This window comes from Musca domestica, unplaced genomic scaffold, assembly GCF_030504385.1.
Source record: "Musca domestica strain aabys unplaced genomic scaffold, Musca_domestica.polishedcontigs.V.1.1 1, whole genome shotgun sequence".
NCBI classification, from domain to species: Eukaryota; Metazoa; Arthropoda; class Insecta; order Diptera; family Muscidae; genus Musca; species Musca domestica.
Window position 1 is genome coordinate 11,643,941 of NW_026712114.1, and position 144,179 is coordinate 11,788,119.

The following is a 144,179-nucleotide window of genomic DNA, read 5'->3' on the forward strand; positions in this document are numbered from 1 at the left end:
CGAATGTTGTTCTGCGGTATTTTGGCCCATTACCGGCGAAGCACTTGTTTGAGTGATCGACACTTTGGTATTTTTTAGTGCCACTTTGCTTTCCAAAATACTCCAGACACAATAGTCCAACGGATTGGTATCCGGAGATTTTAGTGGCCATTGTGTGCTGAAAATGAAGCGAGGAACCTAATTTTGTAACCATTCTTGGGTGATTCGTGCTGAGTGCGATGGCGCTGAGTCCTGTTGGAATGTCCAAGGTGTGCGGCCAAAATGTTTGCGTGCCAAGGCTTTAATACACCCTCCAGAATATTTTCCCGATAATATTCGGCATTTATTCTGATGCCACGTTCGATTAATACGAGCGGAGAGCGACCACCGGCTGTTATGGCGGCCCACACCATCACCATGTCTAGGGCTTGAGTTCTGGTGGCCAAACGAAGGTGCACATTTTCAGCTGACTTCTTCGGCAAGTAAACACGGCAAATTCGGCAGTTCACCCATTTCGGCCATGCGAAGCAACTTTTTAGCTCTTTTGAGTCTATTTTCTTTCTGTTGCGGTGTAAGTTCTTGTACTTTTTGGAATTTCCATAGCTTTACCCCGAGCTCATTTTTCAATACTTGCCGAATGAAATATTGGCGATATGTTCAGCTCACGAGCCATTTTTTGGCCAGTGCGACGCGGGTTTTTATCGAACCATTTCTCCTGATGTTGCTGTTTTCTTCCATCTACTTCCTTGACATCGGACTACGCTAACAGTATCACGGTAACGAGCGATGGTACGAGACACAAAAGATTTATTCTCATTTAAATGCAGAAGTGCTCTATATAAAGAAATCACACTATCACGCTTGAATTCCATCACGAATAACTTTTTTTCTGGAAAATTCTCACCAAAATCATTTTGTACGCCTGTAAACAATTCAATGAGCTGTCACTGGAATCATTTTAACAGCTGTCGGACGAGTGGCTTAGAAATGACAGCAGTCTGAAGTTGGTTGCAGTTTTTGTCCGTTTGATTAGAAATTATGGATTTGTACGGATCTTTTCAAGGAAATCGCACAAATCTGAACACAAGATACCAATATAGACCTCAATATCAAATTTTAGGATTTCCGTTCTGTAATTTTCCCCATTACCAAATTTAGTACAATATTAGAACGCATATCCAAAACAAGCTTTTTCTCTCAACCACAGACACCAACCGTGACGTTCATATCAAATTTCGGAATTTTCAAGACCATATTTCCTTACTATTCCACATACCAAGATTAGTACCCTTTATTACTTATCGAAAAATAATAGAAATATTTAAAAAAAAAACACTATATCTCCACCTCAGATTCCAACAATGATCTTAATATCAAATTTAAGGATTTCAGCTCTCCTCCTTCTCCCAATACTAAAATTTAGTACCATTTAGTACAATTTAGAACGAATATCAACAACCAGCTCCTTCCCTCAACCACATACAGCAATAGTGACATGTGTGAACAATTTCAAGATCTTACCTCTTTTCTTTCATCCAATACTAAATTTAGTACTATTTACGAGTTTTTGTATAATTATAGTACATATTTCCAAAGCCACCTCCATATCTCAATTCCAGATACTAACAGAGAGATCAATATCAAATTTGTGGATTCCTACCCTATTCCTTTACCCAATATTAAATTTAGTACCATGTAGAACTTTTCTTACAAATATAGGACAACAATCTACAACCACCATCTTCTCTCAACCGCAGACTCCAACAATGAGACTCATATCAAATTTCAGGATATCAGCCCTAATCCTTCATCCAATATCAAATTTAGTACTTTTCGTACAAATTAGTCCACATTTCCCAGCCACTGCCAAATCTCAAACACAGTTACCTTCAGTAATCTAAATATAAAAGTTCACAGTTGTATCTCTATCCCTTCACTCAATACCAAATTTAGTACCAACAGTGAGATTCAGATTCATGAGATCAAACTTAACGATTTCTGCCCTAATCCTTCACCCAATACAGAATTTAGTACTATTTAGTTAATTTTGAACAATTATAGTTCACATTTCCAAAACCACCTCCATATCTCAATTCCAGATACTAACAGGGACATCGTTATCAAATTTGACGATTCCAACCTTATTTCTTCACCCCACATTAAATGTAGTACTATGTATAACTTTTCGTACAAATATAGGACACAGTTCCACAACAACCGTCTTCTCTCAACCGCAGAATCTAATATCAGCATTTCACCCATAATCCTTCATCCAATATCCCATTTAGTACCATTTTGTACTTTTTAATACAATTATAGTACACATTTCCAAGCCCACGCCAAATCTCAAACATAGATGCCATCAGAAATCAAAATATCAAATTTCAGCATTTTATCTCTATCTCTTCACCCAATACCCAATATAGTACCATTTATTACTTTCGTACAATTATAGTACATATTGGCAAGTTAAGCCCCATATCCTAAACGCAGGCACCAATTGTGAGATTCATATCAGATTTCTGAATTCCAGCCCTAATCCTACCTCCAAAACCAATACTATTTAGTACTGTTTCGTATTTTTCGTACAAATCGCAAATACCATTATTCTCATTTCGATATGTTAGGGAACAGTGAAGAAACATAAATGATTTATTTCGCTTGAAATAGGGTCTGCTGTTGCATCTTTGAATGTATTTTTAATTTCGCAAACCCCCCTTCATCAATAAAAATTCCGAAGTATTTTAAGTACTTCCTATTGAATTATAAAAATATCTTTGAGAAAAAAAAAAAAAAAAAACACACACACACACAGGAAGCCATGTGGCAAGTGTCTGGTGGAAAAGATGTTGAGTTTTGTTTTTCAATGAATCCATCAAATGAATGAAATCCATAACTTTGGAATTTTATGGAAATTCATATAATTTTTTGTTATTTGAAAAAAACAACTCGTATTAAAAGACAATTTATGATCGAGTTTTTCCATGGAACTGTATTTGTTATTGAATTAATAAAAAAAACAGAAAACAATAAGATTTATCATCTTTGATTTGATATGAATTGTTTGTGGGCTTGAAGTCGAAGTCGTCAAATAAAAATGAAAAAAAAAAAAACAAAACAATTTTCCTAAACATTCAGGCATGTCACAGAATGTAAAATCGTTCAAGAGTGAAAACGAAAACGGTTTTAGCTTCTCCTCGGAAGACATTAACCCGTCTTCCTAAAGCAGCACTAAAACAAGTGTATGCATTGGAAGCAATGTAGTTGTTGTGGACAAAAAATCCATCACTACAAAAAACAAAACGTTGCTGTGAAAAAAGATCTGCCAATAGAACTTGAGTCGAACCTGGAGAGTTTCTAGTGTATAATTCGCATATGCTAATTTGCAATAAGTTCGAAATATATACTACTTTCCAGAGAACGGCCCTTGTAAGCCATCATCCACATCAAATATGCCTGATGAGCCGCTTAACCAACGGCGAAACGCGTCGCATAGTGGTGAGTGTGTGATAGTGTCTATCTGGCTTTCCTTTTCACTGCAAATTTCAGATCATTAAGCTCGTCTCGAAAGAGAAAACAAACACTTAAATCATAAAACATATGATCTTCGCTTTAACAAGGCATAACGCAAAAATTTTGCGTTTTGATATCATTTTCAAAAAGCAGGGTGAAATTGAAATGTTTAGTGATTTTAACGTAAAAAATAAATAGAAGACACATACATTTAACAGAAAATATTGTATTAACCAAATTCTCTTAGAATGAACATGTTTTTGGAATTTATTTTACAAAAAATCTATTATTTTTCTAATCCATGATGAAAACGCAAAAAAATATGCAGAAATGAACGGCAGACTTGTATTGTTGAATTATTGCCATATGTGTTGAAGAAGAAGGTGTAGAAATGTACAACTGACAGACCAAAAAGCAAGAAAGGGGAAAAACAAAAAAAACAATTAATTGTTTGGTTTCGACTTTCTTTTTTCTTCGGAAGACATTCTTGATTTGATCCAATGTGGACAAATTTCAGCTTCAATTGCATTAATAACTCTCCACATAATTGTAGAAACTGTACTTCTCCCAAGGCTTAGCTCCACATCTCTACCTATAACTCCTTGAAATGCACCCGTAGCCAAAAACCTAAGCGTTGTTGCAAGCTGGATAATAGCCGGTATATTGGAACGTTTGACGTGGGGAGAAATTTTTTCCAAAACTAAAACAAAAGCTTCTTTATTTAGCCGATAATAAGTTATAAATCTGTAGAAATAAATTATTATTAAAATAAATTTGAAAATAACTCATTGCTGGTGGATCCTTACTCTGCATTTGAGTGAGATAAAGGATCTGATGCGTTCCTCAATGTCCGGCGACGAATTTTTTCAGTAGACCGCTGATTTATTTCTTCATCCATTACAGCAAGTATTGAAGCCCCTGGCATTTTTACTTTTGGTGTTTATATTATAAAAAACAATTTAAACTCCTTTTTTAATTGTCAATAATTTGTTTACGACTTTTTTTTCATGGAGTTACCATATTTTTATTTCAAAAATGTGAAATGATTTTTTTCCGGATTTGTCAAAACGTACGAGTGCTGAAGAAGCAAAAGCAAATCGTAACGATTTGGAAAAGGTGAAATAAATCGATTTCGTAAAACTTCTGTGACATGCCTGATTATTCCCAGCAAAAAATATAAAAATAAATTCATGAATTAAAAACCTGAAACGGAAACAATAATTTTTTGCTAGCCATAACATCTGATTTACTCTAGCATAGATGGACACGAAACATTTTGGTTAAAGGTGCAGTGAATGTGGTCAACTCACATGGGAAAGTTGATTGTTTTCCCGCCTCCGATTTTTTGGTTGAAGAGAACATAAAGGGAGTATTTTTAAGTCCGATAGAACTTGAAATTGAAAAAAAAAAAAAAATAAATAAAACAAAAAATTAAATTGTAATCACATTTTTTTATTCGAAAGATCAAAACGTGGCATTAACATTTGAAAATGATTTCGGGCATATGGGCACCGCGACTGTTCTTGACGAAGTGCATTCTGGACGTCCAATTTTTGGCCACTTTTTCAAGCACTGCTGGCCGTATGTCACGAATAACACGAACAATGCTGGCCCCCAAGGCGTCAATTGTTGCTGGTTTATCAGCATAAACCAGTGACTTCACGTAGCCCCACAGGAAATAATCGAGAGGTGTCAAATCGCACGACCTTGGAGGCCAATTGACAGGTCCACTTCTCGAAATCAACTTATCGCCAAATTTTGATTTCAATAAGTCGATGGTTGCGTTCGCCGTATGGCACGTAGCTCCATCCTGTTGAAACCACATCTCCTCCGGATCAATGTCATCCATATTTTTAAACAAAAAATCATTGATCATGGTGCGGTAACCGTCTCCATTGACCGTAACGCGAGCTTCGGCCTCACTTTTGAAGAAATAAGGTCCGAAGATGCCCCCAGCGTGAAAACCGCACCATACGGTGCATTTTTCTGGATGTAATGGACTCTGTAGGATGTCTTGTGGATTGGTCTCACTCTATATGCGGCAATTTTGCTTTTTAACAAACCCGTTAAGCCAAAAATGCGCCTCATCGCTGAACACAATTTTGCGATAAAGCAGCGGGTAATTTGCTAACTGCTCTAGAGCCTGGCTTTCAAAGTAAATTTGGATAATTTCGTAGCGTTGTTCAAGCGTTGTTCCATTCATGATGATTTGTCAGCGCATACTGAAACAAATAAAAAAAGTTTCATCAAAATTTAATTTTTTGTGTTACTTTTTACAATTTAAAGTTCTATCTAATTTAAAACAAACACCCTTTTATTTTTAATTGGCAAATTTTGTTTATTTATTGATTTGTTTTTTACCTATTTTTTTTTTATTGAAAAACAATGTTTCTGAATCATTATTGGGAGATACTTTTAAATCACCACCATCAACACCATCGTCATCATCATGAATTCACTCAACCCAAAATTGCCCACCCATTGAGGTTCTCTTTTTTAATTTGTTTTTTATTATAATTTTTTTAGGTTGTTTATTTCGTAGGTTTTTTTCATTTGCTCCTCATTTCAATGATCAATTGATGTTATTGGGTTTTCGGTATTTTTTTCACATGCAAATTTAAATCATATTTTGCTGTGGTTTTTCCGATATAGGGTGGAATGTTTGGTGGTAGATGTTGAATTTTAATAAGAATTGTTTTAATATTTTTTATACAAGGAAGAAAAAATGTAATATTTTTAATCTAGATATACATTAAATGTCAAATTTATGATATACAACTTTAAAGCTCATTTTTTTGTAACTTCCTTTGTGATCTTGGGAGTATGATTAATATTTATGGCACACATTGAGTATACGCTCCATAGTGATTCACAATTTGCTTTACAATGACTACTATTTTTTATACCCCACACCACAAGTTGGTCGGGGTATTATGTCTTTGTGTATTTGTTTGTAACAGCCAAAAGGAAACGAGATAGACCCATAGTTCCTTTTGAAGAACTGCATAGAATCACATTCTGAGTCGATTTATGCATGTCCGTCCGTCTGTCTGTCCATGTATTTTTGTAAACAAAGTACAGGTCGCATTTATTGCCCGATCCAAATGACATTTTGCACAAATCATTTGTCTGGCCCAAGTACGAACCCTATTGAAATTTGAGATAATCGGTCAAAATTTAGATATAGCTCCCATATATATCTTCGTCCGATTTGTCTTTTATTGTGCACCAAACGTGTAATATCAGCCCGAATAGTATGTAATTTGGCACATACAACCAAAATAAGTAGGCCAAATTTGATCGAAATCGGTTCAGATATAGCTATAGCTCCCATATATATTGTTCATCCGATTTGTTATTTTTGACCTCCACAGCCGTAATATGCACTCTGCAACAACAATATTTGGGGAAATATATCAAATACAGCTCAGAAATATCTTTGCCAAATTTTATCGAGATCGGTTCAGATTTGGATATAGCTCACATATATAACTTCGTCCGATTTACTTTTTATTGTGCACCAAACGTCTAATATTTGTCCAAAATGGATGAAATTTGGCAATTGCGACCGAATTGAGTCTAGAAGCTAGTATGTCAAATTTGGTGAAGATCGGTTCAGATATAGCTATAGCTCCCATACATACTGTTCATCCGATTTGTCATATTTGTTACTCACAGCCGTAATATGCACTCCGTAACAACGATATTCAGGGAAATATATCAAATACAGCTCAGAAATATCTTTGCCAAATTATATCGAGATCGGTTCAGATTTGGATATAGCTCCCATATATATATCTTTATCTGATTTCAAATTAATTTTGCACCAAATGGGCAATACAAGTCCGAATTTAAAAGATACAAATGCTTCGGCATATTTAGTCCTTTGAACTTTAAATTATAATTATAATCATAGGGTGTATGATTGAGTTCTCCCATAAAAACTTTTAATTGTTATGCGGAGCTCTACTAAATTAGCAAAGTTGTGTAGGGTTTCATAAAGTCAGGCCCGCCCGACTTTAAGTCTTTCTTTACTGGTTTTTTAAATGAATCTGGTTTTATGTCAAAGAGGCCTTCGATTTGATCCATTATGATTGTCAAGCTTTGACCATGTGCTAATTATAAGTTTGATCGGGTCAAAAAGTTTGTAACACCTCGAAATATTCGATCCTAGGACATCCTTGATGTATATGGTCCTCCTAACACTCAGTCATCCGTTCATATAATTTTGTAATCACGCTATAGGTGGCAATTCTTGGCCGATCTACAGGAAATTTTACACAGAGGCAGGGTAGAAGCCTTGCATTTAAGATGGGCTTCGAATAATATATAGCGGGTAAAATGTACCACAATATCGTGAATGTTTAAACCTATTTTTCAAGAATGGAATGGAATGGATTAAGTGGATTAATTTTCCTGGATTTTTAAATCGAGCATTTTAATTTTTTTTTCAAGACCTCCCTTCTGTCCAAGAATAGTGGATTTATTGAAAATATATCTCATGGACTTCCCGAATAAGTAAATCGAGGAATTTAAAAAGTATTTTTCAAAATATATATTTTTTCTGACCAAGAGTACAGGGTTGCCCATATTCGACGGACCTTTGGGCCCTTTGGGCCCATTCCAATCAATGAGGATTGTCCGCAGGCAACATTCTTTGCGTCAATTGAATATTGTCCGGGAACAAATGCGAATCAATGCGAATAATCCGTTGTAAAGTGCACCGAGCCATGCCCAACTGCTGAGAACGGCGTTTTTGAGATGTTCTTAGGGACCTCTCAACACTGGCTCGTACGGCAGCGATATTCTCGACCGATCGCCTTGGTCGACTTTTATATGGTCTCTTCGGATTAGAAAGAGCCTTACCAGTCGATAATTTTTCGTATAAACGCAATTGACTTCTTCTGTTGAATGTAAATTTCAACTATTTCAGGGCGCTCGCGTGGCGTGTATTGGTTAATGGTAAAAATCCGCTTGGACTGACGCTTCAAACGCGGTATGTCATTAAGCGATGTGACATCTCTGTCAAAAGTTATGGCGTTGTCAGATGGGTCCGTCGAATATGGGCAACCCTGTTTTTTTTTTAAACCTTCTTGACAAAACTAATTATCGTTCAAATCAGACATAAGTTAAGAGTTACCATTTACGAAATAAGCACTAGTTACTATATGGGGGCTATACGAAAACGTCCACCTCTATATCCAATTATTTGTCAGAGAAAATGGTAAAGTTTGAGATAATCCGTTTGAAAAATGTAGCTAAAATCCTCAAAATACCGAATATTGGGAGTTAGCGTACCGTTCTATGGGGCTCTACAAAATTTTTGGTTTTTCTAGGAACTAGTATCCATTGTGAACTCATAATTTGAAATAATTGCCGTAAAAAGTGGACCAAATATCGCCACCATCGCTCGTTACCGTGATATTGGTAGTGTAGCCCGACGTGGACGGAAGAAAACAGCAACATCAGCAGAAATGGTTCGAAAAGCATAGAAGCGACTTGATCGTAATCCGTGTCGCAGTGGGCGAAAAATGGCTCGTGAGCTGAAAATATCGCAGTATTCCATTCGGCAAATATTGAAAAATGAACTCGGGGTAAAGCCATTGAAATTCCAAAAAGTGGAGAAACTTACACCGCAACAGAAAGAAAAAAGATTCAGAAGAGCTAAAGAGTTGCTTCGCTTGGCCGAAAGTGGAGAACTGCCGAATTTGGTTTGCTCCGATGAGAAAATAGTAGTTTGTAAACAATCAAAATGATCGGGTTTGCTTGCCAAAGAGGTCAGCTGAAAATGTGCACCTTCGGTTGGACACCAGAAAACACGCGCCGGCCATGGTGATGGTGTGAATCGCCATAAAAGCCGATTGTCGCTCTCCACTTGTATTAATCGACCGTGGCATCAGAATAAATGCCGAATATTATCGCGATAATATTCTGGAGGGTGTATTAAAGCCTTGGTCATGCAAACATTTTGGCCGCAGACCTTGGACATTCCAACAGGACTCAGCACCATCGCACTTAGTACGCGCCACCTAAGAATGGTTATAAAATGAGGTTCCTCGCTTTATTTCCAGCGCACAATGGCCACCAAGGCCTCCGGATACCAATCCGTTGGACTATTGTGTCTGGAGTATTTTGGAAAGCAAGGTTGGCACTAAAAAATGCCAAAGTGTCGATCACCTCAAGCAAGCGCTTCGCCGGGAATGGGCCATAATACCGCAGAGATTCCAACCAATCTAAATTTATTCTGAAATTTGACGCTATTACCGACGTGTTTTGCTTTCACTAAATAAATTTAAAAAAAAAAAATTAAAAATTATGGCGTTTGACTTTGTTGCGGTTTTTTATACCCTCCACCTTGGAACATCCTTAAATATTCGTCGTAGACCCCATAAATTATATATATTCATAATCAGCATAAAATTCTAAGTCGATTTAAAGATGTCTGTCTGTCTGTCCGTCTGTTTGTTGAAATCTCGATACAGCCCACATTATTTGACGTAGAGCGCCAAAATTTGGTAGAGCTATTTGTATTGTGTCTAGGATGGTTGGTATTGAAAATGAGATATATCAGTCCACGTTCTGGTATAGTCCCCATCTAACGGTACCTCCCGATATTCGGTATTTTGATGATTTATGCTACATTTTTTCACGGATTTGTCTGAAAATTGGTATTTGTAGGTCATAACGGATCCCAGTTCGTGTGGCGAGACATTGCATGTATAGATCCACGCTTTGATATAGCCCCTATATAAAGGTACCTCCCGATATTCGGTATTTTATTTTTTACCACATTTTTTCACGGATTTGTCTAAAAATTGGTATTTATTGCTCATAATGGGTTCCAGCTCCGGTGGCGAAACATTGCATGTATGGGTCCATGATTTGGTATAGCCCCCATATAACGGTACCTCCAAATATTCGGTATTTTGATGGTTTTTGCCATATTTTTTCACTGATTTGTCTAAAAATTGGTATTTGTGGGTCGACACATTTTTTCAAGAATTACTCTGAAAATTGGTAGTTGTAGATGATAATGGGTCCCAGTACGTGTGGCGAGTCATTGTAATTATAGGTCCACGTTTTGGTACAGCCCCCATATAACGGTACCTCCCGATATTCGGTATTTTAATGGTTTTCGCCACATTTCTTCTAATGTTTCCTTTACCCTAAGGTGGAGGGTATTAAAAGTTTGGCCCGGCCGAACTTAATGTTTTTTTTTACTTGTTTTTATCTCACCCTGTATTGTACATAAAATGTACGTCAAAATACCGAATATAGGGATGTAGTGATGTATGGGGCCTATACGATGACCTGTACCTGAATAGACAATTTCGTGTCTTTGACTGTAGTTCCCTTTACGAATTCTGAATACGATGTTTAAAAAAAATCGGGTGAATAATGTCCCTAAAATCGTCAAAATATCGAATAGCGGATTGTACCGTTTTATGGGGGCCTATACGATGTTGTGAACGGATATAGCCCATCATCGAACTTGACCTGCATGCAGACAAGATACTTATCTGTGCAAAATTTTACCTTCCTATTTTTATTCGTTTTGACTCTAGCGTAATTGCAACAGACATAGCTCTTAATGTCGCAAAATATTTACCGATCTTCGAATATATCACTTCCAGATCTTCTAATGAAAATCAAAAAAATATATATATTTTGTAAGGAAATATGCTGTGTTTGCCCCTTAAACATCGACAAGGCTTTTCTTACAAGCGCCTGTCGTGAGCAGATCTGTAGCTTTTCTAGAAACTACTTCAACATATTCGCCAATGGTATTTTATAAATTCTCTTTTTACAAAAACTTTCTTAAAAATGTAATATTGTGTCCTCTCGCCCCAAAACAAAAACAAACATTCCAATATAATTGAATAACATTAATTTTCTTGTAATAATCCTCGAATAATTCGCAAACAAAATATCCTTATTAATTGACATTAGGCATTAATCCAAAACAAATTTTCTCTAAGAATGCCCCCCCCCACCTAATTCATTTGATTACAAAATCAAATACATCTTTTTTTTGTATTCTTAGAACAACACTTGGAATGTCCAAGATGCAGACATTTAAATAAAATAAACAGAAAACAGCAACAACAACAACAACAACCACACATGATATACAAAGAACAAATGTTTATATATTTTCAGTTTAGATTTAAATTAACCTTGACCCTCATAAAAAAACAGAGACGCAGTCTTCTTGAGAACAACGACGACGACAATGCGACGAACAACTATTCTGTTCTCGGGCAGAAACGCCCACACTTGTTGTGTATGGTCGTCCGGTGAGGATGTCCGTCTGTCTGTCTGACAGCCGGCCTGCCTGCCAGCCAGCCTGCTTTGTGGATTGTTAGAGACATGGAGATGCCATCAACGTTTAGAACAACAAATGGCAACAACAAAAATAAACATCAGCTAAATGCAAACCATAAATTATGAATATAATTCTGTGCTGCTGCTGTTGCTGCTGTTTTGTCGCAGTGGATTAAAAACAATTTTGAAAAATTCACAAATTTTTTGAATAATAAAATCTAAATGGTGGAAGACATTAATTTAAGTAGATGCTGCACGGTCTCCTCATATAATCATCTTTTTAATTCCATTTAACTGTTGAGTAATAATTTCCCAAAAAATTCAAATATATATATTTGCATTTTGGAATTTATTAAACAAAAATCATGCTTCCTTACATTTTTGATCGATAGCTGATGGACGGCTGTTTCAACTCGTTGTTGTTGCTGTTTCTTTTATTTCAAAAATTTGACTCAGCTGAAATCGATCAAAAATTAAACTATAAAAATGATCTAAGAAGAGCTATTTAGGCGTGATTTATTGTCAGACATGATCGATGCCAAATTTCAAGATCAAGGACACTACATTCATTGATGGGGCAGCGGCAGTTGTTTATTGTTGAAATATTTTTATTACAATACACAACAACACAAAATGTAAATGTTTTTTTTTTTTTTGGATTCGTTGAAATTTTGAGATCCGTGATTATATGGCTATAAAATTTGTATTGATGTCGACTGAAATTTGGTATCTTTAAATGACGGAAACATTGCAAAATCCTGAATCCAAAATTTCAAACATATCGTATAACACGATTCAGATTTTTGGTTCAATTTTCAGTCCAATTGTCTAAATCTAAATGTGGATGCAAACTTTACCATATATTGTCAATCAAATTTTACTGTAATTTTTTTTAAATATTTGTCAGCCCATGTTATTTTTCAAAACCTATAAAACATATTTTCCAAGACTTTTTACAAATATTTCTACTCGATCTTCTTGGAGAAAAATTGTGGATTTTTTATAAATATTTTTTGAACTTCTGCAGTTCAAGATTTCGTGACAAAAATGTCGTTTTATATCCCGATTTTTATACCCTACACCACATAGTGGTAAGGATATAAACTCGTTGTGCATTTGTTTGTAACATTGTACTGTCTCATAGCTAAACATTGGTAGTCGGCCGGGCCGAACTTTAAATACCCTCCACCATTTGGTAAAATTTCGCAATTTCCAAAAAAAAAAAAAAAAAAAAATAAATAAATAATAATAATAAATAAATAAATAAATAATAATAATAAAATCCGTTAAAAATTCTGTTAAAATATTAACAAGTAAAAACGCAGTAAGTTCGGCTGGGCCGAACTTTGAATACCCTGCACCATTTGGAACGAATTACAAAATTTTCAAAAAAATAAAATCCAATAACAATTCTTTTAAAATCTTTAAAATATCTAATATAGGAAGGTGCCGATATATGGGAGGATATACGATATTGTGGACCTATAAAGACAAATCTACGTCTGCGTGTAAAGTACTCACAAGGAACTCCTTGTATGGATTTTCATATAATTCCATTGGAAAAAGTGGCTAAAATCATCAAAATACCGAATATAGGGCAGTACCGTTATATGGGGGATATACGATATTGTGGACCTATATAGACCATTCCGTTTCAGGGGTAAAGTGCTCAGAAAGAACTCCGTGTGTGGATTTTCAGACAATACGATTGGAAAATGTGGCTAAAATCATCAAAATACCGAATATCGCGGGGTACCGTTATATGGGGGATATACGATACCGTGGACCTGTATATACAATTCTCTCTCAGGGGGTGAAATACTCACAAGGAACTACTTGTGTTGATTTTAAGACAATTCCATTGAAAAGCATGGCTAACATCATCAAACTACCGAATATCAAGGGTTACAGTTATATGGGGGATATACGATATCGTGGACCTATATAGACAATTCCTTTTGGGGAGGTAAAATGCCCACAAGGGACTCCTTTTGTGGAATTTCAGACAATTCCATTGAAAAATGTGGCTAAAATCATCCGAGGTATAAAGTACCCCAAAGGAACTCCTTGTGTGGATTTTCAGACAATTCCATTGAAAAATGTGGGTAAAATTATCAAAATACCGAATATCGGGGGTACCGTTATATGGGGGCTATACGATATCGTGGACCGATATAGCCCATCTTCGAAATTGACCTGCCTGCAGACAAAAGAGAGATCTGCGCAAAATTTTAGCTTCCTATCTTAATTCGTTTAGACTGTAGCGTGATTACAACAGACGGACAGTCGGACGGACAGGGCTAAATCGTCTTAGAATTTTACGCTGATCAAGAATATATATACTTTGTTGGGACTGACATGAGTATTTCGAGGAGTTACAATCGGAATGACATAATTAATATACCCTCCATAGTATGGTGGAGGGTATAAAAATTCATCCTTTAAGGATACAAAAAAATATAACGTGGAATACACAAGGGTTACAATTGTTAACACTTTCCTTACAACCTGTTTTATCTAAATTTATCTCAACCAGAAACCTGAAATGAATATGGAATTTATGATTTCGCATAAAATTGGATACAAATGTTCGATTTTCTTGTAATTTTTTCCATACCTGTGTCTGTATCTGTATTAGATGCAGAGTGGAAATGGAACACTTCGGTCGGCTATATCTGGTACCTCATGCAAATGTATTTTTTTTAATTTTTCTTATATTTCATATGAAGTGAAGATATATCGACTATATAGTCCAAAGCTGCCACTTCGCAATATTTATGTCATATTTCTTTAGGTCCGATATGAAATGGACAATATTGGACTTCGGAACCTACTCCATAGAGGGTCAACACTTTGAATAATCATAACAGAAGACATAAGAAAAATAATCGAATATTGGAGGTAAGGGGGGAACACATCTGTTGGTCAAACTGATACTCTTTTAACTATTTATGCCCTACACCACAAGGTGGTCAGGGTATTCTGTCTTTGTGCATTTGTTTGTAACAGGCTAAAGGAAATGAGATAGACCCATAGTTCCTTTTGATGATCTGCACAGAATCACATTCTGAGTCGATTTATGCCTGTTCGTCCGTCGTCCGTCTGTTTGTAAACAAAGTACAGTTCGCATTTGTTACCCGATCCAGATGAAATTTTGCACAAATCATTTGTTTGGCCCAAGGACGAACCCTATTGAAACTGGAGGTAATCGGTCAAAATTTAGATATAGCTCTCATATATATCTTCGTCCGATTTGCTTTTTATTGTGCACCAAACGTGTAATATCAGCCCGAATAGTACGAATAGCACATACACCCAAATTAGACCTGGAAAGAAGTATGCAAAATTTGATCGAGATCGGTTCAGATTTGTATATAGCTCCCATATAAAACTTCGACCGATTTACGTTTTATTGTGCACCAAACGTCTAATATTTTTCCAAATGGGATGGAATTTGGCACTTACGACCGAATTGAGTCTAGAAGCTAGTATGTCAAATTTGGTGAAGATCAGATATAGCTATAGCTTCCATATATACTGTTCATCCGATTTGTCATATTTGCTACCCACAGCCGTAATATGCACTCCGTGACAACGATATTCAGGGAAATATATCAAATACAGCTCAGAAATATCTTTTCCAAATTTTATAGAGATCGGTTCAGATTTGGATATAGCTCCCATATATATCTTTATCCGATTTCAAATTAATTGTGCACCAAATGGGCAATACAAGTCTGAATTTAATAGATACAAATGCTTCGGCATATATAGTCCTCCCCAAACGTTCTTAATTATAATTATATATAATTATAATTATGATTATAATTATAGCGTGTATGATTGAATTCTACCATAAAAACTTTTAATTGTTATGCGGAGCTCTACTAAATTGGCAAAGTGGTGTAGGGTATCATAAAGTCGGCCCTGCCCGACTTTAAGACTTTCTTTACTGGTTTTTTGTTACATTTCACCCATGCAACTTTCAAAATTTTGCTGGGTATTTGAACTGTGCGCCTGGTATTCGAAATGCAAGAATAGACCTCTTCATCGGAAAACAGACAACAAATAACCCCTAACATTCTTAAGGGTTTACAATGTGCCCCAAACGCATTGGTCACTTTGGCTTTACACATATTAAAGAAACAATGTATCATATAAGCAGCAACAACACAAATATCGCCAACAACAATAAGAACAATATCAGCATCGAGTACAACAAGTGAAAAATATTTCGTAAGACAACAACGAAAAGTATCAAAAAAAAAAAAAAAAAAAAAAACGCAAAAGAACGCGAAAGAACACCTAAAAACAATGCAAAAGGTGACTGCTAGGGGTTAGCCATGGCATAACTCTTCGGTCGCAAGAAGATGTTCTGTAGCTTGTAGTTGATGTAAAGTGTCTGTCGTTCAGTGCTCACTGACTGAGACACACACACACACACACACGTGTACATGTAAGTATGTGTGTTCGCATGAACATTCATTCGTACATGCATCGATTGCGGCTGTTCAAAGTTATTGTCTATCAGATGTGTTCGATGTTGTTGTTGCTGCTGCTGCTGCTATTGTTGATATTATTTCTAATGCAGTCAGCTAGCCTGCCAGCCAGCCAGCTAGGCAGTTAGTCAGTCAGTCAGCAAGCCAGCCAGCCAGTCATTGCTACTGCTGTTGCCCCTTCTGCCGTTTGTCTTCCATTGATTTGTGTCTCGGATCTAAAAGTGTAGTGTTGCTGCAACTTTCAGTTCTTTTGTTGTTGTTATTGTTGTTGCAAATTTTTCTTTTTTTTGTTGTAGTTTAGTTGGTAAGTTATTGTTGTCGTCGGCGCTGTTTTAGTGGGCAATCTGCCAAAATGTATTCCCTATTGAGTTGTTGTTGTCATTGTTGTTGTCTGCTGTTGCTGTATATCACTGTGTTTGTGTGTGTGTGTGTCATTGTGTGATTTGTCTTTGGTATTGTTGTATTTGCATCATTCTTCTTCTACTTTTTCTTCGGTTTTTACACTTGTTTATGTTGATCACAGATATTTTGTTTGTGTTGTTGTTTTTGTTATTGTTGTTATTTCAGCATTTGTTGTATGCTACAAATTGTTGTCGCGCTCGACAACATTTTTCGTACATTAACATGAGGCGGTGGTGTTGGTAAGAAAATGAACAAAAACAAAACAGAAAAAGAAATAAAAAACAAAAACAATAGCGGCTACAACAATTGCAATAAAATTTCGAATATTTTATTGTGTGAGGGAAAGAAACACTTAATAAAATTGTAGAATTTTTGAGTACTCACAATTCTGTACGAGGGGTGTTAGATACAGAATGGATCAAAAAAAAAAAAATAAATAAATAAATAAAAAATAAATAAAATAAATAAAAAAATAAAAATAAAAAAATAAAAAATAAATAAAAAAACATAACAAGTTAAACAAGTTAAAAAGCAGTAAGTTTGGCCGGGCCGAACTTTGAATACCCTCCACCATTTGGAACGAATTTTGAAATTTTCAAAAAATAAAATCCTTAAAAAATTCTATTAAAATTTTAAAAATACCGAATATAGCCATTATATTGGGGTCTATATGACGTGGACCTACATAGGCATTGTTAGCAATAAGCTATTACCATATTCAAATTCGAAACTTGAAATAATCGGTGAATAATGTAATTAAAATCATCAAAATATCATCAGAGATCCGTTACATGGGGGCTATACGAAGACGTGGACCAGCATAGACAATTTTGCACTATGAACTTCAAATACGACATCTCAAACAATTTCGGTGGGTATTGTACCTGAAATCGTCAAAATACCGAATATAGGGAGGTACTGATATATGGAGCCTATACAAGAACCTGGCCCTGCATAGACAAATTTCTGTCACAGACTGTAGTTCCCATTACGAGCCCTAAATACTTAATTTGAAAGAATTTCGGTGAATAATGACGCTAAAGTCATGATAATACCGAATATAGGGGGGTACCGTTATATTGGGGCTATACGAAGACATGGACCTGCACAGTCAATTTTCTGTCATAATCTGCAGTATCCATTACGAACTTCAAATTTGAAACAATTTCGGTGAATAAATTCACTAAAATCATCAAAATACAGTATATCGGGAGGTACCGTTAAATTGGAGCTATACGAAGACGTGGATCTGCACAGACAATTTTCAGTCTTAGGCTGTAGTATGCATTTCGAACTTCAAATACCAAATTTGAAACAATTCCAGTTAATAATGATGCTCAAATCATCTAAATAACGAATATCGGGAGGAACCGTTATATGAGGGCTATATGAATACATGGACCTACATGGCCCATTTACGAACTTAACATGCCTACTGGAAAAATAAACAGGTGTGCAAAATTTTAGCCTTCTATTTCAATTCGTTCGAAAGATAGCGTGATTACAACAGACAGACAGACAGACGGACATCGGTAAATCGACTTAGAATTTTACGCTGATCATGAATACTTTGTTGGGTCTGACATGAGTATCTCGAGGAGTTACAAACGGAATGACAAAGTTAATATACCCTCCATAGTATGGTGGAGGATATACAAATATCAGGCGGTTTTGCCAAAAGATGTAGACCCTCAGGCAATGTTCGACCATTTAAATATATTTCCACTTGTGTTATGATTATTCAAATTGTAGACAATCTATAGAGTAGGTTCAGAAGGAATGGACCAATATTGTCCATTACGTATCGGACCTAAATAAATGTGATATAAATATTGCCACGTGCCAAGTTTGGACCATACTGGCTATTTCCTTCACTTTATATGAAATATGTGATAATTTTTAGTAAATGTTAAAATGTGCCTGGACTTCCAGATATTTGGTAGACCGAAGTATTCCATTTTCATGCTTCATCTAATACAGATAAAACCAGTGATGACCAGTTTATGATACCCTACACCACTATGCATATTTAGTAGAGCTCATGTAAGAAAAGAATCTATTTGAAGTAGATCATAGCACCTATTTACATTTGGCCGTTAAAGCAGTTATAATTTAGTTTCAGAGGGAACTAATGTATGGGAGGCATATCCAATTCTGAATCGTTTTTCACCAAACTTGACGGATACATTTTTATCTTTTATACCAAATTACATTGCTATGGAGTGCATGATATCACTTCGAGAAGGATTACATTAAAACATATATATCGGAGCCCAGTTCCACAAAATTGAACTGAAATCGGATTAAGGATATATATGGGAGCTATATCTAAATCTTGGCCCATCTCGATAAAATTTGGTAACGTTTTTCCGAGCTCCCTAAGATATCTGGTACCAAATATCATTCTTATGGAATGCATATTACAAATTTGAGGGACTTAAAACCCCAAATCGGATGAAACAGATGAAACAATCGGGAGCTAAAGCTATATTTAAAACGATATTCACCAAATTTTCTTGCTTCTAGAATGAATTCAATCAGATGTACCGAGATTCAGGTCATTTGGACTGATATTGGCCATTTGGTGCACAATTAACCTGAAATCGGTTGAAGATATATATGGAAGCTATATCCAAATCTGAACCGATATTGATAAAATTTGCAGAGGTATTTTTGGGCTGTATTTGATGTCTAGTACCAAATTGTTCTTTTTTTTTTAAAGGATATTACGAATGTGAGGGTCTTAAACACCAAATCGGATTAAACATATATATGGGAGCAATAGCTATATCTGAATCAAAGTTTCACCAAATTCGATGTACAAATTTTAGGTTATTTGGACTGTTATTAGCCATTTATTGCACAATTTATCCGAAATCTGTGGAACATATACATGGGAAATATATCTAAATTTGAACCGATTCCCATCAATTTCCATACGGTTCGTCCTTGGGTCAAACAAATGTAGATTTGGAAAATGTCAACTCAATCGGATAATAAATGCGACCTATATTTTGTTCACAAGGATACAGATAGACGTACAGACGTGCATAAATCAACTCAGAAAGTGATTCTATGAAGATCTTCAATAGTTGCTATGGGTCTATAAACGTTACAAACAAATACCCAGAGGCATAATGCCCTTACCACTATGTGGTGTAGACCCTTACCACTATGTGTACCAGAAGGGCTTCACAGATAAATTTCATCTTCAAAACAGATCTTGTGTTAGCAAAATGCTTATATGTGTGAAATTTGAAAAGAGTTAGATGCATATTTCGCTTCTTGATTCTCAAGAGATATTCCAACTTCACAGCAGATATTGTGTTGATAGAAATAATAAGATGTAAGAAATATCAAGAGAACCAGATGATTATTTCGGATTTTATTACCGTTTTGGTTATTCAAAACGTGGACCCTTTATGGGGGAGGTACCAGAAGGAATGGTCATATCTCTAGTATATTTATAACAGATCTTGTGTTAATAAAAACATTGAGATGTGCCAAGTCGGAATTAAATCTGATGTTAATTTCACGTTTTATGTGTATTGATATTCCAAATTTTGACCATTTGTGGGGGATGTGCAGGAAAAATGAACCGATATATCCCATCTTCACAGCAGATCCTGTGCTTGTAGAAACAATAGGATGTGTGAAATTTGAACCCGATACTTATTTTGGATTTTATTATAATTTTGGTTATTAAAAACTTTGACCACTTATGGGGAACGACATATTCCAGGAGTGGACCGATATATTCCATCTTCACACCAAACCATGGGTTAATAAAATATTGTCATGTGTATAATTTGAAGACAACCGGACTCTTACATCACATTTTATAAGAGTTATAATTATTCGAAATGTTGACCTTTTGTGGGGCAGGTATTTATTGGAGTGAACTCAAATTGTCCATTCTCGCACCTGACCTAGAACAGATAAAAACATTAGGATTTAACAATTTTAAGAAACATAAGATAATCCTTTCTCTTTCTGTGCAATAAAATTAATTTCAAAATGTCATGTGGTAGAGGTACCAGAATGAGTGAACCGATATTGCCCATCTCCGAACTCGATCTAAGTTTGATAATAATATTACGGTGTACAAAGTTTGGATCAAATCGGATACTCCCTTCGAGAATTATGGTGTGCTCGAGCCAGCTAGGCAGACAGACGGACATCGCTAGATCGACTCCAAATATCCTGAAACGGATTTGGCCCAAAGAGACCTAGGGTCTAAGATCGTAATTTCGATGAGGCACATTTTGGCCTCTGTAGCCATATGGCTGAGGGTATAATAAATCCCAACCAATTCGAGACAAAAAATGTTTTTTTATAGTAATTATTTTTTTTTTTTTTAATATTTTCCACTAATTTCAACGATTCAACTTATCCATCTCTGAAAAATCTCATTGCAAAACTTTACTCTCTGTGAAAATTTTACACTCCTCTTCATTGTGCAGTGAATATGAGAAATTGTATTTTGAGTGTTGTTATGGGAGAAGGCAATGCGGACAATCAAATCTCTTCTCAAAGACTCTATACATCTCATGTTGTTGTTATTGTTTTTTTTTTCATAGAGAGGTCTTTTGAGCACTGTATGAAAATCACACATGTCTGATTATTGTCTTTGTTTTCCTTTTTGTTGTTTTTATTGCAGTTGTAAACATCTAAACACGATATTTTTTTTGCGTGTTCCTTAATTAAAGAATATTGTAATATTGTTCTCTTTTTGAGAACAGTTGAGATAATGTCGACAACAATGGACATTTCTTTGTGGGTTTGCGGAGGGTATTCCCAAGGAAAAACATTACAAAAATAGGGAATTACAATGGGAATTATTTTAGTAAATTTGATTTTCTTTTTTAAAAAATCGTAAATGTCTGTCCCTGAGGCCATCGTTGTAAAACTAGCAATGTTAGGATTTATAACTACAACTAAATATGTGTCACAATATGCGGTTTATGCACTCAGCCATATGGCCAGAGAGGGTGGGGTATATATCATTTGATATGTCCAAAACGTGCCGAATCGAAATAACGATTTTAGACCCTAGGCCTCTTTGTTCCAAATCCGTTTTTGGACATTTGGAGTCGATCTAGCGATGTTCGTCTGTCTGGCAGTTTCGCACGATAACTCTCGACGATCGTATCCGATTTGGTCGAAACTTGGTACATCGTAATATTATTATCAAACTTAGATCGAGTTCTGAGATAGACAATATCGGTCCACTCCTTCTGGTAGCTCCCCCACACAGGGTCAAAGTTTTCAAAACAAATATTTTATTGCACAAAGATATAAACTATAATCCGATTTTGCTCTAACTTGCCAAATCTTAATATTTGCATCAGTGTTTAGTATGATGCGAAAATGGACAATATCGGTTCACTTTATCAAGTATCTCCCCCACAAAGGGTCAAAATTTTGAATAATTTCAACTTTTATAAAATGTGATGTAATGGTTCGATTGTCTTCAAATTTCACAAATCCCCATATTTTTTTTTTAACCCGAAGTCTGGTGTTCAGTTGGAATATATCTGTCTACTCCTTCTGGTACATGCCCCACAAAAGGTCGAAATTTTTAAAAAAAATGTATTTTCGGCACGGAAAGAGAAACGACAATCCGATTTTACTCCAACTTTGCAAATCCTAATATTTGCGTCAGTGCTAGGTCAGGTGCAAAAATCAGGACAATATCGGTTCACTCCATCAAGTACCCCCTCCACAAAGGGTCAAAATTTTGATTTTTTTGAAGTCCAATTGTCTTCAAATTTCACACATCCCAATAATTTTCTTAAGCCAAGGTTTGGTTTTATGATGAAACACATCGGTCCACTCTTTCTGGCTTCAACTTTGCATATCCTTATATTTACGTCAGTGCTAGTTCAGGTGCGAAAATAGACAATAAGGATTCACTCTATCAAGTACCTCCCCCACAAAAAGTCGATGTTTTAAATATCCATTAGGCACATAATAAGCTAATACCAGATTCCATTTAGACTTAGTACATCTGAATATTTCTATCAACACAGGATCTGTTTTAAAAATGGAAGATATCGCACCATTCCTTCTAGTAACTTCCCCACAAAGGTCAAAAATTTGAATAACAAAAAACGATAATAAAATCCGAAGTTAGCATCCGGTTCTCTTCAAATTTTATACATCCCATGAATTCTACTAACACAAGATCTGCTGTGAAGATGAAATATATCGGTCCACTCCTTCTGGTACTTCCCCCACAAAGAGTCAAAATTTTTTTCCATGAAGCTCATAAAGCGGGAAATAAACATCCGATCCTATTCAGACTTGGTACATCTCAATACTTCTTTTAACACAAGATCTGTTATGAAGATAGTATAGATCTGACCATTTCTTCTCGTACTTCCCCCACAAAAGGTAACGCAAAGTCTGTTGTGAAGATTAAATATACAGGGTTGCCCATATTCGACGGACCCATCTGGCAACGCCATAACTTTTGACAGAGATGTCACATCGCTTAATGACATACCGCGTTTGAAGCGTCAGTCCAAGCAGATTTTTACCATGAACCAATACACGCCACGCGAGCGCTCCGAAATAGTTGAAATTTACATTCAACAGAAGAAGTCAATTGTGAAAACTCAACGTGCTTTTAAAACATTAAAAAATGTGAGAAGTGTGCCTTCTAAGAACACCATTGAGCGTTTATACGAAAAATTTTCGACTGGTAAGGCTCTTTCTAATCCGAAGAGGCCATATAAAAGTCGACCAAGGCGATCGGCCGAGAATATCGCTGCCGTACGAGCCAGTGTTGAGAGGTCCCCAAGAACATCCCAAAAACGCCGTTCTCTGAAGTTGGGCATGGCTCGGTCCACTTTACAACGGATTATTCGCATTGATTTGCATTTGTTGCCGTACAAAATTCAATTGACGCAAAGAATGTTGCCTGCGGACAAGCCTCATCGATTGGAATGGACCCAAAGCGCCCAAAGGTCCGTCGAATATGGGCAACCCTACATATCTGTCGTAACTTGCGAAACATGTCAGTGAATCTTTACAACTTGCTATAGCTGAATATTTCTCTCAACCAGAAACCTGGGCTGAATATCGAATTTATGATTTTGCATAAAAGTGGATATAAATGTTCGATTTTCTTGTAATTCTGCATATACCAATATCTATCAGAATCTTTATTACAGAAGTAGGAAAATTGAATACTTCGGTCGACTATGTCTGTCACCTCACGCATATTTTAACATTTCCTAACATATTTGACATAAAGTGAAGGATGTAACCAATATAGCCCAAACCTGTCACATCGCAATATATATATATATATATATATATATATATATATATATATATATATATATATATATATATATATATTGCGATGTGACAGGTTTGGGCTATATTGGTTACATCCTTCACTTTATGAAAAAAAAAAAAAAAAAAAAAAAAAATATATATATATATATATATATATATATATATATATATATATATATATATATATATATATATATATATATATATATATATATATATATATATATATATATATATATATATGATATTTATTTAAGTCCGATACAAAATGGATAATATTGACCCATTCTTTCGGAACCTGCTCCATAGAGGGTTAACAATTTGAATAACCGTAACAGAAATCAAAATATATTTTAATAATCGAACATTTGCTGAGGTTTTTCTATAGCTGGTTTTTCTTTATCATAGCAATACGACAGAGGGCTTTTAAATGAATGAGAATTTTTTTTAACATTTGTTCGGCAGAAATAGAAAAAATTGCGTAGAAAATTTCTTTCATTTTATTGTAAACCCCAGAAGTACAAGACATTACCAATCTGATTTCTTGGAATTCTGGACATCGTCCCATTATTGCAAAATAATTATTAATGATTTTTTTTGCTTATAAATTTGTCGTGTTCATGCCTTATTCTGTATTCCCTATTAAATAGTTCACAAGAAAAACAAAACGATAGCAACGCAAACTATCTAAACCCAATAAAATAATACGAATTGTAAGACAGCAAACTTTAGACGGCTAGCATGACAGGCGCCTCAGCTGTTGGCAATTCTGAATATTCTCGTCCATTCATTTCATTTTTATTATGGGATGTATGTGTGTGTGTGTATGTGTGTCTGAGCAATTCTGAGAAGTAATGTGCGAGAGTGGAACATAGTAAAATGGTATTTTAAATTGGTTATCGACTGACAATAAGAATTCCATTTCTATTTGGATATTGTGGCGTATGAGTATTGACAGATAAAGAAATTATGTATACGAAACCGTGTTCAAATTTTCTAAATGTTTAAAATGAGGTTTTGTTGAAAACACGTTTAACTACAACAAAAAGATGGATCTTACAATAAAATGTATTGGCAATTTTGTTAGAAAATACTTCAAAATATTATTCTAAAATGGATATGGTGTTTGGAGTAGTTTTACGGGCGATCACTTGCCGATTTTTGGAATTGCAAAGTAGGCCAAAATTTTTAATTTTAGTTTTTTTTTAGAGTTTCTTATTACATCTGGAATATCGGGTATTAGATGAAAATAATTTATCAGCTAAGAGAGGCTTATTTAAAGGCTTGAAGGCCAATTGTTAATATTCAATGTTATTAATGTGAAATAGTTCTCTGTGAATTGTTGGCGTTGATATTAAATTATTTAAATATATTTTTTCACAGACATTTTCATTTGTCCGCAAGACGTTATTGTCGTTTTCTGTGTGTCTGTATTTTTAATATATATATGTATGTGTGTAGAGAATATATGCCGTATAATTCATCATTGTCGTACACAAAAAAATCGGTGGTTTATGCGGGTGTTTTTTTTTCATATAAACATGCGGAAACATTCATAGATATACAGGGTGAAATAAAAAAACTGCAACAATTTTTTTTTTTGATTTTTAATCTTTTTTCAATTTTATTGAATGAAAGCAAAAAATATCGGAAATAGCATCAAATTTTAGAATAAGGTTAGATTTGTTCCCCTTTCGCACGAATTATGGCCTTCAAACGGCCAATGAAACCGTCACACGCTGCCCGAATGTTGATCTGCGGTATTTTGGCTCATTCCCAGCGAAGCGCTTGCTTGAGGTGATTGACTCGGTGGTATTTTTTAGTGCCAACCTTGCTTTCCAAAATGCTCCAGACACAATAGTCCAACGGGTTGGTAACAGGAGATTTTGGTAATCATTGTGGAAATGAAGCGAGGAACTTCATTTTGTAACCATTCTAGGGTGGTGCGTGCTGAATGCGATGGTGCTGATGGTGATGGTGACCACCGGCTGTTATGGCAGCCCACACCATCACCATGGTCGTCCTTTGAGTTCAGGTGGCCAACCGAAGGTGCACATTTTCAGTTGACCTCTTTGGCAAGTAAACACGATCATTTTGTTTGTTTGCAAACTGCTGGGCAACGAATGTTTTCTCATCGGAGAAAACCAAACTCTGCAGTTCACCACTTTCGGCTAAGCGAAGCAACTCTATCTCTTTTGAGTCTATTTTCTTTCTGTTATGGTGTAAGTTCTTGCTTTTTGGAATTTCAGTGGCTTTACCCCGAGCTAATTTTTCAATATTTGCTGAAAGGAATATTGCGATATGTTCAGGTCACGAGCCAATTTTTAAATATTACAATTTGCCAGATTTGATGTATAGCGACTGCTTCCTATATTTCATAGGAGATATGTGCAAATTTTTGAGAAGAAATTGTCCGATCTCTACCATCTTTATAACAACTCTTGTGTTGATAAAAATATTGAGATCTACCATGTATGAAAGGAATCGTATCTTATTTTCGCGTTTTATAAGCTTCATGGGTACTCAAAATGTTGACCCTTTGGGGGGGAGGTACAAGAAGTAGTTGTCCGATATATCTCATCTTCATACCAGACATTGGGTTAATAAAAATATTTTGACGGGTGTATTTTGAAGAGAACTGGATGCTTCTTTCGGATGTTATGATAGTTTTGGTTATTTAAAATTTGAATCCTTTGTGGGGGAGGTACCAGAAGGAGAGGTCCGATCTTTACCATCTTTATAACAAATTTTGTGTTGATAGAAATATTGAGATGTGCCAAATCTGAATGGAATCGCATCTTAACTTCGTATTTTATGAGCTTTATGAGTATTCAAAATGTGTGGGGGAGGTACTAGGAAAGGAGGACCGACGTATTCCATCTTCACACCAGATTTTGGGTTACTAAAAGTATTGTGATGTGTGTAATTTGAAGACAATCGGACTCTTACATCGCATTTTATAAGAGTTATAATTTTTCCAAATTTTGACCATTTGTGGGGGAGGTACTTGACGGAGTTTACCGAAATTGTCCATTTTCGCATCTGATCTAACACTGATGATTTTCAACATTGGAGCAAAATCGGATTATTCTTTCTCTTTCCATGCAGTAAAATATTTGTTTTATTGAAATTTCGAACTTTTTTTAGGGAGGTACAAGAAGGAGTGGACCGATATTGGCACTCTCCGAACTCGGTCTAAGTTTGATAATAATATTACGATGCGCCAAGTAAAGACCAAATCGGATAGTTCCTTCAGAGTTATCGGGAGCACCAGCCAGACTGATGGATGGACGGACATCGCTAGAGCGACTCCAAATATCCTAAAACGGATTTGGTCCAAAGTGTCTAAAACCGTCTGGCTGCCTTTTGAACTGAATGAATATTTTAAAGGACTTTCTTACAGATTTTTTTTCCAGTACCTTTGCATAAAAGTCGTTGTTGTTGTAGGGTAAAACCACCGTCTGTTTCTCAAATAGTTCGGAAGATTAAATTGCGTAGACTTACCGTGATTGGAGATTTTTTCGATTTAGCCCTGTCCGTCCGTCTGTTGTAATCACGCTACAGTCTAAACGAACTAAGATAGGAAAATTTTGCACAGATCTCTCTTTTGTCTGCAGGCAGGTCAAGTTTGAAGATGGGCTATATCGGTCCACGATATTGTATAGCCCCCATATAACGGTATTCGGTATTTTGTTGATTTTAGCCACATTTTTCAAAGGAATTGTCTGAAATTAAACAAAAGGAGTCCCTTGTGGGCATTTTACCCCCTCAAAAAGAATTGTCTATATATCGTATAGCCCCCATATAACGGTACCCCCCGATATTCGGTATTTTGATGATGTTAGCCACATTTTCAATGGAATTGTCTTAAAATCTACACAAGTAGTTCCTTGCGAGTACTTTACATCCTGAGAGAGAATTTTCTATACAGGTCCACGATATCGTACATCCCCCATATAACGGTACCCCCCGATATTCGGTATTTTGATGATTTTACCCACATTTTTCAACCGAATTGTCTGAAAATCCACACAAGGAGTTCCTCGTGGGTACTTTATACCTCGGCAGAGAATTATCTATATAGGTCCACGATATCGTATAGCCACCATACAACGGTACCCCCGATATTCCGTATTTTTTTACCCACATTTTTCAACGGAATGGTCACAAGGGGTTCTTTGTACACGAGGGGTTGTTTGTGAGCCCTTTACCCCCCGACAGAGAATTCTCTATATAGGTTGACGATAACGTATAGCTCCTATATAACGGTACCCCGCGATATTAGGTATTTTGATGATTTTAGCCACATTTTCCAATCGTATTGTCTGAAAATCCACACACGGAGTTCTTTGTGAGCTCTGTACCCTCTTGAACGGAATTGTCTATATGGGTCCACACTATCGTATATCCCCCATATAACGGTACTCCCCTATATTCGGTATTTTGATGATTTTAGCCACTTTTTCCAATTGAATTATCTGAAAATCCACACAAGGAGTTCCTTGTGAGTACTTTACACCCAGACATAGATTTGTCTTTATACGTCCACAATATCGTATATCCCCCATATATCGGCACCATCCTATACTAGATATTTTAAAGATTTTAAAAGAATTTAATAAATTTTATTTATTTATTTTTTTTTTTTTTTTTGAAAATTTTCTAATTCATTCCAAATGTTGGAGGGTATTAAAATTTCGGCCCGGCCGAACTTACTGCTTTTTTACTTGTTGGTATTTGATTTGGGAAATTATTGTGGGATTTTGTGTTATATTCTATTTTTTTATTATATGGGATAAGATATTTTTGTGAATATCAGATACGATGAAGAAGAGAAGGAGGCTGAAATATGGTACCTTCTATAAGCAACCCATAAATGTGTATTCCTTTCTATGATATACGATCTTTATAGGCTTTATAAAAAAATATACATTTTAAAAATATAATTAAATATAATATTTCTTTTTTATTTATGTAAATAACAAAAAAAAAATAATTAGTTAATTAATTAATAAAATATGTATGCACAAAAATATAAGAAAAAAAAAATTAAATTTTTATTTCCAAAATATAAAATTAATTATATTTTTGCATTAACCTTAATTTAATCCTCTGTGTTAAATTTTTTTAAGTCATAAATTCTGATTATGTTTCATTTAATTATTTTCTCTTCTTTTTTTATTATTCATTTTTGCAGATTTTATGATTTATGTTGTTGTTGTCGTTGTCGCCCCCCTCAGCCACCACAACCACCAACACCGACATAGCCACCATTATCATCAGCATCATCACAAGTTCCATTACCACCACCACAACCACGACCGCCATTACCACAATAACCACCACCACCTACAAAAGAACCACAACAACAGCCACAAACTTAGGCTCTGTCTTGGCCAAGTTATCAGTCATCAGCGATCAGAACAGCCAGAATCACAGCAACAAAAGAAAATTGTCTAAAAAAACCAAACAAAACCGCTTGTTCCCCCACAACCACCACCACCAAATTTGAAAAAACAAACGAATTATTAGAAATTCCCGCTTTTTGAGCCACAGACCACCAACACCACAGAGCAAAATCAAATCAAATCATCAGCCATATTAATGAAAAACGCCAGGAAAAAAGCCAGAAAAATAAATCAAGCAAAGCGCAGCAACAACAAAAAAACAAACTGATAGTCAAAAAAAAAAAAAAATTATAAATCATCGACGAAAGACACCGACAGCCATAGTCCCAGCCAAAACAGAAAAAAAAAACAAGAAACAAAAACCAGGAAAAACTAAAAGAACAAATCATCAGCATTAAAAAATCTCAGTCAGTATCAGAATCATCATCGTCATCGCTATCGTCCATTGCTAACACCACCACCACTACCACTACCACCAACACCTCCATAGCCATCGTCATCATCAGCGTGTTAGTGTTGTAGTAGTTGCCCGTACAAATCCAACACCGATTCCCTTATCCTCGTCCTCGTCACTTCCGTCGTCATCATGGCTACCATTAACTCGGTAAGTATTTTTTTTAAACAAAAAAAAAAAAAAAACCAAAAAAAAGAAAAAAATAATTCTTCTTCTGTTTTTATTGCCTTTATTGAAACTATTTTGTTGTTGTAATCCCCATAAACATACACACACATATATATTATTATGTATGCGGCTGTTTATGTCAGCATAATTACCAAACAGCCGGAAATATTATTTTTTGTTTTGTTTCATTTGGAAAATTAAGTTTTATGGGTTTTTAATGATTCACTCCGGATTCCCTTTGATAAGCGTTAAAATGTTGTTTCTTTGCGGCAAGCAAGTCATTCTAAATCAGGCAGAATGACGCCAGCATGGAGCACATGAAGTCAGGGCTGGCAGAGGGACATTCTGCTCTCTCTCTCTCTCCCCTCTATTCAATTATTACAAATGAATATTGAGAAATTATTTGGTTCAGATTTTTATTACGGCCATAGAAGAGGGGTGGGGTCCATAAAGTGATCCAGCAGATGTCCAAGATTCATCTTCTTTTTGCGTATGTGTTAGCAACACCTCCACAGCAATCATACGTCACCATGTTCAAAAGAATTTCGGCAAACCGACCCCTAAATGTTATGACAGATACAATTAGCATTAAAAACACAAAAGATGAAAGACTTTAAAAGAAAAATTTATAACCCCATAACAAAATGTCACATTAATTTCCAAAATAAAAAATATTTCAATATCAATTAGATTGTCTTGTGGCGGGCAGATTTATTGCCTTTCCAAACGAAATGGAAAAATTTATTTTCCATTTTAACAGCAATAGAAATTGAAAAACTAGATTCGGAGAGAATTCAAAATAAAATTTGATTAGCCGGTAAACGGCCAGATTGAGGAGACTCTGAAAAATGGAAAATTCAAATTTAATAAGTTATAAGATATCAGCCGATTTGATGACATATATACACCTAGCTTACGGACATAGAAGGGTGGCGGCCCAAGAGGCCGGACACCCTTCGAAATGTATATACATGTATATATTCCAAATATTTAACTTTAATTTTTTTTGGGTTGTTGAAATGTATTGTGAATATCAAATATCAAGTTTGGAACAATTCCGTGAAAAAATGTGGCTTAAATCCCCCAAATACCGTTACATATCCTTTGGGAAAACGTGGACCTATATAGAAAATGTTTCTCCAAACTACATACAGGGCAAGATAAAACAAGTAAAAAAACATTAAGTTCGGCCGGGCCAAACTTTTAATACCCTCCACCTCCCGAATATCGGGAGGCCGTTATATGAGGGCTAAACCAAATCGTGGACCTACACATGCGATGTTTCGCCAAAGTAGCTACAACCCATTATGATCTAGAAATACCAATTTTCAGACAAATCCGGGAAAAAATGTGGCAAAAATCATCAAATTACCGAATATCGGAAGGTACCGTTATATGGGGGCTGTACCAAATCGTGAACCCATACATGCAATGTTTCGCCACCGGAGCTGGAACCCATTATGACCAACAAATACCAATTTTTAGACAAATCCGTGAAAAAATGTGGCATAAATCATCAAATTACCGAATATCGGGAGGTACCATTATATGGGGGCTATACCAAAACGTGGACCTATAATTTCAATGACTCGCCGCACGAACTGGGACCCATAATGATCTACAACTATCAATTTTCAGCTAAATTTTGGCGCTTTACGTCAAATAATGTGGGCTGTATCGTGATTTCAGCAGACAGACAGACTTAGACTTAGAATTTTATGCTGATTATGAATATATATACTTTATGGGGTCTACGACGAATATTTATGGATGTTACAAACGGAATGACAAAGTTAATATACCCAAGGTGGAGGGTGTAAAAAAATTGCAACAAAGTCAAACGCCATAATGTGTAATTTTTTTTTTTTTTTTAATTTTATTGAATGAAAGCAAAAAATGTCGGAAATAGCATCAAATTTTAGAATAAGTTTAGATTTGTTCGAATTGATCACCTTTGGCACGAATTATGACCTTCAAACGGCCAATGAAACCGCTTACTTGAGGTGATCAACACTTTGGTACTTTTTACTGCCAACCTTGCTTTCTAAAATACTCCAGACACAATAGTCCAACGGAATGATATCCGGAAATTTTGGTGGCCATTTTGTAAACATTCTTGGGTCGCGCGTGCCCAAGGCTTTAATACACCCTCCAGAATATTTCCGCGATAATTTTCGGCATTTATTCTTATGCCACGGTCGATTAATACGAGCAGAGAGCGGCTGTTACGGCGGCCCACACCATCACCATGGCCGGCGCTTGAGTTCTGGTGGCCAATTGAAGGTGAACATTTTCAGCCGACCTCTTTGGTAATTAAACACGATCATTTTGTTTGTTTACAAACTGCTGGACAACGAATGTTTTCTCATCGGAGAAAATCAAATTCGGCAGTTCACCACTTTCGGCCAAGCGAAGCAACACTTTAGCTTTTTATACCCTCCACCATACTATGGAGAGTATATTAACTTTGCCATTCTGTTTGTAACTCCTCGAAATACTCATGTCGGACCCAACAATGCTTATATATTCTTGACCAGCGTAAAATTCTAAGTCGATGTCTGTCTGTTTGTCTATCCGTCTGTCTGTTGTAGTTACGCTATCTTTTGAACAAATTGAGATAAAAGGCACATGTTTGTTTTGCCAGTAGGCAGGTTAAGTTCGTAAATGCGTCATGTAGGTCCACGTTTTCATATAGCCCCAATGTAACGATACCTCCCTATATTCGATATTTTGATGGTTTTAGCGACATTACTCACCGGAATTGTTTCAAATTTGGTACTTGAAGTTCGAGACAGACACTACAACTTAAGACAGAAAATTGTCGGTGCAGGTCTACGTCGTCGTATAGCTCCAATATAACGGTACCTCACTCTATACGGTAATTTGACGATTTTAGCGACAATATTCATCGGAATTGTTTCAATTTTGGTATTTGATGTTTGTAACAGGTGTTACAGCCCATGACAGGAGATTGTCTTTGCAGGTCTTCGTATAGCCCCCATTTAACGGTACCTCCCTATATTCGGTATTTTGATGATTTAAGCGTCATTATTCACCGGAGCAGTTGCAAATTACGTATTTGGAGTCCAGATCTTCGCATAGGCCCCATATATCAGTACCTCGTATTTAAAGTTCGTAATGGATGCTACAGCCTATGACAGAAAATTGTCTATGCGGGTCCAGGTCTTCGAATAGCTCCGATATAACGGTACCTCCCTATATACGGTATTTTGATGATTTTAGCTACATTATTCACCGTGTATTCCATTTTTCGAATTTGAATATGATAATGGCTTATAACAAACAATGCCTATGTAGGTTCACGTCGTATAGACACTAATATAACGGCTATATTCGGTATTTTTAAGATTTTGACCGAATTTTCAATGGATTATAATTTTAGAAAAATTTCCAAATTCGTTACAAATGGTGGAGGCCCTGCCGAACTTAATGCTTTTTAACTTGTTTGAGTTTATCTTCTTTCTGTTGCGGTGTAAGTTCTTGCACTTGTGGAATTTCAATGGCTTTACCCCGAGCTCATTTTTTTTTTTCAATATTTGCCGAATGGAATATTGCGATATGTTTAGCTCACGAACCATTTTTCGACCACTGCGACGCGGGTTTCGATCAAGTCGCTTCTTTACTTTTCGAACCATTTCAGCTGATGTTGCTGTTTTTTTTTCCGCCCACCTCCTTGTCGTCGGACTACATTAACGAGCGATGGTACGAGATACAAAAGATTTATTCACATTTAAAGGCTGGAATGCTCTAGCGATAGCCACTTGTGGTTTTCCAGCCAAATATAAAGAAATCACACTTTCACGCTAGAATTCGATCACGAATAACTTTTTCTGGAAAATTCTCACAAAAATGCTTTTGTACTCTTGTAAACAATATAATCCGGTTTCCCCGGAATAATTTTAACAGTTTTTGGACGAGTGGGTTAGAAATGACAGCAGTCTGAAGTTGGTTGCACTTTTTTCATCTCACCTTGTATAACGATATGAAATGTTTTCGGAAGACAGTGGGTTTCTGGTACGAGTTTTAGTAAGTTCCAAGGGATTTATTTTCACCTATAGATATACTGTGAGAATGTTTTTTTATACCCTACACCACAAGGTGGTCAGGGTATTATGTCTTTGTGCATTTGTTTGTAACAGGCAGAAGGAAACGAGATAGACCCATAGTTCCTTTTGATGATCTGCATAGAATCACATTCTGAGTCGATTTATGCATGTCCGTCCGTCCGTCCGTATGTCCGTCTGTCCATGTATTTTTGTAAACAAAGTACAGTCCGCATTTATTGCACTATCCAGATGAAATTTTGCACAAATCATTTGTTTGGCCCAAGGACGAATCCTATTGAAATTGGAGATACTCGGTAAAAACTTAGATACAGCTCCCATATATATCTTCGTCCGATTTATCTTTTATGGTGTACCAAACGTGTAATATCAGCCCGAATAGTATGGAATTTTGCATATAGATCCAAATTAGGCCTAAAAATAAGTATGCTAAATTTGATCGAAATCGGTTCAGATATAGCTATAGCTCCCATATATATTGTTCATCCGATTTGTTATTTTAGTCCTCCGCAGCCGTAATATGCACTCTGTAACAACAATATTTGGGGAAATATATCAAATACAGCTCAGAAATACATTTGCTAAATTTTATCGAGATCGGTTCAGATTTGGATATAGCTCCCATATATAACTTCGTCTGATTTACCTTTGATTGTGCACCAAACATCTAATATTTGCCCAAATGGGATGAAATTTGGCACTCACGACTGAATTGAGTCTGGAAGCTAGTGTGTCAAATTTGAAGATCGGTTCAGATATAGCTATAGCTCCGATATATACCGTTCATCCGATTTGTCATATTTGTTACACACAGCCGTAATATGCACTCCGTAACAACGATATTCAGGGAAATATATCGAACACAGCTCAGAAATATCTTTGCCAAATTTTATCGAGATCGGTTCCGATTTGGATATAGCTCCAATATATATATCTTTATCTGATTTCAAATTAATTTTGCACCAAATGGGCAATACAAGTCCGAATTTAAAAGATACAAATGCTTCGGCATATTTAGTCCTTTGAATTTTAAATTATAATTATAATCATTGGGTGTATGATTGAGTTCTCCCATAAAAACTTTTAATTGTTATGTGGAGCTCAACTAAATTAGCAAAGTGGTGTAGGGTATCATAAAATCGGCCCCACCCGGCTTTAGGACTTTCTTTACTGGTTTTTGATTGTAATTAATTGTGAACCATCCCGTGATAAAATATTTAGGAAAACGTGGAGCTATACAAAAAATGTTTCGCCAGTGGAGATGGAATTAAGTACGAACTACATATACGGAATTTTAAACAAATATAATATGGTCAATCTACGACCTTGATCTGCAAACTGACATAATACACATATGTACAAACTTTTAGCTCTATTTCAATTCGTTCAAAGGTTAGCATGATTACAATAGACGTGCTGATAAACATCACTAAGTAGATTTTGGTTTTTGAGCTGATCTAGAATGCATATATACCCCTGATTTCTTGGTCAGAAAGGTTTCCCTTGCATAGAGACCTATGTTTTATCCTTGTTAGGAATTCCTTGAAAATCCCCGGATTTCAAACACAAATACCTAGAAAAAAAAAAACTTAAAAAAATTAATTCAGTTTCAAGAAGTCCTTAATTACCCAATGGTCCAAAAATTATGTAACACCTCAAAATATTGGTCTCGACATAGGAAACTATATATGGATCTTCCTATCTAGCCGAGCTGAGTCGTTCTAGCTATGTATGTCCGTCCGTCCGTCTGTCCATTATCCATGTTAATTTATAATCACTCTACCGGTCGCAACTATGGCCCTATCCTCACGAAATTTAGCATGGAGGTGGGGCTAGCTAAAACAACATTTGTTTTTATTAAAATAACTTTTGTTGTAAGGCAGGGAATACTTAGGTTTCGAAAAAGCGATTAATCCACATCAGTTCCCTTGCTTTTTGTCTGGGATATTCTCTCCAGGAGTAATTATAAAATGACACCTATGACAAAATGTTTTTTTTCTTTTACCCAAGTGAAGAGATCGTAAGCTCAATAGAAGAGGAACCAAAGAATTAAATTAAACTAAAATTCTTTTGGAAATTCTTCTAAATCACTTGGAAGAAAACAGGTCGACCGAACTATTCCATTTTCATACTTAATCAAATGCAGATAAAAATACTGGTTTGAGAAAAATTACAAGAAAATCAAAAGTTCGTATTCAATTTTATGCGAAATCATAAATTCTATATTCATCTCAGGTTTCTGGTTGAGAGAAATATTTAGGAAGTTATGGCGTGATCCTTTGTGGACGAGGTGCCAGAAGGGGTCCGCAGATATATATCATCTTCACAACGGGTCTTGTGTTAGCAAAAATGTTTGTATGTGTGAAATTGGAAGAGAGTTAAATGCTTATTTCGCTTTCTTTGGGCGTTTTGTTTTTCAAAATTTTGAAACCTATGTATGGGAGGTACCAGAAGAAATGATCCGATCCCTACTACATCTTTATAACAGATCTTGTGTTGATGGGAATATTGATATGTACCAAGTCTGAATGGAATCCGATCTAAATTTCGTGTTTTGTGAGCTTCAAGGATATTCAAAATTTTGACACTTTGTCTTTGAAGACAATCGGGCTCTTACATCACATTTTATAAGAGTTATAAATATTCAAAATTTGGACCCTATATGGGCGAGGTACATATATTAATACTTGCAAAGTTAGAGCAAAATCGGATTATCGTTTTTCTTTCTGTGCAGAAAATATTTTTTTTTGAAAATTTCTACCTTTTGCGGGGGAGGTACCAGTAGGAGTGGACCGATCATCATACATCACATTTTATAAGAGTTATAATTATTCAAAATTTTGCACCGATATTGTCCATTCTCGCACCTGACCTAGCACTGATGGATATATTAGGATTTGCAAAGCTGGAGCAAAATCGGATCATCTTTTCTCTTCTGTACAATAAAATGTTTTCTTTGAAAATTTCGACATTTGGGGAGGTACCAAAAGGAGTTTACCGATATTGTCCATCTTCGAACTCGATCTAAGTTTGATAATAATATTACGATGTACCCAGTTGGGATCACATCGGATACTCCCTTCGAGAGTTATACTGCGCACCAGCAAGCCAGACAGAAGGACGGATGGACATCGCTAGATCGACCCCAAATGTCTTGAAACGGATTTGGTTCAAAAAGACCTAGTGTCTATGGCCGTTATTTCGACTAGTCATGTTTTGTCCTTATCAAATGATAAATACCCCTTTGTAGCCATATGTCTGAGGGTATAAAAATTCTAGTTTTTTTTCCTAACGCTCAAAAACAATGGTAACTTGCGGCAATACTTGCGGTCATTAAACTCGAAAGGAATTTTCGATTTTTCGTCGATTGGGCGTTATGTCAAGTCACTAGTTTCTTCATATTTTCAAGACATTTCGTAATATAGATTTTTACGTTGAAATAATTCCACTATCTCTCCCACAAAGGGTCGAAATTTTGAAAAATTCATTATTTCATACAGATTTAAAAAAAACAAATTTTGTCCAAATGATGACCTTTTTGCGATATGACATGTATATTTTTACTCAGATTTTAAGTGACAATAAAAGTGTGGACGTTCAATTGTGTATGGGTTGTTTTTCTTGGTGTTGTTGTTGTAAAAATTACAAATTTATTGGCCATTCCGAAATGAAGTGTCACTTGCGGAACGTTAAATCTTTATGACAGACAATAAATCTTTTGGCACATTTAAACGTTTTCGGACACACCAAAAAAAAAAAAAAAAAAACAAATGCAAACAATAACAACAACAATGAAAAACAACAATTATTTCACATAATTATGACTAAATAATACATGAAATGATTATTTAATACATCATTGACAAGTGGACAAGAGGAAGAGCAAAAAAACAGCAAAGAAAAAAATATACAAATAAATGGAATATAAAATATTATACGCCCACTGCCACAAATGATGCAATTCTAAATATAGGCAAAAGTGGATAGACATACGTCTGTATATGTGTGGGTGTGGGGTTGTATTTTGTTGTTGTCACCGGGCAAAAAGTATGGCGGTGATATTATCCAATAGGAAGCTACGTCTTCTATGACAAATGACGTTTATGAATTACGTACAAGCGAATATAATTCATTGAACTAAATGAGTCTTTGGCCCTCCATGCCTTCAAAGTCGGAGAAAAAAATTCCATAAGCAAATAATATAAAAAAAAATAAAAATTTAACACAAAAAAATTGGCATACTTTCCATTGTTTTGTTTAGAATTTCCGGCTTTTGTCTTGCTGCATATGTCCCACAACAAAATAGCCATCCATCTTAGTCACAGTGGGATGTATGGAAAATATTTTTAGGTAAAAGGAAATAAATAAAATTATGTATATAATTAAAACAACTGGCTGACCGAGACCATACGAAGCGGCTAAGGCTAGAATCTGTACTGAAATTTTGCAAGTCAGTCCTTGTGCGTAGGCATGTGATAAGGCTGGGTTTTTGGAAATTCGTACTAAAAGGTACTAAAATATAATACAAATTTAAAATGTTATATTGTACAAACGGAATGGGCTAGAATTCTGAAATTCGGAATGAGACTCACTAATGGAGTGCCGGGTAGATGTACCAAAGGATTTTTGGAAATTCGAACTTTAAGGTTACGAAAAATTCTGAAATGGTACTTAACTTCAAAAATGGTTAGGATCTGATTGATCAGCAAGTGTGTAAAGAAGCTAGTCGACAGGCCACGGATCGGCTATAAATATTTTTTGTAAGTATAAGGCAGACAGGAGTAGTTCTTCCATATTTTCAGAAGATTTAGTACAAGGACAGCAAGTTTACTTTTTTTTTTGTTAAAATTGTTAGTTTTTATTGTTAATATTTTTTTTTTCAGCTAAAACTTCCATTACTCCTTACAAATCAATCTACTAAGCCATAATTTTCGAAGAGACATCTCATCCAAAGACCAGTATATGTTCTTTATGCTTCAAGTCAACCAAAAAATAGAAAAAAACCAGTAAAGAAAGTCCTAAAGTCGGGCGGGGCCGACTTTATGATACCCTACACCTCTTTGCTTATTAAGTAGAGCTCCACATAACAATTAAAAGTTTTTTTTGGGAGAATTCAATCATACACGCTATGATTATAATTATAATTTAAAGTTCAAAGGACTAAATGTGCCGAAGCATTTGTATCTTTTAAATTCGGAATTGTATTGCCCATTTGGAGCACAATTAATTTGGAATCGGATAAAGGTATATATGGGAGCTACATCCAAATCCGAACCAATCTCGATAAAATTTGGCAAAGATATTTCTGAGCTGTAGTTGATATATTTCCCCAAATATCGTGGTTACGGAGTGCATATTAGGGCTGTGGTTAACAAATATGACAAATCGGATGAACAATATATATGGGAGCTATAGCTATATCTGAACCGATCTTCACCAAATTTGACATACTAGCTTCTAGACTCAATTCGGTCATAAGTGCCAAATTCCATCACATTTAGACAAATATTGGACGTTTGGTGCACAATAAAAAGTAAATCGGACTAAGTTATATATGGGAGCTATATCCAAATCTGAACCGATCTCGATAAAATTTGGCGAAGATATTTCTGAGCTGTATTTGATATATTTCCCCAAATATTGTTGTTGCAGAGTGTTTTATCGGCTGCGGAGGACAAAATTAACAAATCGGATGAACAATATATATGGGAGCTAAAGCTATAACTGAACCGATTTCGATCAAATTTGGCATACTTATTTTCAGGTCCAATCTGATTGTAAGTGCAAAATTCCATACAGTTCGGACTGATATTACACGTTTGGTGTACAATAAAAGGCAAATCGGACGAAAATATATATGGGAGCTATATCTAGATTTTGACCGATTATCTCCAATTTCAATAGGGTTCGTCCTTGGGCCAAACAAATGATTTGTGCAAAATTTCATCTGGATAGGGCAATAAATGCGAACTGTACTTTGTTTACAAAAATACATGGACAGATGGACGGACGGACATGCATAAATCGACTCAGAAAGTGATTCTATGCAGATCATCAAAAGGAACTATGGGTCTATCTCGTTTCCTTTTTCCTGTTACAAACAAATGCACAAAGACATAATACCCTGGCCACCTTGTGGTGTAGGGTATAATAAAAGCTTAGTGATAACATAGAATCAAAAGTGGAAAGTAAGTTTCATATATATGAAGGTGGTTTTGGAAATGTGTACTTAGTGTGCGAACTTTACTAAATGGTGCTTAATTTGGTTTAGGATGAACGGATGAAGCCTGAATTTGGGAATTTTGTATTGGGGACCCTGATGATGGTAGGTTGTTAATAAAGAAGTGGTTTTTAGAGATGTATACTACATGTGCACAATAGTTTCCTTATAGTACAAAATTTGTACAATTCGGTATTGGGTGAAAAGATAGTACTTGAAATCTAAAATTTGGGTTGGAAAGGCTGTTTCGAAGATATCTACTATAATTGTACGAAAAGTATTGAATGACACAATATTTTAATATTTAAATTACTGTTGGTATCTGGGGTTGAGATTTAGAGGTGGATTTGGAAATGCGTACTACAATTGTTCGAAAAGTACCTAATGGTACTAATTTTGGATCACAGTTGGTATCTAGGATGGTGAGATTTAGATTGTTTTGGATATGTGTGGTAAATTGTTTTTGAATTTTGAAGGGATAGCTCTGAAATTCTGAAATTTGATATTAAGGCCACTTTTGATTTTTAGGCTTTACATACGGAGACGTTCAAATAGTTTTGAACACAAAAATTGGATGTGGGTCCAATGGGTGCAATGGTTTTACAGTTATCCTCCATGGTAAATTTAAAAAAAAAAATAAATTTGTCAAATTATATTGAAATGGATTCAGATTGTGATATAGCTTCCATATATATTTTCGACCGATTTTACACATCTGATACACCAAACACGATATTCCAATGAAATTCGGAATGAGTGACGGAATACACAAATAAATTTGGAAAATTATATACAAATCGGTTGTGATTTGGATTTAGTACCCATATATATATATTTTCGGGAGATTTGACATAATTGATGCACCAAACGCGAAAAATAAAAGGAGGTAAAATATGGTACAAAAATTAAAAAAAAAATGCCAATTTATATTGAAATCAGTTGAGGTTTTGAAATTGCTTCCACAAATAAATTTCGGCCAATCTCATACATTTGATACACGAAACACAGTATGTTTGTCCGATTTCAACAAAATTTGGAATGAGTGACAGAATTTGGTACGAAAATAAATTTAAAATTATAAAGCTGGAAATGTTTCAAATTTGGTATTTGAAGTTCGTAATGGATATTTCAGCCTATGGCAGAAAATTGTCTGTGCAGGTCCACATTTTGGTATGGCCCAATATAATAGTACCTTCCTATATTCGATATTTTGATGATTTTATCTACACTATTTACCGGAATTCTTTCAAATTTGATATTTGAAGTTCGTAATGGATACTACTTTCTGTGACGGAAAATTGTCTGTGCAGGTCCACGTCTTCGTATAACCCCCATATAACAGTACCTCCCGATATTCCGTACTTTGACGATTTTAGCGACAATTTTTACCGGAATGGTTTCAAATTTAGTATTTGTAGTTCGAAATGGATACTACTGCCTATGACAGAAAATTGTTTGTGCAGGTCCACGTCTTCGTATAGCCCCCATATAACGGTACCTTTCGATATTCCGTACTTTGGCGATTTTAGCGACATTTTTTACCGGAATTGTTTCAAATTTAGTATTTAAAGTTCGAAATGGATACTACAGCCAAATACAGAAAATTGTCTTTGCAGGCCCGCGTCTTCGTATAGCCCCCGTTTAGCGGTATATCCCGATATTCGGTATATTGTTTCAAAATTGGTATTTGAAGTTCGTAATGGATATTTCAGCCTATGGCAGAACCATATAATGGTTCCTCCCTGTATTCGGTATGAGCTACATTATTGACCGAATTTTTTTTCAAGTCTCGCATTTGAATATTGTAATGGCTTATGACAAAAGTTGCCTATGCAGGTCCTCGTCGTCGTATAGACCCTAAAATAACGGCTATATTCGGTGTTTTTAAAATTTTAACAGTTTTTTTTTTTTAAATTACCAAATTCGTTCCAAATGGTGAAGGATAATAAAAGCTTGTTCCAAGCTGAAAGACCTTGATGAGTTTATTGATAATAAATTTTTCTGAGGCAAGATTTTAAGATATTTAATAATTATACCCTACAACACTATGTGTTGGGGGTATTATAAGTTTGATTGGGCCAGAATTTATGTAACACCTCGAAATATTGGTTTCCCACATAGGAAAGTATATATGGATCTTCCTAGCTCGCCGAGCTGAGTCGATCTAGCTATGTATGTCCGTCCGTCCGTCTGTCCGTCTGTCCATGTTAATTTGTAATCACTCTACAGGTCGCAATTATGGCCCGATGTTCACGAAATTTAGAATGGAGGTGGGGCTTAGGTCAGAATAGAACCCTATTTCTTTTGGAGATGATCGCATAATATTTAGGGGTTCAAATGGACCAAATACTGAAAAAATGTCGGATTTTGCAGTAACTATACAGGTCGCAATTATAGACCAATCGACGCGGAATTTCGCATTTATGGCCCGATACTTACGAAATTTTGCATGGTTATAAGATGAGGGTCAGAATAGAAGCCTACTCTTTTTGGAGATGATCGCCGTATATTTAGGGGTTGAAATGGACCAAAAAACTGCAAAATTGTCAGCAAGTCGTAATTATCAACCGATCCTCATGCACATTTGAATGAGGGTTACGGGACATTGCAAAAGCCAGTTTTGGATGGCCATCCAAAATTATTCAATGTGTGAAATAGTTTGCCAACTTTTGTAGACAAAATACGAAAATGACCATTCCAGTGACTTTTTGGAGAATTCACAAATACAGGAAAGACGCACTCCTGACTATTTCGTTAATGCTGATTCCGTTGAAGAATATAGTCAAATGTCTTTATCTCATATAGATGCGTTTCAGTCAAAAACCAATATTAAATGTTAATCTTTTACCACTTCGAGAGATTATAGGTCTTTGGGAAATATTGGTTCCAGATCTAGGAAGACCATTTAAATTAGTTTAAGTTGCTATTATTCGAAAATTAGAGAACGAAACCTGATGGTTTCCTTTATTATTTGTCACAATATCTTGTGGAATTCTTTCGAGTATCTCGCCTATATAAACTGTATCGTTTATTATAGTGTTGTAGGGTATTCAACGGTCGGCCCCGCTCGACTGTAGCCTTTGCTTACTTGTTTTTATTTTGCACTTAATATTAACCTGATAGAAATATTATGGTGCATCTAGTTTGGAATAGGTGAAGAATATTTATACCCTAAACCACATGGTTGTGTGGGTATTATGTCTTTGGTTTGTTACATGGAGAAGGAAGCGAGGTACACCCATATTTACTTTTGGCGATCTTCATAGAATTACTTTCTGAGTCGATTTATGCATGTCAGTCCGTCTGTCCATATTCGTGTGTATTCTTGTGAACAAAATGCAAGTTGCATTTATTATCCGATTGAGATGACATTTTTCCAAACAATATTTGTTTGGCCTAAGGACGAACCCTATTGAAATTGATGAGAATCGGTTCAAATTTAGATATACCTCCCGTACAATATATCTTCAAGCAATTTCGGGTTAATTGCTCACCAAATGGCCATTATCGGTCCAGATGTCCTGAATTTTGGCGCATCCTACCGAATTTAGTCTAGGAGCAAGTACATAAAATTTGGTGAAAACCGGTTCAGATATACCCATAGCTCCCATGTACAGGGTTGCCCATATTCGACGCACCTTTGGGCCCATTCCAATCGACGAGGCTTTTCCGCAGGCAACATTCTTTGCGTCAATTGAATTTTGTACGGGAACAAATGCAAATCAATGCGGAAAATCCGTTGTAAAGTGGACCGAGCCATGCCCAACTGCTAAGAACGGCGTTTTTGGAATGTTCTTGGGAACCTCTCAACACTGGCTCGTACGGCAGCGATATTCTCGGCCGATCGCCTTGGTCGAGTTTTATATGGCCTCTTCGGAGAAGAAAGAGCTTTACCAGTCGAAAATTTTTCGTATAAACGCTTAATGGTGTTCTTAGAAGGCGCACTTCTAACAGTTTTTAATGTTTTAAAAGCACTTTGAGTTTTCACAATTGACTTCTTGTAAATTTCCACTATTTCAGAGCGCTCGCGTGGCGTGTATTGGTTCATGGTAAAAATCTGCTTGGACTGACGCTTCAAACGTGGTATGTCATTAAGCGATGTGACATCTCTGTCAAAAGTTATGGCGTTGCGAGATGTGTCCGTCGAATATGGGCAACCCTGTATATGTTTCATCCGATTTGGTGTTTAAGTCCCTCACATTCGTAATATGCATTCGAATGCATATTTGGTACAAGATATAATATAGAGCTAAGAAATACTTCTGCCAAGTTGTATTAAGATCGGTTCAGATTTGGATATAGCTCCGATGTATACCTTTATCCGATTTCAGGTTATTTGTGCACCAAATGGCTAATATCAGCCCAAATGAAGTGAAATGTGGCACTTCCAACCGAATTCAGCCTAGCAGAAAGTACATCCATATACATGTTTCATCCGATGTTTCATCGAATTTTAGTCCCTTACACCCATACAATTCTCTCCATAACAACGCTATTTTGTGCCAACTATCAAATACAGCATACAAAAAACGGAGATCGGTTCGAATTTGGATATAGCTCCTATATATATCTTTATCCGATTTCAAGTCAACTCTGCACCAAATGCCTCGGAAAATTTAGTAGAAATCGATTCAGAGGAGGATATTCGCCTCATATATATATATAGGCCTTTCCGTCTTTGTGTAACTTCGACTATATAGATTTCATGGACTTATAGAAGAACTATCAAGATCCTCTCATCAAATATAGAGAATTTTTTAATTTTCTGGGAAACAAATGCAGCGTCTTCCTGAATAAATAACGTGGATTTAAAAAATCATGTTCTTTCTGGACATAGGTCATGGATTGTAAAAAGTAATATTTTTTTCGTGGGTTTTGATTTGAAAAACAAATTTTCAAAGTCTTTAAATAATTTTGCAAAGGCCGATTTTCTAAAAATATTTTTTCTAGCCACAATTATGGAATTTTAAAAATAATTTTTTAAACCTGAATTTTATTTTAGTAAAGCTTCTGTGGCTGTATATATGGTAGATGGTTGAAAAAAAAAAAAAAATAAATGAATTTCCGGCTTCATATAAACAATTGTTTTTTAACCATGAAATTTTTTCTGGAAAAAAAAATATTAATATTGTTAAAGAAACAACAATTAAATGACTTTCCGCCTTCATATGAAACGTTTTATTAATATTTTTAATATGATGATCCTGAAGGAACTTTTCCATAAGTCGTTTTGGATCAAAATAGTGGAACTTTTCATTATTCCCTGGCTAAATTTGCATTTATAAATCTGGGATTTTTTTCGAGGTTTTAACGACAATTCACCCCATTGTGCATTGCATTATGCTGTATACATGTATGTATATCTGCAACTAAAAATCTACTAAGAAAATATGTCAAAAATTTGACCATATGCTTAGAAACAATGTATTTGAATTTGAAATGCGATGGTCTTCCTTATTATTTAAAAAAATACCAAATTTCAAAATTTCCTTCTGTTTTAACATTTTTTTTTTTACTTTGATTTATCTATGTTAGGCAAATACAAATTGATGTCATTGGGAGGAAAATAGAAATAAATAAAATGTGTGGATAATTAACAGGAAGGTAGGTAGGGATGGGGGAAACTTGTCGAAGTGGAATAATTTTAGTTCATTATTTTTAAGTTTAGTTCAAGGAAAGTTTTTTTTTTTTAATGCAATCTCTAGACAAAATTAGTTCCCGGTGATGTTGGTTAATTTTGAAGGAGAACATTAACAAAAACCTTCAATTTCAATGAAACAATGTCTGAGAGGTTTTTTTTTGGCAGGCAAGGCTGTCATCAGCTGTCATTCTGAAAAAAGAAAAATATGAGTTAATGATGATTTTGTTTTTCTCCCACTGGAATTTTGTTGGTAATGATTGTAGAGTATTTTTAAAATGAAACTAATAACAATAATAATATGTTCACAGGCATATACAGGGTGAGATAAAGAAAAACTGCAACAAAGTCAAACGCCATCATTTTTACATTTTATTTTTTTAATTTTATTGAATGAAAGCAAAAATGTCGGAAACAGCATCAAATTTTAGAATAAGTTTAGATTTGTTGGAATTGGTCACCTTTATGGCCTTCAAGCGGCCAATGAAACCGTCACACGATGGCCGAATGGTGCTCTGCGGCATTTTGGCTCATTCCCGGCGAAGTGCTTGCTTGAGATGATCGACACTTTGGTACCTTTTAATGCCAACCTTGCTTTTCAAAATACTCCAGACACAATAGTCCAACGGATTGATATCCGGAGACTTTGGTGGCCAGTATGCTCTGCAAATGAAGCGAGGAACATCATTTTGTAACCATTCTTGGGTGGTACGTGTTGAGTGCGACGTTACTGAGTCCTGCTAGAATGTCCGAGGTCTGCGGCCAAAATGTTTGTGTGCCCTAAGCTTAATACACCCTCCAGAATATTTTCGCGATAGTATTCGGCATTTATTCTAATGCTACGGTCGATTGATACGAGCGGAGAGCGACCATCGGCTGTTATGGCGGCCCACACCCTCACCATGGCGCTAGAGTTCTGGTGGCCAACAGAAGGTGCACATTTTCAGCTGACCTCTTTGACAAATAAACACGATCATTTTGTTTGTTTACAAAATGCTGGACAACGAATGTTTTCTCATCGGAGAAAACCAAATTCGGCGGTTCACCACCGAATTTTATTCACATTTTAATGCTGGAGTGCTCTAAAGATAGCAACTTGTGGGTTTTCGGCCAAATATAAAGAAATGGCACTATCACGCCTAATTCTATCACCAATTACTTTTTATACCCTCAGTCATATGGCTACAGAGGGTATACATAATTAGATGCGGTCAAAACGTGCCTAGTTGAAATAACGGTTTTAGACCCCAGGTCTCGTTGGACCAAATCCGTTTCAGAACATTTGGAGTCGATCTAGCGATGTCTGTCCGTCCGTCTGTCTGTCTGGCTGGTTCGCACGATAACTCCCGAAGGTAGTATCCGATATGGTCTAAACTGGGTACATCGTAATATTTTTGTCAAACTTAGATCGAGTTCGGAGATTGGCAATATCCTTCTGGCACCTCCCCCACAAAAGGTCGAATTTTTCAAAAAATATATTTTTTGCACAACTTTGCATATCCTAATATTTGCATCAGTGCTAGGTCTGGTGTGAAAAACTCCTTCTAGTACCTCCTCCACAAATTGTCGAAATTTGCAAAAAAAAATTTTTTCTGCACAGAAAGGGAAACAATAATCTAAATTAGCTCTAATTTTGCAAATCTTAATATTTGCATCAGTTCTAGGTCTTGTGCCAAAATGGATAATATTGGTCCATTTCATCAAGTGCCTCTCCCACAAGGGGTCAAATTTTGAATAATTATAAATCTTAAAAAATATGATGTCTTCAAATTTCACACATCCTACTATTTTTATGAACCCAAGACCTGGTAGTAAAACGGAATATATCGGTCCACTACTTCTGGTACTTCCTCCACAAACGCTCAAAATGTTGAATTTCCTTGAAGTTCATAAAAAGCGAAATCAGCATCCGATTCCATTCCAGATGTGGTACATCTCAATATTTCCATCAACACAAGATCTGTTATAAAGATGGTAGAGATCTTTTGCTACCCGTCCCACATAGGGTTAAAAAAAAACATAACGCTCAAAGAAAGCGAAAGAAGTATCCAACTATCTTCAAATTCACACACACACACACACACACACACACAAATTGTAGCTAACACAAGATCTGCTGGTACCTCATCCCCAAAGGGTCACAATTTTCTATACTTTTATCTATCGTAACTTGCGACTTGTTTCGCAGCGATTCTTTAGCACTTGCTATATCTCGACAAGAAATCCGAATGAAAATGGAGTTTATGATTTCGCATAAAATTGGATATAAATGTTCGAGACCTTAATAAACAAGTAAAAAAGCAGTAAGTTCGGCCGGGCCGAACTTTGAATACCCTCCACCATTTGGAACGAATTAGAAATTTTCAAAAAAAAAAAAAAAAAAAAAAAAATAATAATAATAAAATTCATTAAAAATTCTTTTAAAATCTTTAAAATATCTAATATAGGAAGGTGCCGATACGATATTGTGGTGTAAAGTACTCACAAGGAATTCCTTGTGTAGATTTTCAAAATACCGAACATTGCGGGGTTTCGTTATATGGGAGCTATACGTTATCGTTAACCTATATAGAGAATTCTCTCTCCGTTGAAAAATATAACTAAAAACATGAAAATACCGAATATCGGGGGTACCGTTATATGAAGACTGTACGATATCGTGGACCTATATAGATAATTCTCTGCCGAGGTATAAAGTACCCACAAGGAACTCCTTGTGTGGATTTTCAGACAATTTCGATGAAAAATGTGGGTAAAATCATAAAAATACCGAATATCGGGGGATACCGTTATATGGGGGATATACGATATCGTGGACCTGTATAGACAATTCTCTCTTAGGGGGTGAAGTACTCACAAGGAACTGCTTGTGTGGATTTTAAGACAATTCCATTGAAAAATGTGGCTAACATCATCAAAATACAGAATATCGGGGGTACAGTTACATGGGGGCTATACGATATCGTGGACCGATATAGCCCATCTTCGAACTTGACCTGCCTGCAGACAAAAGAGAAATCTGTGCAAAATTTTAGCTTCCTATCTTAATTCGTTTAGACTGTAGCGTGATTACAACAGACGGACGGACGGACAGACGGACAGGGCTAAATCGTCTTAGAATTTTACGCTGATCAAGAATATATATACTTTGTTGGGTCTAAAATTAATATTTCGATGAGTTACAAACGGAATGACGAACTTAACATACCTTCCATACTTTCTTTTTTGTGGAGGCTATAAAAATTTTGGGATTTCAGCCTTATTCCTTCACTCAATACTAAATTTTGTATCATTTAGTAGTTTTCATTCAAATATAGGACGGGTTTCCAAAACCACCTCCACGTCTTAACTACAGACACCCATGTCAATATTTATACCCTACACCACAAAGTAGTCAGGGTATTATGTCTTTGTGCATTTGTTTGGAACAGGCAAAAGGAAACGAGATAGACTTATAGTTCCTCTTGATGATCTGCATAGAATCACTTTCTGAGTTGATTTAAGCATGTCAGTCCGTCCCCCTGTCCATGTATTCTTGTGAACAAAAAGCAGGTCGCATTTGTTATCCGATTGACATTAAATTTTCCAAACAACATTTGTTTGGCCCAAGGACGAACCCTATTGAAATTTGAAATAATCGGTAAAAATTTAGATATAGCTCCCATATATATCTTCGTCCGATTTGCCTTTTATTGTGCACCAATCGTGTTATATCAGCTCGAATAGTATGGAATTTTGCAGATACAACCTAATTAGGCCTGAAAATAAGTATGCTAAATTTGATCGAAATCGGTTCAAATATAGCTATAGCTCCCATATATATTGTTCATCCGATTTGTTATTTTTGTCTTCCGCAGCCGTAATATGCACTCTGTAACAATAATATTTGGGGAAATATATCAAATGCAGCTCAGAAATACCTTCTAGATAATTTTTTTAAGATATTTCTGAGCTGTATTTCATATATTTCCTTGAACATCGTTGTTACGGAGTGCATATTACGGCTGTGAGTAACAAATATAACAAATCGGATGAACAATATATATATATATATATATATATATATATATATATATATATATATATATATATATATATATATATATATATATATATATATATATATATATATATATATATATATATATATATATATATATATATATATATATATATATATATATATAGCTATATATATAGCTATATCTGAACCGATCTTCACCAAATTTGGCATACTGTCCATCCCATTTGGACAAACATTAGACGTTTGGTGAACAATAAAAGGTACATCGGACGAAGATATTATGGGAGCTACATCTAAATTTTGACCGATTAACTCCAATTTCAATAGGGTTCGTCCTTGGGCCAAACAAATGATTTGTGCAAAATTTCATCTGGATAGGGCAATAAATGCGATCTGTACTTTGTTTACAGACGGACGGACGGACATGCATAAATCGACTCAGAATGTGATTCTATGCAGATCATCAAAAGGAATTATGGGTATATCTCGTTTCCTTTTGCCTTTTACAAACAAATGCACAAAGACATAATACCCTGACCACCTTATGGTGTAGGGTATAATAATACCGATTCCTACTACCCCATAATTTCCACAACAAATACACATATTATTGTATATGTGCTTGCTCCCTCACCTCACCTCAACTCACCTGAAATGAAATAATTGAAAATAAGGAAAAGCGAAAAAGTAAAAGTGTTTTTCAATTTCATGGTCTGTCTTGGTGTGTTTTATTTTTTTTTCTTTTATTTTAGGTTGTTGCTTCCAAATTTTGTTATTATTTTTGGCATAATTTTTACGTCACCTGCCACTCACACTGATCCTCAGCCACACACAGTCATCCCCACGCACACTCACACCCACATTTCATAAATATCGACAGCATACTCAGTGTGTTAGGATATTTTATAAACACACGATGATTTAACTGACATTGACATTTGATTGACACATGAATCATCACACATGCAATTTGAGTTTTTCTCACTTTTTTTTTTGTGGTCTGTCAGTGCCCTTCCTTTCCGCCCCTTGATGATGATTTTTAAATTGTAAATATAATTTTTCGAGCGGGAAATTTTGAGGTAGCGGATATAACATTACCAAGAAGAATAGCAATAACAAACAACGACTAACCATAACAATCATAAATACACAATATTAAATGTTTATATTAATTGTTATTATCTTTCGTGTGTGTATACAGCAAAAATTTATTGTTAATTAGCGAGAAAAATATGAAAATATGAGAAGAAGAAGAAAAAAAACGAAGGAAAACATTTTATGACGGCATAAATGGTTGTGCGAAAAGATGTAAAAATGTTACGTTGTTGTTGGTGGTGTTGCTTCTGTTGTGGCACATTAATATTCTTTGAACCGGAAACATATGTGGGTATGCCTGTGGTGTGTTGTTATGCTAAGGAAGCATTCACTCATTCATTCACAAAAGGAAAAAGGATGTTGATTTTGGGAGGAGGAGGAAGATGAGTGAAAAACAATAATATAAATATGGAAATATAATTCGCACTTATTTTTACATAATTCGGGTAATTTATTTTTTTCCAATATTTATATTATTGTGAAAATGATTTCTTTCTACGCGGTGAAAATTAATTTCTTAGGAATTGCTTTATCTTTGAAAATGTGATCTTTAAAAAATGTGGAAATCGTTGGGAGCTTTTTTTTGAAGAAAATGCATGAACTGCACTTGATCTGATCTACCAGGTGGTTTACAACTACTAATTTCTTTACTTTCACATTTTACATTTTTTATACCCTTCACCATGAAGTTCGTCATTCCTTGATCTGCGTAAAATTCTAAGACGATTTAGCCCTGTCCGTGCGTCCGTCTGTTGTAATCACGCTACAGTCTAAACGAATTAAGACAGGAAGCTAAAATTTTGCACAGGTCTCTCTTTTGCCTGCAGGCAGGTCAAGTTCGAAGATGGGCTATATCGGTCCACGATATCGTATAGCCCCCATGTAACGGTACCACTCCGATATTCGGCATTTTGATGATTTTAGCCACATTTTTCAATGGAATTGTCTTAAAATCCACACAAGTAGTTCCTTGTGAGTACTTCACCCCCTGAGAGAGAATTGTCTATACAGGTCCACTATATCGTATAGCCCCCATATAAAGGTACCCTCGATATTTGGTATTTTGATGTTTTTAGCCACATTTTTCAACGGAATGGTAACAAGGGGTTCTTTGTGAGCACTTTACCCCCCGACAGAGAATTCTCTATATAGGTTAACGATAACGTATAGCTCCCATATAACGGTACCCCGCGATATTCGGTATTTTGATGATTTTAGCCACTTTTTCCAATGAAATTATCTGAAAGTCCATACAAGGAGTTCCTTTTGGGTACTTTACATCCAGACATAAATTTGTCTTCATATGACCACAATATCGTATATCCCCCCTATATATTGGCACCTTCCTATATTAGATATTTTAAAGATTTTAAAAGAATTTTTAATGGATTTTTTTTTTGAAAATTTCCTAATTCGTTGCAAATGGTGGAGGGTATTCAAAGTTCGGCCTGGCCGAACTTACTGCTTTTTTTTTTTTTTTTTTTTTGAAAACGTTGAACTATTTTTAGGACATACTAGAAATAGAGGACCGATCTATTCCATTTTCTTCCCACTTCAGTTATTACTGGTAAAATTTTTGGGGTGTGATATGACACTTTTTATACCCTTGACACTTATTATACCCTCAGCCATAGGACCAGAGAGGGTTTATATCATTTGATACGTTCAAAACGTGCCTAGTCGAAATACCGTTTTTAGACCTTAGGTATCTGCACCAAATCCATTTCAGGAAATTTGGAGTCGATCTAGCGATGTCCGTCTGTCTGGCAGGTGCACACGGTAACTCGAAGGGAGTATCCGATTTGGTCCAAACTTGGTAAATCGTAATATTTTTGTCAAACTTAGATTTAGTTCGGAAATGGGCAATATCGGTCCACTTCTTCTGGTACCCCATCCACACCTGTAGAGCAACTGCAAAATCAGGACATTTTTCAGTTTTTGGTCCATTTCGACCTAAATAAATATTATGCGATAATCTCCAAAAGAAATAGGGTTCTATTCTGACCCTAGCCCCACCTCCATTCTAAATTTCGTGAAGATCGGGCCATAATTGCGACCTGTAGAGTGATTAAAAATTAACATGGATAGACGGACATACATAGCTAGATCGACTCAGGTCGGCGAGATAGGAAGATCCATATATACTTTCCTATGTGGGAAACCAATATTTCGAGGTGTTACATAACTTTTGGCCCAATCAAACTTATAATACCCCCAACACATAGTGTTGTAGGGTATAAAAATGCACAGAAAGAGAAACGATAATCCGATTTTGCTCCAACTTTGCAAATCGTAATATTTGCATCAGTGCTAGGTCAAAAATTGACAATATCGGTCCAGTTCATCAAGTACCACCCACAAAGAGTCAAAACTTTGAATAATTACAACTCTTATAAAATGTTATGTAAAAGTTCGATTGTCTTCAAATTTCACACATCCCAATTATTTTATTAATCAATATATTTATTAACCTTGGGTGCCAAGATGGAATACATCGGTCCACTTTTTCTGGTACTTCCCCAACAAAAGGTAGAAAAAAAAATTCTTCACTGAAAGAGAAACGATAATCAGAGTTTGCTCTAACTTTGCAAATCCTAATATTTGCGTCAGTGCTGCGTTAGGTGAAAAAGTGGACAATATCGGTCCACTCCATCAAGAACCCCCCTCCCCCCAAAAAGGGTCAACATTTTGCATAGTTACAACTCTCATAAAATGTGATATAAGATTCCGATTGTCTTCAAATTTCACACATCCCAATATTTATATTAATCCAAGTTCTGGTGTTAAGATGGAATATATCAGTCCACTCCTTCTGGTACCTCACCTAAAAATTTTCGAAATTTTCAAAAAATAAATATTCTTTGCACAGAAAGAAAAACGATAATCCGATTTTGCTCCAACTTTGCATATACTAATTTTTGCGTCAGTGCTAGGTCTTATCGGTCCGCTCCTTCTTGTACCTCCCTCACAAATGCTCAAAATTTTGAATATCCATGAAGCTCATAAAAAGCGAATTCAACATCCGATTCCCTTCCAGACTTGGTATATCTCAATACTTCCATCAAGACAAGATCTATTATAAAGATGGTAGAGATCGGGCCATTTCTTTTGCTACCTGCTCCACATAGGGTTCAAGATTTTGAAAAATAAAACGCTCAAAGGAAGTGAAATAAGCATCTAACTCTTCTCAAATTTCACCCATTCAAACATCTTTGCTAATACAAGATCTGTTGTGAACCCTGCGAACCCCTTCTGGTACCTCACCCACAAAGGGACACAATTTTCAGTACTTTTATCTGTTATAAATTGCGAGACAGCCCAGCGCTTCTTTACAACTTGATATATCTAAATATTTATGTCAACCAGAAGCCTGAGATGAATATGGAATTTATGATTTCCGAATAATTGGACATTAATGTTCGATTTTCTTGAAAGATTGCCCAAACCAATATTTATATATGTTTTAGATAAAACATGAAAATGAAATACCTCGGACTATAGCTAGTGCCTCACGCACATGTTAACATTTTAAAATATTATCACATGTGTCAAGTAAAGTGAAGGAAGTTACCAACCTGTTTCCAAGTTACTCCATACTTATTTCGTATTTATTTAGGTCCGATACGAAGTAGACAATATTCGCCCTTCCCTCAGAACCCACTCAATAGAGGGTCAACAGTTTGAATAATCATAACAGAAGTCAAAATATATTTAAATAATTGAACAATGGCTGAGGGTATAAGTCTGTCGGCAAAACCGATTGATACTTTTTTATTTGTTATACCCTACACCACAAGGTGGTCAGGGTATTATGCGTTATGGAAACGAGATAGACCCATAGTTCCTTTTGATGATCTGCATAGAATCACATTCTGAGCCGATTTATGCATGTCCGTCCGTCCGTCTGTCCACGTATTTTTGTAAACAAAGTACAGTTCGCATTTATTGCCCTATCCAGATGAAATTTTGCACAAATCATTTGTTTGGCCCAAGGACGAACCCTATTGAAATTGGAGATAATCGGTAAAAATTTAGATATAGCTCCAATATATATCTTCGTCCGATTTGCCTTTTATTGTGCACCAAACGTGTAATATCAGCCGAATAGTATGGAATTTTGCACATACAACCAAATTAGGCCTGAAAATAAGTGTGCCAAATTTGATCGAAACCGGTTCAGATATAGCTTAGCTCCCACATATATATTGTTCATCCGATTTGTTATTTTTGTCCTCCGCAGCCGTAATATGCACTCTGTAACAACAATATTTGGGAAAATATATCAAATTCAGCTCAGAAATACATTTGCTAAATTTTATCGAGATCGGTTCAGATTTGGATATAGCTCCAATATATATGAAATGGGCAATACAAGTCCGAATTTAAAAGATACAAATGCTTCGGCATATTTAGTCCTTTTAACTTTTATAATATTTTATATTTTTTTTTATATTTTTTTTATATAATTATAATCATAGCGTGTATGATTGAATTCTCCCATAAAAACTTTTAATTGTTATATGGAGCTCTACTAAATTAGCAAAGTGGTGTAGGGTATCATAAAGTCGGCCCCGCCCGGTTTTAGGACTTTCTTTACTGTTTTTTTTTTACTTTTTCTCGCTTTACAGACGCCGACTCCAGAACTCAAAGAGAAATAAACATATGATCTTCGCCTTAAAAAGGCAAAACTCACAATTTTTTGTTGTCGGACAAATACACTTTATGTCGACGTTACTTATCACTTCGTAATGAGGAAACTAGACGCCCTTTCTTTATATCTTTTAAAGGAATTATCCATTATTTCCAACCTACTAACGATGCAGAAGTTAGTTTGTTTATATTACCTCTTTTAGAGGTTATTTCGTTCATTTTGGGAAGTTTATTGGAAATCTAGAAAGGAATCGAATAAATTAAAAAATGAGCTAAAACATCTGCAAATGTCGTAAGAATTTTATAAAACACATAATTTTTTTGTTTGCATTCTATGAATACATATATTTATAAAAAAATTGTGTATGTATGGATGTATGTGAATATATCTTCATCTACAATTGGCTAAAAGCGCATTTCTCTTTAGATTTTGCATAAATTTGTACTTGAGTTGTGATGTTTAGTGTACTGTTGGCCAGTCCAAATCGTATGAGAATTCATGTTGCAAAAAAAAAACAACAACAACAAAATCGAAAAAGAATGCAAAACATGTTTGGCTTCTTATCTCTGTCATATGGTCCTGTTTGTTTAGAATGGATTTAGGGCACAACGAATTGTCTGATGAAGAAAAAAAACTGAAAAAAAAAAATACAAAAGAATAAAATCTATGTAAATACGAATACAAACGGCATTTGTCTGTTGTTTCATAGTCTGTAGTCGTATGGCCCTCCGTCTGACGGTTTGTTCGCTTGCATGATGCATTCTTTCCTATGTACAATCATACATACATATGTATTTATTTGCAAACCGCATGTACTTTATATTTTGACACATATATTTGAATATTTTTATAAATACAAAACAACACATTTTTTATAAAAAACAGCAACTGTGGGTTTCAATTCATTAAATTATCTTTTCCATATATGAGACTTTTAAGTTTTTGGTTCTGTATTTTATTTTTAATTTTTTAAAAGCCTTTTTAAATAAAATATTTCCATCAATCCACCAGCCATCCTTCAAACTATCAATCACCACAGGTGCACCATCAGTCGTCAGTGGACGTTGCCACTTCGTCATTGCCCATTGACATTTTAGTGTTTTTCCAGAAACAGAGAAATTCTTTCAAAAAATGTTGAGTTATATTTATTTTTAGAATGAAAGCCATTCACATTTGTCGACCACAGGTGTGTGGATGATGGTTCATGCATTGCAGATATATTTCAATTATTATTTTTTTTTGAAAGACTTTTTATACTTTTGTCATTTCGTTTGTAACACCTCGAAACATACATTTTAGACCCCACAAAGTATATATATTCTTGATCAGCATAAAATTCTATGTCGATTTAGCGATGTTCGTCTGTCTGCCTTTCTGTGGAAGTCACTCTAGCTTCCGAACCAAATAAAGTAGGTTGAAGCAGGCTCAAATGTGTATTATGTCTGCAGGACTTTTGGTGATGAAAATGGGTCATGTAGGTCCAGGTTTTGGTATAGCCCTGATATAATGGTACCTCCCTATTTTCTCTATTTTGGTGATTTAGGCGACATTATTCACCGGAAATGTTTCAAATTTCAACCTATGACAGAAAATTGTCTTTGCAGGTCAACGTCTTGTTTCAAATTTGGTATTTGAAATTCGTAGTGGATACTACAGCCTATGACAGAAAATTGTCAGTGCAGGTCCACGCCTTCGTATAGCTCCCATATAATGGCACTTCCCGATATTCTGTATTTTGTTGATTTTACCGACATTATTCTCCGGAATTGTTTCAAATTTGGTATTCGAAGTTCGTAGTGGATACTACAGCCTACGACAGAAAATTGTCTATGCAGGTCCACGTCTTCGTATAATCCCCATATAACGATACCTCCCGATATTCGGTATTTCCATGATTTTATCGACATTATGTACCGGAATCTTTTCAAATTTGGTATTTAAAGTGCATAATGGATACTATAGCCTACGAGAGAAAATTGTCCGTGCAGGTCCACGCCTTCGTATAGCCCCCATATAACGGCCCCTCCCGGTATTCGGTATTTTGATGATTTTAGCAACATTATTCACCGGAATTGTTTAAAATTTGGTATTCGAAGTTCGTAATGGATACTATAGCCTACGACAGAAAATTGTCAGTGCAGGTCCACGCCTTCGTATAGCCCCCATATAATGGTACCCCCGATATTCTGTATTTGTATGATTTTAGCGACATTATTCACCGGAATTGTTTCAATTTTGACATATGAAGTTCGTAATGGATAATACATCCTAAGACAGAAAATGAGCCATGTAGGTCTACGTCTTCGCATAGCCCCCATATAACGGAACCTCCCGATAATGGGGATTTTTGACGATTTTAGAGACATTATTCACCGGAACTATTTTAAATTTACTATTTGAAGTTCGTAATGGATACTACAGCCTATGACAGAAAATTGTCTGTGCAGGTCCACGTCTTCGTATAGCTCTCACATGACGGTACCTCCCAATACTCGGTATTTTTATGATTTGTGCGACATTATTCACAGGAATTGTAAAAAATTTCGTATTTAAAGTTCGTAATGGATACTACAGCCTAAGACAGAAAATTGTCTGTGCAGGTCCACGTCTTCGTATAGCCCTCGTAATTTTAATATCGTAATGGCTTATGACCAACGTTGCCTATGCAGGTCCACGTCGTCGTATAGACCCTAATATAATAGCTACATTCGGTATTTTTAAGATTTTAATAGAATTTTTAACAGATTTAATTTTTTTGAAAATTGCAAAATTCGTTCCAAATGGTGCAGGGTGTTCAAAGTTCGGCCCGGCCGAATTTACAGCTGTTTTACTTGTCTCTAATATAATCCTTATCGAAGTGATATCATGCAATGTTATTTGGTATACAAGATTTAGTGAAAATCGATTCAGAATTGCATATGTCTCCCATATATTAGTTCCCTCTGGAACTCCGAAAAATTTAACTGTTCTAAAGCCAAATGGATGGTATGATCTACTTCAAATGAATTCTTTTGTTATGGAAGCTATACAAAATATGCATAGTGGTGTACGGTATCATATAGTCGGCCCGGCCCGACTTTTGACTTTTCCTTGCTGGTCAGTATTTCAGTATTTATAGAACTACCCTCTTAGTGAGAGTTTCCAAAAACCAAGACTTACAATACGCCCTTAGACTGGGCGTTGATTTTTAGGCAGTCAATCAGTTATTTAACTTTATTTTATACCCTCCACCATAGTATGAAGGGTATATTAAGTTTGTCATTCCTAGATATATATATATTTTAAACCTCACAAAGTATTTATATTCTTTATCAGCATAAATTCTATGTCGATTTAGCGATGTCCATCCCTCTATCCGTCTATGGAAATCACTCTAGCTTCCGAACGAAATGAAGTAGGTTGATAAAATTTTACTAAAATTTATATTAGTCTGCAGGACTTTTGGTATTAAAAATGGGTCATGTAGGTCCATATAACGGCACCTCCGATATTCGGTATTTTCATGATTTTAGCGACATCATTCACCGGAATTGTTCCAAATTTGGTATTTGAAGTTGTACAGTCTTTGACAGAAAATTGTTCGTGCAGGTCCACGTTTTGGTATTGCCTCCATATAACGGCATCTCCCAATATTCGGTTTTAGACCCTATGTCTTTTTGGACCAAATCAGTTTCAGGACATTTGGAGTCGATCTAGCTATGTCCGTCCCTCCGTGTGGCTGGCTGGTGTGTACGATAACTCTCGAAGGGAGTATTCGATATGATAGAAACTATGTACATCGTAATATTATTGTCAAACCTAGATCTAGTTCGGAAATGGGCCATATCGATCCTCTCCTTCTGGTACCTCCCCCACAAAATGTCAACATTTTCAAAGAACATTATTTTCTGCACAAAAAGAGAAAGGATGATCCGAGTTTGCATATCCTAATATTTGCATCAGTGCTAGGTCAGGTGCGAAAATGGACAATATTGGTCCACATCATCAAGTATCCCCCCCAACCCCTCCCCGCCAACAGATGGTCAAAATTTTGAATAATACAAATAACCCTTATACAATGTGAAATAAGAGTCCGATTGTTTTCAAATTTCACACATGCCAGTATTTATGGTAACCCAAGGTCTGATATTAAGATGGAATATATCGGTCCATTCCTTGTGGGACCTCCCCCACAAATGGTCAAAATTTTAAAATATATATATTTTTTGCACAGAAAGAGAAACGATAATCCCATTTGCTCAAACTTTGCAAATCCTGATATTTACGTCAGTACTAGGTCAGTGTGAAAATGGAAAATATCGGTCCTCTCCTTCTGGTACCTCCTTCACAAAAGGTCAAAATTTTAAATAATTACAACTCTCATAAAATGTGATATAAGATTCCGATTGTCTTCAAATTTCACACATCCCAATATTTATATTAACCCAAGGTCTGGTGTTAAGATGGAATATATCAATCTACTCTTTCTGGTACCTTCCACACAAATGATCGAGATTTTCAAAAAAATATATATTTTTTCTGCACAGAAAGAGAATCGATAATCCGATTTTGTTCCAACTTTGCAAATCTTGATATTTACGTCAGTTCTAGGTCAAGTGCGAAAATTGACAATATCGGTCCGCTCCTTCTTGTACCTCCCTCACAAACGCTCAGAATTTTGAATATGAGTCCATGAATCTCATAATAAGCGAAATCAACATCCGATTCCATTCCGGACATCTAAAAAATTTCCATCAACACTAGATCTGTTATAAAGATGGTAGAAATCGGACCATTTCTTTTGACACCTGCTGTTGTAAAGATGCTATATATCTGCGAACCCCTTCTGGTACCTCACCCACAAAGGAACACAATTTTCAGTAGTTTTATCTGTCATAAATTGCAACAACTCAGCGATTCTTTACAACTTGCTATATCTAAACATTTGTCTCTCAACCAGAATCCTGAGATGAATATGGAATTTAAGATTTCCCATAAATTGGATATAAATGTGAAACAGAAGTGAAAATATTTTTAAAAAATCGAACATTTGCTTCGGCAAAACCGACCGATACATTTTTACTTGTTTTATCTCACCCTGGACTATAAAAGTTTCGCCCTATTTAAATTAAGTATTTTTATTGGTTTTAAATTATTTGTCATTTTGAAGACATATTTAACATTTTCATTATATAGACCAAGATTGCTCATTGTCAAATGTTATATAGATAATTTGAAAAGAATTCAAACAAGATGTAATAATTTCACAGCAAAAAAAAAAACTCTTCCGCTTTCCTCAAGACGATTATTACTAGCATGCCACATTCTAAACCCAATGCCTCAAGATTAGTACAAAATATTAAGAAATCAAAAATTTGTGAATTTTCAACAGCCCGCATAAGTGTAACAAATAACCTAATTAATTAGGAAATGTTGGCGCAACCCAAAACGAAATGACAAGATTTGTAGGAAGCAAAAAAATTACGTTGAAGTGCACCCCCGCCAGCAGCAGCAGCAGCCGCAGTAAAAGAAAAACATTCTGTAACAAAGACAAATACAAATTAAAGGTTTCTAGATTTATATATTTCATAGAGAATATATTTTATAAAAACATGACTAATTTTTAAAACAACAACAACTAAAACAACTCTTTAATGTTTGGTTCTTTTTTCTTGTGCTTGTTTTTTTAGGTTACCAAAAGTATTCACCTGCCATTGACCACAAGTTTATCATCGGCGCCCCGGGTGCTGATGTGTAGTGCTTCTGTGGGCACCGAAGCCTCTGTGACACTTCATCTGAGAGATGTCAATTCCAATGATTCCAATCAGTCGTCCGCCTCATCAGCAGCCTCCCATTACATTGGTCACACAACGTCAACAGCACCCCAACAACAACATCAACACCCACACCAGCATTCGACACATCAGCTACAGCAACATCAGACCACAACACCTGCCCAGTCACAGACGACAAATGCCCAAACAGCCACGACACTGGATAATGCATTAACCATTGGTTATCCAGATCCAGAAATGTTGGCTGATGTCTTGGGAACATTACAAACAGCGTGTAAGTTATGGATAGAAATACCACATTGAAAATTTCCTAAGAAAAATATTAATTTTCCCAAAAATTTCCCCCCTCATTACAGCATTGAAAAATACCAGTGTCAGTGCCAGTGAAAGTACAAAAGTGAATTCCTCAAAATTGAATGGCTCCACCAGTTCCAGTAGCAACCAAAACAGCAACAGTGATACAATAATCCACACAAGTTTAAATGGTTCTCTGAAGAACCGCATTACCATTAGCAAGCGTACCTCCCCCAATAGCAGCAACAACAACAACAACACCGGCAACAATGTAACCAACATTGGCAGCAGTAGTAGCCACCGTGTCATAGCCTCCTCGGTGCAGACGGTCTCCACGTCGACGAATACAACAACCACCAGTGTCAATAAGACCAACAGCTACATCAAGAATTGCCTGATACGCAGCAGCAGTTGCAGCAACACAACCAACATTACATCCCTGGCTCAGATAATGAGCAATAGTAGTACGTCATCATCAAATGGCAGCAATAGCAACAACAATAACTCAAACAGCAACAACAACCACAACTCTTTGAATTCCCAAAATCATTCGAACGGTACTTTGTTACAACAACTTAACAACCCAGCCAGCAACAACACGAATAGCTGCAGCAACAGCAATTTCAGCTCCAGCAGCAACGACAGCTGCTTCAGCTACAGCAGCAATAGCAGCAGCGGTAACTCGATTGCCCGCAGCATAACTTCGTTAAGTCACGGTGCAAGAAAAGTTCCTTGTGGCCCACTGTCATCATCGCCGTTATCACAATCCGCAGCAGCAGCGGCAGCGGGAGGAGCTGCAGCAGCGGCGTCAGCTGCAAATAGTAACGCTGCAAATTCAGCGAAAATTTTAAAGAAAAATCGCTCAAAGATATCGGCGCCCAGTCGTCACGGTCCACAACAGTGTCAGGTGAGTTGGGGAAGATTTTTTTTTTTTTGGAGTGGGGAGGGGATATGTCTTAAAGAAATAAGATTGGGATATATTTCATTTGGAACTTAACTTATGGTTTCACATCACAAATCACAATACACGAAACGGCTGAAGTTAGAAGCTTGAGATATAAGGTAAGGCTCGACCCTGGGTCGGAGGTATTAAAAAAGGGACGAATACTACAAAAAATTACTAATAATGCCAGAGCTCTGATTTTTATGACCCACACCACACTGTGGAACAAGGTATCATGTTTATTTGCAATTGTTTGTAGCATGTAGCTGGAATCGAAATAGAGCCATAGTTTCTTTTGATGATATCCATAGAATCATATTCTGAGTCGATTCACGCATTTTTGTAAACAAAGTAAAAATCATTGACCGATTATAATGTTGCACAGTTCATTTGCTTGTCCCGAAGATGAGTCCAAATTTGGGTAAAGTTCTCTACAGGGCGAGATAAAAAAAAACTGTAACAAAATCAAACGCCATAATTTTTAAATTTTATTAAATGAAAGCGAACAAGTTAAAAAGCAGTAAGTTCGGCCGGGCCGAACTTTTAATACCCTCCACCATTTGCAATGAATTTAGAAATTTTGAAAAAATAAAATCCTTAAAAAATTCTTTTAAAATTTTAAAAATACCGAATATAGCCGTTATTTTGGGGTCTATACGACGTGGACATATATTGGCATTGTTTGTCATAAGCCATTGCCATTTTCAAATTGGAAACTTGAAATAAACTAAATGTGACTAAATAAATTTTCTGTCACAGGCTGTAGCATCCATTATGAACTTCAAATACCACATCTCAAACAATTTCGGTGGGTATTGTTCCTAAACTCGTTAAAATGCCGAATATAGGGAGGTACTGATATGAGGCCTATACGAAGACCCGCACAGACAATTTTCTGTCACAGACTGTAGTTCCCATAACGAACTTCAAATACCAATTTTGAAACAATTCCGGTGAATAATGTCGCTAAAATCATCAAAATTCCGAATATAGGGAGGTACCGTTATATAGGGGCTATATGAAAACGTGGACCCATTTACGAACTTAACCTGCCTACTGGAAAAATAAACATGTGTGCAAAATTTTAGCCATCTATCTCAATTCATTCGAAAGATAGCGTGATTACCACAGACAGACAGACGGACATCGCTTAATCGACTCGCTGATCAAGAATATACATACTTTGTTGGGTCTGACATGAGTATTTCGAGGAGTTACAAACGGAATGACAAAGTTAATATACCCTCCATAGTATGGTGGAGGGTATAAAAATGTCAGAAATATTATTAAATTTAAGAATAAGTTAAGATTTATTCGAATTGGTCACCTTTAGCACGAATTATGGCCTTCAAACGGCCAATGAAACCACACGTCACACGCTGCCCGAATGTTGCTCTGCGGGATTTTGGCCCATTCCCGGCAAAGCGCTTGCTTGAGGTGGTATTTTTTGGTGATTTGGTATTTTTTAGTGTCAATCTTGCTTTCCAAAATACTCCAGACACAACAGTCCAACGGATTGGTATCCGTAGATTTTGGTGGCCATTGTGGGCTGGAAATGAAGCGAGGAATCTCATTTTGTAACTATTCTTGGGTGGCGCATGCTGAGTGCGATGGTGCTGAGTCCTTGCGTGCCCAATGCTTTAATACACCCTCCAGAATATTTTCGCGATAATATTCGGCATTTATTCTGATGCCTCTGCTCGTATTAATCGAGGTACCGAAAGACATATAAGCATTTTGGTGAGAATTTTCCAGAAAAAAAGTTATTCGGGGTAAAGCCATTGAAATTCCAAAAAGTGCAAGAACTTACATCGCAACAGACAGAAAATAGACACAAAAGAGCTAAAGAGTTGCTTCGTTTGGCCGAAAGTGGTAAACTGCCGAATTTGGTTTTCTCCGATGAGAAAACATTCCTTGTCCAACAGTTTGTAAACAAACAAAATGATCGTGTTTACTTGCCAAAGAGGTCAGCTGAAAATGTGTACCTTCTGTTGGCCATCAGAGCTCAAGCCATGGTGATGGTGTGGGCCACCATAACAGCCGCTCGTATTAATCGTCCGTGACAATAAAATAAATGCCGAATATTATCGAGAAAATATTCTGGAGGGTGTGTTATCATTTGGATGAAACATATATATGGTAACTATATCTGAACCGATTTTCGCCAAATTTGAAGCACATTCGGCCGGATGTAGAAATATTCACACCATTTGGTGCATAAGAAACCTAAAATCGGATGAAGGTACATATGGGAGGTATATCTAAACTTGGACCGATTTTCACCAATTTCAATAGGGTTCGTCCTTGAGCCAAACAAATCCTATTTAGAAAATTTCACCTCAATCGAATAAGAAATGCGACCTGTTTTGTTTACAAAAATACATGGACAGACGGGCGGACATGCCTAAATATACTCAAAATGTGATCTATGCTGATCACCAAAAGGAACCATGGGTCTATCTCGTTTCCCTCTTCATGTTACAAACAAATGCACAAAGACATAATACCCTTACCACTATGTTGTGTAGGGCATGGATACCTACTCTAACAACATGTTCTAAGAATTGAAAATGTTTGCTCTCCATAATGCGTATCTTTTGGTAGCAAAGGCAAAAAGGAAAGTTAAAAATACCAAACGATTGCAAATTATTAGAATTCAATAAGAAAAACATGGGAATTCGCATTTTTTGGAACTAAAACCGAAAGAATATATTTTGTGTCTGAAAAATGATGCATTTTTCTGGAAATATTTTATTTAAAAGCCATGTTTCAAAAAAAATCTCAATCGCTTTCTGGTTCGTCATTGATTAAAATTTGTTTAAAATGGTTACATCGTCCTTGAAAAATATTCCTGCAATATCCACGACAGGTGTTTATTTAATGGTTGAACTCTTATTATTCAACAAAAAGTCCCTTTTGATGGGTTGTTCGACCTTAAACAAATATTTATACAAAATCCGCGTTTAATGGTTTGGTACAAATTTAAAAATTTTCAAAAAAATAAAATCCGTTAAAAATTCTGTTAAAATCTTAAAAATACCGAATATAGCCGTATATTAGGGTCTGTACGATGACGTGTTCCTGCATAATAGCTTTTGTCACAAGCTACTACAATATTCAAATGCGAAACTTGAAAAAAAAAACTTTTTATAATATAGCTAAAATCATAAAAATACCGAATATAGGGAGAAGGAAATTTTATCAACTTACTTCATTTTGTTCGGAAGCTAGAGTGATTTCCATAGACGGACACACGGACAGACGGACGAACATTGATAAATCGACATAGAATTTTATGCTGATCAAGAATATATATACTTTGTGGGGTCTAAAATGTATATTTCGAGGTGTTACAAACGGAATGACAAACTTAATATACCCTCCATACTATGGAGGAGGGTATAAAAATCCAATTTTGATAGTTGTTTCATATCAGATTTTTTTTTATCAAATCCAGGTTTGACGAATTGATGGCCCTTGAAAAAATTTTCTTCAAAAGTAATATTATACTCTTATATACTTAGTGGTTCAGCCACCATAGATCTTCCTGAAGAGAACATTACTATAGCATGAACGTTTGATGCTTGATTCGTTCTTCAAAAAATATTCTTAGGAAAATTCACGTTTAATGGTTGGATTGTATACCATGTTCGATCATTTGCCCCAGTTTTTGCAACAATAATTACCGCAAATCATAAGCATTGTTATTACTAATTGATAATTTCTGTCTCGTCTTCACGGAACGTCAACCACTGTGAAGGCCTGCTAATAAAAATCTTCTGATCTCATTACTAACGCAAAACCGAAGCACATATTTCTAATTAATTCAAAAAAGGAAAAAAAAACACACACACACACACAGAAAAGTAACGCAATTTTGACCAAAACTTATTAAATTATTTTAAATCACAACAACTGAGGGAAAAATACTGGGTAATCACATTTTAAATAAAAGCATAACGCAGACAACTCGTGTGTGTGTGCGTTTACGCATCGTCTTGTTAGAGGAAAGGAAAAAAATTACGAAACTATACCAATTAGTTTCAGCAAAAAGAAGAGACGAAGACGAACAAAAAAACCTGAAAACATAAAGGAATGCATTTTCTTTTAATTTCATTACGTTTTTTTTTTTCCATTTCATTCTCAAGCAAGACAAAAATGAAATGTGTTCTTGACAAGCTATGAGCAAAGAAGTAACACTGAGAAAAACAAATGGTTTCGATATTCATTGGAAAAATATATTTATGCCATAAACTTCGTTAGCGGGAAGTTCACCTTAAAATTTTAGATTCGTTCCACCAGTTCATTTTATTATTCAAAATTCAATTTTTTTTCTATTTCGTGGATAAATTTCCCAATTTTGCTGGTCAAATATATATATATATATATATATATATATATATATATATATATATATATATATATATATATATATATATATATATATATATATCAATGTATCTTGGTAATAACGATTCTCCACCACCATATCTATATCCTAGAAACCAACAGTGATATAGATATGGTGCTCCTTTATGATGAGACCAACTTGTCTTTTATTGGAAAACTGTGTGGCCTTGGAAAAGTCCCACAATACATTTTTATACCTTCAGCCATATGGCATGCCTCATCGAAATAACGGTTTTAGACATTTGGAATCCGTCCGTCCATCTGTCTCTCTGTTTGACTGGCTGGTGCGCACGATAACTCTCGAAGGGAGTATCCCATTTGGTCTTAAATAGCTGCATCGTAATATTATAATATCAAAGTCAGATTGAGTTCGGAGATGGACAATTTCGGTCCACTCTTTTTGTACCTCCCCACAAAAGGTCGAAATTTTCAAAAACACGTTTACTGCACAAAATGAGAAAGGATAATCCGATTTTTCTCCAACATTGCAAATCGTAATATTTGCATCAGTGCTAGGTCAGGTACGTACCTCTCCCACAAAGAATTAAAATATTGAACATAACTCTTAAAAAATGTGAAATAAGTGGCCCATTATCTACAAATCACAATATTTTTATTATCCCAAAGTCTGGTCTGAAGATGAAATATATCGGCCCACTCTGGTAACCTTCTGGTAAAACACAAAAAATGTGGCAAAAACCATCAAAATACTGAATATCGGGAGGTACCGTTATATGGGGGCTATACCAAATCATGGACCCATACATGCAATGTTTCGCCACCGGAGCTGGAAACCATTATGACCAACAAATACCAATTTTCAGAAAATCCGTAAAAAAAGTGCCAAAAAAAACTAAAATACCGAATATCGGGAGGTACGTTTATATGGGGGCTATACCACAACGTGGACCTATACATGCAATGTTTCGCCACCGGAGCTGGAAACCATTATGACCCACAAATACCAATTTTTAGACAAATCCGTGAAAAAATGTGGCAAAAAAACTAAAATGCCGAATATCGGGAGGTACCTTTATATGGGGGCTATATCACAACGTGGACCTATGCATGCAATGTTTTGCCACACGCTCAGGGACCCGTTATGACCTACATATCATAAAACATCAAAATACCGAATTTTGGCGCTCTACGTCAAATAATGTGGGCTATATCGTGATTTCAACAGACAGACGTGCAGACAGACAGACAGACGGACATCTTTAAATCGACTTAGAATTTTATGCTGATTATCAATATATATACTTTATGGGGTTTAAGACGAATATTTAAGGATGTTACAAACAGAATGACAAAGTTAATATACCCTTCTTTCCAAGCTGAAGGGTATAAAAATTAAATACTTCCATCGATTATATCTGGCTTCTTACGCACATTTTCTTAAAAGTATCACATATCTCATATAAAGTGAAGGAAGTAGCCAATGTAGCCTAAGTCTGGAACGTCGCAATATTTATATCACATTTGTTAAGGTCCGATACGAAATTAATAAAATTGGCCCTTTCCTTCGGAACCAATTCCATCAATTTGAATAATGATAACAGAAGTCAAAATACGTTTAAATAAACCAGAATTTGCTGAGGGTATACATCTGTCGGCAAAATTTATCTGTTTTAATGAAAATACGATTTTTAAATTTAGATTTTTTTAAACACCGTCATTGTAGATTTTTTCCCATGTTCTTTCGTTTTAAATCTTGAAAACAATTTGTTTATTAAATCCGCTTACATAAAATATATTTTTTAGCAATCACACCGTTTGGCTTTATAAGTCGATCTTAGAAATTCAATTTTTCAAATCCATGAAATGTTTTTACACACGACCTTAGGAAACGTATTTTATTTCCGATGAAAAACATGGTTTAATTCTTAAAAACATTTTTTTTAAATCCTTGATCTCATGTATTTCTCTCTGTGTAAACTATATGTGTATGTCTTTTAGCATACTACAACCAACAAAAACAATGACAAAAAATTTGTTCGAGACATACATGAAGCAACTACAGACCACAGCGCAATTAGAATTAACAGCTGCAACAACAAAAACAGTAACCATTCGTCGTCATAATACCCTTTCGACAACAAGAACAAAAACAACAAACTAGACAATCATTCACATGGATGGACTCAATGCCCCTTTGAGGGAGGAAGGGAGGGAAAGAGTGGCTACGGGATTGCGGACATTGTGATGGGATGACGCATAGTTTTTCAATGAATGGATGGCTAAATGTGAAAATAGAACAAAATATATCCAGTTGCTGGGTGAAGGGAGAGGACGGGGGGAGTAACGTAACTAGTCATCTAATTAAAACATGTTTCATATTTTTTTGTTTGGTGGGTATCCACACAATTTGTGTGGACTATTTGTAAATGGGTTTTTTATGATTTTTCTGTTTCGTGGTTTATTTTAATATTTAAGTCAACATTACATTTATGATGAAGCATTTTTTCTATTTTATTTCTTCCGTCTCGTTACAGATTTGTAATAAAATTTTTGGAAATGCATCTGCCCTGGCCAAACATAAACTGACGCACAGCGACGAACGGAAATACGTTTGTGTTATGTGCTCGAAGGCATTTAAGCGACAAGATCACTTGTAAGTATTTGAATGAAAAAAAAAATTAAATTAAATAATAAAAGGAAACAACTTAAAAAGCAGTAAGTTCGGCCGGGCCGAACATTTAATAACCTCCACCATTTGCAAAGAATTTGGAAATTTTTAAAAAATAAAATCTTTAAAAAATTCTGTTAAAATTTAAAAATACCGAATATAGCCGTTATATTGAGGTGTATACGACGTGGGCCTACATAGGCATTGTTTGTCTTAAGCCATTACCATATTCAAATTCGAAACTTGAAATAAACAGTGAATAATGTAGCTAAAATCATCAAAATATCGTATATAAGGAGGTGCCGTTAAATTGGAGCTGTGCGAAGACCTGGACCAGCATTGACAATTTTCTGTCACAGGCTGTAGCATCCATTACGAACTTCAAATACCACATCTCAAACAATTTCGGTGGGTATTGTACTGATATATGGGGCTTATACGAAGACCTGGACCCGCACAGACAATTTTCTGTCACAGAATGTAGTTCCCATAACGAACTTCAAATACCAATTTTGAAACAATTCCGATTAATAATGTCGCTAAAATCATCAAAATACCAAATATCGGGAGGTACAGTTATATGGGAGCCATACGAAGACGTGGACCTGCACAGACAATTTTCTGTCACAGGCTGTAGTATCTATTTCGAACCTCAAAATAATAAATTTGAAACTATTCCGGTGAATAATGTCGCTAAAATCATCAAAATACCGAATATCGGGAGGTACCGTTATATGGGGGCTATATGATAACTTGGATCTACATGGCCCATTTACGAACTTAACTACTGGCAAAATATACATGTGTGCAAAATTTTTGTCTTCTATCTCAATTTCTTCGAAAGATAGCGTGTTTACAACAGGCAGACAGACAGACAGACAGACGGACGGACCGACGGACATAGCTAAATCGTCTTAGAATTTTACGCTGATCAAGAATATATATACTTTGTTGGGTCTTACATGAGTATTTCGAGGAGTTACAAACGGAATGACAAAATTAATATACCCTCCTTAGTATGGTGGAGGGTATAAAAAGTAAAAAGCTGTAAGTTCGGCGGGCCGATCATTGAATACCCTCCACGATTGAAACGATTTTGGCAATTTTCAAAAAAATAAAATCCGTTAAAAAGTTTTTTAAAATCTTAAAAATACCGAATGTAGCCGTTATTTTAGGGTCTATACGACTTTCGTCATAAACCATTACAATACTCAAATGCGAATTTTGAATAAAAAAAATCGGTGAATAAGTTAGCTAAAAATCATCAAAATACCGAATATAGGCTATACCGAACGTGGACCTACATGACTCATTTTCTATACCAAAAGTCCTGCAGACATAATATATATTTGAGTAAAATTTTATCAACCTACTTCATTTCGTTCGGAAGCTAGGGTGATTCCCACAGACGGACGGACATTGCTATATCGACATAGAATTTTATGCTGATCAAGAATATATATACAGGGTTGCCCACATTCGACGGACCCATGACTCTTTGGGCCCATTCCAATCGACGAGGCTTATCCGCAGGCAACATTCTTTGCGTCAATTGAATTTTGTACGGGAACAAATGCAAATCAATGCGAATAATCCGTTGTAAAGTGGACCGAGCCATGCCCAACTGCTGAGAACGGCGTTTTTGGGATGTTCTTGGGGACTCTTCTCGGCCGATCGCCTTGGTCGACTTTTATATGGCCTCTTCGGATTAGAAAGAGCCTTACCAGTCGAAAATTTTTCGTATAAACGTTTAATGGTGTTCTTAGAAGGTGCACTTCTCACATTTTTTAATGTTTTAAAAGCACGTTGAGTTTTCACAATTGACTTCTTCTGTTGAATGTAAATTTCATATATTTCAGAGCGCTCGCGTGTTATGTCATTAAGCGATGTGACATCTCTGTCAAAAGTTATGGCGTTGCCAGATGGGTCCGTCGAATATGGGCAACCCTGTACTTTATTGGGTCTAAATGTATGACAAATTGAATGACAAACTTAATATACCCTCCAGTTTAGCCATGTCCATCTGTTGTAATCACACTAGAGTCAAAATAAAATTGAAATAGGAAGCTAAAATTTTGCACAGATCCATCTTTTGTCTGCAGGCAGGCCAAGTTCGAAGATGTCCACGATATCGTATAGCCCCCATATAACGGCACCCCCTGATATTCGATATTTTGATGATTTTAGCCACACTTTTCAGTGGAGTTGTCTGAAATTCTACACAAGGAGTTCTTTATGAGCACTTAACTCCCTGGTAGAGAATTGTAGAAATACGTCCACGATATCGTATATCCATATAACGATACCTCCCGATTTTCGGTATTTTGAAGATTACAGCCAAATTTTTCAATGGAAATCTCTAAAAATCGATACAAGGAGTTCATCAAGAGTAGTTTTCCCCTTGGAAGAGAATTGTCTATATAGGTCCACTATATCGTATATCCCCATACAACGGCACCTTCCGATACTCGATATTTTCATTATTTTAGCCACATTTTTTAATGGAATTGTCTGAAATCCTACATAAGGAGTTTTTTGCGACTACTTTACCCCTTGGAAGAGAATTGTCTATATGCGTCAACGATATCGTATATCACCTATATAACGATACCTCCCGAGTTTTGGTATTTTTATGATTTTAGCCAAATTGTTCAATGGAATTCTCTGAAAATCCACACAAGGAGCTTCTTTTGAGTAGTTTGCCCCCTGGAAGAGAATTATTTATATAGTTCTATATATTCGATATATTCATGATTTTAGCCAAACTTTTCAATGTCATTTTCTCAAAATTTCTTATATAGGTCTACGATATTATATATAACGGCACATCCATTTATTCGGTTTTTTGTTGATATTAGCCACATTATTCAACGGAATTTTTTATATTTCGTATTTGAAATTCGGAATCGGTACCACAGTCTATGACAAAAAATTATGCAGGTCCATGTTTTCGTATTTTCTTTCATATCTTAGTAGTTCTTGAAATTTTTCAAGTTTTTTCAAGATTTTAAAAGTTCGGCCCGCCCGAACTAAGTTGCCTTTTTTAATTTTTAGTACTCAAAATGAATAATTTACTTAATTTTTAATACATCTTACTAAATTTTAAGACTTTCAAGGTTTTATATATTATTCAAGTTGTTCCCTTTTCCGAAAGCATTAACCTTTTATTTTGAAGTTTATCGAAGATAATATTAGTAAAACCATTGCACAATGGATCTCCATAGTAAACCATTAATATCAAATTTTAAGAATTTCTGACCCTTCACCTCATACTAAATTTAGTAAGATTTAGTAATTTTCATTTAATTTTAGTACTCATTTGGATGATTCTTTACTGTTCTATGAGGTAAATTATTTTCTATTTACATCTAGATCCTTTGTGGGGGAGTTAGGTTAGGTTAGGTTAGGTTGAAAAGAGGGGCGAAGCAATTCGCCGCATGTCCTGTTGGGCATACACTTAAGCCAGTATAGGCCTGTTGTGCGGTATAGACTAAGGGTTTTTTTGATGATGGCGGGCAGTTTACAGTCTGTTATATTTGAAAATCAGTTGCCTTTGTGAAATTATGGTCTGGTATGGAGTCGTTGTTCCAATGTTTCGTCATCTTCCCCACATGCCCTGCATATGTTGTTTTCTGCACATCCTATCTTGTACAGATGAATTTTTTAGGCCCAGGTGCCCGTAAAGTTGCCTGTTACCTCACTGATCTCTTTTTTACCTAGTAATAAAAGGTTCATTATCACATCGGGATCGCCCCATAAGATTTTTGTGGTTTTCCCTACACTCTCATTGTTCCATAAGGATATGTGAGCGTTTTTTAGTGGCACTGGATTGTCTACGTCTATTGTTGCTAATTCCCTGCCTGGTTTGGAGAGAGAGTTTGCTATCTCGTTACCCCTAACTCCCGTATGACCTGGTATCCACATAATGCGTACTACGCCGTGTTGAGAGTAGTTGTTGATTAAATTTATACATCCCAAAACAGTTTTTGAAGTTACTGTTTTGGATGTTATAGCCCTTATAGCTGTCTTGCTGTCCGTTAGGACTAGTTACTGTAGCCGATTTCTTGTTGGCATTAAGCCAGTTGAGATACTCTGCAATCGCCCGGACCTCCTCTTGCAGGATCGTATTGTGATCGGGCAAGCGAAAAGAGATTTCGCTGTTTGTATCCTAAAGGTCCCAGTCCCGCTCTCTACCCTAGCACTGAGCCGTCTGTGTAACAAAAGTTTCCAGTCGACATTAGTGGTAGGAATCCGTTGATCCACGAGTCTCTGGTAGGGATTAATGTTTCACATGAGGCAGCTAAAAAAGTTTCAGATATTCGGCCCGATCAGATATCCGGGGGAGATACAAGAAGAAGTGAACCACTAATGTTCATCTCCGACCTCGATTTAAGTTTGATAGTAATATTTCGATGTACCAAGTTTGGAGCAAACCCGATCTTGAACGGATTTGGTACACAGAGAAACAGGTCTAAACCGCTCTTTCGACGCGACACGTTTTGGGTCGACACGTTCAGATCTGAACCGATTTCTATCTGTCTATATTACACACTTATTGCACAATAAAGGACAAATTGGGCGAAGATTTATATGGGAGCTATATCTAAATTTTGATCAAATAATTACATTAATTCAATAGGGTTATTCTCGATCGGGTAAAAAAATCCACGCACATACCGTGACCACTGTGTGCCTAAATAAATGTAAAAATAAAAGAAATTATATAATAAAATCCGAAATTCAAAATGATGAAATAAATAACATTATTTGCACCCAACCACCCTAATATCCATTATATGTTTATTTAGTTGATTATGACAATTTTGTGGCATCTTAAAAAATTTGTTTATTATTAATGTTGTTGGTTTAGAAAAAAAAAATATTTTTTTTTGTTTTTGTGGTGGGATGGCACCAAAGAATTTGATTTGTTGGCGTCACATTCTGTTCCACGTGTTAACACATTTTTTTTAGTAGCTGTCAAAGAAATTCATCACCGTGCCGGAAATCATTTAAGTGGGTGAAACAACAGACATTCAGTGTGATAAGCATATGTCAGAGACGAACGAATGAACGAAGTAGACGATAAAAAGTCCATGTAAAGAGTTGTGTCATGTCGAGCCATGAAAAGATTCTCCTTAAGTTAAAAAAAAAAAAAAAAAAAAAAAAAAAGAACATCCTCATCGCCATCTGCAGGTGAAATATTAGAAGCCGTCAAAATATGTGTCACATATTAAGATTTGATGATGGACAAATTCTTAAATTTCATGGAATGTTGTTAATTTTTTTTTTTTGGAATAATGAAGAAATAATATTTAATATTAATTAGAAATTAGTAGGACAAATTAAATATATATTAATTAATACTAATAATGTAGTATTATGATAATTTTCAAAAAAATCTCAGGTATTTATTTGTTAATGTTAGAAAATTCATAAAGAATGAAGATGATATATCTCATTTTCACACTAATAACTAGCAAATGTATAGGGTTATATAGGTTAAGATAAGGAATATCTGGTGTGTGTGTGTGACACCAATTTTTGCCCAATCTATAACTCAGTTGATTGTGTAGATATTTTGTAACTTTTTTTAATATATATTTCAATTTATTTTTTTTTCTTTCAGAAATGGACATATGATGACCCATCGGAATAAAAAACCATACGAATGCAAAGCTGAAGGTTGTGGCAAATCGTATTGTGATGCACGTTCCCTGCGACGACATACGGAAAATCATCACGCCGGCATTGTAACGCCACATCAAAATCAAACTCTGTCTGGTTCCCAAAATAATAATTCCAATTCAAATCTAAGTTTATCCCCTGCCACGGCAAACGGTAAGTCGGAAAAATAGCACAAAAACAATTAAAAAAACCATAAATTCGGCAGGGCCGAACTTTAAATACCCTTCCCCATATTCGGCTACTTCAAAAAAAAAAAAAAATAAATAAATAAATAAATAAAATAAAATAAATAAATAATAATAATAATAATAATAATAATAATAATAATAATAATAATAATAATAATAATAATAATAATAATAATAATAATAATAATAATAATAATAATAATAATAATAATAATAATAATAATAATAATAATAATAATAATAATAATAATAATAATAATAATAATAATAATAATAATAATAATAATAATAATAATAATAATAATAATAATAATAATAATAATAATAATAATAATAATAATAATAATAATAATAATAATAATAATAATAATAATAATAATAATAAAATAATAATAATAATAATAATAATAATAATAATACTAATAATAATAAATAAATAAAAACCGTTTAAAATCCTGTTAAAATCTTAAAAATACCGAATATAGCCATTATATACTACGATATTCAAATACATTAAACTTGAAAAAAAAATAATGTAAAAAAGGGAGGAGGACGGAGACCTGAACCAGCATAGACAATTTTCAGTCGCAGGCTGCAGTACCTATTAGGAACTTCAAATACGAAATTTCAAACAATTTCGGTGAAGATTGTACCTAAAATTGTTAAAATACCGAATAAAGAGAGGTACTGATAAACGGGGTGAGAAAAAACAAGTAAAAAAGCAGTAAATTCGGCCGGGACGAACTTTGAATACCAACCACCATTTGGAACAATTTAGGACATTTTCAAAAAATAAAAATAAAATCCATTAAACATTCTGTTAAAATCTCGCAAGGTGCCGATATATGGGGGTATTTTGGCCCATTCCCGGCGAAGCGCTTGCTTGAGGTGATCGACACTTTTGCATTTTTTAGTACCAACCTTGCTTTCGAAACTACTCCAGACACAAGATTTTGGTGGCCATTATGCGCTGGAAATGAAGCGTGGAACCTAATTTTGTAACCATTCTTGGATGGCGCGTGCTGAGTGCGATGGTGCTGAGTCCTGTTGGAATGTCCAAGGTCTGCGGCTAAAATGTTTGTGTGCCCAAGGATTTAATACACCTTCCAGAATATCGCGAATTTCGCGATAATATTCGGCATTTATTCTGATGCCACGATCGATTAATAGGAGCAGAGAGCGACCATCGACTGTTGTTGCGGCCCACATCATCACTATGGCCGGCGCTTGAGTTCTGGTGGCCAACCGAAGGTGCACAAGGAATGTTTACTCATCGGAGAAAACCAAATTCGGCAGTTCACCACTTTCGGCCAAGCGAAGCAACTCTTTAGATCTTTTGAGCCCATTTTCTCTCCTTTGCGGTATAAGTTCTTGCACTTTTTGGAATTTCAATGGCTTTACCCCGAGCTCATTTTTCAATATTTGCCGAATGGAATATTGCGATATGTTCAGCTCACGAGCCATTTTTCGGCCACTGCGACGCGGGTTTCGATCAAGTCGCTTCTTCACTTTTCGAAACATTTCTGCTGATGTTGCTGTTTTCTTCCGTCCACATCCTTGACGCTACAGGTGTCACGGTAACGAGCGATGGTACGAGACACAAAAGATTTATTCACATTTAAATGCTGGAGAGCTCTTACGATAGCCACTTGTGGTTTTCCAGCCAAATATAACGGAATTACACAATCACGCTTGAATTCCATCACGAATAATTTTAACAGCTGTCGGACGAGTGGCTTAGAAATGACAGCAGTCTGAATTTGGTTGCAGTTTTTTCATCTCACCCTGTATGCGGCCTATACGAAGACCTGGACCTGTGTAGACAATTTTTATCATAGACTGTAGTTCCCATTACAAACTCTAAATACGAATAATGTCGCTAAAGTCATCAAAACACCGAATATTAGGAGGTATCCTATATGGAGACTATACGGAGACGTGGGCCTGCAAACGAAATTTTTAGTCATAGACTATTGTACCCATTACAAACTTCGAATTCGAAATTTGAAACAATTCAAGTGAATTAACTCGCTAAAATCTTAAAAATACCGAATATCGGGAGGTTCTGTTATATGGGTGCCATACAAAGACGTGGACCTGCAAACGAAATTTTTAGGCATGGGCTGTAGTACCCATTACAAACTTCGAATACGAAATTTGAAACGATTCAGGTGTATTGAGTCACTAAAATCGTCCGAATATCGGGGGGTACCGTTATATGGGGGATATACGATATCGTAGACCTATGTAGACACTACTCTTCCAGGGGGTAAATTACTCAGAAGGAACTCCTTTTGTGATTTTTCAGACAATTTCATTGAAAAAATTAGGTACAAGTATCAAAATGCCGAATATCGGGAGGCACCGTTATATGGGGGTCATGCGATATCGTGGACCGATATAGCCTATCTTCGAACTTGACCTTCCTGTATACAAAGGCTGAGCTGTGCAATACTTTAGCTTCCTATCTTTATTCGTTTTGACTTTAGCGTTATTACAAGAGTCGGACGGACTAGCCCTCTCCGTCCGTCCGACTGTTGTATAACGCTAGAGTCAAAACAAATAAAGAATCGTCTTAGAATTTTACGCTCAATTATTATTTCGATAAGTTACAAAGGGAGTGACGAACTTAATATACCATCCATACTATGTATGGTGGAGGGTATAAAAATAGAACACAAATACAACTAACATTTCATTTTTCAGGTGATGCCAGTTCACCGGACGGTGCCACCTGTCTAGGAACATATCTGTCGAACGGTGGCACAGTGGTAGATGCCGCCACTGGTATAGCTTTAACCGAAGAAGAATTGAAAGCTTTAAATGTACCCTTGAAGACAACAGGTGTTACCCTGCTGTCACCCACCTCTACAACATCCTCAATGTCGTCGACAAGTAGTATAACCTCTGGCCCGGGGGCCACAATAACCCTGACCGATAATAGTGGCAATTTGGAAGGAGATGGTCTGACACGTGAACAATTGGATTTGATAAGTAAAATTATGCGACAAACCAAGCAAACAACGGCCCAGGTTACCGTCTCATCACCCACGAGTTCTCAGTCATATAAAATTGATACAAATCCCCAGCCGGCCGTAGTGGCAAATCAACAGCAGCAGCAGGCGCCAAGACCCAGGACATGGAATATGCAATTGGTAAGGTTAAAAATGTTTACGGTATTGAAGAATTAATAAATTCATGTCTTTATTCGCAGCTCAACTCCTCCCAAAATGTGGCCATAACCGTAGATGAAATCACCACAGATTCGAGTGCATCAGGTGAAGCGGCCTCTGTGGTCACCACCAAAGTCAAAGAGGAAGAAATCGATATTGACCTCTCCAATGCCATGTCAAATCCTCAACTCTTTAATTTGGTGAAAATCGATCAAAAGCCCGTCGAATGCAATCTTTGCCATCGCAAATTTAAAAATGTACCCGCCTTGAATGGCCACATGCGTCTGCACGGTGGCTACTTTAAAAAGGATCCCGAAACGAAGAAAAGCGAAAAGAAAGAAAACAATGGCCCACCCCTGCAGACGGCGAGCATTGGTGTTCGGGCTTTGATCGAGGAGAAAATCATCAGCAAAAGGAGTAAAGATTTGAATAAGGTAGGTTGGCGGTGGGGTGGGTTAAATTAGGGAATAAATTAGGAAATAAGGAAATTTTAGTACATTTCATGACAGAAAAATACCTTCAACATTTGATTATTTACTTAAATACAAACATTGAAATGTGAGAACTTTTGAATGGAACTGGGAATAGTAGAAGAAAAAAAAACTGCATTTTTTTTAAATCAATGGAAAATCTCTGAAGATTGTAAAAGTGGAGCTAACAAGAGAGAACTCGTATGGGCGTGTAAGGGGAAAATTTACCCCTCTTCCAAATTTTTTGAAAATTTTGGATTAATATTCCCAGGAAACCTATAACAATACAAAGATAACTTGGATGGAAAACCGAAAGCGGACCCTATAAACAGGATCGTAGCATGTCAAATTATGAATTTACAAAATGATTTGACACAAAATGTTATACAACGTATAAATTCATTGAGCGGATAGAGCTGAGAATGTGAAATTTGCTAAGTGGGTTCCCTTTTGCGTTCCCAGGAATATTCGAAATAGTTATCGTAAATGGTTAAAAAGGTGTTCGAAAGCTATAAAGAAATTTGACTGCATTTTTGATAATTCGAACAAACATCTCTGTCATCTGAAATTTGAGAGTCGCTGTTTACCTTTCGACAGAATTCGAATTAAATGCGTACATAAAGTAATTTTGGCCGGGCCGAACTTTGAATACCCTTCACCATTTGGAACGAATTTGGAAATTTAAAAAAAAAATAAAATCCTTAAAAAATTCTGTTAAATTTTAAAAATACCGAATATTGCCGTTATATTGGGGTCTATACGGAGACCTGGACCTGCATAGACATTTTTCTGTCACAGACTGTAGTTCCCATTACGAACTCTAAATACGTAATTTGAAACAATTCCGGTTAATAATGGAGCTAAACTCATCAAAATACCGAATTTTGGGAGGTACCGTTATATGGAGGCTATACGAAGACGTTGACCTGCACAGACAATTTTCTGTCATAGGCTGTAGTATCCATCACGAATCTCAAATACCAAATTTGAAAGAATTCCGGTGAATAATGCCGCAAAAATCATCAAAATACCGAATATAGGGAGGTACCGTTATATGGAGGCTATACGAAGACTTGGACCTGCCCAGATAATTTTCTGTCATAGGCTGTTGTACCCATTTCGAACTTGAAATACCAAATTTGAAATAATTCAGATGAATAATGTCGCTAAAATCATCAAAATACCGAATATCGGGAGATATCGTCATATGGGGGCTATATGATAACTTGGACCTACATGGCCCATTTACGAACTTAACCTGTCTACTGGAAAAATAAACAGGTGTGCAAAATTTTAGCCTTGTATCTCAATTCGTTCGAAAGATAGCGTGATTACAACAAACAGACAGGCAGACGGACATGGCTAAATCGACATAGAATTTTACGCTGATCAAGAATATATATAGGAGTTACAAACGGAATGACAAATTTAATATACCCTCCATAGTATGGTGGAGGGTATAAATACTGTACCACTCAAAAATGCCATGTGTAAAATTTTAAGAGATCGGATAAATTTCATGAGTGTTATAATTATTCCAAATTTTGCCCGTTGTGAGTTAGATACCGGAAAATATTGGAATGTGCTACCGAACCGATTTTTCTCATCTCCGAACCTCGCTCTAATTTAGATAATAATATTACGGCGTACTAAGCTTGATCCAAATCAAATACTCCCTTCGAGAGTATAGTGTGCATCAGCCAGAGAGAGAGAGAGAGAGACAGAAGGACGGACGACAATCCTTAGGCTCCACATGTTCTGAAACGGATTTGACCTAGGGTCTAATTATAGCTATTTTCAAATTTCAACAAATTTAGTCCTTTTCGAAAATTATACAGGGTGAGATAAAAAACTACAACAAAGTCAAACGTCATAATTTTTAATTTTTTAATTTTATTGAATGAAAGCAAAAAATGTCGGAAATAGCATCAAATTTTAGAATAAGTTTAGATTTGTTCGAATTGGTCACCTTTGGCACGAATTATGGCCTTCAAACGGCCAATGAAACCGTCACGTGCTGCCCGAATGTTGCTCTGCGATATTTTGGCCCATTCCCGGCGAAGCGCTTGCTTGAGGTGATTGACACTTTGGTATTTTTTTGTGCCAACCTTGCTTTCCAAACTACTCCAGATACAATAGTCCAACGGGTTGGTATCCGGAGATTTTGGTGGCCATCGTGCGCTGAAAATGAAGCGAGCAACCTCATTTTGTAACCATTCTTGGGTGGCGCGTGCTGAGTGTGATGGTGCTGAGTCCTGTTGGAATGTCCCAGGTCTGCAGCCAAAATGTTTGCGTGCCCAAGGCTTTAATTCACCCTCTAGAATATTTTTGCGATAATATTCGGCATTTATTCTGATGCCACGATCGATTAATATGAGCGGAAAGCGACCATCGGCTGTTATGGCGACCCACACCATGACCATGGCCTGCGGTTGAGTTCTGGTGGCCAACTGAAGGTGCACATTTTCAGCTGACCTCTTTACAAACTTCTGGACAACAAATGTTTTCTCATTGGAGAAAAGCAAATTCGGCAGTTCACTACCTTCGGCCAAGCGAAGCAACTCTTTAGCTCTTTTGAGTCTATTTTCCTTCTGTTGCGGTGTAAGTTCTTGCACTTTTGGGAATTTCAATGGCCTTACCTCCAGCTCCTTTCTTCAATATTTGCCGAATGGAATATTATGATATGTTCTGCTCACGAGCCATTTTTCAGCCAATGCGACGCGGGTTTCGATCAAGTCGCTTCTTTACTTTTCGAACCATTTCTGCTGATGTTGCTGTTTTCTTCCGTCCACTTCCCTGCCGTCGGGCTACGCTACCAGTATCACGGTAACGAGCGATGGTACGAGACACAAAAGATTTATTCACATTTAAATGCTGGAGTGCTCTAACGATAGCCACTTGTGGTTTTCCAGCCAAATATAAAGAAATCTCACTATCACGCTTGAATTCCATCACGAATAACTTTTGTTCTGGAAAATTCTCACCAAAATGCTTTTGTACGCTTGTAAACAATATAATGAGCTGTCAGTGGAATAATTTTAACAGCTGTCGGACGAGTGGCTTAGAAATAACAGCAGTCTGAATTTGATTACATCTCTCTGTATGTTCTAAATTTCCAAAAAAAAAAAAAAAACTTTGGTACTTCTATCTTACACCCCATCAGCGATTTTCGATCAAAATTTTAGAATTCTAGCTTCTATTTAGTGGTGCCAAATTTAGAGCGTTTTTGTACTTTTAGTATACTTGCAGAATCAATCCTTCATCCGATCAGCGACCCACAACCCATATTTGAGAAATCTAGCTTCTAAGTTATATTACCGAATTTGGTGCATTTAAGTACTTTTTGTACCCTCATACTTCGAATTTCCAAAGAGCATTCATACCTCTATCTCACACCCAGCGACCCTCATTGCAAATTCCAAAATTCTAGCTCTATGCTTTTGTCCGATTTTGTGGATTTAATTTTCAGTAACTTTTAGTACATTTTTAGCTCGAAGTTCCAAAATCCCTCCATAAATCACCCCCACACATCAACTGTGGCCCACACATGAAAATTGTTAAGATTCTAGCTTCAGCCGTTTCGCCAGTCGCAGATCTTACATGGCCCAAGTCCGTATTTATGTATTTGGGTATATTCTGGGGGTATTCAGCTGCGGGCAAGATCGACCGATATTTTCCAAATTTGTTTCTACATTTTTTTCTTTATCTTTATATATTTATCTCTATTTTCCATTTTCCTCCCGTTTTTTCCAGGGTGCCTTTGCCGTTCCTGCTCCGCCCTCAAACAACAATCAAGGCAATCCAACAACAATGCGACGATCAATTAGTGATTTGGACAGTTTTCTGAATCCCAAACAGAATACAATAAACGGGCAGCAGAATCACCAACAACAGCAGCAACAGCAACAACAACAACAAATGACAGCAACTTCAACAACCACCACAACAACAAATATTAAAAATTCCCCCAAAACCATGCTCAATATGCCTGACATGAATCTACCACAAAGTATAGAGATTTACAGCAACAACAATAACAAACCACAACAACAACAACAAAAGACAATGAACAACATAGGTGTGGGTACAACCACTGCCTCTACGTCCACAAATTCAACGAAACTCCAGGCCATAACATCCAGCTCAGCAGCAGCAGCGGGAGCAGCAACAACGATCAATACAACGACCTCTCGTTCCACATCAACCGATCCCAAAGACTCAACCCTCATAGAATTGTTGAAACGTGGCACCCGCATAGCGGTGACCCAGAAACAATCCAATCCCAATATGCCGCTGGGCGGAATATCACGTCAGATAATTACGAATAAAAACAATTGCAGTGTCATAATACCCTCAGAGGTGCAGGTGGTCACCACCAAAGGGAAAATGAAGAAACCCGCCGATGAACAACAAATGTCACAGCAGCAGCAACACCTTCAGCAGCAGCAGCAACAACATCAGAATCAAAATAGCAACACCACCACGACAAATCTAACTCTGGCCGATGGCACTCCCTTGTCGCTGACCATTGCCCAGGGATCGGACAGCAACAGTGGTGAGGTGTATACGGTCACCTATACAAGTGAGGCTGCTGGGGGCTTGTTTGGCGATGCTGAGGTCTATAATGTCAGTGAGGCTGAAATGTTGCTGCAAACCGTGGACACCATGCAATTGCTGAGCGAAGAGGCCAACAATGCCGCTGATCATGGTCTAAAGCTGGAGAGTAATAGCCTTAATACCCCACCCACAACCTCTGAACATTCCGAACACTTTGAGGTTATGGAGAGTAGTAATACGAGTGGTGGTAATATTATGGACTCTCAGCAGCAGCAGCAGCAGCACTATCAAAATACCTGCCAACAACAGCAACAACAACAAACTTTACCAAATTTCCAACATTTCCATTCCAAAGAGCAGCTGATCATGCAGAATTCTTCGTCATCCATGTCCACGTCGTCATCGTCTATCCTTAGTCAAAACAACCTGCGTTCCCACACCTTGAGTTTGCCAAATGATTTGAAGGGCCATCAATTTGCTGGAAATTTAAATTCTCCACTGCACTCGCCCCTGGCCTATCCCACACCCCCCTCGAGCCATGAAAATGTTACCCAAACTTCGCCCTACATTGAGGACAATCATCATTTTGGCGATAATCAAAACATTTTCTTCAATGAGTCCCTGCTGAGCGGTGGGGGTGGTGGCGGCGGTGGTAACAATGGTCCCGGTGATCAGGATAATGATGGTGGCTTGAAATTGAAAAATGTCCTCGAGGACCATTCCTTCGATTCCAACATCAAGGTGGAAGATTTGCTGAGTGGCTCTGGGGCCGACACCGAATGTGATTTGCGGGAATTTGCCTTTCTCGACGAAGATCAAGAATTCCTAAGCGATTCCAGAAATGCCACCTCGCCCCTGTCCGAGTCCTTTTTTACCAGTGGCATTGGCACCGCCGAGGAGGTGAAGGAAGTGTTACGGGAGGTCCTCACGGATGATCAAATTAATTTGAACTGTGAAAGTCAACAGGAAAATATCATCGATTTGTATTATCTGCCGGGCCTGAGTCTGCAATCGCAAATGATGCCCAACTCCGAGGACCCACTGCTTTCGTCGTCACCCCGCGATTTTGGTCAACTGAAAATTGTCAATTCCATGCAACAGCAACAACAACAGACACAGCAAATGCCAAACATTCCTCAACAACAACAACAGCAACTTCAGCAACACTTGAGCCAAAACCTGGGCTACAGCCATCAAGGAGTTTCCAGCCAACAACAACAACAACAGACGTCTCTCAAATTGAGCCTGGATGGTGGCCAGGTGTCCACCACCAACGATGTGAATCAACTGATTTTGAGTTTACCCCCAAATAACCTACAAAGCTCCCCGAATGTGTCCACCACCACCAGCAGCACAACAACAGCAGCAACAACAATACATTATAATGTACAAACAATAACAACAACACCACAAGTACAAAGCTCCCAAAACCCAGGAAATGCACAGATATCCCAACAGCAGCAACAACCACATTTTATGGCTTCTTCCCAGCAGCAGCAGCAACAACAACAACACATCAACTCTCTCAACGAGGCCTTAATGCAACCAATAATCTATGCCACCAGTGGTACCACCGATAAAATTGAAATCAAATTAGAAGCGCAACCCGAGGCCATTTCCAGTAGCTGCGGCAGTAGTGGTGGCAGCAATCACCTGAACGCCCCGGCACAACATCAGTCCAGCAATCGAATATTGGCTCCCTCACGGAGTGGCCACACATATTCCTCCCTGCATCACTCCACATCTACGTCGTTGCAACCCCTCTCCAATCAAACAAATTCCATACTCAAAAGACGCCTGAAGGCCGGAGGTTTGCATTCTTCGTCCCACGACTCCTCCAACTCCCAATCATATTCCAAATATCAGGCCCTCTCGCCCTACAAATCGAAGTTGCGCAAACCCTCCAGGACCCACTATACACCGGCACCCATCCTTAATCCAGAACGCAAGGGTCATGGGCTCTATTGCAACGTTCTCAAGGAGCTGGGTTGCTCTCTGCTCTCCTTTGACAATTTCGATGATTTTGACGATGACCCCGTGGGTTTGGTGGATTTCTCGGATGAGTCCAAGGTGAACTTGGGCTCCGCCTATCAGGCTGCGATACCTGCATTTAATCAGCCCACCCAGACGGCTGACATCGAAGAAACCGTAACGGCGGAGTTGATGTGGCGTCCAGAATGCCAGCCAGATGAGAAAATTCTAATGCGTTTCATCGACTTGAGTAAATCTTCGGCCGTGCCTCTGGGTAGCCACACAGAAGAGGTGGCTCTACACACATTGCTACAGGCCCAAGGCAATACGGCCACGGCAGTTTTGAATCTCTTGCAGACGCAATCCAACTCCTTCCAAATGAAATGGTCCTCCCAAGAACTGGAATGTTTTCTCAAGGGCCTGGAGAAATACGGCAAGGAGTTTAGTAAAATTTCCAAGGAGGTAGGTTCGAAATAATATACGTCCCTTAAACTTTATTAACCATACAATTTCTGCACCCTTAGCTCACCACAAAATCCACCGGAGAATGTGTACAAATGTATTATTTCTGGAAGAAGCTATGTGTGGACTATAAAGTGACCCACCTCAAAACGGAGACACCACCCCAGATCCAGCCCCATACAGTCGACCCCAAGCCCTATGTATGTGAAATACCCGATTGTTCAGCGGTAAGTATTAACAATTCCACTGCTCCCCTAACCCAGCCAACACAAGCTTTGCAACCTAACCCATTGTGCGAAATTTTTGCAGAGCTTTTCCTCAAAAGCTGCGTTGCATGGTCACACACGCATTCACACCTATGGTCGTAATGCCCACAGCAACAATCAGAACAGCAACAGTAGCAGCCATAACCAAGCTAGCAATTCCAATAACAGTAACAACAACAACAATCCAAGCAACAACACTAATCCCAATGCCACAACAGCCACAGCCTCATCCTCCTCAGCAAATCACCAGCATCACCAACATCATCATGGTAATCAGAATGCTGCCGGAAATGCCGGTTCCAATGCATTGCCAACGACAAACGGTGGCAATCAGACACTGGGCGGGCCAGGCAATGCCAATTCCAAAGATCCCAACAATGCCAACAACAAAGACATAACCGAATTTCCCTGCAAGGTGTGCGGCAAGTAAGATTCCCCCAAAAAAAATATAAAAACACACAACAAAAAGAAAAAACATTCATAAACGTCCTTGTTGTAATGACAAAAGAAAGCTACCGTACCCTACCCTACCTACCCACATACCCATATCAAACATGCTGATATTTTAGCGAAAGAAAGTTTTGTGTGAATTTTTGTTGAGTTGTTGGTTTTTGGGGTTTTGGTTATAATTTGCTTTTCGGTTTAATTTCATTGCCAATTTTTAATATTGATTTAATTTGTTGGTTTTTATTCTATAATTTCCGAATTGAAATCGCTGCGAGAGATTAACTCGAACTTCAAAACTATATGAAAACTCTAGATCAACAGGATATCTAACAGTTTTATATGGCATCGGAGTCTTGGAAAATATTAATGATTTTTTAAGGATTATTGCGGATAATTATGCCTTTTTTAAATTTTCTTCTTGAAAGATTAAACCTCAAGTTATCCAAAGTCGAGGAGGGAACCTAACGTAACACTGATGCAAATATTAGGATTTGCAAAGTTGGAGCAAAATTTGATTATTCTTTCTCTTACTGTGAAGTAAAACATTTTTTTTTGGAAAATTTCGACCTTTTGTGGGGAAGATAGCAGAAGGAGTGGACCGATATTACCCATCTCCGAACTAGATCTAAGTTGGAGAATAACATAACGATGTACCAAGTTTGGGAGAAATCAGATACTCCCTTTCAAAGTTAACGTGCGAGACAGACCCACAGACAGGCGGACATCGCTACATCGACTTCAAATGTCTTGAAACGGATTTGGTGTAAAGAGACCTAGGGTCTAAAACCGTTATTTCGATGAGGCACGTTTTGGCCCCATAAAATGATATATATCCTCTCTAGCCATATGGCTGAGGGTATAAAAATGTGTTTTTGAAGTTGATCCCCTAACATTTTGGTTATTTTAGCTAAGTGGGCCTCCAGGATACAGGGTTGCCCATATTCGACGGACCCATCTGGCAACGCCATAACTTTTGACAGAGATGTCACATCGCTTAATAACATACCGCGTTTGAAGCGTCAGTCCAAGCAGATTTTTACCATGAACCAATACACGCCACGCGAGCGCTCTGAAATAGTTGAAATTTACATTCAACAGAAGAAGTCGATTGTGAAAAAAAAGAGGCCATATAAAAGTCGACCAAGGCGATCGGCCGAGAATATCGCTGCCGTATGAGCCAGTGTTGAGAGGTCCCCAAGAACATCCCAAAAACGCCGGTCTCAGCAGTTGGGCATGGCTCGGTCCACTTTACAACGGATTATTCGCGTTGATTTGCATTTGTTCCCGTACAAAATTCAATTGACGCGAAGAATGTTGCCTGCGGACAAGCATCGTCGATTGGAATGGGCCCAAAGAGTCATCGAAATGGCCGAAGATGACGAGCAATTTTGGAACAAAATTATCATGTCCGATGAAGCCCATTTTACATTGAATGGGACCGTAAATAAGCAAAATTGCCGTTTTTACGCCACTGAAAATCCCCGGGAGATTCTCTTCATGACGAAAAAGTCACAGTTTGGTGCGGCGTTAGTGCGAAAGCGGTAATTGGGCCGTTTGTCTTCCAAAATGAAAATGGCCATGTTGTTACCATCAATCAGGAGCGTTATCGCGACATGATGACCAATTTTGTGATGCCAGTAATTCGTCGAAAGCGTATGAGGAAGTTCTGGTTTCAACAAGACGGCGCTCCACCGCACACAAATCGCATAACAATTGATTTTCTGAAGAATTTGTTTCCGGGCCGTTTGATGTCGAAAAGTGGTGATTTGGACTGGCCACCGCGTTCGCCCGATTTGACGCCGTCTGACTTCTTCTTGTGGGGATATTTGAAGTCAAAGGTTTACGTTAACAAGCCAAGGACCGTAGAAGAGCTCAAGGACAACATTCGTGAAGAAATAGCCTCTATTCCGGCCGAAATGTTTAAAAAAAATCATGGGTCCGTCGAATATGGGCAACCCTGTATACATGATATACAAAATATTGAATAAATATTGACAAGTTCGTACAAAAACTGATACTACATGTAGGAACTTGTCAATATTTATTCAATATTTTGTATATCATGTAAAACACCGAATATCAGGAGCTACCGTTCTATGGGGCTATACGAAGACGTGGACCTACAAACAAAAATGTTTGTCATAGGCTGTAGTACCCATTACGAACTTCAAGGATGACATTTGAAATAATTCCAGTAAATAATGTTGCTAAAATCATGAAAATACCGAATATAGGGAGGTACAGTTATATGGGGGCTATACGATATCGTGGACCCATATAGACCATTCTCTTTCAGGGAATAAGGTACTCACAATGAACTCCTTGTGTAGAATTTCAGACTATTCCATTGAAAAATGTGACTAAAATCATCCAAATACCGAATATCGGAGGGTACCGTTATATGGGGGATATACGATATCGTGGACCTATATAGATAATTCTCTGTCGAGGTATAAAGTACCCACAAGGAATTCTTTGCGTGGATTTTCAGACAATTCCGATGAAAAATGTGGCTAAAATCATCAAAATACCGAATATCGGGGGCTTGTATGGGGGTTATACGATATAGCCCATCTACGAACTTGACCTGCCTGCAAACAAAATACAGATCTGTGTAAAATTTTAGATTCCTATATTAATTCGTTTTGGCTGTAGCGTGATTACAACGGACGGCCAGACCGACGGACGGACGGACAGGGCTAAATCGCCTTAGAATTTTAAGCTAATGAAGAGTATATATAGTTGGTTGGGTTTAAAATTATTATTTCGATGAGTTACAAGCGGAATGACGAACTTAATATACCACCATACTATATATACCACAAATAAAATTTAAAAAAAAGTATAAAAGCTGTAAGTTCGCCCGGGCCGAACGTTGAATACCCTCCACCATTTGGAACGATTTTGGCAATTCTCAGAAACAATAAAATCCGTTAAAAATTCTGATAAAATCTTAAAAATACCAAATGTAGCTGTTATATTAGGGTGTATTCGATGACAGGGATCTGCATGGGTAAATTTTGTTATAAGCCATTACAATATTCAAATGCGAAACTTAAAAAAACTCGGTGAATAATGTATTTCATGCCGAATAGAGGGAGGAACAATTGTTTGGGGGCTATAACAAAACTGTAGTATTCATTACAAACTTCAAATAAAAAACAAGTAAGCAAAGGCTACAGTCGAGCGGGGCCGACCGTTGAATACCCTACAACATTATAATAAACCATACAGTTTATATAGGCGAGATACTCGAATGAATTCCACAAGATATTGTGACAAATAATAAAAGAAAACCATCAGGTTTCGTTCTCTAATTTTCGAATAATAGCAACTTAAGCTAATTTGCTCATTTCCAATTTATTGGTAGATGTTGCACGTAAATGGTCTTCCTAGATCTGGAACCAATATTTAGAAGTGGCAAAAGATTAACATTTAGTTTTTGACTGAAACGCCTCTATATGAGATACAGACATTTGACTATATTCTTCAACGAAATCAGCGTTATCGAAATAGTCAGAAGTGCGTCTTTCCTGTATTTGTGAATTCTCCAAAAAGTCACTGTAATGGACATTTTCGTATTTTGGCAAACTATTTCACACATTGAATATTCTTGGATGGCCATCCAAAACTGCATGGCTTTTGCAATGTCCGGTTAGCCCCCATTCAAATGTGCGTGAGGATCGGGCCATAATTACGACCTGCTGACAATTTTGCAGTTTTTTGATCCATTTCAACCCCTAAATGAGATGATGAGATGAGATGGCGATCATCTCCAAAAAGAGTAGGCTTCTATTCTGACCCTCATCTTATACCCATGCAAAATTTCGTAAGGATCGGGCCATAAATGCGATCTGTATATGATATCCTGATATCCTAACTACTTAGTTTTGTTAGCTGTAGAAACATTACCAAATGTTTAATTCAAAATGAAAATATGCCAAAAATATGACAAAATAGAAAAAATATGACAAAATTTTAGAAAATCAATATTTTCATCTTTAGAGAGACATTTTTATGCGATTTTTTTAGACGTTTTATGTTTTCTGCCAAGAGGATATTCTGAATTAATGAGAACTGTCGAAATCAGTTCAGCCGTTCTCGACATATAAGAGATCTTTCAAGCATATCTTCTTTGATAGACATATATATCGCACATATTTTGCTATATATCCGATTAGTTGGATGTTAATATCAATGTAAAGATCAGGAGTAACTTTGTCATGGCTTTGTGATTTCCCCGGGATTTAAAATATTCGCGGTTTAATGAAAAATTTTGAATTTTTTCAACATAAAAGATATGGTCTATTTCTCCCGCTAAATATTATCCGATGACCACCCGAATTGGTAGGCTTCTTCCCTGCCTACAGCTATAGCTACATGCGAAATTCCGCGTCGATTGGTCTATAATTGTGACCTGTAGGGCAACTGCAAAATCAGGAAATTTTTCAGTTTTTGGTCCATTTCAACCCCTAAATATTATGCGATCATCACCAAAAGAAATAGGGTTCTATTCTGACATTAACCCCACCTCCATTTTCAATTTCGTGAGGATCGGACCATAATTGCGACCTCTAGAGTGATTACAAATTAACATGGACAGACGGACAGACGGACGGACGGACATTCATAGCTAGATCGACTCAGCTCGGCGAGATAGGAAGATCCATATATACTTTCCTATATGGGAAACCAATATTTCGTGGTGTTACATAATTTTTGGCCCAATCAAACTTATAATACCCCCAACACATAGTGTTGTAGGGTATAAAAATTGAAATAATTCTGGTGAATAGTGTTGCTAAAATCATCAAAATACCGAATATCGGGGAGGTACCTTTATATGGGGGCTATACGAAGACGTGGACCTGCACAGTCAATTTTCTGTTTAGGCTGTAGTATCCATTACGAACTTCAAATACCAAATTCGAAACAAATCCTTTGAATAATGTTGCTGAAATCATCAAAATACGGAATATCGGGATGTGCCTGCATACAAAAATGTTTGTCATATACCCATTATGAACATCAAATACGAAATAATTCTAGTAAATAATGTCGCTGAAATCATGAAAATATCCGTTATATGGGGGCTATACGAAAACCTCCATTTACGAACTCAACCTGCCTACTGGTAAACTGTGCATGTATGCAAAATTTTAGCCTTCCATCTCAATTCGTTCGTAAGATAGCGTGATTACAACATACAGATTGACAGACAGACAGACAGACAGACAGACATCACTAGATCGTCTTAGAATTTTACGCTGATCCAGAATAGGGTCTATTACAAATATTTCGAGGAATTGCAAGCGGGAGGACAAAGTTAATATACCCTTCCAGAATGGTGGAGGGAATAAAATTGTCGATTTATATGAGATTTAAAAAAAAAAATGAAAGTCATGCCAAGTTGTGACCTAGAGAAAAAGTAAACCCTATACAACGTTTCGGTAAAATTCGAATTTATCTCTTGATTTTTCCAAACTTTTATTTCTATTTGTTGCTTCTCACAGTTCCTAGAAATTATGGAGAAATGCACGCTAGTTTTTTAAACACTTAACCCGGTTATGTTTGAAAATCTGTCAGTATTTTGAGTGTTGTCATGGACACTTATAATGAGACAGCGTACTTCTTATTTTTTTATTATTTATTTTTTTATTGTTTTTGTTGGCTTGTAGTTGATTTTATAATTTTACATAATATTAATATTATAGTAAACCTTACGTATGTGTGTTTGTTGAAGAAACCCTCGTTGCTTTATTAGATGAAACCCTAGCCCATACTATATACATACAAATATATATAAATTAATTTTCTGTTTCCCTGATATGTAAATTCTTATAAAAAATATTTACCAATTTCATTTACATTTTTAGCTTTGTTCACAAAAACGTATATAAATATTAATAATTGTTGTTTATTTGTTGTTGTATTTTTTCAATATGTATTTTCTATACAATTTTTTTAAATTGAACAAACCAAAAAAAAAAAAAAAATGAACATCCAAAAGCGAAAATTCACAGCTCATAGAAGTTTTTAAACAAAGTCGTTGAAAACCAAATCGAAATAAAAAGAAAATAAAAGCAAAGAAAAGAAAAGAAAAGAAAAACACTTCAACGTCGCAAAGTAAATTAGTACAACATTAAATCCTGTTGTTGTTGTTCAACAACTACACCCCCCAACCAAAAACTGAAAAAAAGATAAACAATTTATGAAAATACCTACAATTCACAAATTGATAGATCGCAAATAAATGTATTCAATCAGAATCACCAAAATAAATAAATTAGACCAGCCTAACTCTTCAGCAACTTGGATTGTAATTGTAAGTTTTACCAGAATGGTTAAGTTTTGTTTTCTGTTTTCTCATTACGCCCCCTCCTCACCAGCAACAACAATACAATCTCTAAAGATTTATTTTTAATCACCAATTCTAAATTTCTCCATGTTATGTTCTTTTTTCTTTTGATAATGAAAGCAACTCCCCAAAATTGGTAATTTTTATGACTACTTCCGAAATTTTTTCTCAACTTTGTATATATCCACAAAAAGAATTAAGAAAATTTCGCTGTTTGTTATTTTTTATAGTTTTACATATTGAATAATTCGAAACAGAATTTCATAACTACACAAGTCTGCTTTCTCACTCCCTCCCTCTCTCACTTTTGTCTTCTGAATGCGATTTCCAACACTCGACTTTCCCTAGTTCTGAATATGTACTTAATAAGTAATAAGTAAAAGCGCATTGATTAAAGCATTCCAAAAATTATTGAATTCCGGTTAAAAATCGCGTTTGACATAATATTTTGGGTCACTTTCGCATATAAAAGGGGTAATTATTAGCAAAAGTTTGTAAAACGCAAAATATTGCAATAAATATTTATATCAACGCGTTTTTAAAAACGAATTTTTTACAAAGAAAAAAAAAATCCGTTAAAAATTCTTTTAAGATTTTAAAAATACCGAAAATTATGGCTAATATTATGGTCTATACGACGACGTGGAACAGCACAGGCAACTTTTGTCATAAGCCATTACAATATTCAAATGTGAAACTTGAAAAAAAAAAATCGCTGAATAATGTAGCTAAAATCATTAAAATACCGAACATAGGGAGGTACTATTATATTGGGCCTATACCAACACGAGGACCTGCCTGTGAACTTCAAATACCAAATTTGAAACAATCCCGGTGAATAATGTCGCTAAAATCGATAAAATATCTAACATCGCGAGGTACCGTTATATGGGTGCTATACGAAGACGTGGACCTGCACAGACAATTTTCTCTCATAGGCTGTAGTATCCCTTGCGAACTTCAAGTACCAAATTTTAAACATTTCCGGTGAATATATCGTCTAAATCACCAAAATACCGAAAATTGGGAGGTACCAAAACGTGGACCTACATGACCTATTTTCAATTCCAGAAGTCCCGCAGAAATAATATACATTTGAGTAAAATTTTATCAAAAAATATATATTTCGAGGTGTTACAAACGAAGTGACAAACTCAATATACTCTCCATACTATGGTGGAGGGTATAAAAATCCGATGTTAAACAACCCTATCTTTATACCCTACACCACATAATGGTAAGGGTATTATGTCTTTGTGACATGGAGAAGGAAGCGAGATAGACCCAAAGGTACTTTCGAGAATATAAATAGAATCACTTTCTGAGTCGATTTATGCATGTCAGTCCGTCTATCCATCAATTTTAGTGAACAAAATGCAGGTCGCATTTATTATCCGATTGAGATTAAATTTTTAAAACAATATTTCTTTGGTCCAAGGACGAACCCTACTGAAATTCGTGAGAATCGGTTCATTATTTAGATATAGCTCCCATATGTATATTCAATCAATTTCGTTTTAATTGTGCTCCAAATGGCCAATATCAGTTCAAACAACCGAATTTCGGCACATCCGAATCGAATCCAGTCTAGAAGCAAGTACATCAAATTTGGAAAAAATCGGTTCAGATATAGCTATAGCTCGCACATGTATATTTCATCCGATTTAGTATTAATGTCCCCACATTCGTAATATGCACACCACAATAATGATATTTGGTATCAACTACAGCCCCAAAATACCTTTGCCAATTTTTATCGAGATCGGCTAAGATTTGGATATAGCTTCCATATACATCTTCGACCGACTTCACGTTTATTGTGCACCAAACAACCAATGTCAGTCCAAACGGTCTATATCAGTACTGAATTTTGGCACACCCGACCGAATTCCGTCTAGAAACAAGTACTTCAAATTTGGTGAAAAGCGGTTCAGATATGGCTATAGCTCTCACATATATGTTTCATCCGATTTGGTGTTAAAGTCCCTTACATGCCTAATATGCACCCCACAACAAAAATCTTTGGTACCAGATATCAGATACAGCCCAGAAATACCTCTGCTAAATTTTATCAAGATCGGTTCAGGTTTGGATATAGCTCCCATATATAATCCTAAAGCCGATTTCAGGTTTATTGTGCGAATAATGGCTAATATCAACACAAAAGAGATAAATTTCGTGACGTACGTTCCCACTTGGTGGAACTCAGCTCCGATATTTATTTTTTAATACAATCCTTAACGAAGAGATATCATGCACTCTATAGAAATGTTAGTTGGCATAACAGATACAAATGTCTCCGTCAAATTTGTTAAAAATATTCGATTCAGAATTGAATATGCTCTAAAGTCAAATAGAAATACTTTTGTTACGGAAACTCTACTAAATATGCATAGTGGTGTAGGGTATCATATAGCCGCGTCCGACTTTTGGCTTTTTCTTACAGATTTAAAGATTTGAAATTTTACCAAAACCAGCTAATGTGAATACCTCATTTGAACCTGTCGAAAACTAGTCCTTTGCGTATCAATATGGGCTGTAAATAAGGACTATACATAATGATACCTCCTCAACAACAGGTCCAAATCTTCAAAGAAAATAATTAACTTAATAGAAGTGAAGGGAGTATATCGATATAGTTTAAATCTAGCATGTTGAAAATTTTATAACAACTTAGGTTAGATACAAAAATGACAGTATTAGCCCACTCCTCCAGAATATCCTCCGCAAAGGATCAACATTTTGAAAAATCATAACGCAAGCCAAAATATATTTAAATCTACGGACATTGGCTAATGGTATACATCTGTCGGCAAAACCGTCTGATACTTAACTTGTTTTTTATACATATTTTCGTCAAATCCTTATTTTGAGGATAAGGACAAAGCTAAATTGGAATTGATTTTAAAGATAAATCTCCGCCTTGTTGAGACAACTAAATGTTTAGCCAGTTTTAGATGAGGTCACAAAATCGAAGCTAATACAAAACTCCATTAGGGGTTTTTAAATAAGGATCTGTACTTTTATTAAATACTCCATATACCATGTTTGTAAACTATTGTAATAAGAATGTTGCAGAGAGATAATTGTCTTTGATGTGCATTTATTTATAGAATACTGGGTTAGCCAAATATTTAGATATATGTTAATTTCGCGTTTTATGAACTTCATGAATATTCAAAAATCTCACCCTCTGTAGAGAAGGTACCGGAAGGAGTAAACACTATTGTAAATTTTCGCACCTGACCTAGCACTGATGCAAATATTAGGATATGCATAGTTGGAGCAAAATCTGATTATCCTTTTTCTTTCTGTGCAGTAAATTATTTTCTTCGAAAATGTTGACATTTTGTGGGGGAGGTACCAGAAAATGTGGACCGATATTTCCAATCTCCGAACTCGATCTAAGTTTGACAATAATATTACGATGTACCAAGTTTGGATCAAATCGTATACTCCCTTCGAGAGTTATCGAGCGCACCAGCCAGACAGACAGACGGACGGACAGACATTGTTTGATCGACTCCAAATGTTCTGAAAGGGATTTGATCCAACGAGATCTAGGGTGTAAAACCGTTATTTCAATGATGCACGTTTTGGCCGTATCAAATAATGTATACCCTCTGTAGCCATATTAACGTCCAATGATCTACATATTAATTTTAAACATTTTAATCTTAATATATATCCGACTTTGGGATTGTATATCTCTTGGGAAAAATTTTAAATTAGCCTTGTATTGCATATGCTTAGAAAACACACGGATATCAAATATTTCAAGAATCATTTATCTGAAAATAAAAATAAATTGCCCATATGGGACTATATTAAATTCCATTTCTATTTAGGTTGAAATATCTATAACGCGGCCGAAGTTGATGCCTCATTTTTTTCTAATGTCATCCTCTCATTTTTTTTTCTATGTTTATATTTTTTTTTTCACACTTTTCTCCTTCGACTTCAACTTCCCGTTCATTTAAGTTTAATTTATAAAAAAATCATTTTTAACTATCACCTGCTCTCTGTCCACGCCTTTCAACATTGCAACAAAAACACAGATAAGTAACCAAAAAAAAAAAAAATAATTACGAAAAACATATAGAACTCTTAATAAATCTTGCTGTTGGCATGCAAACGCTTGATAAATGTCTTTTTAAAATGAAATTGGCAAAAAATCTTAATTATAATTTAGAAAAATTATTTTATGCATGTCTATTCCAAAAAAAAACGCCCCTGCCGTTGTATTTTTAAGGCTTTCTTGAACTGAAAAAAACTCTATTTTTTATCTAAAATAATTTCATTTGCCTTTCAAATATTATCAATTAATGAGTCTCTTGGTTTTTCCCCTTCTGCCAATTGTGAATTTTGTTTCAGAGTATTCAATAAAATTAAGAGTCGCAGTGCCCACATGAAGACCCATCGTGTTACGGACAATGAAACCTCGGTACAAATTACAAATAATCAAAATCATGCCGTGCAACAGCAACATAATCAACAACAGCAACAGCAACAGCACCAGTCCCAGCAACAACAACAACAACCATAACAAAAGATTTAATAAAACAAAAGGTGAAAATACAAATTCAAGAAAATCCAATATTCCTACAGAAACAACAACAACAAAAACCCTAAGAAATTTCAAACAACAAAATAGAAGAAAAAAAATTAAAAGCAAAAATCATAGATAATGTGTAGAGAAAACAAAAATGTTAAATGACAATCGCCACTAAAGCAAAAAAAAAAACAAAAAAAAAAAAACTAAAATTTATTAATAATAATTTCAATATTTTTTCTTACAACACACAGACACACAAATGGCCAGCTAAGTGAGAAGGAAAAAACTTGGTAAACTAAGTTAAATAAAAAAATAAAATAAAAAACTTTTGTTATAGCTAATAATTTTGAAACAGCATTTCAATGTCAACGACAACAACAACAACAAGTTAGAGCATAAACTTGGAAATTATTTAAATGACATTTAGTCTCAATTTTATGTTAATTTAGTAAAAAATAAAAGTCTAAAGTACTTATTTTCTTGCCAAAGATTTAAGGCTCTAAGCGTTGTTCAATGTCTTATTTTTATAACAATACTAGTCATATACAACATATATGTTTATTGATTTATATATATTTTTAAATTATTTTTTAAATTAATTTGTTTAACTTTTTTAATTTTAATATTTACACGTGATAACGAGTGAGATTTAAACACACACACACACACACACACCCAAACACATTTAAATAATATAATAAAATATTTTGAAAATTAAATAATTTTTTCATATCTAATTTTGAAAATATAATTAATAGTATATATATATAATTGATGTTTTTGTTTTTTATTCATTTCTATCTTTAAATGTTATTTTAAAAATGACATACTCACATACATCTAAACCTAATTTTAGTAGAATAATTTATTTAATTTCTTTGTCTTATTTGTATGTTTGTACATAGAATTGAATAAGTCCAACAAATACACACACACAAACACAAAATAAAACAATGCCAAAAAAAGACACTCTCTTTATTTATTTATTTATTGTTTTTTTTTTAGAATTAAAATCAAAAAAAAATGTAATTTAAGTTATAATTGTATTATATACCAAAAAAAAAAAAAAACAAAATGGTATGAATCACAAGCCTTCCAAAGAAAACAATTTGATCATTTAAACACTTAATTTTATTTTTTTATACACTAGTCTTTCATAAAAATAATCATTTTCCTAATCTATTTAAATGTTTTCAGCTTCTTAAACTCTTTAATGAAAATGCTCTGGTTATATTATAATGGGAAATTAAACACTATAAATAACAAGTAAGCAAAGGCTATAGTCGTGCGGGGCTGACCATGTGATACCCTACAATATGTTCGAAGTCCCTTTATATGCAAATCCATTTTCAAAGATTTCGTTTTTGAAATAATGCCAAAGAGCATTTGCACACGAAAGTTGTGGTCCATTTTACAGCTAAATATAATCCAATGGTAATCCAAAATGCTAGACTTCTTCTCTGTCCTCAACTCTCTTCCGATGCGATATTCCGTGTCGATTAGTTTTCAATTGTGGCCAAATTAGAAAAATTTAAAATTGTTAGCCATTTAAACCTCTAAATGCAAAACCTAAGAACAATAGGCTTCAATTTCGACCCACCTCCATGCAAAATTTCGTGAGGATCGGACGATAATTGCGACATACATATAATACCCTCAAAATGTAGTGTTGGGGGGTGTAAAAAATTTAGAAAATTAAAAATTTAAAATTGTAATTCAAATTGAAAAAATCGCATGTGATAAAAAAATATGACAAAAATGGAGAAATGAAAATTAAACAAAAGATATAACTTTTTTTTATTGGTATATTATCCCGCGATTTTCTTAGATTTTATCTTTCAAGAGACCATTCTGAATTGATGTGTATTGTGAAAATCCGCCCAGCGGTTCTTGATTTATAAGCAGAATAAATAAAATCAATTCTTTTACATATATATTGTACCTATTTTGCTATATATCCGATTTTTTGGCATCACTGTAATGGTCAGAAGTGATCTTTTAAGGTATTTGTGATTTGGCTGGGATTAAAAATATTCGCGGTTAAGTGGAAATTTTCCTATTTTCTAATATAAAAGAAAGGGTCTATTTTACCCGCTAATTATTGTCCGATGGCCGCTCATATTGGAAGGTTTCTGCCCAGTCCCAAACTCTAACTCCATGTAAACTTTCGCATCGATTGGTTCATAATTGTGACCTATAGAGCAACTGCAAAATCAGGAAAATCCATTTCAACCCCTAAATATCGTGCGATCATCTCCAAAAACAATAGGGTTCTATTCTGACCCTAACCCCACCTCCATTCTCAATTTCGTGAGGGTCGGTTCATAATTGCGACCTGTAGCTTGATTACAAATTAACATGGACAGACGGACAGACGGACGGACGGACATACATAGCTAGATCGACTCAGCTCGGCGAGATAGGAAGATACATATATACTTTCCTATGTGGGAAACCAATATTTCGAGGTGTTACATAATTTTTGGCCCAATCAGACTTATAATACCCCCAACACATAGTGTTGTAGGGTATAAAAGGGGGCCAACGCAAACTATTCAGAAAATAAATTTTTAACTGGGAATCGAGATTAGATGTTTTTGGTATATTTTTCTTAAAAAATGTTTCTATTCATATAATATGATTTATTCTCATAAAGTCTTGGATTGGAAATCCACATGGAATTTTTTATACCCTCAGCCATATGGCTAGAGAGGGTATTTATCATTTGATATGGTCAAAACGTGTCTAGTCGAAATAACGGTCTTAGACCCTAGGTCTCTTTGGATCAAACCGTTTCAGGACATTTGGAGTCGATCTAGCGATGTTCGTCCGTCCGACTGGCGCACAATAACTTTCCAAGTTAGTATCCGATTCGGTCCAAACTTGGTACATCGTAATATTTTAGTCAAACGTAGATCGAGTTTGAAGATTTGCAATATCGGTCCACTCCTTTTGCTACCTCCCCCACAATAAGTCAAAATTTTCATAGAAAATAATTTTTTGCATAGGGAGTGAAGGGATCATCTGATTTTGTTCAAACTTTGCAAATCGTAATTAATACATTACTGCAGGATTTAGTGTGAGAAGGGACATGTTCGGACTACTTCTTCCAGTACCTCCTCCACAAGGGGTCCAAATTTGGAATGACTAAAATGCCCATAAAATGCGAAATGAACATTCGAATCTTTCCAAACTTTACACATCCCAATATTTCTACGCGAAACAAGATCTGGGGTGAAGATTGAATATAACGGATCTCTCCATCTGGTAACTTCCCCACAAAGGGGCAAAATTTTCAATATCTAAAACACTCATAAAATCGAAATATGCATCAGACTCACTTCAATTTTCACAAATTCCTATATTTTTACCATTATAAAATCTGGTGTAAAGATGGAGTATAGCGGGTCACTCCTTCTGGTAACTCCCCCACAAAGGCCCAAAATTATGAATAACCAAAACGCTTATAAAATGCGAAATGAACATTCGAATCTTTCCAAACTTTACGCATCCCAATATTTCTATCAAAACAAGATCTGGCGTGAATATCGGATATAGCGGATCCCCCCTTTTGGTACCTCCCCCACAAGGGGTCCAAATTTGTAATATCTAAAACTCTAATAAAATACGAAATATGCATTAGATTCACTTCAATTTTCACAAATTCAAATATTTTTACCAATATAAAATCTGCTGTAAAGATGGGATATAGCGGACAACTCTTTCTGGTATCCCCCCACAAAGGATCAAAATTTTGAATAACCAAAACGCCCATAAAATGCGAATTAAACATTCGAATCTTTCCAAACTTCACACATTTCAGTACCAAAAGAAGATCTCTTGTACCTCAACATTTTGGATACCTAAAACGCTCATAAAATGCGGAATATACATCAGATTTTTATCAAATTTCACACATACAAATACTTTTCGCATTGTAAAATCTGGTATAAAGATGGAATAAAGCGGACCACTGCTTTTGGTACCTTCCACACATAAGTTCAAAATATTAAATAAATATAACCCCTATAATATGCGGAACAAGTAAGCGATACTCTTCAAACTTATTATATTTTCGATCTGATGTGAATATGGGATTTCTGAGCCCACTCCTTCTGAATGCCTCCCCCATACAGGGTTAAAAATGTGGAAAAATTATAAACCTTATAAAATTCGTTTATAAAAGCAACGCCTTATGAAATCCGTCGGCTCACTCCCTCTTGTACCTCCACCATCAGTTATGAAAATTTTGAATAACTCGCATGCAAAAGAAGTTTGCGATTTTCTGCAAACTCAATGTAAATATCAACCATTGAACTAATGTAACGTTTGCAAAATTTATTCCGGTACCATCCCCACAAAAGTTCAATTTTTTCAAGAAATATATACATATATCTCATATAACGTGTAGGAAGTTCTCTATATTAGGCTTAGGTCAGATGCGAAATGAACAATATTGGTGTTCTGTAATTTCCAATATCTTGAAAATTAAAAAAATTCAAAATATATTTTAATAAACAGGCTGAGGGTATTCATCTGTCGCGAAACCGACTGATACTATTTAACTTTTTATACCCTACACCACAAGGTGGTGGAAACGAGATAGACCCATAGTTCCTTTTGATAATCTGCATAGAATCACATTCTGAGTCGATTTATGCATGTCCGTCCGTCCATATATTTTTGTAAACAAAGTACAGTTCGCATTTATTGCCCTAATCCAGATGCAATTTTGCACAAATCATTTGTTAGGCCCAAGGACGAACCCTATTGAAATTGGAGATAATCGGTAAAATTTTAGATATAGCTCCCATATATATCTTCGTCCGATTTGCATTTTATAATGCACCAAACGTGTAATATCAGCCCGAATGGTATGGAATTTTGCACATACAACCAGATTAGGCCTGAAAATAAGTATGCCAAAATTGATCGAAATCGGTTCAGATATAGCTATAGCTCCCATATATAACTTCGTCCGATTTACCTTTGATTGTACACCAAACGTCTAATGTTTGTCCAAATGGGATGAAATTTGGCACTTACGACCGAATTGAGACGAGAAACTAGTATGTCAAATTTGGTAAAGATAGGTTCGGATATAGCTATAGCTCCTATATATACTGTTCATCCGATTTGTTATATTTGTTACCCACAGCCGTAATATGCACTCCGTAATAACAATATTCAGGGAAATATAGGAACTACAGCTCAGAAATATCGGTTCAGATTTGGATGTAGCTCCCATATATATCTTTATCCGATTTAAAATTAATTGTTCACCAAATGGGCAATACAAGTTCGCATTTAAAAGATACAAATGCTTCGGCATTTTTAGTCCTTTGAACCTTAATTTTTAATTATAATCATAGCGTGTATTATTGAATTCTCCCATAAAAACTTATAATTGTTATGTGGAACTCTACTAAATTAGCAAAGTGGTGTAGGGGTATCGAAAAGTCGGTCCGCCCGACTTTAAGACTTTCTTTACTGGTTTTTATTTTTAATTTCATTTAAATTCATGTCGTAACTTTGAAATGTATAGAGATTTTCCATCTATCCTCTTTTGTCGTCAGATAACATCTTAAGCTTGCATTCGTTAGAAAATTTAGAAAATGTGTGGAGTGGATTCTGAGGAATTTATATAAGCCGAATTTTTAATTCTTGGAAAATTATTAACCGATTTTTAAAACTAACAGATTTCAGAAAAATCCTGTATGTTACCATAAGATGGGTCGAAAGATCTATCCACAAAAGTTTAATACTGGCTGGATACAGCATCTTGGAAAATGTAGATCAACTCATTTTGTGCAAACGCAACAATTTTTTTTAATTCTCTCTTCTATTGCGTGTTTTGTTTAGACGAATAAAAATTGGTTTTCTTCATTTCTATATAAATTTCTTCATTTAATTTCTATATCATTTTAAAAAGAGATAACTGTAAAAACAAAATTATTGCTCTTTTTTAAGTAAATATGTAAAATTTAACACCACATCAAATCAAATAAAGGAATAAATATTTTAATTTACCTATCTGTTTATGTTTAGGAAGCTTTAAGAATTTTTTTTTTTTTTTTTTGATTTCAAGAGACAGATATTTTAAGAAAAATTATTTATTTTTATAGAGGCTATAAAATCAATTATGTAGAAAAAGCTAAGTCTAATAAAAAAATTTCCAGTAGTTTCCTAAAAAAAATTGAAATATGTCAGCCGTAAAAAGCAAAAACAGGTTTGTGTCCTAAGTCTTTTGTTTTATATCCAATGTAGGGGTCTGTTTCGGGATGTCGAAAAAATGAGTGTGAATGACAAAGTTTTAAATTTTTATGTTTGAACAAAAATTAAAAATTGAAAAAACTAAAAATCGAAATACATAAACAGACCCTATGTTTTATAAATATTAATGTTTTTATTTATTTACTTCCAAAGTTCACCAATTATGATATACACCAGAGCATTTTAAAAAAAGTTATCTTAAACTACCAAACTCTTTCTCTGAAAGCTTCCTAAAACTATAATTATTTTCTTAAATAAAAAATCAAATAAAAAAATCAAACGAATGTTACAAAACTAAATCGTTCAGCAATTTTCCATGGTTGTATTGTCAAAATATAAAACACTTATTATCTGTCTTGACACGCATACACATACCAAAAACACACACACACAAGATGCTCTTATTTAGTAAAAAATAACTAAATATTTTTAACGTTTTTAATTAAAACAAGAATCTAGAAAAAGAATCAACTACAATTCAATTGTAAAAATAAAACAAATGCTCACTCATTACTTATTTCAAAAAAACAAAAAAAAAGGAAAATCAACAATGAAAAACTCCTTATAATTTTCCATCAATGCCTTCTTTTAAAATGAATATCTCTTTAAAAACAATTAAAAGAAAATCTAGTAATAATATAAATTAATTTTAACAAAAATTAAAATTAAAAAAAAACTTTATTAAGTATTATTAAACAAAGAAGAAGAAGAAGAAGAAATAGAAAAACAAATAAAGAGGAGAAAAAAATATATAAAAGAAGGAGACGAAGCAAAACAAACACTCTATCTCTATTGACTTGATACTTAAGAAACCACCTTAAGAAATATTTATTTATTTCTATAAAACAAAAAAAAAAAAAAAACAAATAATTAAATTAAATGTTATGTAGCTAATAATATACAAGATAACATACAAACAAAAACATACATACCTACACAAACACACACACAAAAATATAGATTGTAAGTGAAAAACTCATCCGTCATCCTTATCAACAGCATCATCATCACCCTTAGCATCATTACTATTACTATTGCGATCATTGAAGATATTTTTATAATAGTTTGTAAGTCTTTGTTGTTATTACTATTATTATTATTAATAATATTATTATAAATTGTAATGAATAATTATCTACCTATCTATACCTATACATACGATATAATAATTACTATTGTAAGTGTGTAAAAGTGTTGTTATTTTCTACTATTACCAAAACAAAACAAAAAACCAAAACTACTACTTCTACTACCACTACTATTACAGCCTAACTGAATCAAAACCTAATTAAGTCTTTGAAACGAAAAAAAAACAACAACAATGATTCTTTACTTTATATTCAAAACTTATATGTGGATAGAATTTCAAAATTATAGCCATGAAATTCAGTAGATCCATAAAAAAACTTTCATCTTACAAAAATAAAGGAATGTTAAAATTATTCTAACGAATGACAGCAGTAGGCAATTTTCTATGTCTTTAGTTTAGATCTGTTTAATTTTATTTATTATAAATTTGTTTATAATATATGTAGCAACTTTTTTATTGTTTTGTGTTATGTGTTTTTAGTTTAATTTATTACTCAATTTATATATTTAAAAAAAATAACTTATTACAATTATTATAATCAATCTTAAAAAAATGAAACAAGAAATAAATTGTTATTTCATTAAATTTTTTTCTTAATTGTTTATTTGTGTTTTTTTTTTCAATTTTATTTTGGTTTTTTTAATAGACTTGTTATAAATTGTCAAATTTACGTCCAGTGGCATACATTTGAATGACGGTGATACACCTTCTAAATCCATGAGAGAAGAGAGATGCATCTCTCTCACCAAAAAATATAAATGACGGTGACACACCTTTTACATGCATGAGAGAAAAGAGATGCATCTCTCTCACCAAAAAAATATAGAAACATTTTGAAAAGATACAAAAATCTTGATATGCCTCCAAAGTTTTAAAAACTTTAAAATATGTTATGACTTAAATGTAGCTTTTTAATTAATTCAAGAAATACATGTTTAACTAGACTACTAGGTTCTCTTAAAATCACTAAATTTGTATGGATGAATATATGTTTTCAAGAAATATGCTTAAAATTCATGCCTATGATTCCATTGATTTCTAAAAATCTTCTGCTTATCTTTTTAACAAAATTGTTTTCTAAAATTCCTACAATTTTAATTGTAATTTTGATTGGAAGTATCGCCGAAAAACATAGATTGTTATATAATTACAACAAGTAAGTAGGCAGCTAAGCTAGGCCGGGTCGAACTTTTTATACCCTCCACCATATTGAAGAATCTTGAATTGTCGTGAACATTACAATAATTACAACCAGTAAAAAAGCAGCTATGTCGGGCCGGGCCAAACTTTTAATATCCATCGAAAAATGAAAAACGTTTTATGGGGGCTATACAAAGGCGTGGTTCTGCATAAGTAATGCATAAGTAATGTCATGGGCTGTAGTACCGATTCCTAACTTCAAATATGAAATTTGAAACAAATCCGTTAAATAATCGACCCAATTACGGTTGTCGTTTCTACAGTCGTCATCGACGTTATGTGCACGTCGTCATGGCCATCGCTTCGATTCAAAAATGGTATTACGGTAAGGCATAGAACCGACATCGAAAGTTTAAAAAAAAGTTGGCAACATTTCCTTATTGTTGACAAATTAGGTAAAAAAAAAAACAAACATGCAGCGTGAGATAAAAAAAGTGCAAAAAAGGCAAACGCCATAATTTTTACATTTTTGTTTTTTAATGAGTGAAAACAAGAAATGTCGGAAATAGCATTAAACTTTACAATAAGTTTAGATTTGTTCGAATTGGTTACCTTTGGCACGAATTATAGCCTTCAAACGGACAATGAAACGGTCACACTCTGCCCGAATGTTGCTCTGTGATATTTTGGCACATTCCCGGCGAAGCGATTGCTTGATGCGATCGACACATTGGTATTTTTTAGTGCCAACCTTGCTTTACAAAAAAACTCAGACACAAGAGTCCAACGGATTGGTATCCGGAAATGGAAATGAAGCGAAGAACCTCATTTTGTAACCATTCTTGGGTGGCACATGCTGAATGCGATGGTGCTAAGTCCTGTTGGAATGTCCAAGGTCTGCGGATAAAATGTTTTCGCGCCTAAGGCTTTAATACACCCTCCAGAAAATTTTCGCGATAATATTCGGCATTTATTCTTAGGCCACCGTCGATTAATATGAGCGGAGAGCGACCATCGGCTGTTATGGCGGCCCACACCATCATCATGGTCGGCGCTTGAGTTCTGGTGGCCAACCGAAGGTGCACATTTTCAACTGACCTCTTTGGCAAGTAAACACGATCATTTTGTTTGTTTACAAACAGCTGGAGAACGAATGTTTTCTCGTCGGAGAAAACCAAATTCGGCAGTTCACCACTTTCGGCCCAGCGAAGCAACTCTTTTGAGTCTATTTTCTTTCTCTTGCGGTGTAAGTTCTTGCACTTATTGGAATTTCAATGGCTTTACTCCGAGCTCATTTTTCAATATTTGCCGAATGGAACATTGCGATATGTTCAGCTCACGAGCCATTTTTCGACCATTGCGACGCGGTTTTGGATCGAGTCGCTTTTTTTATTTTTCGAACCATTTCTGCTGATGCTGGTGTTTTCTTCCCTCCACCTCCTTAACGTCAGTCTACGCAGTAACGAGCACACAGTAACAAGCGATGCTACGAGAAACAAAAGATTTATTCACATTTAAATGCTGGAGTGCTATAACGATAGCTTTTGTACGCTTGTAAACAATCTAATGTAATGAGTTACAAACGGAATTATGAAAATAAATACCCTCTGTACTATGTATGGTGGAGGGTATAACAATTAACCATGACACAGGAATTTGGTGCATGGAACATATCGCAATGTTCCCTCCACCATACTAGGGAGGGTATATTAATTTTATCATTCCTTTGTAACTCCTCGAAATACTCATGCCAGACCTAACAAAGTATATATATTCTTGATCAGCGTAAAATTCTATGTCGATATAGCGATGTACGTCTGTATGTGCGTCTGTCTGTTGTAATCACGCTATCTTTCGAACGAATTGAGATAGAAGGCTAAAATTTTGCACACATGTATATTTTGCCAGTAGGCAGGTTAAGTTCGTAACTGGTCCATGTAGGTCCAAGTTATCATATAGCCCCCATATAACGGTACCTCACGATATTCGGTATTTTGATGATTTTAGCGACATTATTTAACGGAATCTTTCCAAATTTGGTATTTGAAGTTCGTAATAGATACTGCAGCATAAAACAGAAAATGGGCCATGTAGGTCCACGTCTTCGTATAGCCCCCATATACCCTACCCCCCGATATTCGGTATTTTGATGATTTTAGCATTATTTACCGGGATTGTTTCAAATTTCGCATGTTAAGTTCGTAATGAATACTTTAGCCCATGCCAGAAAATTGTCTGTGCAGGTCCACGTCTTCGTATAGCCCCCATATAACGGTACCCCCTATATTCGGTATTTTGATGATTTTAGCTACATTATAAACAGATTTTTCTTCAAGTTTCGCATTTAAATATTGTAATAACTTATGACAAAAGTTGCATATGCAGGCCCTCGTCGTCGTTTAAGCATTCGGTATTTTTAAGATTTTAACAGAATTTTTAACGGATTTTATTTATTTTTTTTTTTTTTTGAAATTTGCCAAATTTGTACCAAATGGTGGGGGGTATTAAAAGTTCGGCCCGGCCGAACTTACAGTTTTTCACTTGTTTTTAAATAATTTTATTCAGTCCTGCACAAATGTTACCTTTGGTTTTTGACCGGGGCATTTGCCTTATATTTACCCCTCTCAGTCGTGCTGAGTGGTATTCAAAATAATTTCACATAAAACTTCCTAAATTTCCTAAATGCTAGGCTTCTGCCCTGACCTTAACTCTCTCTTCATGCAAAATTCTGTGCGGATTGGTTTTGAATTGTGACTCGTAGAGCGACTTCAAAATCAGGAAAATTTAAATTTTTTATCCATTTGAATCCTTAATTGTACATCTTGGCTTCCATTCTGACCTTGACGCAATAGGCTTCCATTCTGACCCTAACCCTACTTCTATGTAAAATCTGGTGAGAATCGGCGAGCTGAATATAATACCCTCAACATATAGTATTACAGGACGTTAACATATAAAAAATTGTGCAAATCAAAATTGTGAGTCAAATATGAAAAAAAAAAAAACGAATGGGATAAAAATGTTGAAAAAAAGTTCGCCTTTTTATTGGCATATTTTTACGAGATTTTCTTAGTTTTTATTCTTTTCTGGCAAGAGGCCATTCCAAATTGGTGAGAATTGTCAAATTCGTCCAGCGGTCTTGGATTTGTAAGCGGAATAATTAAGATCTATTTCTTTCACATATGTATTGTACCTATTTATAATTGCGACCTGTAGATCAACTGCAAAATCAGCAAATTTGTCTGGTCATCTCCAAAAACAAAAGCTTCATATTTTGACTCTAACCCCTCATCCATTTTTCATGGGGATCGGTCCACAATTGCGACCTGTAGCGTCATTATAATTTAACATGGACAGACGGACGAAAGTATATAGCTAGAACGACTCAGCTCGGCGGGATAGGTAGATCCATATATGGTTTTATTTGTCGGGGACCAATATTTCGAGGTGTTACATAATTTTTGTCCCAATCAAACTTATGATATCCCAACACATGGTGTTGTAGGGTATAAATACCACTACTCCAAATGTGTTTTTCAAATTTTTTGTTTGTATTTTATAAATCAATAATTTGGTAAATATACTGGGATTTGTGGTTTTCATTGCCATTCCCTTTTAAACCGCCATAGAGAAAAAGCCTTTTAGTTGTTTTTTTTTATACCCTACACCACAAGGTGGCCAGGGTACTATGTCGTTGTGCATTTGTTTGTAACAGGCAAAAGGAAACGAGATAGACCCACAGTTCCTTTTGATGATCTGCATAGAATCACATTCTGAGTTGATTTATGCATGTCAGTCCGTCCGTCTGTGCATATATTTTTGTAAACAAAGTATAGTTCGCATTTATTGCCCTATCCAGATGAAATTTTGCACAAATCATTTGTTTGGCCCAAGGACGAACCCTATTGAAATTGGAGAAAAAAATCTATCGATCAACATTTAGATATAGCTCCCATATATATCTTCGTCCCATTTGCCTTTTATTGTGCACCAAACGTGTGTGGAATTTTGCACTTACGATCAGATTGGACCTGAAAATAAGTATGCCAAATTTGATCGAAATCGGTTCAGATATAGCTATAGCTCCCATAGTCCTCCGCAGCCGTAATATGAACTTTGTATCAACAATATTTGGGGAAATATATCAAATACAGCTCAGAAATACATTTGCTTAATTTTATCGAGATCGTTTCAGATTTGGATATAGCTCCCATATATAACTTCGTCCGATTTACCTTTAATTGTGCCAAACGTCTAATATTTGTCCAAATTGGATGAAATTTGGCACTTACGACCGAATCGAGTCTAGAAGCTGGTATGTCAAATTTGGTGAAGATCGGTTCAGATATAGCTATAGCTCCTATATATACTGTTCATCGGATTTGTCATATTTGTTACCCACAGCCGTAATATGCACTCCGTAAAAACGATATTCAGGGAAATATATCAAATACAGCTCAGAAATATCTTTGCCAAATTTTATCGGGATCGGTTCCGATTTGGATATATCTCCCATATATATTTGTATCCGATTTCAAATTAATTGTGCATCAAATGGGCAATACAAGTCCGAATTTAAAAGATACAAAAGCTTCGGCATATTTAGTCCTTTGAACTTTAAATTATAATTATAATCATAGCGTGTATGATTGAATTCTCCCATAAAAACTTTAAATTGTTATGCGGAGCTCTACTAAATCAGCAAAGTGGTGTAGGGTATCATAAAGTCGGCCCCGCCCGACTTTTTTTTACTAAACTAATCAAGGTTTGTTTCTTAACTCTTTTGTTTGCATCAACATTGAATTTAAGCTGAAGTACAATAAAGTAATGATTACATATTTTAATATTTTTAAATCCAGTTTTTATACATCTCTTCAAACTTCCAATTTCCAATGTGCAAATTTCGATTCGAATTTGAAGACAGATTTTTCATAGGTATGAATTTCAAGTAAAATATACATTCCCTTGAAATCTAATTTTTAAACCTTCAAAATTCATAGCAAAAAATAGTATTTAAAACTTTTGGGGCAAACTACTCACGGAATCTCCTTTCAAAAATAGCTGATTTTATTTTTTAAATAATAACCAATTTTATGTCACACCGATCATTATGTGTATGCCATCCAATTATATAACTTAAATTGTGCCTATACAACTCATTTTTTTATTTCTTTCTTTAGGAATGGACTAGTGGGAATATTTGGCCTAAGAGGTCAATATCTTCCAATGAGAGTGAGACAGACAGAAAAAAAAAACATAAACGATATTTTCATGTGTTCTAACACAATCTAATACAACGGTTGTTTCTATTTAAAAAAAATGAAAAACAAAAAATATTACTAGGTTTAACTATATACTAAAATTAATTTTAAATTTTAACAAGTTTTTTTTTTCATTTTCGTAATGACAATCCCTTGATTTTTCCCCAAATCCTAAAAATATACATAAATAATAATTATTTTCAAAAAATAATACATAAGCTGTAGTTTTAATAAAAAAAAAAACAAATAATATTATTATATTAGAACATATACATAACTACAAATTAAAATAAAATATATATTTAGAAAATATATATACATACATAAATACCTAAATATTTATAAACAAAATCATAACATACCTTATCTCGATACTCTGCGTTGTGATTGTGTCATAAGTGTGTAAAAAATAAATAAATGTAAAAAAAACTTTAAACCAGAAATCTTATATATGAAAACAATGTTCTTTACTTTAAACTAAACTAAACTTAAAATACAAAAAAAAAAACAAAACCCAACTCATTATATACGTAAGTTTATGAACTCAACAAAATAAGAAAACATTTGAAACCTGTAAAGAAAAATAAAAGAAAATGAAAACTTATTTAATGTTATCGCATCTAGTCGGCGAATCCTGAGCCAACAACACTCTTTCAGTGAAATTCAAACAATACTATTTGAAAACGAATGATAATAGCTCTTAGACATATCAAACATTTCAAAAAAGAAAACAAAAAACGAAAAACAATATTATAATAAATAATAAAAGTAATAATTTTTAAATTAAATATTTTACTCGAAAGAAGGAAGGAGAAATCAAAAAATTAAAATAATATGCATTTTAAAATAATATTAAGTATACCACATAAGGAGAAAATTTATGCCAAGAAAAAAAAAAACAAAATTAAATTATATTTATATTCTCGTATATTTATTGGGAAGGAAAAGATGAGATAATTCATTTAGGAATCACAACCATTTCTCTCGCTCTCTCTCTATTGTTTTATTTTTCTTTGAGAGAACATTTTTAAAAAATTACACCATACCCCAGTACATGACTTTTAATGAGATTTTTCTTTTTGATGAGAAAAACAATAAGGCATGAGTTGAAATGTTCTGGATCTAATAAAATTATGAGGCAATACAATTGTTGTCATGAGACATATGATGGGGGATATATTAAACTTTTTTCGTAATTAAAAAGGAACTTAAAATATTTCCAATTTAATATGATTTCTGTCTATGATAATGAGAATAAAACGCTTTCGTCTTCTGGTATTATAAGCATATATTAATGACATATATTTTCATTCTTTGACAATTTACAGGAACAGACAAAAACTAGTTGCAGAGCCGAGTCTATGAGACCGACAATTTGGATGGCCTCTGACCATAATTCTATCCACATGCTAAATTTTTTGAGAATCGGATGATAATTTCGACTTGAATATAATAATTCAAAAACATAGTGTTATAAGGTGAAAAAATATTACCAAACGTAAAAATCCAATATTGTAAGTCAAATAGGAAAAAATCGCATGCGATAAAAAAATATGACAAAAATATAAAAAATATTCACTTTCTTATGGACATATATTCACGCGATTATCTTATGTTTTATCCTTTTCTGGCAAGAAGACATTCCGAATTTGTGGGAATTCTCAGAATCCATCCAGCCGTTCTTGAGTTATAAGCGGTCTAACTAAAATATTCTTCATTATGTATGAGACTGTAGATATTTTGTTATATATGGATCAATGTAGCGGTCAGAAGTGACATTATTGTGCATTTGTGATTTCGGCAGACTTAACATTATTCGCGGTTTAATAGAAATTTTCTTATTATATCCTCAGCCATATGGCTAGAGAGGGTATATATCATTTGATACGGCCAATACGAGACTAGTCGAAATAATAGTTTTAGACCCTAGGTCTCTTTGGATCAAATTCGTTTCAGGATATTTGGAGTCGATCTAGCGATGTCCGTCCGTCTGTCTGTCTGGCTGGCTGGCTGGTGCGGACGATTTGGTCCAAACTTGGTACATTTTAATATTTTTGTTAAACTTAGATCGAGTTCCACTCCTTCTGGTACCTCCCCCACAATATGTCGAAATTTTCAAAGAAAATATTTTATTGCACAAAAAGAGAAAGGATGGTCCGATTTTGCTCTAACTTTGAAAATCCCAATATTTGTGTCAGTGCTAGGTCAGGTGCAAAAATGGACAATATCGGTCAACTCCATCCATTACCTCTCCCACAAAGGGTCAAAATTTTGAATAATGACAACTCTTATAAAATGTGAAGTAAGAGTCCGATGGTCTTCAAATTTCACACATCCCAATATTTTTATAAACCCAAGATCTGGGGTTAAGATGGAATATATCGGTCCACTCCTTCTTGTACATTCACAACAAAAGGTCGAAATTTTGAATATACATTAAGCTCATAAACAGCCAAATTCCATTTATTCTTAGCACATCTGAATACTTCTATCAACACAGGATCTATTATAAAAAAGATCGGACCATTCCTTATGGTACTCCTCTCCCCCCAAGGGTCAAACTTTTGAATAACCAAAACGTAAAATCCGAAATAAGTAAACTGATCTGATCCGATCTCGATATAATGTGATAGAGGTATTTCTCAGAGGCTAGACTATGTTCTGTATAGGTCCACGATTTGGTATATTTCGTACCAGATGTCAGCTACAGCTCAGAAATACCTCTGTCAAATATTATCGAGATCGGATTAGATTTGAATATAGCTTCCGTATATATACTTATCTGATATCCGGTTTATTGTGCATTAATTGGCTAATATCAGCCCAAATGAATTGAATCTTGGCAATTCCAACTGAATTCATTCCAGATACAAGTAATTTAAATTTTGTGATAATCGGTTCAGGTGTAGCTATAGCTCTCATATATATGTTTCATTCCAATTGGTGTTAAAGTCCCTTACATGCGTAATATGCATTCCACAACAAAAATATTTAATACCGGACATCATATACAGCTCGAAAATACCTCTGCCAAATTTTATAGAGAACGGTTCAGATTTTTGTATACTTTCCACACTTTCCAATTTCATCCGATTTTATGGTTATTGTTCACCATATACAGTGGTGGCCATATCATATGCAACTAAGATTCATCTACGTTAAAAGGCTATATAAATTTGTAAATTTCACAACGAAGTATATAAAGATGGGTTAATTATAGTCAATACGTTCTTACGATTTCAAATTATTATCAAAATGTGCAGCTTTTGTTTATATCTCTATGTTCACAGGTGTTTTGTTGACAAATGTGAAATTTGGTGTGGTCAAAACATATGCAACTTTATATATTTGGTTTAAATAACGGCATTTTTACAATTTCCTTTGTTCTATTGTTCTTCTTATTATTAGCTAGAGACACTGCGTAAAGAGATTTAAAGCTACCTTCACATTTTTATTGCGTTGTTTTTTCACAAAGCTACAATAGAGTTTGGTCAAAAATGGCACGCGATAAATTTGGATTTGAGCTCAGACAACGAATTGTGACTGCGTATTCTTCTGGATTATCACAGAAATGTATTGCCGAGAAATATACCGTTCATAAAAGCTCCATATCGCGCATCATTAATAATTACAAAAAAAATTCACAAGTCTCTGTTATACACCGTGGTGGTCGAAGTCGAAAAACAAGCGATCGGACGGACAAATTAATAATCAGACACGTGAAAAAAGACCCATTTATATCTTCCTCTAAGATAGTGGAAAGATTTCAGTTGCCAGTTTCTGCTCGCACCATCCGTAGAAGACTTTTACAAGCCTCCCTCTGCGCAAGACGTCCTGCAAAAAAACCACTGATATCGAAGCGAAACCAGAAAACGCGTTTGGAATTTGCTAAAGCTCATATAAATTGGACAGAGAGTAAATGGAGAACTATATTATTTAGTGATGAGTCCAAATTTAACATCATTGGTAGCGATGGCATGTGCTATGTAAGGCGACCAGAAGGAAAACGACTCGAAGCACGTTACTGTAAAAAAACGGTCAAGCATGGAGGGGGCAATATAATGGTGTGGGGTTGTTTTTCTGGTGCTGGAGTTGGCCCCCTACATAGAATTGTTGGTATTATGGATAGATTTATGTATAAAGACATATTGCAAAGGGTAATGCTCCCATTCGCAGAATATAATATGCCATTGCGGTGGGTCTTTCAACAGCACAACGACCCCAAACACGCTTCGAAGGTGGTCAAATCGTGGTTTGCCGATAATAGAGTTACGGTAATGGAATGGCCACCCCAATCCCCAGATTTAAACCCAATAGAGAACCTGTGGGAAATCGTAAACAAAAAAATTGATCGAGAAAATTGTACAAGTTTAGATGTTTTATTTTGCCGGCTGGAAGATGCCTGGAAATCAATCCCAAAAAGCGTCATTGACAATCTTATAGCGTCAATGCCTCGAAGATGTCAGGCTGTAATCGACAACAACGGATTTGCAACAAAATATTAACTTTATTTGCACTTTACTGAGCTCGATTTAATTAGTTGCATATGTTTTGGCCACTTCATAATAAGACTGAATATCTTTTTCTAATTTTTTTTTTATTAATGAATTGAATATCTATGGAGTATATGTTTTTTTCTTAAACTACAAGCAATAAAAAATAATATTTAAAAAAATAATTGCATAATTTTGTTTTCAGAAAAATTTTTCACGGTTTTTGGTAAAGGTTAGATTTCAGTTGCATATGATATGGCCACCACTGTATGTAATATCAGCCCAAATTGAATAGATTATTTTAGATTAAACCGATTTTTTTCCATTTGGTTAAACCCATAAAAACTTATCACAGATAATTACTATTCCAGGATATATATATACTTTAACCCTACTAAAATGTGTATTTCGAGGTGTCAAAACGGATTGACCACCTGAATATACCCTCTATACCATGGTGGAGGATATAAAAAGGAAGGCTGTAACTAAACCTTGGTATATATGAAAACTTGTAAGTACCATTGGTGTTTGGTCTTCACACATATATTTTTTTTGACTTTTGGTATTGATAGGTACAGGACCACGATTCAGTACCAAAAGATTTACGGTTTTTTGGGCGTGTTAGTTACAATTTTGCAGTAAATTGGCAGCATGTGTTCGCATACAGTACTCAAATAACTGCACCCTGTGCCATCCTTTTGATCGAAATTGTTTAAAATTTGGTATTTAAAGTTCGTAATGTACTCTGCGGCCTGTGACAGAAAAATTAGCTTTCGTATATTCTTCATATAAAACGGCAAATATTCGGAATTTTGATGTTTTTGCGACATTATTCACCGGAATTGTTTTAAGATTTTTTTTTTAATTTTTGTACGCCATCAAATAGGTCTCAAGGGTATTTTTTTCGTAATTTGTAAGATCCATTTAATTGGTGGGGGGTATTCAAAGTTCTGCTTGGTCGAACCTACTACTTATTCAGCAATGTCTCTTCATTTTGTATGTTATGTTGATATTCAATTTTCTCAACAAGGACCTGAAAATTTCAGAGGATCTGAAAATTACGAGGTCACTAGATGTTCTTTATTTCCATTGTACTTCTAACAAGATGTGCAAAATTTTGAAATTATTAAAAAGCCATTAATTCCCTATTTCTCAGATGTCATATATTTGTAATTCCAGAACTTTCAGACCATGTGTTATACGCAGTAATCAAAAATGATCTACATCAATCCTAATACTTCCAATTAAATACTTCTCAACCTATTAACAATTAAGTTATCTATAAGCCAAATACAATAATGAAACACACTACACCCTAACTTCTCTTTAACTATCTATCTCTCTCTCTCTCTCTTGAATTCCACTTAGATCTATCTCTATATCTCTTTTATGTAATGCGTAGTCGTAAATAAAAACAAATTGTTATTTTATAGAAAAAACCCAAAATCATCTCCTATACTTCTCCTCCTCCTCCTCAACTGGATGAAATCTAATGTTATTACAAAAACAAAAACCCAAATACAGTTGTTAAACCAAAAACGAAAAATATAAAACTATATAGAAAAAATAGTGAAAATTAATTTTAAAATCAAATATATACATAAAGAAGAAAAATTACAAAAAAAAATAAATAAATATTTATGGTTGTAAACAGATGATCAAAAACCAACAACAAGTCGCATACAAAAATCTCCATCTGAAATAAAAAAAAAGAAAAAGTGAATGTTTTTAAACTAAATACTTAAGAATCAGATATTGAAAGTAGTTTTTAAACCAAAACAAAACAGAAACCTTAAAAAGAAAATCCCCAAAGGAGCTTAGAGTTTAAATGTTCCATCTTTAATATTTAAAGTAGTGAGATAATACCAAACACAATAACCTTAATATCCAATTAGAAGAAAAAAAACCCCATGATTAGTTTGTTAGTCCTAAGACACACCCAAAAAATACAAGATTATTTCTAGACACAGTGCTTCTTTAAAAAAATGGGAAATAAGTATTTTTCCATACTACTGCCCATGACATTTGGTAAAACATCTAAAACCGGGGTGGACCACACTCTCTCACCCTGTCGGTCCACTTTTTCGTATAGCCCCCATACAACGGTACCTCCCGATATTCGGTATTTTTATTATTTTAGCGACACTTTTTACCGGAATTATTTAAAATTTCGTATTTGAAGTTCGTAATGGGTACTACAGCTTATGACAAAAATGTGTGTATGCAGGTCCAAATCTTCGTATAGCCCCCATATAAAGGTACCTCCCGGTATTCGGTATTTTGATGATTTCAGCAACATTATACAACGGCATCGTTTCAAATTTCGTACTGGCAGATACCAATGGGTATTACAGCCTATGACAAAAAATTTTGTGTACAGGTCCAAGTCTTCGTATAGCCCCCATGTTCGGTATTTTGACGATTTCAGCAACATTAATCACCCGAATCGTTTAAAATTTAGCATTGAAAGATAACAATGGGTACTACAACTTAAAGCAAAAAAAAAAAAATGTTATATGCAGGTCCACATTTTTGTATAGCCTACATATGACAGTACCTCCTGATACTCCGTATTTTCATGATTTTTAGCGACCTTATTCACCGTAATTGTAACAAATTTCGTATTTAAAGTTCATTATTGGCAATACAGCCTGTGACAAAAAATTTCGTATGCAGGTTCACGTCTTCGTATAGTACCCATATAAGGGTTTTCGTCTAAGTGGTAGTTTCCGGATTTTTTTTTTTTTTTTTTTTTTTGATAAAAAATCTCGTATGCAGTTCCACGTCTTCGTATAGTCCCCATATAACGGTTTTCAATTATGTGGTAGTTTCCGGATTTTTGTTTTGAAATTTTTCAAATTCTTTCGAAATGGTGGAAGGCCGGGCCGAACTTATCAGCTTGTTTATTTGTTTCTGTCGGAAATAGTATCAAATTTTAGAATATGTTTAGATTTGTTCGAATTTGCCACCTTTGGCACGAATTGTGGCCTTCAAAAGGCCAATGAAAGCGTCACATGCCGCCCGAATGTTGATCTGCGGTATTTTGCCCCATTCCCGTCGCAGCGCTTGCTTGAGGTGATCAACACTTTGGTATTTTTTAGTGCCAACCTTACTTTCCAAAATACTCCAGACACAATAGTCCAACGGATTGGTATCCGGAGATTTTGGTGGCCATTGTGCGCTGAAAATGAAGCGAGGAACCTCATTTTGTAACCATTATTGGGTGGCGCGCGCTGAGTGCGATGGTGCTGTCCTGTTGGAATGTCCAAGGTCTGCGGCCAAAATGCCCAAGGCTTTAATACACCCACCAGAATATTTTCGCGATAATATTCGGCATTTATTCTGATGCCACGGTCGATTAATACAAGCGGATAGCGATCATCGGCTGTTATGGCGGTCCACATCATCAGCATGGCCAGCGCTTGAGTTCTGGTGGCCCACCGACGAAGGTGCCCATTTTCAGCTGACCTCTTTGGCAAGTAAGCACGATCATTTTGATTCCAAAATACTCCAGACACAATAGTCCAACGGATTGGTATCAGGAGTTATTGGTGCCCATTGTGCGCTAGAAATGAAGCGACGAACCTGATTTTGTAACCATTCTTGGGTGGCGCGAGCTGAGTCCTGTTGGAATGTCCAAGGTCTGTGGCCAAAATATTTGCGTGCCCAAGGCTTTAATACACCCTCCACAATATTTTCGCGATAATATTCGGCATTTATTCTGATGCCACGGTCGATTAATACGAGCGGATAGCGATCATCGGCTGTTATGGCGGTCCACACCATCAACATGGCCGGCGCTTGAGTTCTGGTGGCCCACCGACGAAGGTGCCCATTTTCAGCCGACCTCTTTGGCAAGTAAACACGATCGTTTTGTTTGTTTACAAACTGCTGGACAACGAATGTTTTCTCATCGAAGATCACCAAACCAAATTCGGCAGTTCACCACTTTCGACCAAGCGATGCAACGCTTTAGCTCTTTTAAGTCTATTTTCTTTCTGTTGCGGTGTAAGTTCTTGCACTTCTTGGAATTTCAATTGCTTTACCCCGAGCTCATTTTTCAATATTTTCCGAATGGAATATTACGATATGTTCAGCTCACGAGCCATTTTTTCGGCCACTGCGACGCGGGTTTCGATCGAACCATTTCTGCTGATGTTGCTATTTTCTTCTGTCCACTTCCTTGACGTCGGCCTACGCTACCAGTATCACGGAAACGAGCGATGGTACGAGACACAAAATATTTATTCACATTTAAATGCTGGACTGCTCTAACGATAGCCACATGTGGTTTTCCAGCCAAATATAAAGAAATCACACTATCACGCTTGAATTCCATCAGAATAAGTTTTTTTCTGGAAAATTCTGACCAAAATGCTCTTTTACGCTTGTAAACAATATAAAGAGCTGTCACTGGAATAATTTTAACAGCTGTCGGACGAGTGGCTTAGAAATGACTGCAGTCTGAAATTGGTTGCAGTTTTTTCATCTTACCCAGTATGAATAAAAATTTGTTCAATGCGTTTAACAAAATTCAATTAACATTTCCCAGCTCTGCATTTTCTGTAATTTACCTTTATTACAAGAAAGTTCCCGTCTCTGACTTGGATTTTTTTACCGTAAATTTTGACAAAAATATATTGTCAAAGGTACATATAATTATGAAAAAATGGTGAAGTGCTGATTGTCCAAGGTTACCTTCTTAAATATACCCTGGTAAACCATTAACAATTTTATGAATTTAAAAAAATTTGAATTTAATTTTTAATATATTGACAATGTGGCTAAGTTATATATACAGAACATATGTGGTATGAAAATTAATTCTAAATACTTTTACTCCCTTTTAGAAGCACTGACCCGCACCCAACCACCCATTAGTAAACCACAAATCCAAATCAAATCCTTAATTTCTCTTCTTTTTCTGCCCCTTCCACTTCCTTTTTCCATTTCAAGTCAACGAATTAAGGATTACCGTCATACAAAACAGAATCGAAAATCAAAACTTTTACTTAGATCAAATCAAAAGCAACAGTCGAATAAGTTTTTTTTTTATTAACATTTTCATGTTTACATACATATACTTATAAAGAAAATGTCAACTTTTTTAAAATTATTTTCAAACAATAAAAAATAAAAACAAAAATCTTGTTTAACAAAAAATCGTATTGAAAAAAAAAAAATAAATAAACTCACACGAAATCATAAATATTCCCTCCAATTAAAGAAAAAAATGAATATATAAACAAAAAAACAAATAATTTTTAAAATTATTACAAATATACAAAAAATAAAATTATATACTATATATTAAAATTATAAAATCAAAAGAAGAAACAAAAAATAAAATATTAAAAAAAAATTGAAGGAAACCAAAAGAATTCCCTTTGAAATCATTGTATTATTGTGACAATTATTACAACAACACATACATTTTTTAGCATGTTGCATTCAATTTTAAAAGAAAAAAAAAACAAAGAAAATCAATAAAAAAAATAATTGTTTTCAATAAATGTTTATTACAAAAAAAAAAAAAAAAATACATGAAATGAGTTCTTGTCACATCATTCATTAATCGTGTTAAAAAAAAAAACATAAAAAATATAAAAACTTAAATACATTATTACTATTACATGCCAAAACAAACCCATAACAATTCATTCTATTTTATTAAAAAAAAAAATACCAAGAAAAAATCCAACCCAAAAGAAATCTATATTTATAAGTAAACAATTGTGTCAATTTCTTAAAATTACAAGAATAACTCGATAAACTAATAAAAAAAATTTAGTGCGAAATCTTAACTTAAATTTCACCAACTTTATTACAAACTATCTTAAACGGTTAGAAACAAACTCAATAATATAATTTTTACTTTGTTTTCCTCAATTCGGTCCTTGGTTACCCCACGTTTCTTAGAGTAACATATTATAAATAAATATAATTTGGAATTCTAAAACCGTATAAAGTACATATTTTTTTTTAAATTGTATGTGTATAAAATGAAAGGATATTCAATTATTTTAAATATTTCAAAATAGATTAAATTGCTGAAGATTTGGATATGAAATAATTTGGTTTGCGTCACGTATCTCTTATGTATACAATTACAGTCTTAAACCAAAATTCAAATACAAAAAAACTTTCACGTTTCTCTAGTCCCTAATAACGACGCAAACCAGTGCTCTAAAATCCAAACATTAAATTTAATAAAATTGTGTTATTAAGTACAATAAGGCTTTAACATTTACGCGAAAAAGAATACATTTCTTAAAATCCCCTTTAATAATATAAACATTGGGCGCCATAATGTTTTGTATATCTCAATATGTATATCCATTCCATAAAAAAGCGTAAAAATATACCCAAAAGCGGGTTAGCTGTAGAATATTTTATAATTAAAAAGTAAGCAAATGCTATAGTCGTCCGGGCCGACCATGTGATACCCTACGCCACTACAATATGTTGGAAGCCCCATTATGCCCAAATCCATTTGAGAAGATTTCGTTTTTGACATGATGTCATAGAGGGTAACATCTACCCTTAGCATTTTGAACGTTGTGGTCCATTTTACAGATAAATATAATCCAATGGTCAATCAAAAATGCTCGACTTCTCCCCTGTCTTTAACTCTCATGCGAATCTCCGTGTCTATTGTTTTCCAGTTGTAACTTGTAGAGCTACTGTAAAATCAGGAAAATTTAATTGTTTACATTAATGTACATCTTCAAAAATCGTAGGCTTAATTCTGATCCCATGCTAAATTTTGTGAGTATCCAACGATAATTGCGACCTGTATATAATGTCCTCAACACATAGTAGAAAAACTTTAGAAAATGATGTTAAAAAATATGACAGTAATTGAAAAAATTAACAAAAAATATTCACCTGTTCATTATGAAATTTTAAGCGATTTTCTTAGATTTTATCCTTTTCTGGCAAGACACCATTCCGAATTTAATAAGACTTGTGAAAATCGGTCCAGCGGTTCTTGACTAATAAGCGGAATAACAAAGATCTATTTCTTTTTCATATATATTTCGGCATATATATATATATTTTGCTATATATTCCATATCTTTGCTAACAGCATCAGCTGTAAGGGTCAGAAGTGTCCTTTCGCCGTGATTGAAAATAAATAAAAATTTAAAATAATAATAAATAAATATTCGCAGTTCAGTGGAAATTTTCGTATTTTTGACATAAAAGCTATAGTTTATTGTCCGAATTTTTTATAATTTTTATATATATGTAGATATATATACATACGGAATTTCTGGTGTGGGAAAAGTGGCGCCCAATGTGGAACGCGATAAATTAACTCAATTAATTTTTTTTTCGTCAAATCATAAATCATAATTTTGGCCTTTCATTAGGCGTAGTAATGTGCCTACTTTCGGCACTAGAAAAAATTTTCGTATGGGGTAGCAAAATTGGCGCCCAATGTTGAATACGTCATTATCCTTCTCAGTTCGAATCTGCATTTGTAGTGCTTTACACTGACTGTGGAATGTCCAAGGTCTGCGGCCTAAATGTTTGCCCAGAATATTTTCGCGATAACAGTCGGCATTTATTCGATTCATACGAGCGGCCTCACCCCGAGCTTATTTATTTTTTCAATATTTGCCAAATGGAATATTGCGATATTTCAGCTCAAGAGCCATTTTCGGCCACTGCGACGCGGGTTTCATGTAGTTTCTTTACTTTTCGAACAATTTCTGCTGATGTTGCTGTTTTCTTCCGTCCGCTTCCTTGACGTCGGGCTACTTTACCAGGTAACGAGCGATGGTATGAGACACAAAAGATTTATTCACATTTAAATGCTGGAGTGCTCTAACGATAGCCACTTGTGGTTTTCCAGCCAAATATAAAGAAATCACACTATCACGCTTGAATTCCATCACGAATAACTTTTGTTCTGGAAAATTCTGACCAAAATGCTTTTGTACGCTAGTAAACAATATAATGAGCTGTCACTGGAATAATTTTAACAGCTGTCGGACAAGTGGCTTAGAAATGACAGCAGTCTGAAATTAATTTCAGATTTTTCATCTCAGCCTATGTATTGTAGCTATCAGGATATGCTACCAATTTTTACACGAGTTTCAATGTTAGTAGAAAAATTGGGGAGAGTGAAATATTCGCGCAAGCGGTACTGTTTGAAAGTTGGGAATTATATACGGGGTATATACAAGTTTTTTGTTTTGTTAGGGAGCGCTTCCGAGTCACTCCTGTTTGAAAATTTTGAGTGAGAGCCGAATCGCTCGAAATAGAGTAAGAGTTCGATCTAGATTTTTGCTGGTTATACGCTACACCACAAGGTGGTCAGGGTATTATGTCTTTGTGCATTTGTTTGTAACAGGCAAAAGGAAACGAGATAGACCCATAGTTCCTTTTGATGATTTGCATAGAATCACTTTCTGAGTTGATTTATGCATGTCAGTCCGTCTGTCCTAGCGTCCGTCCGTCTGTCCATGTATTCTTGTGAACAAAATGCAGGTCGCATTTATTATCCGATTGAGATGAAATTTTCCAAACAACATTTGTTTGGCCCAAGGACGAACCCTATTGAAATTGGAGATAATCGGTAAAAATTTAGATATACCTCCCATATATATCTTCGTCCGATTTGCTTTTAATTGCACCAAACGTGTAATTTCAGCCTGAATAGTATGGAATTTTGCACATACAACCAAATTAGACCTGAAAATATAAGTATGCCAAATTTGATCGAAATCGGTTCAGATATAGCTATAGCTCCCGCAGCCGTAATATGCACTCTGTAACAACAATATTTGGGGAAATATATCAAATGCAGCTCCGATATACCTTTGCTAAATTTTATCGAGATCGGTTCAGATTTAGATATAGCTCCCATATACAACTTCGTCCGATTTACTTTTTATTGTGCACCAAATGTCTAATATTTGCCAAATGGGATGAAATTTGGCACTTACGACCGAATTGAGTCTAGAAACTAGTATGCCAAATTTGATGAAGATCGGTTTAGATATAGCTATAGTTCTCATATATAAACTGTTCATCCGATTTGTTATATTTGATATCCACAGCCGACATATGCACTCCTTAACATCGATATTCAGGGAAATATATGAAATACAGCTCAGAAATATCTTTGCCAAATTTTATCGAGATCGGTTTAGATTTGGATATAGTTTCCATATATATTTTTATCCGATTTCAAATTAATTGTGCACCAAATGGGCAATACAAGTCCGAATTTAAAAGATACAAATGCTTCGGCATATTTAGTCCTTTGAATTTTAAATTATAATTATAATCATAGCGTGTATGATTGAATTCTCCCATGAAAACTTTTAATTATTAAGTGGAGCTCAACTAAATTAGCAAGGTGGTGTAGGGTATCATAAAATCGGCCCCGCCCGACTTTAGGACTTTCTTTACTGGTTTTGATTTTGAACAGTGGGAGAGGGTACCAATCGTTTGAGATTATACGATGGGATAATGTTTTGAATTAATCCATAAAGCATGCATCAGGATTACCCAACCCGAATGATATTTAAAAAATTCCAAATAAAACATTTCAATATCCTTTCATCAATAAAACACAATTTTTTTAATACCAACGTTATTCAATTATTTTTTTTTAAACCAATCTCTTTAGTTTAATAAATAAAATTTACACAAAAAAAAAATACTAAACTTCAGAAGTGAATTGGAGTGTGATACTATATCGGTTGTGCGTGCTTTTAACTACAAAAACAAATATATAATTTTTATTTCCCAAACACACCCACACACACACACACACAAAACAATTCAAACGAGAAATTTTTAAAACCAAAAAACGACGAAAAAATCGAAGACGACAAAGAAAACTTCTCTGTTTACAAACTGCCTTCCATGAGAAAAAAAAAATTAAAATTTTTTTCGTTTTCTTTATTTTATTGAAAACAAAAATAAAATACATTAAAACGATTAGATGTTGAATATTTGTTTACTACTACTATAAGAAACAACAACTACAGACACGATTACTGACACCCACACTAACATGCATGTTATTTTCTTGAAGTTAATTTTAAAAATAAAAAAAACACAAAAGATTTTCAAAATACCAACAAAATTTGAATGTAAAACCACAAATCATAAATGTTTAAAATTAAGCCTCCCAAAAAAGAATGTGAGCAGACGACACACATACAAATAATTAACTAAATATGTATTTATTAAACACTCACACACACACACACATACAAAAATATATACCAAATATATTTCAACCAAATGGAGTGAACTTAGTTTTTAAGTTCAGCCCCAGTTTGACTTACTTTAACCATGTGTCATCCCTAAATGAAACTAGTAATATTTACTTACATACATATATACAAAACAAAAACAAAAACAGAAAAGAAAAACTCCTAAAAAAACTAAACTTAACTTTTTTTCTTCTTTCCAATAACACCAATTTTTCCCATATAACAAATAAAAGGTTGTAGATTTTTATAAAACAAAAACCAATACCACAAATTAAAAACAAGAACATTCATGAAGAGAAGAATCAATAGCAACTGTTTTGTTACACACTGTAAAACTTAAAAAAAAAACAACAACAACGTGACATACCTACACCAACACATAAATAAGTTACCAATAACTCTCTGTCACCTGTCAGTGTCATTGAAGCCATAACCTAACTAACTACTACCTAACTTATGTGTGCATAATTACTAATCTTCCTATGATTTCCTATACCGTTTTTATACATCACCTGTTCTTCCTTTTTCTGTTTCTCAAATATTAAACGAAATCACATACAGACAGACATTTTTAAACAAAAAAAATATATATTTAAAATGCAAAAAACAACAAAGAAATGAAAATAAACAACTCTAATAAGAATGTAAAAAAATCAAACACTGAATGAATAAACTTTTTTGAAAGATTACTTATAACAAACCAAATTGTATTATGTATGAGTATTAAAGAAAAAAAAAAAAACAACAACAAAAACAAAATACAAGTGGATAAGACCGACGTTCTTCTGTAAAATTTTAAATAAAGAAAAAAAAAAGAAACAAAGAAATGCCTATTGAGTTTTTATTCAAAGAAATGGAACTTACTGAGTAAGACAAGAAAAAGTATTGGTAAAATATACACAGCATAAAGTAAAAAAGTAGTAAGTTCGGCCGGGCCGAACTTTGAATAACCTCTACCATTTTAATGAATTTGGAAATTTTCAAATTTTCTGAAAATCCACACAAGGAGATCCTTGTGGGTACTTATTACCTCGGCAGAGAATTATCTATATAGGTCCACAATATCGTATAGCCCCCATATAACGGTACCCCCGATATTTGGTATTTTGACGATTTTACCCACATTTTTCAACGGAATTGTCTGAAAATCCACACAAAGAGTTCCTTGTGGGTACTTTATAGCTCGGCAGAGAATTATCTATATAGGTCCACAATATCGTATAGCCCCCATGTAACGGTACCCCCAATATTCGGTATTTTGATGATTTTACCCACATTTTTCAATGGAACTGTCTGAAATTCCACAAAAGGAGTCCCTTGTGGGCATTTTACCTCCTCAAAAAGAATTGTCTATATAGGTCCACGATATCGTATATCCCCCATATAACTGTAACCCCCGATATTCGGTATTTTGATGATGTTAGCCACGCTTTTCAATGGAATTGTCTTAAAATCAACACAAGTAATTCCTTGAGAGTACTTCACCCCCTGAGAGAGAATTATCTATACAGGTCCACGATATCGTATATCCCCCATATAACGGTACCTCCCGATATTCTGTATTTTATGATTTGACCCACATTTTTCATCGGAATTGTCTGAAAATCCACACAAGGAGTTCCTTGTGGGTACTTTATACCTAGGCAGAGAATTATCTATATAGATCCACGATATTGTATAGCCTTCATATAACGGTACCCCCGATATTCCGTATTTTTTTAGCCACATTTTTCAACGGAATGGTCACAAGGGGTTCTTTGTACACAAGGGGTTCTTTGTGAGCACTTTACCCCCCGACAGATAATTCTCTATATAGGTTAACGATAACGTATAGCTCCCATATAACGGTACCCCGCGATATTCGGTATTTTGATGATTTTATTAGATATTTTAAAGATTTTAAAATAATTTTTATTGGATTTTATTTTTTTTTGAAAATTTTCTAATTCGTTCCAAATGGTGGAGGGTATTCAAAGTTCGGCCCGGCCGAACTTACTGCTTTTTTACTTGTTTTATTTCAAATAGTATAAAACAATTATATATTACTAATTCAAAGTTTAATCCAGAATTTGAAATAAATTTTGTTTTTAAATAGTGTTTTAATTAATTATCATTCTAAACCAAATATAGGTAGAAAATCAAGAATAGTATGGTTACCTTCAGTAACGTATGGATTTTCAATTAACATAAAAATGAGATTAAATAAAAAAAACAAGTATCTTTCTTATATTTGGAATTTGTGAATTGATCTCTTTCCTTTCGATAGGCAACATTTTTTCCAAAAATGCCACCGCTATCTAAAATGTCAAATAGCTGATTTAAAAACCCTACTTAATTTAGAAAAGTTTGTCAAAAAGCACAAATAAAACCAACTGCCGACTAAAAATTGTTTTTTTATTTGAATAGTTTTTGGATTATTTTTTAATAGTTTTGGTGAAATTGGTCAAAAATTATATCTTTCTAGTAATCGGCACCCTCTGCCGACTACTGTCAAATCTCTTTTTTTCTGTTCCTAATGTCGGCATTAGGTAATATAACAGAAAAATGCTTGATTTGTATGTTTTTAAGTTAAAAGATTATCTTTAGACTCTTATTTACTATTATAAAATATTTCTGATTCCAAAATTATTAAATTTAATTTAATTAAATCGATTATTAAGTTGACGGCACCACTATCACTATCGCACGCGTTGGAAGACACTCAGTGACGAAAACCGCTATTCTCTCGTAATAAATGATCGGAGCTCATTGTTTTTTTTTTACAGAAAGAGAGCAGAGAACACTGTTGGTGTTTTTTTGCAGTTGTTTCAATATTTGGTCAATTATATTCTTAGTTATTTGAGTTTAAATTTCAAAACTGCCGACTACTGGGACATGCCGAACTTAGGCGCACTTACCCTTAGTAATTCGAAACAATTCCGGTGAACGATGACGATATAATCATCAAAATACTGAATATAGGGAGGCACCGTTATATGGGGGCCATATGAAGACGTGGACCTACACAGACAGTTTTCGGTCTTAGGCTGTAGTATCCCTTTCGAATTTCAAATACCAAATTTGAAACGATTCCGATAAATAATGTCGCTAAAATCATCAAAATACCGAATATTGGGAGGTACCGTTATATGGGGGCTATATGAAAACGTGAACCTATATGGCCCATTTACAAACTAAACCTGACTACTGACAAAATAAACATGTTTGCAAAATTTTAGCCTCCTATCTCAACTCGTTCGAAAGATATCGTGATTACAACAGACAGACAGAGGCACACACAGACGGACATCGCTAAATCGACATAGAATTTTACGCTGATCAAGAATATATATACTTTGTTGGGTCTGACATAAGTATTTCGAGGAGTTACAAACGGAATGACAAAATTAATATACCCTCCATAGTATGGTGGAGGTAATAAAAATTAAAAAAAAAAATATTTTTTTCTTGTGGCCATTACAAATCCTTAATCTTTATCATCATCATATCAGAAGGTGATTGAAAAATATAAGATTTTAGACGAGGAAGTTCATAATAGAATTTACCATAATATTTATTTTTTCTTCCTAGAAAGATCTGCACGAAGTTCATAATTTTTTGCCTGAATACCTCAAAATGTTAATAAAAGATTTTTTATGAGCAGTAAATGGCAAATTTTCAATTCAAAAACAACAGATTTTTTAGAAAAATTTTGTGATGATATGCTGTTAAACATCCACAATTTTTTTTTGTCGGGAATACTATTTTTATAGGACAGGGTTTTAGAAATGTTATGAGATTCGTAAAATCCAAAATATTTAAAAAACAACTATCAGAAAGTCCGTCGAAATATATTCTAAAGCTCCGGTTTTTTTGACCAAGAAGTCTTCGAAAAATGTGTATGATATTTGGATCTTAGAAAAAATATTTTTTAAATGTACTTTATTTACTGCCAGGATGTTCTGAAAACGCCACAATTTTTTCATAGGAAATCTTAAAAATTATTCCTAGATATTTAGATTTGAGGTTCCGGAGACAAAAATTATTTACCAAAAAAAAAAAAAATGATTTCTCTAAAAGAAATCATTGCAAAAATATTTTTTAAAATCCAGAATCCTAACAAAATTCGCGGTTTTTTCAGGAATATTTGAAAAAATGACTGACAAAAATATTGGGATTTTCAAAATTTGCACAAAATTTTCTCTTCCGATAAAGAAAATATTTCTTTTGATAATTGCCGGAATAAGTGGACCGATATTTCCCAACTCCTAACTCGATCCAAGTTTGAAAACAATATTACAACATAACAAATTTGGACAAAATCGGATACTCCATTTCTGAGTTCTAGTGCTTACAAAAAAGACAGACTTACAGACGGACATTGCTTAATCGTATCCAATTGTTAGATTTCATCCAAAGGAATCGTGGGTCCAAAACTGTTATTTCGATGAGGCACATTTTCGGTTATATCAGATAAAATAGCTATATGACTGAGGTTATAAAAATAATTCCATGGTCGCATGCCCGACCGTGGCGAGCGGAGAGCAACCATCGGCTGTTATGGCGGCCCACACCCACACGGCCCGCCGAAGGTGAACATATAACGCACGATAACTCCCGAAGGGAGTATCTGATTTGGTGCAAACTTGGTATATCATTATATTATTGTCAAATTTGAATCGGGTTCGAATATGAGCAAATCAATCCTCTCCTTCTGGTACATCCCCCCACAAAAGGTCCTCCTCCTTCATGGATATTCAAAATATTGACCCCTTGTGGAGGAGGTCATAAAACGAGAAATTAACACCCGATTCCTTTCAGACTTGGTACATCTCAATATTACCATCAACGCAAGATCCGTTATAAACATGAGAGAGATCTGACCATTCCTTCTGGTACCTCCCCCACAAAGGGACAATGTTTTGAATAACTAAAACGACAGTAAATTCCGAAATGAGCATCCGATTCTTATCATATTTCACACATGCCATTAATTCTACTAACACAAGATCTGCTGAGAAATGGGATATATCGGCCCACTCCTTCTGGTACCTTCCCCACAATGGTCAGAATTTGGAAAAGCCACGAAGCTCATTAAACGTGAAATTAACATCCGATTCCATTCAGACTTGTTCAGAAGATCTGTTATAAAGTGTGATCGGGCAATTTCATCTGGTACACCCCCACGTAAGTTTCAAGATTTCTTCAAAAATCACACATGAATACATATTTGCTAAAACAAGATCTATTGTGCAGATAATGTATATCTGCGAACCCCTTCGGATACCTCACCCACAAAGTGTCAAAATTTTCAATACTTTTATTTGTCATAACTTGCGATGCAGGTCAGCGATTCTTTACAACTTGCTATATCTGAATATTTCTCTCAACCAGAAGCCTGAGATGGATATGGAATTTATGATTTCGCATAAAATTAGGATATAAATGTTAGATTTTCTGGTAATTTCGCCCATACAATTTGAATAATCATAACAGAAGACAAAATATATTTAAATAATCAAACATTGGCTGAGGGTATAAAAATCTTATGATTTGCGAACGTTGCAAACAGTGCCACTGTCGCGAACAGAAAATATAGTTAAAAATTGCTGTTTTACAAAAATAGTTCGGAGCAGATACATTCTGGAATATTTTACTTGTACGGCCTTTATTACTTTTAAGTCTCATCGTAGCTACCTATTCAATAAATCAAAGACCCTTGTGCAGTAATTCTCATAGGTTAAATCCTTTATTCTTCAAAAAAAAAAAAAAAAATAATAATTGCCTTCTTAAATCTCCACATATAGATGGCATTGCAAAATATTCAAAAGCATATCCAAGGATAACTGTCTTGACACAAACCATCATTGCCTCTTACAAAAAGCTCTCTCTCTGTCTCTGTCTCTCTTGCTGTCGCTCAAAAAGCCAACCATAAAACGAATAAGAACAAACAACAACCACGAAAACAAAACCTTTCGCTTTCAATCATACCAACAACATTCCTGCCAGCACATCAACACACATTGCAACATGGACCCCAGTGAGGACTAACAAAAGCTTACACATGCACACACATACGAACACTAAACGAGAGGCTAAAACGAAACAAACAGTTTCGTATGCCGGGTGGTGTGCTAGTAGTTCAGTGTGTTGGCTTTGGGTTCGTACACCACTCAATGTTGTCCTTGCTAAGTGCTGCTGCTGATGCTGTCGCTTCGGCTGACGCTCTGCCTACTGCACTCACTCTCACTATCGTAGAGAAGAAGGAAATTAAAGCGGGCTTTGAATATGAAAGGACCTCGTGGTTGTTGCTGCTGCTGTCGTGGTTAGAATTACTACTGCCGTCGCTGCTGCCGGCCTTCCTCACTGCTAATACGAGTGTGTGTGTGTGTTTGGTTGTTGTTGCTGCTGCCTCTGCTGTTGTTGTTGGTAGTGGTGGTATGACATTGTGTGTTGCCGTTCCTGATTAAGCCAGCCGACCGGAGTCAGAGTCAGTAGCAAGGACTCACTTAAAGTGCTCACATCACCGATTTGTGTTAAAACTGACAAGCAACGCGAATTCAAATTTGTTTCATGTTTTTTCTAAAATAAATTTAAGGACTCTTTAAATCTAGGCAACTAATAATTGAAATTCAGCCAATTCAATTGGTTTGAGTGTTTATTGCGAGAACAGCCGTATCCTGTGGTCATTAATTGCTAAGCAAATCGTAACAAAATAAAATAATCTTAAATTCCAAACTAAAATTAATTTCTGTTTTTTTTTTTGCCGTTCGAAAGAAAACGAAATTTTGTGTGTGCGTGTGTGTCCTTTCTTCAACCACTTCGTTTTATGTGTTTGTCATACACGACGTGGCTGTGGTCGTTTTAGAGTTTTTTAGTAGTATTAGTGGCGGCGTGGCCTGACTTGGCGTGGAACTATTCTAACTATTCACATTTCGGCTTAAGTCCTAAGAAAAAATTAGACGCCAAGCCCTTTTTTTGATAAAGAAAAAGAAAAGAGAAATCAACGTGAAAATCTGTGAAATTGTTCGCCTAACCCCTAGAAAAGTCTAAACCAGGGCTTTAATTGTATTTCTTGTGTGTTTACGGTTCCATTAAACGGCCTCAAAATTAACTACTCAAAGTATCATCATAACGCTATGTCGTTATCCGCCATAGCAAAGGTAAGTGCTCTATATAGGCATATAGAATTTCCAAATCGCCGCATATCGGAAACCGGAACTTTAATTCTGCCAGCACAAGCCTCCCTTTGCCTTCGTTTCAATGCTAAACGTCATTATATGTGTGTGGTCATGGTCTGGAATCAGATGGTTTGAGTTGCTATGTCGGTTTTTTTTTTCTTCCTTGATTTCGTTTTTTTTTTTTGTGTTCTATTCCCCAAGGATTGATTGGCTTTGTACTTTGAACTCTAATCTAATACGTTGGCAATGCGCATGCTTGTGACAAAATAAAATTCAAATACATTTTGTCACTCATCCTCTCAACATTAGTTTTTTTTTGCGAATTTCCAGAGTTACCAAATATGTTTTTGTTGTTTTTTTTTTTTCTTTTTCTGGTGGGAATATTAAACGGAAAGGAAGAGTACTATGGGAGCTTTTCACCCAAAGTGTATCATTTCTTGGTTTTCTATCCCGGATATAGGCTTTAGTCTATTTATAGACAATATAACAATATAATAATGTCATTGTTGCTAACTACTAAATTTTGTTATATCTGACACTATGGAACCATTTTGAGGTCGTGGCCAGGGTTGTGGGATATGACAAGTGCTTGTGATAGTATTCGGGTAGTAGATCAATGCCTGAAAAATGTTTTTGATAACGGAGTTGAACTTTTTTTTTTTTCTAAGATGTTTACTTCTCTTCTTCTTCAGATCTATACAAGTCTCATTGAAATAACTCTTGAAATAACTCCTCATTGAAATAACTCTTTAAGACCCTAGGTCTCTTTAGACCAAATCCGTTTCAGGAGATTTGGAATCGATCTAGCGATGTTCTTCCGTTTTTGTGTCTGGCTGGCTGGTGCGCACGATAACTCTCGAAGGGAGTGTCCGATCTTGTCCAAACTTTGTACATCGTAATATTATTATCAAGTTCGGAGTTTGGCAATATTGATCCACTTTTTCTGGTGCCTCAACTACAAATGGTCGACATTTTCAAAAAAAAAAAAAAAAAAAAAAAACAGTAAAGAAAGTCTTAAAGTCGGGCGGGGCCGACTTTATGATACCCTACACCACTTTGCTAATTTAGTAGAGCTGCGCATAACAATTAAAGGTTTTTTATGGGAGAATTCAATCATACACGCTATGATTATAATTTAAAATTCAAAGGACTAAATATGCCGAAGCATTTGTATCTTTTAAATTCGGACTTGTATTGCGCATTTGATGCACAATTAATGTGAAATCGAATAAAGATATATATGTGAGCTATATTCAAATCGAGACCGATCTTGATAAAATTTGGCAAAGATATTTCTGAGCTGTATTTGATATATTTCCCTGAATATCGTTGTTACGGAGTGCATATTACGGCTGTGGGTAACAAATACAACAAATCGGATGAACAATATAGATGGGAGCTATAGCTATATCTGAACCGATCTTCACCAAATTTGACATACTAGCTTCTAGACTCAATTCGGTCGTATGTCCCAAATTTCATCCCATTTGGGCAAATATTAGACGTTTGGTGCAAAACAAAATGTAAATCGGACGAAGTTATATATGGGAGCTATATCCAAATCTGAACCGATCTCGATAAAATTTAGCAAAGGTATTTATGAGCTGTATTTGATATATTTCCCTGAATATCGTTGTTACAGAGTGCATATTACGGCTGCGGAGGATAAAAATAACAAATCGGACGAACAATATATATGGGAGCTATAGCTATATCTGAACCGATTTCGATTAAATTTGGCATACTTATTTTCAGGCCTAATTTGGTTGTATGTGCAAAATTCCATAATATATGTAAGTATCCGATTGTTTAAAAATTACACAGATCACAACATTTTTATTAACCGAAGGTCTTGTGTGAAGATGGAATATATCGGTCCATCCCCTGTGGTACCTCCCACACAAAGGGTCAACATTTTAAATATCCATGAAGCTCATAAAAGTCGAAATTAACATTCGATTCAACACAAGATCTGTTATAAAGAGGGTGGATATCGGAACATTCCTCCTGGAACCGTTCCCACAAAGGTTCAAAGTTTTAAATAACCAAAACGATCATAAAATCCGAAAACAAGCATAAGGTTCTTCTCAAATTACATATATCACGATATTTTTATTAACCCACGGTGAAGATGGAATATATCGGTGTACTCCTTCTCGTACCTCCCCACAAAGGGTCTACATTTTCAATATCCATAAAGGCCACAAAACGCCTAATTAATAAGATAATAGAGATCGAATCATTTCTTCTGGTACATCCCCTCAAAAGCTCGAACTTTAAAAAAAAAGTTAAGTTCGGTCGGGCCGACCTTTTTATACCGTCCACCATTTGGAAGGAACTTCAAAATTTTCAAAAAAAAAAAAACCGAAACTACCACTTAATAGGAAACCGTTATATGGGGACTATACGAGGACCTGCTTACGAAATATTTTGTCACATGCTGTAGTACCCGTTACGAACTTCATATACGAAATTTGAAATAGTTCCAATAAATAATGTCGCTAAAATCATTAAAATATCGAATATCAGGAGATACCGTTATATGGGGGGTATACGTAGACGTAGACCTGCATACAAAAATTTGTGTCATAGGTTGTAGTACCCATCAAAATATTCCAATACGAAATCTGTTACAATTCCGGTGAATAATGCTGCCGAAATCATCAAAATGCCGATTATCGGGAGGTACCATCATATGGAGACTAAACGAAGACGTAGGCGTACATACGAAGTGTTTTTGCCATAGGTTGTAGTACTCAGTAAGATCTTCCAATACGAAATTTGAAGGGATTTCGGTAAATAATGTTTCTAAATTTATTAAAATACCGAATATTGGGAGTTACCGTTATATGGGGGCTATGCGAAAACGTGTACCGACATGGCCCATTTACGAACTTAACCTGCCTACTGGTAAACTATGTATGTATGCAAACTTTCTCTTCTATCTCAATTCGTTCGATAGATAGCGTGATTACAAGAGACAGACAGGCGGACAGGCAGACAGACGGCCAGGCGGATATACGGACCGGATCGTCTTAGAATTTTACACCGATCCAGAAGATATATACTTTGTAGGGTCTATTATAAATATTTCGAGGAGTTACAAACGTAATGACAATGTTAAGATACCCTCCATAGAATGGTGGAGGGTATAAAAATTGCAGTTTCATCCGTTCTAAATTTAGTGTCATTTAATATAGTTCGCACACTTAGTACACATTTCCAGAACCACCTTCACGTATCAAACTTACTTCCAACCTTGATTCCCAAACGAAATTTCAAGTTCGTAGCCCTATCAAATGGGATCATTGGTATTCGTAACGTTAAAGTTCGAATTTTCAAAAACACTTTGGCACATCAATCCAAATAGGTATACATAAGTATGATATAAAAATTGCGACGTGACAGGTTTAGGCAATATCGGCCAAGTCCTCCACTTTTTATATTTATTTCTTTTGGAAATATTGAATCATGGTACCAGTGGGAGTGGGCCGATGTTTTCCATATTCACATCAGATTTAATGTTCAGAGAAATATTTGGATGTTAGAATTTCGAAGATAATCAGACTTCTACTTCGCATTTTATAAAATTTATAATTTTTCAAAATTTTAAACCTTTATGGGGGAGATAGAGCACAGTCGATTTATTCGATGGCTTATTTGAATGTTTGATTCTTCAATTGTAAAAGTCCATGTCAAACCTCCTCTGATTTCATAAACCTTTCCATGTATTGGAATACAGGGTGAGATGAAAAATCTGCAACCAACTTCAGACTGCTTTCATTTTTAAGCCACTCGTCCGACAACTGTTAAAATTATTCCACTGACAGCTCATTATATTATTTATAAGCGTACAAATGCATTTTGGTGAGAATTTTCCAGAAAAAAAGTTATTCGTGATGGTGTGATTTCTTTATATTTGGCTGGAAAACCACAAGTTGCTATCGTTAGAGCAATCCAGCATTTAAATGTGAATAAATCTTTTGTGTCTCGTACCATCGCTCGTTACCGTGATACTGGTAGCGTATGGTCCAAAATACTGCAGAGCAACATTTGGGCAGCGTGTGACGGTTGGCCGTTTGAAGGCCAACTTTGTGACCAAAGGTGACCAATTCGAACAAATCTAAACATATTCTAAAATTTGATATTATTTTTATTTTCTTATTATTTTCTTTTGAAAAATTATCTTTGAGGTATATTGCTATAATTCGGGCTCTTCTAGTCCCACATAATTTTTCTTCCTTAAAAAAAATCCCATTTACTTCCCCACATTTTAAGTGGCCTATTCGACATTAGTACACCATTAAACTCATACCGGCTTTTTTAATCTCAATTATCCTCTTTTCAACATCCACCTTTCTCCTAATCTAAACCTACATAACTCTCTCCGCTCTCCGCTCTCACCTCCAACCCTCATTCTCTAACTCTCAAACTGCTACTCACCCCCCGTTCCAGCTGGTCGAAATATGAGCTTTTCCAACAAAGCTCACTCATCCTTTGACTCAGAATAGCCTCCTCGCAAAAACTGATGAACATAACTCACGTAAATATATATCCTTGCTGGTTTTGTTGTTGCCCAATGTCCTTGGTTGATTCTAGGGAATACACATCACTTCAACCCGCATAGAAATGCACCGCAGGGTGAGAGTGAGTGAGTGGTTGTTGTTGTGATTGTTTCTCTTTGAAAAAAATACAAATTTTCTCAATTCCAGCTGTGAATAGACTTCCGTGTTCGTTGAAATGGTTGGTTCCTCTGTTTGAGCAAATAATCGTTGCCTGGTTGCTTGCTCGATGAAATGTCCTTGAATGTTACGTTGACTCAACAAACCAAACCAAAAAAAAAGACTCTGAACTTTGCAGCTAGCTGGCAAATTGTGAAATGTAATAATTCTTCCTTTTTTACAAGCCCCCTTTTGTGTCACTTTTTTTCTCATTTGTTTGTTTTGCATTCGGGTTTTTTCTTGTCGATGTGTCTTTGCTTTCGCTGTTTTGCCTTGATGTAGGTTCGATGACCCGACCTTGGAAAGCGACATACTTTAAGAGGGACTTTAACAGGATAACAGAAACACGGCACGGCACAATGCCTGCACAAATGATACGTGGTACCAAAGAGGAGAGTGGTTCAATAACCTCTGTGGGAAATTGACTCTTTAATTTGTTGGTGGGGGGAATTTTCTTTGCTTTGTTGCCAAGCGAATTTTATAGATATTGTTTTTGTAGGCTCGTCAAACATTTGTTTTTCAATGTTGTTTACGGGATAATTTATTCTCCTGGGTAAAGTTGCTGTCCTTTATTGTTTGTCTATCTATTGTAAATATGTGCGAATGAGTGATTGTGTTCTGTTTGATATGGTAACCACTCTGTTCTGGCAAATTTAAAGTTATGTAGATATGTACTATGTATATCGGCTTTAAGAACAATTGTCATCTTGCACATTTTTGCAACCTAACAACAACAACAACACGAACTGAAATAATGCAACATTGGCAATAGGAATTAGGGTTCATGTTGAGGTACATGACCGTTAAATTTATTCAGGGGCAATGACCAGTTCATGGATGACAAGGAAGGGCTTTTTCTAAATAGAATGTTGTAACATATGCATGTTATTTAGATAAGGCAGGGTCTGAGTGAAGTAAGATTTTTATACCCTCCACCGTACATAGTATGGAGGGTATATTAAGTTCGTCATTCCGTTTGTAACTCATCGAAATAATCATTTTAGACCCAACAAAGTATATATACTCTTGATCAGCGTAAAATTCCAAGACGATTTAGCCCTGTCCGACCGTCTACTATAATCACGCTACAGGCTAAACGAATTAAGATAGAAAGCTAAAATTTTGCTCAGGTCTCTCTTTTGTCTGCAGGCAGGTCAAGTTCGAAGATGGGCTATATCGGTCTACGATATCGTATAGCCCCCATATAACGGTACTCCCCCAAAATTCGGTATTTTGATTATTTTAGCCACATTCTATAATGAAATTGTATAACAATCCACACACCGTGTTCTTTGTGAGTACTTTATCCGTTGGCTGAGAATTGTCTACATGGGTATAGTCCCCATATAACGGTACCCCCGATTTTCTGTATTTTGGTGATTTTAGCCACATTTTTCAATGAAAATCCACACAAGCAGTTCTCTAAGAGCACTTTATCTCTTGGCAGAGAATTATCTACATAGGGCCACGATATCGTATAGCCCCATATAACGGTTCCCCCCGAAATTCGGTATTATATAGGTCCACGATATCGTATAGCCCCCATATAACGGTACCCCCGATTTTCTGTATTTTGGTGATTTTAGCCACATTTTCTAATGGAATTGTTTAAAAATCCACACAACGAGTTCTTTGAGGGTATTTTACCCCCTGAAAGAGAATTGTCTATATAGGTCTACGATATCGTATATCCCCCATATAATGGTACCCCCCGATATTCGGGATTTTGATGATTTTAGCCATATTTTCCAATGGAATGGTCTGAAAATCCGCACAACGAGTTCCTTGTGAGTACTTTATTCATTAAAGGATAGGTCCACGATATCATATGTTCCACATACACCAGTGTCCCCCCGATATTCGGTATTTTGATGATTTTAGCCACATTTTTCAACGGAGTTGTCTGAAATTCTACACAAGGGGTTCTTTGTGAACATTTTATCCCCTTACAGGGAGTTCTCTATATAGGTCCATGATATTCGGTATTTTGGAAGATTTTGGCCACATTTTTAAACGGGATTGTCTTAAATTCTATGCAAGGAATTATTTGTGATTAATTTATCCCTAGACATATATTTGTCTATATAGGTCCACAATAACGTTTATCCCCCATATATCGGCACCTTCCGAGATTTTAACAGAATTTTCGATGGATTTTATTCTTATTTTTTTAAAATTTTATTCTTATTTTTTAAATTCGTTCCAAATGGTGGAGGGTATTCAAAGTTCGGCCCGGCCGAACTTATTGCTTTTTTACTTATTTAAAGGAAAATTAGCTGTAAAGGAGAGTGTTAATACTACAACTTTAACTTTAAGTGATATTGAAAAAAAAAATGCACGGCCAGTCGCTTTTGCCGTCGGATGTACACTCTTAGCTATTGTCCGCTTTTTATACCCTCAGCCATATGACATTATAGGTATCGTTTGAAAGCTTATGAAAATACCTACCCAACAAGTGGTCACATATTATTGATTTTTTGGACCTCGAAAAGTCGAAAAAGGGTCCATTATGACGCCATATTATTGCTGACACTCTTACCTTTCCAAAATACACAATTTGTGATAATACCTTTTTCGGGTATAGATATATTCTCTTCTTGGTACGTTCAACCGGCGAAATATAGTTTTTTTTATACCCTACACCACAAGGTGGTCAGAGTATTATGTCTTTGTGCATTTGTTTGTAAACAGGCAAAAGGAAACGAGATGGACCCATAGTTCCTTTTGATAATCTGCATAGAATCACTTTCTGAGTTGATTTATGCATGTCAGTCCGTCTGTCCGTCCGTCCGTTTGTCCATGTATTCTTGTGAACAAAATGCAGGTCACATTTATTATCCGATTGAGATGAAATTTTCCAAACAACATTTGTTTGGCCCAAGGACGAACCCTATTGAAATTGAAGATAATCGCTCCCATATATATCTTCGTCCGATTTGCCTTTTATTGTGCACCAAACGTGTAATATCAGCCCGAATAGTATGGAATTTTGTACATACAACCAAATTAAGCCTGAAAATAAGTATGCCAAATTTGATCGAAATCGGTTCAGATATAGCTATAGCTCCCATATATCTTGTTTGGTTGTGTGAAATTTGAAGAAAGTCGGATGCTTATTTCGCGGTGTATGAGCGTTTACTTTTTCAAAATGTTGAACTCTGAAAGTACTAGAAGGAGAACGCCGTTATATCTCATTTTCACAGCAGATTTAGCGTTATTTAAAAAAATATCATTCGGATTCTATGATCGTTGTGGTTATTCAAAATGTTGACCCTTTTTAGGGGAGGTACCAGAAGAATAGAAATATTGAGATGTACCAAGTCTGAATGAAAGCGGATGTTAATTTCACTTTTTATGAGCTTCGTTGATATTCAAAACTTTTACCCTTTGTGGGAAAGGTACCAGAAGAAATGGCCCGATCTCTAACATCTTTATAACAGATCTTGTGTTTACGGAAATATTGAGATGCCACAAGTCTGAATGGAATCGGATGTTAATTTCACGTTTAATGAGCTTCATGGATATTCAAAATGTTAACCCTTAGTGGGGAAGTACCACAAGGCGTAGACCGATATATTCTATCTTCAAAGTAGATCTTGTGTTAGTAGAAATAATGCGATGTGTGAAATATGAAGATAACCGGATGCTTATCTCAAATCTTATGATCGTTTTGGTTATTCAAATCCTTGATCCTTTGAATGAAATCAGATGTTAATTTCGCGCTTTATGAGTTTCATGGATATTAATTTTTTTGACTCCTTGTGGGTACCAGAAGCAGTGGACCGATATATTCCATCTTATTGGTGGGGAGGTACTTAATGGAGTGGACCGATATTGTCAATTTTCGCACCTGACCTGAACTGAGGCAAATATTAGGATTTGCAAAGAGGGAACAAAATCGGATTATTTTCTGTGCAGAAAATATTTTTTTTTTTTAATTTCGACCTTGTGTACGTGAGGTATCGGAAGGAGTAGACCGATATATTCCACCTTGGGTTAATATTAATTTTTGGTTGTGTGAAATTTGAAGATAATCGGACTCTTACACCACATTTTATAAGAATTGTAATTATTCAAAATTGTGACCTTTATGGGAGAGGTAATTGTAATTTTCGAACCTGAACTCGCACTGACGCAAATATTAGGATTTGCAAAGTTGGAGCAAAATCGGATTATCGTGTGTCTTTCTTTGCAGAAAATATATTTTTTGAAAAATTCGACCTGTCGTGGGGGAGGTACCTGAAGGAGTGGACCGATATATTCCATCTTAGCATCAGACCTCGGGTTAATAAAACTATTGGGATGTGTGAAATTTGAAGGCAATCGGACTCTTACATCACATTTTATAAGAGTTGTAATTATTCAGAATTTTGACCCATTGTGGGGGAGGTACATGATATAGTGGACTGATATATTTCATTTTCGCACCTGACCTAGCTCTGACGCAAATACTAGGACTTGCAAAGTTGGAGCAAAATCTCTTTCTGCGCAGAAAATATATTTTTTGAAAATTTTGACATTCTGTGGGGGAGATACCAGAAGAGGTGGACCGACTCGATCTAAGTTTGACCAAAATATTACGATGTACCAATTTTGGACCAAATCGGATGCTCCCTTCGAGAGTTATCGAGTGCGACAGCCGGACATCGCTAGATCGAATACAAATGTCCAGAAACGGATTTGGTCCAAAGAGACATAGGGTTAAAATCGTTATTTCGACTAGGCACGTTTTGACCGTATCAAATGATATATACCCTCTCTAGCAATATGGCTCAGAGAGGTACCAAATGTAGTGGTTCGACCTATTCCATCGTCACTCCTATTCTCATGCTGATAGAAATATTGCGATGTGCCAAGTTTAAAAATAAGCGAATGCTCATTTCGCGTTTTATGAACTTCGGGGTCATTGAAAATGTTGATCCTTTAATAGGAGAGGTAGCAGAACGAGTGGACAGATATTGCCCATCTCCGAACGCGATCTAAGTTTTGACAATAATGTTATGATGTATCAAGTTTGAATCAAATCGGATACTTCATTCGAGAGTTATTGTGCGCACCAGCCAGGCAGACGGAAGGACGGGCGGTCACCACTAGGCCGACTCCAAAAGACCCGAAACGGATTTGGCCCAAAGTTTATTTTGATTTCAGAAAAAGGTGTTTCAAAGATGGCCATGGACAATTTGTGTGTTTTGGGTTGCTCCCAAAACGAGAAGGTTAAATATAAATTTCGAAAACACCCTATTGCCATAACCATAAATCAATCTCTATTCCTGTACTAATACCAAATTGAGTACTTTTCGTATATTCGTATATGATTTCTAAATTAAAGTATTGTATTTTTCTAGCGTTTCGTCATGTGTATATTCTTAATAACGCAAAAATATTCCATATATAAGATTTTATTTTTTTAAATAAGAAATATTTATTCATATATGGGTCCCCAAGTCCGCTCCCGATTCTAAGTTATCCAATCATTTCTAAATTCATTCCAGTACAAGACAAATCTTAACATTCAGAGACAAGTAAAACGTTCACATATTTTAGGGCGTTCGTAAAAATGAGACTAAAGCGGAATGTGAGATATGAAGAAACAGCTGATACTGGACAACAAAAATATCCATAAATTAAGAATATGTGGTCAAAAGGGAATATAAAATTAGTAATGTGTAAACAAACAAGAAAATCACATGATAGATACTATAGTGAAGATGATCGGCATTGAAAATCAAGTGAATTGTTTGTGACAACAAGAAATACAAGATAGTAAGAGCGATACAACTAACCAATGATTGGAAGTAACTTAGGATTCTCTATCTATAAAAGAGGAATATATTGGTATGTTTGGTTGT

General features: G+C 35.4%; 2 protein-coding genes and 1 long non-coding RNA gene across 5 annotated transcripts in view; 2 read left to right on the top strand and 1 right to left on the bottom strand.

The window, feature by feature from the left end:
- Positions 1-3,746: 3,746 nt before the first annotated feature.
- Positions 3,747-4,539, bottom strand: LOC131802508 (uncharacterized). Its single transcript, XR_009342256.1, has 2 exons — positions 4,299-4,539; positions 3,747-4,236 (listed from the first exon to the last, which is right to left on the bottom strand). It is a non-coding gene; the product is annotated as an uncharacterized LOC131802508 (long non-coding RNA).
- Positions 4,540-29,713: 25,174 nt separating this feature from the next.
- On the top strand, positions 29,714-98,604 carry LOC101899089 (homeobox protein 5). Of its 3 annotated transcripts, XR_009341680.1 has the most exons (12): positions 29,714-30,038; positions 61,439-61,817; positions 61,900-62,744; positions 69,686-69,804; positions 75,446-75,657; positions 78,399-78,847; positions 78,907-79,299; positions 83,089-86,325; positions 86,388-86,552; positions 86,635-87,017; positions 93,049-93,363; positions 97,771-97,895. XR_009341680.1 is itself a non-coding variant. In XM_059119006.1 (11 exons), the coding sequence occupies exons 1-11, from the start codon at positions 30,021-30,023 to the stop codon at positions 97,940-97,942; spliced, it is 6,372 nt and encodes a 2,123-aa protein (XP_058974989.1). In that variant the 5' UTR covers positions 29,714-30,020; the 3' UTR covers positions 97,943-98,604. The 3 variants fall into 3 exon arrangements, 2 of the variants coding, with proteins under 2 accessions (XP_058974989.1, XP_058974995.1); XM_059119006.1 differs by lacking the exon at positions 93,049-93,363 and having other exon boundaries at positions 97,771-98,604; XM_059119012.1 differs by lacking the exons at positions 86,635-87,017; positions 93,049-93,363 and having other exon boundaries at positions 97,771-97,908.
- Positions 98,605-133,451: 34,847 nt separating this feature from the next.
- LOC101892251 (probable maleylacetoacetate isomerase 2) overlaps positions 133,452-144,179 on the top strand; it is a 17,219-nt gene continuing 6,491 nt past the window's right edge. Inside the window, exon 1 of the mRNA XM_059119024.1 lies at positions 133,452-133,591. Within this exon, the coding sequence (XP_058975007.1) occupies positions 133,568-133,591 (24 nt within the window). The 5' untranslated portion in view covers positions 133,452-133,567. The remainder of the gene's footprint in view (positions 133,592-144,179) is intronic.

Bases quoted from the DNA above. Each gene is read 5' to 3' on its own strand.
- LOC101899089 (XM_059119006.1), top strand. The intron at 69,805-75,445 runs GTAAGTATTTGA...TTTTTCTTTCAG, and splicing joins TTTAAGCGACAAGATCACTT to AAATGGACATATGATGACCC. The intron at 86,553-86,634 runs GTAAGTATTAAC...AAATTTTTGCAG, and splicing joins AAATACCCGATTGTTCAGCG to AGCTTTTCCTCAAAAGCTGC.